Here is a 144,179-nt window from a genome sequence, read left to right as displayed (position 1 = left end):
CAACCATGTCTCAGCCACACCAACTACATCTATGTGTGCTTCTAGTACCACAGCCTCCAGCTCCCCCATTTTTTTTTAGCTAGACCCTGGCATTTGTGAAAATACATTTTAAATTACTATTACCTGTAAAGTGAATATACTGGATTTTTGGGTTACCTTGGTTGATGTTTGTATGTAACAGGTGCTTGTTACGAACAGTTCTATTTTTCATCGGTGCATAGTTCTGCCCAGTCTTCTCCCTTCTTTCCTCACTTACCCCAACCCCCACTAAATCCCCACTGTCCCCTCCTATATCCCACTCACTATCTACACTATCTAGCCCTTATTAGTATGACTCTCCACGCTCCCCCAGATCCTAGTTTAAAATCTCCTCCAGCCATCTTAGGATTTTTTCCCCCAGTTTTCCCTCCCCATTAAGGTGCAGCCCGTCCCTAAAACCCGATGCGCCAAAATTGGCAAATTTCATAAAATTTTGGTGCATTTATGACTAGTTCTCAGCAAGATCACATTCGTAATTGTGGGACAATCTCAGGAACCAAGCAAACATCAACAATTGTCAACAACTCCATATAGAAATTGTCTACAAAGCTACTCATCATCTAATGTACAGTTCAGCCCATTCCCGATGGATCCCAATGGATCTCTGTTTGTAGTCACTGATAGAAAACATTCCTTCCCATTCACAGACTTCAAGCAGAGGTCGGGAAGGAGGTTGTTCAAACTTAAGAATAATCATTGCAATAAAAAAAGGAAATGTTGCTGACTCCCATTTCATTTTGGGGGGTTCGCTTTTGACGCATTTGTGACAACTTTTTTGTTTTTCTTTCTCCTCTTAAGATTGAAAAAAATGGAAACGTAGGAAAAAGAAAACTAAAATGACATCTTTTCTATTTTGCGACCGGATCTCTCGCCATCTATTTATTTGGTAAGAACGCTTCTCAGTTTTGTACATTAGTATTCCAGCATTGAGCTCATATCTTAGCTGTTTTTATTTTCCCCTGTCTTTCAATACAATTAACCTTCTTTGTGCATGGCAGTTTTAATATTTCAACGTCCTAATTTCTTTGTCTTGCCTTCAGCTGTAAAGATATTCACTTTTCGCTTCTGAACTTCCATTTACATCCAAATTGTGCACCTTTCGTTGTAATCACCTCTGCTACAAGTGGCCTGAAATGGACATTTTTTATATCCCTGAGATGGAGGAAAAATGGTTCAAAAATCACAACTATTACCTAGATTGAGCTGCCATATTTTACTACCGCGGTGGGTTGGAAGAGCCTGCTAGAGGCTGGGAACAGTAAGTAATTGGGGACTATGAGAAAGATATCATTATGGCCATTGCAATTTTTTTTCAAAGAGGAAAAGCAAAAAATTGCCACAAATTGTTTGACTCATAAAAATGTGATATAATCTATTCACAGAGTTACTCATCAAATTGCAAGAGGTTTATCCCGTTTTACTCATGTTCTAGTCCAAAATTTGGTTAATTAATCCAATAGGGTTATTAGTATTTGAGCTGCTCAATGTTTTTGAAGTCTGAGAAAGAAATTGTGAGTAATGTTAGTTCCTACATGTGAAATTGTACTTATTTTGCTTAGCTTGTTCTGCTCAGAAGTTCAAAAACATTTGGGTAGAAGATATTGGGTCAATAGTCTTACAGGAACTCTGTGTGCTGTATGTTGCCCCCATATTATAGAGGTGTTTCTTACTAGAAGCAATGGGGAAGGGGGGGGGGGGTTATAATAGATAAGTGTTTTATGCCAATTTATGATATCCCCTGTGCTGCCAGAGGATATGCCTAATTTATGGGTCTTGTCATAAGTTAGATGCATCCTCTGGCAGTCAGTGCTCCTAAAGTGACATATATATCAACTTGGAGCTGGCGTAGATTTCTGTCTTCTTTTACACCACTAAAAATTGCTTAAAGGAAGTCAAAATATGGCAGGACCCCTGGTCCTGCACTCTTACTGCCCTCTCTAAGCCCCCTTCTCAGGAAAGTGATGAGGGTGGCACAGAAATGCCAAATGCACCTAAATTTAGGCACAATGGCATTTAAAAAATACAATTATAGGAACTACAAGACTAGTGAGAGTCTACTCAGAAGTTCATTAGCTAAACCATGTATATAAATTGTGTTGCAGGTCAGTTGGGTGGCAGGCCATGGTCTTGTACAGAGGATTGGCTAGGCCAAATAGGATCCTGGTGATAGCTGGGGACAGAGCGTGGTGAAACTGATGGGCTGCACAACCATGATGTCATTAGGAAAGGGGTGCTGGTGTAGGTGCTGGGTTTGGAGTACCTCAAATACTATGCTTGATCCCTGGACACCGTCAAGGTAACACCACGTGTTGCTGCTCTCTGGAATGGATGCTAAGGCGTGGTGCATTCCAATGGAAAATAAGTCCAGAGAGTCATGGTTTGCAGTAAACCAGTGTGGTTCTGTACTGAAGGAGCTTAAGTGAAAACAATACAAGCAACACACTGAGCTGACTTCTGCAGATTTCTCCCGGGTAGAAGAAGATTTCATGCTGAGGAAAAACCAGAGCTACAGTAGCTTTTGTTACATAACAAAAGGCTGGTGACCCAAGGTCTGTGGCTCAGTCGTCTGGCTGGCTTCCTGATCAATAGGCTGGTAACTCGGGGTCTGTGGCTCAGCATCCCAATCTCAGTGGCTTCTGCTGGTTACTCATGCAATCTGGCACAGTCTCTTCTACTAAGCACTTATCCCTATCTGCAGACAACTAGGGGCTCTGACTGATCTCCTTATATACAGTTTCTAGCTGAACAAGTGGGAGTGGAGAAGCACAGCCAAAACAGATGCATTGTTAACATTTTAGTCTGTCATAGACTTGCATAGAGAGTCAGTATTTTGGAATGACTAAAAGCAGGTTTTCCAGACATAAACCAGTGTCATAAACAACAGAGCTAAACCAGACAGTCAGAAGGTCAATGTGTCTGGTTTTTCCCTCTAAATATTTGCATTGTTACAAAGTCATAAAGTCTCTCAGTATTATCTGGCTGTGCATTAACCCTTTCTACAGTTATAATGCAATAACAGTGCAAATGAACAAGATATATTACAACAAACATATAAATGCAGTTTAACAACACAAAACAGTATAAGTGCACACAACAGTATAAATCACAATGCAAGCTAACCCTTCAAAGTGCAATAAAGTTGGGAATTGATGGCTTTGCATACTAGCAATAAAGGCAAATGTCCACAAATGTCCACAGTCCAAAGTATCCTTGTTCCAGGACACTACACTAGACCTACAGTATGTGCTAAAGGTTTTTCAGCAAGAGATTGTCCTTGCAAGAGGGCTTGTCCTTGCATGGAGAGGCTGTGGAGGTGGCGAACCAGAGATCAGGAGTTGTGGTGGGCGCCCATGCCATGCTGAGTGGTCCAAGAGAAGGAGTGAGCCTAGGATAGGGAAGGAGAATTGCCGGTTTTCCATACAGGGCTAGGGGTATGTGCTACAAAACAAATGGGGACTCACGTGAAAACCCCAATTTTACAAATCTGCCCCAAAGTATTTTACATAGTGCCTAGCCAAATGGGGCTAGGCATAAAAAAGATAAAAGATACATAAACTGTACACTAGACACTACACTAGACCTACAGTATGTGCTGAAGGTTTTTCAGCAAGAGATTGTCCTTGCAAGAAGGCTTGGCCTTGTATGGAGAGGCTGTGGAGGTGGCGAACCAGAGGTCAGGAGTTGTGGTGGGTGCCTGTGCCAGGCTGAGTGGTCCTAGAGAAGGAGTGAGCCTAGGATAGAGAAGGATAATGGCAAGCATGGCTATGGGTATGTGCTCCGAAAAAAATGGGGACTCACGTGAAAACCCCAATATTACAAATCTGCCCCAAAGTTTTATACATAGTGCCTAGCCAAATAGGGCTAGGCATAAAAAAGATAAAAGATACATAAACTGTAAGAATTTTCTATTAAAAGTTGCATTTGGGTAGATTCCTCAATAATTCTTACAGTTTATGTATCTTTTATGTTTCGTTATTTTTACTTGCGATGATTGCCCCTTCCGATACTGGGTGGAGCTACCGACTTTGTTATGCTGGTATTAGACCTGACGAAGGGAGTGGATCGGCCCCGAAATACCACGCCTGAATAAAGTCTGAATAAAGCTTTGGTATTCTGATACTTCTCTCTCCCGCAACAGTGCAGTGCCATCCTCTGAAGTTTGTTTCTCAAGTGTGAGAAGAGACCAAGACCAACACAAGAAAAACATAAAAACTCCATGCAGATGGTGCCCCTGGCTGGCTGGTTTTAAATCCAGGACTCCAGTTCGATCTACTGATTTCATGTGCCCCCCCCTTCCCCAACGTTGGCACTTCTTAGATTATTTGTCCCCATGAAATGTCCTGTCTGTGCAATGATATTGATGCAGTTAAATAGGATTTAGCATTGAACTTTTAGATTTTTTGTCTGTGCAGAGCATTTGGAGCTCTGTAAAAGTAAAGCAGTCAAGGCAGTGAACAGAGCAGGTCCGCGTCCTCCGCCATCCTCCTGGACCTGTACTCAGCCTCTAACATCAGTTTTTTGCTTTGTATTTTTTATCTCGCTTTATTTGCTGTCGTCGGTTAATTTCTTGTCACTTACCCGGGATGTGTAGGAACGTGGGACTGCTCGTTTTGTGTGGCTGTAAAGTCGTGGCTCGCAACTGGCGTGTTGGATCTATTCTGGTTGGTATGATTACGCGCTGTTGGGCGATTGCTCTTTGTGGGCTTCAGTTCATTTTACTCTCTAAAGAGACGTTGAAGGTGTTGACCGCTCTGCCAGCAATGTCGCCCCGGTCAGGATGGATTTGCCTGCCTATAGTTGATGCTGTTCTTCTCAGTCTTGCAGCAAAGGAAATGTCTAAACCTTAAACTAATATAATGAGCAGCACAAAGTGAAGAATATTTAGTAGCGTCGGCTCTAATGACGAGGTAATACCTGTGAAGTAATCTGTAATGAAGCACCAAGTCCGCTCAGACACCTTGCTTCATTAACTTCTGTTATTGCATGTATGATCCCCCATATATGGGAGTATGATGTTAAAGGGGCCTGTCAGCATGAAATTCCCTGTCACCCGAGGTACCATGCCTTGTAGGGCTAGCTCAGCTGAATCTAATGATAGCTTTCACTTAGCGTTCCATTGCTTCAATCTGCAAATTAGCAGTTAAGTGCCCCAAAGGCGGACCTAAGCCATTCTGTGCACCCTCACTGCCTCTGCCAGCACTTCCCTCGCCTTCTTGATTGAGGGCCAGGCAAATTAAAAGCCGTAGATTTGTGCCAAACCTAGCACCTACCACTAGCGTTGAGCGAAAAAAAATTAAACCGAACTCAGCTTCGGTTCTGACTAACACCTCGCAACCGAAGCCCAGTTCAGTTTCAAGTTTTAAAGTGGTTTTCCACTTTAAAAAAATTAACTACTGAACGTATTCAACGCAGTCACACACGACTAACTAACTTTGGCTCATCGGAGCCCGTACATTTTAATACAGCCCGTACAATATTATTCCGAAGCTTTGAACGAAGTGACTTCGGATGAAGCATCCGAAGCTCGCTTCGCTGAACAGCACCTACCACTTACCACTTTAGGCCCCACTCCTGGTAAATCATACCATCTATTGACAAAACTGCGGCATAAAAAGTTAATTTTTATTTGCACAATTTGTGAATTGCGGCACATTTTTGTACACATTGCAACCTTTTGAGTCTCAGTTTATGCCAAACACTGGGGCAGACTCATGAATGAATGCGGCCACGGACCATAATCGGGTTCCCTTTCCTCAGTACAAGCCTCCTGTATCGCGGATTACGTTTGATAATCTCGTGTTTTGCAGTAAATTTGCTGTAAATGAGCAGTCAGAATGTCCCCGATTATGGAGCAATGAATCGGAGTTCCTCCTCCTCTTCTCGTCCTCACAGGAGATGTAAAGTGCTTTGGGTGGCGAGTTACTTGCAGCAAATAAGCTGTAAAAAGCCCCTTTCCATTTGACCTTTACTCTGAAGATTGTTGAGTTCAGGAAAGCGGATGCCGGTTTGTTTCAATTCAATTAATTGTTACATAATTAATCCGCTGATTAGAAGGAACGCCTCGACCGCGTTTACTCATTTCGATAATTGATTTGTTTAACTAACGTGACTCCTACAGTTACAGATCACTTCGTGTCTCGTTGGCTAATGGCTCCTGTTAGAATATCAAGGGTTGCTTTGTGGCCACGATAACAAATCCCCCAGATTGGATTTTTGACAATTTGCAAACCTGTTTTCCAACCTGTCTACCCCTGGGTAATAGAGAGAAGTCACACAAACGCCAGGCTCACTATGAAAGGGGTTGTCCCGAGATAACAACTTATCCCCAGGACTAGGGGTGCACCTAGCCTTTCTGCTGCCGGAGGCAAAAACTGAACTGGCGCCCCCAACCCCCCAATGCCAATTTCTTAACCTAACCCCTTCGCCACAATGAAAGCATTCATTGCCCATGGCCCTTCCGCTGCCCCACTCTTGCCCCTACCTGGTGCTGCCTGAGGCGATTGCCTCACCTGGACTCACTGGTGGTGCACCCCTGCCCAGGATGTAGAGACCAAGGGGAACCAGAACATGGATATCTGAACAGGAGCTGTAGGGGATCGGTGACCCCAATGATGCCTCGTAGCAGTTTGTTGTATACGGATTGTGGGTGTTGTATTGTTAGTATCTGATGACTAGTGAGATCTTTTACCTGCTCTTTGTTGCCACTTGTCTAGTAAAACGAGCACGAGCAAGTTATTCAATGAACCACAAATGTTGACGATGAATGTTTTATTTTTTCTGTAGAACGTGGATGACTAAGCTCGATAATTAAACCAACTCCTACGTGGAGCTGCTGCAGAGCATTCACTAACAGGGACAGGTGACCTGGAACATTTATTACTTAATATGAGTTGTTATTTCAGGTCTTAAAGGGGTTGTCTCCTAAAACCAGCTTCAGCCCATGTGCCCAGAAAAGAGAGGCTCAGGACCCCTCTTTATCAACCAGTGGAGGGTCCCTCACAAAGGCGGTCACAGCCCATCCATAAATTACATGACCAGCAGTTCAATAAATGTCCGCCATGTAATATTACCATTCCCCTGTAGTAACACTTCAATTCAGAATGCCGTATGGCCATGTGCATGATATCTGAGGAACCCTGTACAGTGAAGCATATTCTTTCGGTCTGTATAAGGGTCTCTGTGATGCCTCTTTAAGGGTCCTTTACATGGTGTGATCTGGGACAATAACGAGCATCAATGATGTAACCAGTCAATCACCGCTCATTTAAAGGGTCTTTACACAGGCCCATGTAAGCTTCATCAGGCGATTGATTGATTGAATGATTGATTGATAGTTGCACTAAGTATTGTTGTGACATCACAGCACTATGTCTGTATATATGTATGGACAGCAGAACCTATCACACGTCCTAACACCCTGCACTGGACCCTATCAGCTCCACTATATCAGGATAGAACCTACACTGACTATCTGCCACTATCTGTATTATATATATATATAAGCTAACTGTCTAATGTAGTGTGGAAAGCACAGAGCTCAGCGATGTCACCGCTCTCTCTCAGATCTGCAAAAACTGCAGAAAATGTCTGCCGGGGAGGTTCTTATATAGTAAGGGGTCGGCAGCTTTCCTATTGGTTGCTAAGCTCTGGCAAAGACATTGCAGCCTTCTCATTGGCCCACAAGCAAGAAGCAGGGAGGGATCATGGGTTCAGATGAAAAAAAATCTAGAATATTCGCGAATACGAATATATAGCGCTATATTCTAAATCTTTGCTAATTCTCAAAGTGGCGATGTTCACAATTAAAATTTGCGATTCGAATATTCGCGCCCAACACTACTCCACCACCCCTTAATCCCTGTACTATCTGTTGTCATACACCGGCCCTCAATCCCTGTACTATCTGGTGTCATACACCGGCTCTCAATCCCTGTACTATCTGGTGTCATGCACCGGCCCCTCAATCCCTGTACTATCTGGTGTCATTCACCGCCCCTCAATCCCTGTCCTATCTGGTGTCATACACCGGCCCTCAATCCCTGTACTATCTGGTGTCATACACCGGCCCTCAATCCCTGTACTATCTGGTGTCATACACCGCCCCCTCAATCCCTGTACTATCTGGTGTCATACACCGGCCCCTCAATCTCTGTACTATCTGGTGTCATACACCGGCCCTCAATCCCTGTACTATCTGGTGTCATGGCCCGCCCCCTCAATCCCTGTACTATCTGGTGTCATACACCGCCCCTCAATCTCTGTACTATCTGGTGTCATGCCCCGCCCCCTCAATCCCTGTACTATCTGGTGTCATACACCGCCCCCTCAATCCCTGTACTATCTGATGTCATGCACCGCCCCCTCAATCCCTGTACTATCTGGTGTCATACACCGCCCCTCAATCTCTGTACTATCTGATGTCATGCACCGCCCCCTCAATCCCTGTACTATCTGGTGTCATGCACCGCCCCATCAATCCCTGTACTATTTGGTGCCATACACCGCCCCTCAATCCCTGTACTATCTGTTGTCATGCACCGCCCCTCAATCCCTGTATTATCTGGTGTCATGCACCGTCCCCTCAATCCCTGTACTATCTGGTGTCATACACCGGCCCCTCAATCTCTGTACTATCTGTTGTCATGCACCGCCCCTCAATCCCTGTATTATCTGGTGTCATACACCGTCCCCTCAATCCCTGTACTATCTGGTGTCATACACCGGCCCCTCAATCTCTGTACTATCTGGTGTCATGCACCGTCCCTCAATCCCTGCACTTTCTGGTGTCGTGCACCGCCCCCTCAATCCCTGTACTATCTGGTGTCGTGCACCGCCCCCTCAATCCCTGCACTTTCTGGTGTCATGCACCGTCCCCTCAATCCCTGCACTTTCTGGTGTCATGCACCATCCCCTCAATCCCTATACTATCTGGTGTCGTGCACCGCCCCCTCAATCCCTGCACTTTCTGGTGTCGTGCACCGCCCCCTCAATCCCTGCACTTTCTGGTGTCATGCACCGTCCCCTCAATCCCTATACTATCTGGTGTCATGCACTGTCCCCTCAATCCCTATACTATCTGGTGTCGTGCACCGTCCCCTCAATCCCTATACTATCTGGTGTCGTGCACCGCCCCCTCAATCCCTGCACTTTCTGGTGTCATGCACCGTCCCCTCAATCCCTGTACTATCTGGTGTCATGCACCACCCCCTCAATCCCTGTACTATCTGGTGTCGTGCACCGCCCCCTCAATCCCTGCACTTTCTGGTGTCATGCACCGTCCCCTCAATCCCTGCACTTTCTGGTGTCATGCACCGTCCCCTCAATCCCTATACTATCTGGTGTCATGCACCGTCCCCTCAATCCCTGCACTTTCTGGTGTCGTGCACCGCCCCCTCAATCCCTGTACTATCTGGTGTCGTGCACCGCCCCCTCAATCCCTGCACTTTCTGGTGTCATGCACCATCCCCTCAATCCCTATACTATCTGGTGTCATGCACCGTCCCCTCAATCCCTATACTATCTGGTGTCGTGCACCGCCCCCTCAATACCTGCACTATCTGGTGTCGTGCACCGCCCCCTCAATCCCTATACTATCTGGTGTCGTGCACCGCCCCCTCAATCCCTGCACTTTCTGGTGTCATGCACTGCCCCTGAAACACAATATTAGGCATAGCACCATATTGGCCGGAGTTGCCCTTTAAATGCATACTTATACTTTGTGATGAAATTTTCCCGTACATACTTGTGTAGTGTATAATATTTAATAATCTGAATTCTCTTCACTTTATCTACGGCGCAGCTTGTAAAATAAAGCAAAGGTTTAGTAATTGGGGCAACTGCGGAAGAAAGAAATTAATTACATTTAATGTAAAATGTCACCCATCAGAAAACCTACAACAGGTGCCAGGAGCAGAACTCCAGAACTAATACCGCCATAAATATCCTCACAAGACAATTAGAAAATTGGAGAATAAATTAAAGTGGACTCAGAGCCATTACCTCAATCTAGAACAATTAGATGCTCACCATGCAAGGCACACAGGACCTCGATGCAAAGCGGCACGGAAAGGAACAGAATAAGGATCACTGAATTATCCAGAAACCCTGGGACGCGAACAGCAACAATTCTACAACGAGAAATACAAGTAAGAGCTAATTGTCAGTCTGGGAGATACAATCAGAGCGATATTAATAATGCAGGAATATACGGCCAAAAATGGGGCAGATTTTTCTATATGGCAGACATGGAGTAAAAAAATGTTCCCTACTAGGCTTGTGAGACCCATTGACGCCGCCTCATGGCAGACATATTGGCATGCGTTGAGTTTATATATATTGCATTTGCACCCTGTATGGCGGTATAACTTGGACACTGGATGGAACAGCTGGCAATTTTTTCAATAGACTATTTATTTTTTTGCCTTATTGAAAGATTTGCCCTTGCAAACCTTGGTCCATCCTTGGCCCTCACTTATTTTCAAGATCATATGGGTGACTTAAAGACCATGTTTCAGCAGGAACAACCCTATTAAACCAGACATAATTCCTGTTAGGACTGACACTGTTGAATATAATGATACCTTTCTTGTGAAAATCGGTTGTGGCATTGCAGAGAACAATAGACTTTTATTCCTTATGCCTCTAAGGACCACAGTGTACTGAGGGGCGGAGCCAACACAGGAAAGCTAAGGAGCTAGGCCCCGCCTATGGCTGCACTGAAGCCCTTATTTGCTCAAATAATAAAAGTATTTTTCCTCAGGAACGCCACAACCGATTTTCACAAGACAGGTATCATTTCAATCAGCAGGATCAAGCCTATCAGGTAGTATACGTGGTTTAAAAAAGTTTATCCTTACGCCTCTTTCACACGACCGTATGGCTTTTTCAGTCGTTTGCGGCCCGTTTGAAACTGATCAGTTTTTCTGTTTTTTTTTTGTTTCAGTAGTGTTTCCGCTTCCATTCCGTTTTGCCGTTCCGTTTTTCTGTTTGGTTTCCGCTTGTGATCCGTTTCTTGTGGATCACAAACGGAAACGGAAGCATAAAAATAATGTTTAAACAGTAAGTACATTAAGAAATTGGACTGGGCATAAAATTTTCAATAGATGGTTCCGCAAAAACGGAACGGATACGGAAGACATACGGATGCATTCTGTATGCATTCAGGTTTTTTTTTGTGGAACCATTGACTTGAATAGAGCCACGGAACGTGGTTTGCGGGCAATAATAGAACATGTTCTATCTTTGAACGGAGCGGAAATACGGAAACGGAATGCATACGGAGTACCTGCCATTGTTTTTGCGGACCCATTAAAGTGAATGGTTCCGCATACGGACCGCAAAAGGAACACAAAAAAACGTAACGGCAAGGGGCCTTAGGCAGTAAAATCTTCTATTAGCCCTAAGTTATTTCTTAAGAAAGAAAGAAACTTCTGCCTCCTGCAAAAAAAAGTTTTACAGGAGCAGGGCTGCCAACCTGAATTCTTCTTTTTTCTGGACAACTTATCCCAAAATCACGGACAGCCAACATTTTTAACGGATAAATTCAAAAATCATAATGAATGATGAAAATCCACGTCTAGAGTTCAATATTCTGATACAAACTCATTACTAGCATTTACTGGGAGCTGAAAAATGATAATAATTACCACCAAAATAATCTAGTCAAGAACCACCAGCCTCAAAAAATTCATTGACACAACTATTTTTATTTAGGGACACAGAAAAAAGGTCGCCTATTTCTACGGACTCTCCAGAAATTTCTAAATGGTTGGCAACCCAGTGCAGGAGGCAGAAACGTGTGTCATCAGACCTCCACTACTATCTCCTAGTGGTGGGTGACAACTACGCTCATAAATGCGGTGGTATGGAGATCTGGCATTGCCCCCAGTTCTTTCTGTGTTTGATTTCTAACTAATAAAGACCAATAGGTATGGAGACATTCTTTTGAGATTTAAGAGATAAAGAAACAGCGCCACACCAGTCTATGGGTCGTGCCTGGTATTGCAGGTCAGCTGCATTGAAGTTAATGGGCCTGAGCTGCAATACGGTGCTGTTTTTGAAAAGAAAATGGAAATGTTTTATTTTCTAAATCCTGGACAACCCCTTTAACAAGAGCGTTCTCATGTCTAAAGCTATACGTCTCCTGATTGGCATTCCTCATTGACATCTTCCTACTGAACCCTTCTTATATAGGACGGTTTTATTTAGTCTTGCTTGTACTTGCAGCATCTCTATAGTAACACAACATTGACTGCCCTGACCAAGATTGTAGGTACTTAAAAATGTCCAATGCAATCACCCGGCTTCTTGTTGACTGTGTTATGGAGTAATTGCAAAATCCATAATAGTTGCTACATTTCTGGACAGGGTTAAAACCAAAGGTCCAGAATTACGTTCCAGCAGTAGCCTTGGTAGAAGCGGAAGAGGGAAAAGCAAGCTCAGCGCGTAAATAAGATGTGATGAGTCTGAAAAAGAAAAGAACGTTCTTAATGTTTTTTTTTATGCAAGATAAAACATAACAATAATAATAATGATAGCAATAATAATGTATCTCACTATAATTACTTAAAAAGCATATTTTACCAAAATATAGTATGTGTTTGGACTGACTAATGTGCAATACTTTTATTTTGTGGAAATGTATGTTCCTTGTAATACCATGCCGATCCTCACGGTGTGCTATTTCCTGGCAGAGCACAAATCCTTTTAATTCCAGCTGAAGTGATTTAGAGTAGTGACATCTAGTGCTGGATATATTTATTGCATCAATTTACATTTTTGACTACTCTCAATTCAAATATTTGTTATATATATAATTTTTTTAATTCCAAGGCGAATGAAGAAATTTTAGTAACCAGGGAAAGTGAATTCTATTGTCATTTGTGCTGGCGGCCCGTGCCTGATGCAGCCTCTCTCCTCCTCGAGGGCACAGGCACTGCTTTACTTACCCAGATGGCTTCTCTACTGTCCTGGTGAGCCAAACCCGCTTTCCCTGGCCTCTGACTGCCGGCACACCAACGTGTCTTCTCCTTGCTGGAGGCCATGAACTATGCTTCCTTGCCAGGTCTCTCAGGTTTGTCCACATGCACTTGTGCTCTCTGGTTCTTATAGGGCAAGCTTGCGCACACCCTAATCTTCTCCAACCTATGGATGGCTGCAATTACAAAATACAAAGTAGCAAACAGCTCACCATTCATTCATAAGTGATTCCCTGTTTCATTCCCGTGCATAGACTGAAGAGTAAAGCAATTGTAATTATAATATTCCCAGTGTTGTATTTCCCCTTACATATGGCTGACTGCCTCTGGGTACTTAAGACACCCTCCCATAGGGGAGGGTGAATGAGCTCTAGGTTGTCTAGCTTGATAGTTTCCTGTGAAGGTGTACTGTTATTATTGTCTAGTCGTGTACTGACTTCTGGCTGGTCACTGTCTGTGACACCTTGCTGCCTGACCTGACCTTTGCCTGATTACTGTATTGATCCTTTGCTGCCTGACCTGACCTCAGACTTGTTTTACAGATTTACATGAACTCTACCTGCCTCTGACCTCAGACTGTTAGTGACTACCAGTTTTGTCTGACCCCTTGATGATTCGTATTGGTGTCTTCGACCCACGTGGTGCAGGGTCAACCACACAGGTCTGGGGCTTGACTGAAGGGAAGTACAGACTCCTGTATACAGCTTAAAGGGTTAAAACCAGGGGACGTTCTTTTTCCGTCATACCTAACGGAACAAATCGGAAACGTTATTTGTGCCCATAGAAATGTATTAGGAGGGGACAAAACGCGATGCCTTCAAAGGGTTCCGTTTTGCATTCCGTCCTTAAATGCCATTATATTCCACTAAAACCCTGTTATAACGGAACAGTATGATGGAAGTACAAACACATATGCGAACCCACCCTTAACAAAAAGAAGTATCCAGACAATCTCTTTAAATTATAAAATGCATCTATTGCACATTAATAAGATGTAAAAGGCAGATGAATGCAGAATCAGACTACACAGTGTTTATCTGTAGTCTGTTACCATGGAGACAGAGAGGTCTGTAAAGGAGCATTAGATGCAAAACAGAAGGAGATTTTTTTTAAATCAAAACTACTTGAAAAGAACATTCATTTTTATTTTAGATGCCTTAGAGCAATACAAAGGCTAAGGAAGAAAATGTTATAAATAAATAAAAACTACAACTATTGAATACATTTGACTGAAATAGTCAACAATTTATGAATATGAAATATCTTTGCACTTTGTTCAGTCCTAACTGATTTCAGAGTCTCCCACAGTCACATTTCAAAACAGAGTAGAAATTGACATTTCACAAATATGCTTACCTGAAAGTGTCAAAATCTGTCCTGACCACATTAGGGAAGATTTACTTATTCTAACAGACAACGTAAAGTTTAACTAAAAAAATCCAACAGATGATAAAATTTGGTCTACCTACATTCATCAACAGCTGAGCGGCTTATTGAACTCCCACTAGTTATGACTGAATATAACTGTATGCTATAATCTCCTGAGCTTACTGGTGTCTGTATATATCAGTATATAGTAATCTCCTGAGCTCCCTCTAGTGGTGGCTGTATATATCTGTATGCAGTAATCTCCTGAGCTCCCTCTAGTGGTGACTGTATATATCTGTATGTAGTAATCTCCTGAGCTCCCTCTAGTGGTGACTGTATATATCTGTATGTAGTAATCTCCTGAGCTCCCTCTAGTGGTGACTGTATATATCTGTATGTAGTAATCTCCTGAGCTCCCTCTAGTGGTGGCTGTATATATCTGTATGTAGTAATCTCCCGAGCTCCCTCTAGTGATGAATGTATATATCTGTATGTAGTGATCTCCTGAGCTCCCTCTAGTGGTGGCTGTATATATCTGTATGTAGTAATCTCCTGAGCTCCCTCTAGTGGTGGCTGTATATATCTGTATGCAGTAATCTCTTGAGTTTACTGGTGGCTGTATATATCAGTATATAGTAATCTCCTGAGCTCCCTCTAGTGGTGGCTGTATATATCTGTATGCAGTAATCTCCTGAGCTCCCTCTAGTGGTGACTGTATATATCTGTATGTAGTAATCTCCTGAGCTCCCTCTAGTGGTGACTGTATATATCTGTATGTAGTAATCTCCTGAGCTCCCTCTAGTGGTGACTGTATATATCTGTATGTAGTAATCTCCTGAGCTCCCTCTAGTGGTGGCTGTATATATCTGTATGTAGTAATCTCCCGAGCTCCCTCTAGTGATGAATGTATATATCTGTATGTAGTAATCTCCTGAGCTCCCTCTAGTGGTGGCTGTATATATCTGTATGCAGTAATCTCCTGAGCTCCCTCTAGTGGTGGCTGTATATATCTGTATGTAGTAATCTCCTGAGCTGCCTCTAGTGGTGGCTGTATATATCTGTATGCAGTAATCTCCTGAGCTGCCTCTAGTGGTGGCTGTATATATCTGTATATAGTAATCTCCTGAGCTCCCTCTAGTGGTGGCTGTATATATCTGTATGTAGTAATCTCCTGAGCTCCCTCTAGTGCTGGCTGTATATATCTGTATGCAGTAATCTCCTGAGCTGCCTCTAGTGGTGGCTGTATATATCTGTATGTAGTAATCTCCTGAGCTCCCTCTAGTGGTGACTGTATATATCTGTATGTAGTAATCTCCTGAGCTCCCTCTAGTGCTGGCTGTATATAACTGTATGTAGTAATCTCATGAGCTCCCTCTAGTGGTGGCTGTATATATCTGTATATAGTAATCTCCTGAGCTCCCTCTAGTGGTGGCTGTATATATCTGTATGCAGTAATCTCCTGAGCTCCCTCTAGTGGTGGCTGTATATATCTGTATGCAGTAATCTCCTGAGCTCCCTCTAGTGGTGGCTGTATATATCTGTATGTAGTAATCTCCTGAGCTCCCTCTAGTGGTGGCTGTATATATCTGTATGCAGTAATCTCCGAGCTCCCTCTAGTGGTGGCAACAAGAAAACAGAAGCAGGGTATTTGGGGCTTTCAATCAGGGATAGTGACATTTCTTATGCATTTGGGTTTCTGACTTCAGACATAGCTAATAATTATTGGCTTTAACTGCTATATTATAAGAAATTATATCACTTTAATTAGAGAGATAGCTGCACTTATAGCAAATCAAATGGAGACAAAGCAATATCACAGAAATGAACCATCTTTGACACAGTTGCCATATCAGGGGTGAATTTTATTCAGAACACCCACAAGCCAATTTATCTGGTGATTTAATAGTTGCCATTATGAGGGGCTTAGTGGCTCATGTGATCTTTCCAGCAGAGAAAAATAATTTGTACTTGAAGAATACAGTCACATCGGATGATTCATGCAATATCTGAAAGCAAATGTGGGGGCAAACAATGCTTAAATATTTAAATGTCTGGAGATTGACACACTGATATTAAAACTGTTGAGTGTGTAATCTCCTTTCTGCTGTGCGGAGAGCGACGTGTGCAGCGGCTTATTATAGGGGACAGTAAACAAGGAAAACATTCCAGATTCAGCACAATTGTTCAGGGATTTAACGCTGACCCGTCAGACGGAAACTGGAGGTACAGGTGAAACTGGAAAAATTAGAATATCGTGCAAAAGTCCATTTATTTCAATAATGCAGCTTAAAATTAGAATTTTGTGAAAAGGTGCAATATTCTAGGCTCAAAGTGTCAGACTCTAGTCAGCTGATTAATCCATACCCCCCGAGCAAAGGGGACCTCAAAACTGTGACGTTGGGGTTTTTCATAAGCTGTAAGCCATAATCATCCTAATTATAACAAATAAAGGCTTGAGATATCTCGCTCTGCATGTAATAAGTCTATCTCATATATTTTCAAACTAAGCATTGCCGCCGGCCGGGGCAGGCTCAGCATAACTAATAATAATAGGGTCCAGCCTCCCAATATCCCCTTCACTTTGGACGTAGGAGCAAGAAAGAAGAAGACACAAGACACACAGGCAAACAGACAGGAACTCAAACAGGTAAATACCAATCTGAAGTTGTAGAGCCACAGTGTACTTTGTGGTTTTCTTTTGGCACTTACTACCAGGGAAGGCGGACGGGGAGCGCATCGCGCAGTACCCGAACAGAGAATATACTTGTCACTTGTGAAACAGCAGCGGCGGCGGCGGTACCGCAGCGTTAGTAATTAAAAGTTGGTCTTGATCATCTCGCCACTTAACTTGCCCTGCAGTGATGCTGGCGCTGCCATCTTTCAGTGGGCGGCAGGACCCGCCTCTTGATACATGTGGTGCGGTGCCTGCGCTTCCTTCTCACTCCCTGCGCTGCACGCACGCTGCGTCCTCTCAGAGCCCTGCCACCCGCCAGAGTCTGCAGAGCGCGGCGGCGCGCTTTTCCTGCGCTCCTGAGTGTGCTGACGAGCTGGTGGTGCTGCTGTGTCCCCCATGAAACAGAAGCTGCCGCTAGTCCTCCAAGACAGTATATGATAGAGGTAAATCTATAGTTTAATAAAAATATAATTTCACATTTTGCTGCATTCCCCTCTGGAAATTACAACTCCTAGCATGCCCTGTGAGATGCAAACCTTCAGGACCTGCTGGGAGTTGTAGTTTTCCTGCAACATGCTGTCGTTTTATATCACAATTATGATTGCACGCTACAAAAATGTGATTAAACATTGCTAAAAAAATGTCATACACACTCCAACATCTGGTATCAATATAGTACAGATCGGCCCCTCACGGCTCCGTAGACGTAAATGTAAAAAAATACAGTATGTTTTGTTTCATTTTGTGTTTTATTTTATTTTTTTCTAGTATTAACCTGTAGGATACCTACTAGGTTTCAAGTGAAAAAAAACAAAACAAAACGCAGCTTTTCCATAATAAAGTCATATAAAATTATAAATGACAGAAAAAAAGAAAAACAGAGATATATTAGGTATCGCTGCGTCTGTAACGACGCTCTATAAAAATATCACACGATCGATCCCCTCAGGTGAATGCTATAAAAAAAACGAAATAAAAAATGCCAAAACAAAGTCTAATGACAAGCAATCTAAAAATCGTATGTACTCCGAAATGGTACCAATCAAACTGTCACAAAAACTGTGCAAAAAAACAAGCTCCTACATAAGACAATCACTCAAAAATTTCAGAAAATGGTAACACAAAAAGATATTTTTCACTGTGTAAAACTTAAAGGGATTGTCTTATCTCAGACAATGGGGGCATCTGGCTTGTCTTATAGATGTGGCGCCCCGCAGGGTGCTGGCTGGAGGACTCCGGTCCGGCCACCACCAAGCGGTCTCCCCATAGAAGTGAACGGGAGCGCACTGGTCATGACCGGTCACCGTTCATGGGCCCGACGGAAATAGCTGAGCCAGCGCTATTTGTGGCGGCCCCATAGAAAATAAATGGAGGATGGCTGTGTATGCGCAGAGCGCCCTCCACCACTTTCAGGGCTCCGTTCCCAATATAGGTGGGGGTCCCAGCATCTATAGGACAACGGGGGCATATCCTAGCAAGAGGAGATGAGACAATACCTTTAATGGAAATATTAGACATCGCTGCGTCTGTAATGACCTGCTCTATAAAAAGGACATGAACTATCCCCTCAGATGAATGCCATAAAAAAAAAATCATTTTTTAAATTCAATTTTTTGGTCCCCATGCCCCCAAAAAGTGTAATATTGAGCAATCGGAAAATCATATGCACCCAAAAAAGGCAACAATAAATATGTCAACTCTTCCTGCAAAAAAGCATAACCAAAATCATAACCCTTATGATCGTCTGAATGGACTTCTGTTCATAACCCTGGAGAGGTGACCGCAGGGCTTCAGTGTGCTTCCATGTCTACGTGCTGCGAAGGATAGAACATGTCCTATCTTTGGACGCATCTTGCGGATCCTGGCCTCTGCACTGTGAGTGTTTTGCGGATCCGCAGTTTTCGGTTCGCTAAGCGGGCACGGTTTTCCGACTGTCTCGTGAATGTGGCCTTATCAACGGGGCAGACGATAAAGGTCTGATAGGTGGGAGTCCCAACTACGAGATCAGGAAAACACAGGTTCTGTGTGGCCACCCTTGAGCATGCATGCTGCAAACGCTCTGCCACTCCATTCATCTCTATGGGATTATCAAGGGCTGCACTTGACTATCACAGAGATGAATGCCGGCAGAGCGAATGCACAACCGCCATTCCACTCATACAGATGGCATAGGACCCCATTTCTAGTGATCGTTAGTGGTCCCAGTGGTCAGACACCCACCAATCAGTACAGTGTCTGTACACCCCAGAATAGGCTGGATAACAGCGATCGGTAACAGAAAGGAGGGCATTTATAGCAACTTACTTTCCAGCCCCTGACTGGCACTGTGGCACACCAGGTAGGTAGAGTATCACCGCTGGTCCACCATATGCAGTATATAGATGGATAGTAATCTTCCAAGGTTCCCTGCATTTTACAAAAGCTTTTAAACATTTTCAGTAATATTAAAATCATTCCATCACTTTTAATAAGAATTATTTTTTGCCTCTTCTTGGCCGGCAGAGCATCATATTATTAATGTGCTTAGTCATGGGATGGTCCCAGTAAGTAACTGGACTGGGAAATTACATAAGACTATAAAGACAGCGATTGGAATTCTCAGTATTCTTTTCAAGTCTATGGAAACCCCTTGTAAGTAGAGATGAGCGAACTTCTGTTTTAAGTTCGGCGTCTAAAGTTCGGGTGCAGGTTAGCGGAGAATCCCGATATGGAACCGGATATGGATTCCGACTTCCGTTGTGGTCCGTGGTAGCGGAATCAATAATCGGCCACTATTGATTCCGCTACCACGGACCACAACGGAAGTCGGAATCCATATCCGGTTCCATATCGGGATTCTCCGCTAACCTGCACCCGAACTTTAGACGCCGAACTTAAAACAGAAGTTCGCTCATCTCTACTTGTAAGTTGTTACTGATGATTATTTGTTAAGCTAAAGGAGCACTAAACGCAGAAAACTCTCAAAGAATATGAGAAATCCACCTCCCGTAATATCCTCCACACCATTAACCCTCTCCTGCCCCATATTCTAATCACAACTATGAGAAATATATAAAGATTTCCTCTGTCTTATGTCTTAGGAGGTCAGCCATTTACCCTCCCTGCTTCTCACAAACCTATCTCAGGCTGTAAGGCAACTGGCTGCAGCAGGAGCCCTCCATCATTGCTCTGTCCTCAGTAGAAGACTAGGGACACTTAGCTTCACTATTTCAATTAGGCCTTCGATATTCTGTTGAACATGGTAGAAAGCAGGTGAAATCCCTTACGTTCTCTAAGATTTCTACGAGAGCTACAATTACTAGGTTTAGCGCTCTATAAGATGATGCAGTATGCTAGCTTACAGTCCCGGCAAAACCTTTGTTAGTCTATGATGCCATAGTAACTTCTATGAGAAGATTCTTGTTGGATCATCTTCAAAGGAAGGTGCTCCCGAACAAGGCTCTCCTCTTGCATTACGTTGCTTCGCTCTTGGATTGCGAGCATGTTCAGGCTCCTGGCCTCTTAAAGAGGAGTGTGCACTAAATAACTCTGACCTTAGCCCCTACTGATGTGTCCCAGGCTGTAGTGGGATCCTTCATACTATGCTCTGTACCTGAGCAATTATATCTTTTATGTTGCTCCTGCTTCATGGTATCGACCCAGCTTGTATTCTGGACCTCACTCTTCTGTCTGTAGCCTGCCTTGACTTCTGCTGGAACTCTGCTGTGCTTTTCCATCCTCAATCCTATGAGTCCTGCCTACTGCCATGCTACCATGTATCTGCCCATTGCTAATGGAGACTATTTCTGGGGAATCCCTGTGGCAAAGTCCATATGTAAGCGTGAAGAATTCATATTTCCTTTGAGCATGTTTCCATGTTTAGCCCTGAGTACAATCCTTTAGTAACTTAGTTGGCCCATGTCTCCAGTTGGCCATCATAACGCCATCAATAAATCATTGAAAGCTTGGGCATTTTTTATAACTGTGTGATACATGATGGTCCTCCATCTTTCTGAATAACATAGGTCCCCTTGAACCCTGTTCTGCAAGTGAAGATATGCGCCAAAAACAGGAGAAGACTGAATGAATTAATGGGCAAGCATGTATGCAACTCTCTCCACTGATGTTTTTGGAGTTATCAACCCTGCAAAGAACTATGAAAAGGATTGGAGAACATTTTTAAGTCGTTAAAGAGTCAATTTTTATGCCTCATGCGGGTAAGTGGAAAAATCTGATTTTAGAGCAATTTATAGATGTCGTCCTTGGAAGATCCTTCTTGTTGGATTAATTTCCTCGATAAATCAGATCTGCTTGGTTTATAGAACATGTGTCAGGACTGTAGATGAGCAAATTTCTTAAAATGTTATTCTGGTCTGAATGAATTCTTCCCAAACTGAAAGTGCTCTGATGGCCGGGAAAACTCTCTCAGAATCCAAATTTGGATTAGTTAGAATCACAATTTTTTTTTCAAATTCAGATCAAATTTCCAGATTATAGAATTGATTCTCTCATCTCAAACCAGGACAGAACTTTTTGATTCTTGCCGTTATACTGTAATTCCTTGCTTCATGTCCTCCTTGCTTTTCTCCAGTGCTCTCGAGCTGGAATCAATATGTCTGTTGCATGATGATTTACAATGGCACCTGGAAGACAAGTCAGAGGGTCGTTCAATTCTTGCAGACCATTGAATCCAAAAATAAAGTCTTCTGCTCCATAATACACATTTCATCTGCTAACAATCTTCTACGGATCGCCAGCTTTGCCCAGTTTGTTGTAGGCTCGTTTTTCACAATAGTTCTGTAAGCATTCCTTATACAAACAAAAAGAAACATGAAAAATATCACTTTTTCTATAATTTCCAATTTTCCATGATGCATCTGTGTGGGGACTTTGAAGAGAGATGTCCTTGCCTATGTTGGTCCTTTGTTCCTGGGGAACCTCTTTTATAAAGAATCTGAATAGTTAATGAGGGGTAGGGAATGGCCAATGGGTTGAGACCCACCAGTCCCTTCTGTCCCTGGTGGCCCCTTAACGGTGGTCCATTTTTCCAGTTTTTTAGATACTAGATAGGTCATCAATATCACATTGGTGGGGATCTCAGCCCCCCACCGATCAGCTGTTTTCAGCAACCACTGGCACTGGAAATTAAACAAGGATGGAACCAAAAGTAGAAGACTCCATTGTGTAGTGGCCATCCCGGGGCTACTATTACTGTAAATGTAATTAGGAACAACCGCTATAAAATGGACCAAGTCTTCTGCTCCATCCACTGTTTAATTTCTGGGGCCAACAGATGATCAGTGGAGGTATGGGACGCCAGGTGTTGGCCCCCCACCGATGTGATATTCATGACCTGTCTGAAGGATAGGTCATCAGTTTCTAAAATCTATAAAACCCCTTTAAAGCAGATCTATCCGCGGAATGCCTTGTGCGATATAAGGGCAGGATATTACAGTGCAGTTCCATTTTGGATAATAGGGGCAATGAACGAATAGAGAGGATGCAAAAAAATTTGTGCCATTTTGAACAATACTACTATGGACCAGTAGCTGTTATCTGCTGCCATATATTACATATTCTTTTAAATGCAAACCTTAACTTGACACTTGTCAGATGCACATTTTTGAATTCTTTGGGCTGAATCTGCACAATTTTCATAAGCTCACTATATACATTATATAAACTTCCCTGTATGTTCATACATAGCAGGAGAATTGTGTTTCCAACCAGAGTACAGATTAGCAAACGACAACATTCATTTGTCTGCTACATCTGTAGATTCTTCAGGGTTCATTAGGTAATCTATCAATTATGATGATATGTTTTTGAGAAAGGGTGTGATCTTAGGCAGGCTACCCTACCCCTTTATGAGCTTGGAAGGCAGCATACAGATGAAGCAAAAGTCAGTGTTAAGTATGCGGTTGCAAAAAACTTTTAATTGACACTTAAAGGGGTTTGCCAGGAAGATAACTGAAAGAAAAAATAGATCAGAAAGAATTAAAATAAAAAAGAGACATTGCTCACCTCCACCGATCCTCTGTCGCTGCTGTCCCTACACTGCTCCAGTCTCTGTTGCTATGCACTTCCTGTTCCCGCTCTACACGCTGGTAGGGTCCGCTCAGCCAATCAGTTACTCAGGCGGTTCACTCTTAAGGATGAGAGAGCTTTTCCTGGAAAATCCAACATCTTAAGCTGACAAGAAGAAAGAAGAGGAGACCCGAGCAGCGACAGTAACAGGGAACCGGTGAGGTGAGTAATGGCTATTTTTTTTTTTTAACTCTTTCAATTTTTTTAAATATGTTCCGGAATACCCATTTATCAGCAAAAAGACATAAAAAATCAAGATAAAGTTTGCTGCAGCTGTGTATGTAACATGTTAAATGTCAACATAGCGTTTGCTACATCTGTAGCCTCCTTGAAAATGATCTGAAAGACTATAAAATAATTATTGAACACGCAGTCATGGAGCCCCCTTTAAGTGAAGAGCAGTTTTTGGCCTCTCTCCTTGTATAATATTTGCTGTTATTTTGCTTGTCTTCTTTTGCGCTGAGTTATCATGTCACAGTATCCGCCGCACGATTTTCCGCTTTTCTCACATTGATCTCTATTCTCTACACTTTGTTTACTTTAATTTGTGGCTGTTCAATGAGACAGGACGAGCGGCGAGGAAACCGTTGGCAAATATCGACCACATTCATTCCTTTCTTTCACATTAAACTTAAGGCTCCGGCTATTTTGCTGGAATTCTGACCACAGAACTTCTCAGCCGCGGGATTATTCTCAGAAAACGGTGATTTATTCTTAGAATTGTCTCTACAGTCACAACGGAAATTTGTGATCCATAAAAGTCTCCATCCAGGTCTAAGGCATACAGACACAGGTGTGGGAATGTTCTCCTTCACTTAGCTCCGTTCTTGGTCCATAGGGGGCAGCATTACAAGAATTCATGTTGGCCAAAAATATGTCCTTCCAGCTAATGACACAGTAGGTTTCACATCTGACAACCAATTTTCTGTGCCTAAGGATCTTGTCACTTCCCTTCCCCATATCTGTTGGTAGCGTGTTCGAAAGGTTTTACTCGGCAGGAGGTAAATCTAAAGGATCTGGATGTTTACAAAGATACTATTTATCTATTTATCAAATTCAAATGAGCTTTATTGGCAGGACTAAATAAATATTAGCATTACCAAAGCAAGTGGGAAATAATTGGGTAGGGTTCGGGGATGGGGACACATCTAGGGTGGGGATATAGGAGTCCATGGTACATCAGGCTCCTCTCAGTCTATGGCAGGCACTGATATATCAGGCTGCTATGGCCGCTGTGCTTTCCTCTTCTCCCAACACTATGGAGAGTCTCTCTTCCTCCTCCATTGAGGTGAAGTCTGGGCAGAGATCAGTCAGTCTCCTGAAGTCAGCGTCCCTTACTGCTGAGTATTTAGAGCCCCGCAGCAGAAAGTGGGATTCCTCCTCCACGGCCTCCTGGTGGCACTGCTGGCACAGTCTGCTCTCCCCGGGCATGTACCTCTGTCGGTGCCGCCTGGATTTGATGAAGAGACTGTGGGTGCTCGGTACCGGCTCAGGATCCTTTGGACTGTTGGGTTTCTCTAGATATGGAAACAGTTTGTACTCCCTCTGCAGGCTCTGGTAGATTGTCAGCGTCTGAGATGTTCTTATGTTATTGCTCCAGACGCTGAGATACTGCTCTTTGTTCTTGTGCATTGTCTTCTGGATTTCAGGCTGTACTGGTTGGTGTCTTGGGCAGGCTGGGTTTGAGTGACTTGAATTTGGTTAAATTTATCTATCTATCTATCTATCTATCTATCTATCTATCTATTATCTATCTATCATCTATCTATTATCTATCTAATATCTATCTATCTATCTATCTATCTATCTATCTATTTCATATCTATCTATCATCTAACTATTATCTATCTATCTATCTATCTATCTATCTACATATCTATCTATCATCTATCTATCTATCTATCTATCTATTATCTATCTATCTATTATCTATCTATCTATTATCTATCTATCATCTATCTATTATCTATCTAATATCTATCTATCTATCTATCTATCTATCTATCTACATATCTATCTATCTATCTATCTATCTATCTATCTACATATCTATCTATCTCATCTATCTATCTATCTATCTATCTACATATCTATCTATCTATCTATCTATCTTCTATCTATTTCATATCTATCTATCATCTATCTATCTATCTATCTATCTACATATCTATCTATCATCTATCTATCTATCTATCTATTATCTATCTATCTATTATCTATCTATCTATCTATCTATCTATCTATCTATCTATCTATCTATCTGTTTATCTGTCTCCCATACATGATATATTAGGTTTTCTGCCCCCTTTCCCACACTGTCATACTTTCCTAGATCTCCCTCTGTCATCCGTTATGATTATTAGTCTCCATTCTTTCTGTCCTTTTACTAAAAATTCCACCTTCTCTCTGTATAGATTTGGGGTCCGTCGTCTGGGGGCCCAGAGCCTCCTCCCTGCCTCACCTGTATTACATGTGGCCCCTGGTAGGTGGGGACGAGCTGCAGATTTTGGGTTGGGGCTTCGGAGCTGCAGGCGGCGAGGCGCTGCCTGTCCTTACCGCACCCCCGGACTATCCATCATGGAAATAGACACACGATGATTTTACTTATCTCAATCCATTTAAAACTTCATTATGTAAATTGCCAGACAAAGTTTTCGATATTTCCAGTTTTGCGCTAATAGTTTTTCCTCCTCCTGCTCCCAATTAACCTTCCATACTTCATTTAATCACTAACTGCACTTTCTAATGTCGCCATTTTTATCTTGTTAATTGCATTTTTTTCAAATGCATCTTTTGATTTCCAATCTAATTACATCGCTATCAGCAGCGGCGACGGCGGCGGAGCCCCTTCTGTTATTGATAACTTCAGCTCATTACCGAACTAAAGCGGGTCTTATCATTGGCGCGCTTCTAACTGGGGACTCCAAAATCAGAGATCCCCCGGCCCCCCCTCTGATGAGTCAGCATCTGATACAATGGTTCCTAATGAGCCAGATCTGAAGACAGAAGAATCTGCCGGATCTGCATCTGGTGGGACAGGACACACAGGACCTCGCACGTCCGGCCCCGACAGAATGATCCCCAGCATCAAGTCACATCATAGAAAGAAGACCAAATCCTTAGAAACTAACCTTTATGTAGTACTTTGCTACAATGTATCAGTCTGAAGTCTACCTATCTCATATCTATCTATCTATCTATCTATCTATCTATCTATTATCTATCTATCTATCTATTATCTACCTATCTGATATCTATCTATTAATCTCATATCTATCTATCTATCTTTCCACGTCCGCTCCTGATATATGTACACAGCTCCATCCTCTTCTGATAGTATCTTTCTCCGGACCTCCACGATGGATCGGGCCGTGCCGAATGTTAAGTTCTGGTAATTACTACTGTCTTCCGAGGAGGCGCCCCATAGCGAGGCGCAGAGGTAAGGTCATCAGTGGAGAATGTGGACGACCTGATTCACTATTCATTCAAGGAAAATGATCTATAGCCGAGTCCTGGAGATGAGCAGAAACCGCTGCAAAAAGCAAAAAGAATATTAAAATTCTTACCATGAGATACAATAGAGAAAGGCATTGCTATTTGGCCGGGGACTGAGCGGAGGTCCAGGGAGGGCAGTGCTGCTCCGGCAATAAAAGGTAATCTGACAAACCGCACTTATATCACCATTAAAATTCAATTCAGGGTCACACAGAAGCCGCCGCCGCATATTCTGCCTTTTTAATGTAAAGACAAAGTCTTGAGTTCTAAAGAAGCGCAAATTAATTTTTAAAAGCTTTCAGCATAGTAATGCAGGGCCGGGCGCGATCTACAGCAGGGGCTGAATGATGGAGCATTTCATGATGTTTAATTATAGAAAGAGACAGTCATTGAATGGAACATCACACAGCAAGCGGCGGAAATCAGCACCTTAATATCCATGGACGCGCCTCTGTCATGGTGAGTGGAGCAAACGGGGCAGAGTGACTCCTAGTTGGAAAGACACGGCTGCTTTCTTCCTGATGCCGCGCCACACCTCCCCCAGAGAAATGAATAGAGCCGGGCTGCAGTACCCCACACCACCTGTATGCAGGAGTGGCGCTGTTTGTGGAAGGAGGCAACCATGTATCTTACAGTGTAGGACAGTATTTCAACAGGGACCTTTCAGAAGCATTTTTCCGCCCCAAGCTACCACAGCTCCACTACTTTTGCACCGTATGCGCATTAACTATTTGCAGCCCAGGAATGGAAGCAATGCGAAGGCAATTCAAGCCGCCCAAACCTAATCCCTCCTTCTTGGAACAGGGAACGCCATCAGCAGCCCTGCCACCATATTGTGCATGCCCCATTAGGCTTCCTCTTGTGACGTGCAGGCGGCCTCCAGCGCATGTGCAGAGGGAAAGGACGGCTGCTGCACTGCACGTGCGCTGGAGCTAGAACACAACAGCGAGCACGCAGGATGACAGCAAGGCTGCTGTGCTCGGGGTTGGCAATCGCGACCAAGGGGGCGAGATTTGGGCGTGGACAGCTCGATCTCATTGTCCCCACCTCCTTACCTGCGGCTAATTTGCATATGGGCAGACAAGGTGTTTTATTTTTGCAAATCGAGGCATCTGCCTATAAAGGACACACAGCGGTTCACCTGGTATTTTTTGTGGGGTGAGATTCTTCTGTCGGGTTCCCTGTAGAGATCGTATCCATTACCCCAATGCCTCTAAAATAAAAAATTAAATAAAAAAACGGAGAAATTGCGGGGTGCAGCTCAGAACCAGGGGCAATTCTTAAGGACTGGGTAATGGCCGAGCCCCTCAGCCCCCAATTAATGACCGGCTTAGGTTTCTTGAAGCAATATTCCGTGTTCTACAAGACGCCTGAAGCTTGAGTCTATTGCATTATCTCCTATTGATTTTCATATAATATTTATATCCTTAGATTTCCCATTTTCTTCCTTCTCCCTCTTTCTCTTTCCTTGATCACAGAGATCTTTTTGCTGCAGCCGGATATGAACTTAAACTAAATGTACATCAGAGGAGAGGCTGGCCGCTGCGGTGTCCCGGCAGGCCTATTAGTGAGGATTATCTCTCCGATAACAAGTTTACTCTCTTAATAGACTTTCATATTTCTGGAGAGCAGCATTTGATTTGGGAGAATTGCATTGTGGTGAGGGACTGTGTGTTTATTGCGCACCTCCAGCAATACAGGTTAATCTGTTTTGCTCTCTGTGCAACGGAACCAGTGTGAGAATCAATTTACCCGTTATTGGCGGCTCCGTGCAACCTACAATAGTAGCTCGAAGCTCGTGTGCCCCCGATGCAAATACAAGATCTGTAACAGGGCCCCCCAAAAATGGACCATTTCCAGGGGTGTAGCCAAAGGCTCATGGGCCCTGGTGCAAGGGTTCAGCTTGGGCCCCCTATCCTCAGTGCTTTGTGGCCAGGGGCAGGGGAACACATTGCCTTAGGCACAAATTGAAATGCCCCCCCCACCCCCCAATTTTAAATTCTTGACCTAACCCCTTCCCTCCAGCCAGAGGTGTAACTTGACCAGCATGCACTTCCTATAATACCGGTGTCTTCTTATGCAGCACAACTACAACTCCCATCATGCTTGGCTGCAGGCTGATAGCTATAGGCTTTCCGAGCATGCTGGAAGTTGTAGTTTTGCAACAGCTGCAGGGCCGCAGGTTGAGCATCCCTGGCATATGCCATCAACATCAGATAGGTGCGGGTCCCATCTCTGGGACCTAATCCTATCTTCAGAACAAAACAAACACATGCGCAGCCACCGCCTCTTGACTTCTAGCCAAGCACTGGCTCGCCTGTTTCAGGCAGTCCCATACTGGTGAATGGAGAAGTGGCTGCGCTTGCGCTGTGCGCTCTCCATTCACTTCTATGGGACTTCAGAAAAAAGCTGAGCGCACTCTTGGTACTCCCATAGCGATGAATGAAGAACACGCTGTTCATGCGCAATGTGTTCTCCTTTACTTTGAGGATCCCTTCTAGAGATAGGAGAAGGTCCCAGAGGTAGGATCCGCACATGTCTGACGTTGATTGCATATCCTAAGGGAATATCCCAGGGTATGCCCAATATCCCACATCCTGGTAAATATCCCTTTAAGTCTGGCATATGAAACGCCGGGCTTATTGAAGCCTCCCATAGGTGTCCCTGCGACCGCTGCCCTCTCCATTACGGCTTTCACCGTCTATAGAGTGTTCAGGAGATTTTTAGCTGTTCGCGGTCATTAAAGATGAAGTCAGCAAGGCTGAGACGGGCTAACTACGATTTTATCAGCAGATAATTAGTTTTTCACTTTGCACAAAGTTATTTATTAAGCCCTAGAAGTCCGTGGAGATTTCCCTGTATAATTACTGCTGCCTGATGATTTTGTGTAATTTGCTCAGACACGCACAGCACAAAGCCAATTTGTTATGTTCAACTCAACCCAACGCCCGTGTATAAGAATGACGACGGTGACGCCATGCTGGGCATTAATAACACTGTATCCACACTGTGCCGGCCTTTAAGATACAATCTTACAAAGATCAGATGCAATGTAATTACATGAAGCAACGTCGGCGTCTTCTTGTCACACATCCCCGGGAGGCTGCCACGGGGTAATGTAAATGTGACATTTATTGACACGATGAGCGGGGGTGGGGCAAGAATTTGCTCACTAGGTGAAATGTTCTAATGATCTCATTAACCTGATCTTCACATGATCGGTAATGTGACATATGACAAACAGAGTCAAATTGTAACAACGACCTTCGGAATAAAAAGCGCAAATACTTGAGAAATTCTAATTCAAAAATAAATATTTTTGTTTTGCTTTTATAAATATTTTCAATAGTTTGAATGACATTTTGTTGCACCTTTGGAGGGGTGTTCTTTTTTTTTTTAGGCACTTCAGCCCTCACCCCGAGACCCCTACCCCACATAATAAGCGAACCCATGGCAGTTTCCAGCTGAGAGATTTCTGGTCGATACTTTTCTAAGACAAAAGTATAAGGAATTAATGTTTCTGTGCTGAACACAATGTAATTTCCCCGGGATCCTGTATTGTGGTTGGTTCTGTATAATAAAGTTTCCCTTGTAATGAAGCGGGTTAGAGAAGTACCCATCCCCCACTATGCTGATAAGACCACATTCCTAAGTTGTCTCAGAGACATGCGCGATACAGGAGGAGCTGATGGGAATAACTCTGGTTTGCACAAATACATTTGGTTGACTCCACCTAGAACTTTATCCTAGGTAGGAGATATGTGTTAATTTGCCCTATGTCTTGTACAGCCTGGGGTGTCGGCCATGTGCTATAATGTGGTAGACAGCCATGTGTTATAGCATGACCAATGGAGTCTCACCCCATATTGCATGTGGCATATTTAGGCTAGCGATGTATTTACTTTTTATTATTCTGTATGTGATTTGTCTGTGTTATCTTATATTCAATCACACTTAGTAAATATATTTATTCACTTAGCCTGCGTAAGCTTATTCATTCTCAAATCTTTTGAATTCATGTTTTGAAACAGATCTCATCTTATTAAAGAGATATTGTGGTAATATCTAGTTATACCTGTCAGGATGTACTACCGCTTGGACCCAAACCAATCATTTGAACATTAGGGTCCTGTACCTTTCAGGTCCCCCTCCACCCCAAATAATCAGGACAGCAGGTCCAGCATGCACACTGCTGCTCCATTTTTCTCCATTCATCTCTGCAGCGCTGTAGTTGGCTATCTCTGGCATGACCTGGATTTCTGATTACTAATGCAGTGTGGTCAGATTGTTCAGAATGGTCAGAATTATAGGCAAACACAATGTAACTAAACTAATAACAAACACTTGTTTATGTCATGCATTGTGCATGTGCAGGGAGAAAAGCTAAGTGATCCTTGAATTTAATTACCTGAGATCCCGTTTGCAATCACTTCCACTAAATGTTTCCTATAGCTGCAAGTAAGATGTCTACAACACTGATGAGGAACTTTGGACCTTTCCTCCAAGCAAAGTGTTTTGATTCATGACTATTTCTGGGATGTTTTGTGGGCACAGCCCTCTTCAGTTCAGGCTCAGCATCTCTTTAGGGTTTAGATCAGAAATCTTCAGGCCAGGCCTCAGCATCTCCATAGGGTTAAGGTCAAGACTCTTCAGGTCAGGCCACAGCATCTCTATAGGGTTCAGGTCAGGAATGTTCAGGTCAGGCCACAGCATCTCCATATGGCTAATGTCAGGACTCTTTAGGTCAGGCCACAGTATCTCCAGATGGCTAATGTCAGGACTCTTTAGGTCAGGCCACCGCATCTCCATATGGTTAAGGTCATGACTCTTCAGTTCAGACCATATTCCCTCCATAGGATTAAGGTTAGGACTCTTGAGGCCATGCCACAGCATCTCCATATGGTTAATGTCAGGACTCTTCAGGTCAGGCCACATCATTGGCATAGGGTTAAAGTGTGGACTCCTTAAGTCATGCCACCGCATCTCCATATGGTTAAGGTCATGACTCTTCGGTTCAGACCATATTCCCTCCATAGGGTTAAGGTTAGGACTCTTGAGGCCATGCCACCGCATCTCCATATGGTTAAGATTAGGACTCTGACTCATCTTTTGACCCCATTTTTATTAAATCTTAAATGTTTTTTTTTGCGTTGCAGTTGCAGCATGTCGGATGTTGCAGTGCGACACCATAGACTATCATTATAAAAATTGTCGCCCGACATTGGTGCTACAAAATGTCATGCAACAAATTTCGTCGTGTAGACCTAGCCTTAGTTTATCTTATATATATGACTGTGACAAGTAAAATATGGAAGAAAAATACAACAATGAGGGGAGAGAATGGTATGAACCAATACAATGTTATCAATGTATACTTTGTATCAATTTACAGGAGATTAGGAGGTGAATGGAAGACTCGCACTTAACCTCTTCCTGGTCAAGAAATAATGCACTGAACCCCTCGTCCCATTAATCTTTGCATAAAGTGACTCAGGCCACTTTGATTGGTGTAATAACCTTTTCCTATATAGTAAAGAGTCACAGGCAGGGTCGTTCAAATTTCTCCGATCCCAATGATTTTTTAAGTTGCCCTCCTTCTTATTCCAGCGACTCTGCTGCTAGGAAATGCATTGAATACATCTAGCTAAATCCCACTTCCGTCAGATGCACACCCTACAAAGCAATATGATGTTCTGAGTAAAATACGAAGAAAAATACTGAAACTCCTCACTGGTAAAAGGAAACGTATTATACATTCATGTGGCCACATTTCATCCTGATGGAGCCTTTCGGAAAAGAAGTATGGCAAACATTAAAAGAGAAGATGGGAGGAAACGGGATAAAGGGAAATAAAAAGAAGATGAAATAAGGGCAAAATAAAGTGGAGGATGAGGAAGTAAAGAGAGAAGAGGAAAAGGAAGGAAAAGGGGAGGAGGAGCAGGAAAAATGATGAGAAGGAAAATAATAGAATAAGATAAGAAGAGGAATAAGGAAGGAATGAGGAATTAGAAGAGGAGGAGACAACAGGAGAAGATGAAGGATGGAATGTGTTGAACCGTAGAAAGAAAGAAGAAGAAAGAAGAAAGTAAGAAGAGAGAATATGAGTAATGAAAGGAAGAGGAAGACGAAGAGGAAATGAGGGTGAGAAGAGAAGAACACAACAGGAGAAGAGAAATAGAAAATGGAAGAAAGGGAAAAATAAAGAGAAAAAGAAGGCTGAATGGGAGTGGAAGAAGAGGAAGAAAATGAGGAGGAACAGGGGGATGAAAAGTAAGGAAGGGAGAAGAAGAGATGGAGGAATAAAAGAGAAAAGTAGGAGAAAATGGAAGAGAAGAAAGAATATAAAGAGAAAGAAGGATTGAAGAGAATGGGAGAAGAAAAATAGAAAATGAAAATGAGGAAGAGGAGTAGTTCGAGGAAGAGGAGCAGTTTGAGGAAGAGGAGCAGTTTGAGGAGCAGCACTGAACTTAATTATGTTCTCCGACCGTAACACATATACGTATAGCAATGGGCTGAAGGACACAAGTCTACAATCGTTGAGCGCCTCGTGTGGGTGAAGCTTGATATTTCTAGCTGTAGAATCGCAGTCTACCACGTTGGTGACATATGGAGACATAATTAGTGGCAGACGCAGGAGGACACAATACAAATAAAAGGAGGAACCTGCCCAACAGACCTGGCACATGTTGGTTTCCTGAGGCCCCTTCACATATGTCCGGCTTTTTCGCTCAGTTCCTCTCAGGCACGAAGAAGAAAATGCTGGAGGGAAAATGAAGCCAGAACTGACCCCATAGTTTTCTGTTTTCAGTTGTGATGCTGAACACCAAATAGCACCAGGCAGAAAAACGCTGCTTCCTCAGTGGATAGACGGCGGATCTGTGCACAGAAGTGCACTACACGTATATCAGCTGTGTCTGGGCCTAAAGCTATGAGACGTGGGATACCACCACAAGTGTTGAATGTGAACAGGGCTACTTCTGTGGATACATATGTGTGATGACTCCGTTAGGATATGTCATACATGCCTGATAGGTGAAGTGATCCGAGAGAAATCAGAGCATACTTACAATCCTCTCCATTCACCGACTACTTGGCTATCTTTAAAAGCTGCATAGCAGTGAATGGAGGGCTGCTGCACAGGCTCGGCTTGCTCTTCCTTTACCTTGGGGCCCCATTCTGAAGATTAGGTCTCAGCAGTGGGACCCAAATCTATCAGACGTTTATGGCGTATCCTATCCATATGCCATGAACATCCCAGATGGGACAACCCCTTTAAAGGAGTTGTCCAAAATTCGAAAACCATGGCTGCTTCTTTCCAGAACGGCCCCAAACCTAGCCACAGATTCAGCTCTATTAAAGCAAATGGGGTCAAGTTGCAATACCACGAACTAACTGTGGACAGGTGTGGCACTGTTTTCTGGAGAATGCTGACCCGGCGGTTAGCACTCTTGCCTTGAAGTTCTGGGGACCTGGGTTCGAATCTGATCTGACCAAGGGCATTATTTGCCTGGATCTTGTATGTGGGTTTCCTCCTGCCAGGTTATGCATACAGCTTTATGATACGATGGCTCCATGTGGCGGTGTACTGGCTCCAGGTGAATATAGGAAAAAAGCAGCAAATCAGAGACAATCAGACAGATGTGCAGTCGAGGTCCACAGACAGATCTGTACGACGTGAATGTTGGTCTCGTATGTTTTGGAGCCATTTTTTGCTGATGTTTTTTCATCCTTTTTTATGGATACGTAACCTGTCTCCTACCCAGTAGTCACAAGTAACGCTGTCAGAATCTCCTTCCTGAAAAGTGATCCTATTACCCATAACCCCCCCCCCCCCACCATCCTGATGTAATTGGTAAAGGTACCAACTCCACAAGTCTTTATCTTTTATTGAATTCACCTTTTCAATAAAACACAATAAAAGGACGATCAATCACACAACAGTACGGTAAAATAAAATCATCAAAAAGGAGCGCCGCCACAAATGCCCGCAGTTTCAAATTAAATATCATAATTATCGGACCCAGAAAATAAATTTCCTTACATGAGTTTCTCGAAGCTTCCTGCTGCTCATAATGAAAGGCGGCGGATTGGCAGCAATATGTTCATAATTATAATTTAACTTTATATGAAGCAAAATAATTTTCATAGGCAGAATGGAGGGATAAATAGAATCAGTGGAAAATATTTATTAAAGAAAAGGCAGGATAACATTTCCCGCCGCCTTAATGGCGTAATTTAATGCAACGAGCCATAACGAGGATGAGAGACGATAGGAAACGGCTTCTACTTATTGAAGTCAATAATCCAGACATTTGAGACGCCGTCACAAACTTATAATAGGAGTTTTCTGAATGTTTTATACTTTGTAGCATTTCTTGTTACAGTTTGTATTATTATTTTTTTTAATCTTCTTTCAGAGATGAATTAACCCCTTGCTGCTTTGCAACATAACTGTACCCTATGGTTTTGCTTGCCTGCAGACACACTGCAGAGGCAGGGGTCAGTGACGCCTCCAATCCTGGCCTCCTTTAACTACTTATTTGCCACAATCAATACTGATCTTAGCATTCATAATGGGTTTTGACTCAGACTTGTCAGATAATCAAATAATAATATAGGCTGGCTCAGAGTATTTTTGAATCAAATAAAATATTTATTAATATAAAATGCAACTACGTAGATATCAACATATCAGCACAAATACATATACGTGTATATTGTATAGATATAGACAGTGCGGAGCTCACGCACTAACCTATACAGACTGGAGTACTCCTAACAAATAGATAAACCTTATGGCTATACTGGACCTGCAAACTTTCAGTTGAAACCACTAAAAATGTCCACGAACTTATATATCAATTTGACAGTTTGTTGGAACCGAACAGGTTCAAAGGTTGTCCTTATAACAGTAAACTCTGTATTTAGGTACCTTTTGACGGTGATGGTTAAACTGCTGTTCAAATTGCACCGTTCGCTCTCTCTCCACTTTGGGAGCCGGCTTCCGACCCGTTCTCTCAGCGTCCCACGTGTCCAGCTGGATGGCAAGTCGCTGGTTGATGACGTAGGTGCTTGGAGCCGTAGGGTTGGCGGAAGCTGATGCAGCTACGCTGTTACTTGCTTGAGCCCGTCAGGTTACCGGAGCTTGATGTAGCAGAGTTTACTTTGTAGTTCGTTTGTTTCTGTTCTATAGCGTTGATATAGAAACTGACAAAATAGATGATAGCATAGGGTTTCTTTCAATGGCTGAAAAAGTCCTTTTTTCCGCAGGATAAAAACCGCACCAGTAGCCTTGGTCTAATACACACTAATACACACTAGACGCGTTTCGGAACGTTGCTCCTTCCTCAGTAGTTGAATGTAGAATGCTGAATGTGAACCTACTAGTCATGGATTTAAATACCCTTACGGGTTTGAAATAAAATATGGTTCGGATCCTGGACTGTGCAGCTTAATAGGCTGCAAAATCCTGATCTTCACCCTATCTGTTAATAACACATAAACAATCAATATTAGACGCCAGTATATTATACGCTGGAGTCTATGATATCACACCATGTAAATATATATTAAAAATACATTAAAAAATAACAAATAACAAATAATATTGATTGTTTATGTGTTATTAACAGATAGGGTGAAGATCAGGATTTTGCAGCCTATTAAGCTGCACAGTCCAGGATCCGAACCATATTTTATTTCAAACCCGTAAGGGTATTTAAATCCATGACTAGTAGGTTCACATTCAGCATTCTACATTCAACTACTGAGGAAGGAGCAACGTTCCGAAACGCGTCTAGTGTGTATTAGTGTGTATTAGACCAAGGCTACTGGTGCGGTTTTTATCCTGCGGAAAAAAGGACTTTTTCAGCCATTGAAAGAAACCCTATGCTATCATCTATTTTGTCCGTTTGTATATCAACGCTATAGAACAGAAACAAACGAACTACAAAGTAAACTCTGCTACATCAAGCTCCGGTAACCTGACGGGCTCAAGCAAGTAACAGCGTAGCTGCATCAGCTTCCGCCAACCCTACGGCTCCAAGCACCTACGTCATCAACCAGCGACTTGCCATCCAGCTGGACACGTGGGACGCTGAGAGAACGGGTCGGAAGCCGGCTCCCAAAGTGGAGAGAGAGCGAACGCTGCAATTTGAACAGCAGTTTAACCATCACCGTCAAAAGGTACCTAAATACAGAGTTTACTGTTATAAGGACAACCTTTGAACCTGTTCGGTTCCAACAAACTGTCAAATTGATATATAAGTTCGTGGACATTTTCAGTGGTTTCAACTGAAAGTTTGCAGGTCCAGTATAGCCATAAGGTTTATCTATTTGTTAGGAGTACTCCAGTCTGTATAGGTTAGTGCGTGAGCTCCGCACTGTCTATATCTATACAATATACACGTATATGTATTTGTGCTGTTATGTTGATATCTACGTAGTTGCATTTTATATTAATAAATATTTTATTTGATGCAAAAATACTGTGAGCCAGCCTATATTATTATTTGATTTATCTGTCTTCTTTCAGCTGGTAACTGAAAGGCTGAGCTCCAGTAGTTTGCTGGTGGAGCCTTTCTATTAATATTTAGTTGTCAGATAATCACCAGGACTGATGGTTTTGAACTGCCAGATTGGGGGCCTGAGTAGGTCCCCAGGGAAACCCAATCAGTAATATATTAGAATATACAGAAATTAAAGGGAGTTCTGAGATTCTGAAATCGATGACCCATCCTTGCGATAGGTCATTAGGTCATCAATATCAGATCGTTGGGGGTCTGACTCCCGGGACCCCTGCTAATCAGCTGTTAGAGGAGCACCGTGGTCTCCTCTCAGCTTGCCAAGCACAGCGCCACCACTGGATAGTAGCTTTGCTTGGTATTGCAGCTGAGACCCATAAGACCGAGCTGCGCCTAGGCCATGTGACTGATGAACGTGACATCGCTGCCTAGGAAGACGTCGCAGTGCTCACCGGACTCTTCGAGCAGCTGATCAGTGGGGGGTAGCAGGAGTCAGATCCTAACCGATCTGATAAGGATGACCTATCCTGAGGATAGCCCGCCAATATCAACATCTCAGAAAACCCCTTTAAACAATTAAATGCAAAATAAATGACTTAGACTGCAGAGGGGAGGCTCCTGCTGCAGCCAAGCATATGAGAAGGTGGAGAACACTGGTCAGCTTCTGAGATTCATGCAGAAGATTTATAAAATACAGTTATTAGTTACATCATTCAATGTCTGGGGCCACAAGAGCCATGGAAAGCACAGGAGCCCATTTTATTGTACATTTTATTGCAAGACTTGCAACCTTTTCTCTGGTCAACTTTGTCTCAACTCATCCTCCTTATAATCAGTCACATTTGTTATTATGCATTTATGTAGACCACCAAGGGGGGGAATGGCCATAGACCTTACAGGGAGATTTGCCGATGCCCAGGGGGCCAACTTAGCCCTGCTCACAGCCGGCCAGTGAAAGTTTTTGGGGATGTATTTTGGGCAGCTGGCAGTATTTTGTGATGGACTGTGGTATTTGCTTTTGTTGGGGGTAGTATAACGTGCCACTATATTGTATTGCTGGCCCTGCCTTCCATCAATTTGGACTCGATTGCAAAATGGGGCCACTTTTAGTATTTTTTCCAGGGCCACTTTAAGTTCCCAGTCTGCCCCTGTAGACCACTATTGGGCCATTGTGGACCCATGGACAACCTTTGGCACATGTTGGAAGCTGTCCCGACATGCACACTATGAGGTGAGAACAGAGTCTTGGGTAGAAGAATGTTTCATTGGTAACACCTAGAATTAACATCTGTAACCGGACTGTAGAAGTGGCTACTATGTCACTGAATCAGGGTTTAGGCCACTTTGTCTGTTGTTGTTTATTTTGCCACAAATCACCTGCCGAGGGCGCCGCAGAGTGCGTGTTCCTAAAACAAATAGAATTCCTACTCAATCTCATGTTTTTTGCAAAAAAACGGATCCGCAAAAACAATGGATGACATTCGTGTGCATTCCGTTTTTTGTGGAACGGAACAGCTGGCCCCTAATAGAACAGTACTATCCTTGTCTGTAATGCGGACAATAATAGGACATGTTCTATTTTTTGCGGAACTGAAATACGGACAAACAGAAATGGAATGCACACTTTTTTTTTATAAGCGAATGGTTCCGCATACAGTCCGCAAAAAAAAAACGGGATGGCCCTTACAGATATATTTTTGAAGAATGTGAAAAAACTTTTATCTCCTGCCCGCATTGTTCATGTTTCATCTCCTGAGAAGCCAAGGCCGGGTCATTCATCATCAGGTGGAACTAACACTAGAGGAGGAATGTGAAAGCCTTTCCACCCAGAGGCTGAGATTCTTCTGTCCTGTGAAAGTGCTCTTACTGATCCCCCAACGTAGCGAGTTCTGAGGCCAAATTAACTGTCTCTGATTTGGGAAAAAACTATTCTTTAAAGGAGCGAATGTGTAAGACATCGAAATGCATATATATCTGAGAGAAGCCCCTGTTCACACTGCGCTGCCATCAGACACCACGTTAAAAGGTGATCAACACCAATCCTGATTATGATGTTAACTTTTATAAACTGCAAAAAAGTTTCAGACCCCCAGGTAGAAAATGAAAGTTTAAAGGAGAAGTGTTTAGAATCGGAATATGACCTGTTGTTTATATTAAGTTTTTTATGTTAAACAGATTTTTTTAAAATGTTTTGCCAATTTTAATTACATTTTGCATGTCAATATCTATATTTTTTTAAATCCTGAATTCTTGCAGTTTGCACTCTAGTCACTGAGCCTCAAATTAGTCTGACACTTCCTATCGTGTAGAGATCACTTCTCAGCATTCATCAGGCGGGATGGCAATGACAGGTAACACCTCTATATAGATAACACAGGATCCACCATGCACAATAGCTGATGTCACAGCTCACCTTCCCCACCTCCTTGTACAATAACCTCTGCATAGGTTATAGAACATGCCTACAACACCATGCTCTAAATGTCAATAGGTGATGGCCACAGCTCGCCTCTTGTCCCTCCCTGCACAATCACCTCTGCAGAAGTACTAGAGCATGCCCTCAACACCTACCGTAGAGGTGAGCTGCTGTATTTAGACATCTGCACTCAATCCCCTATAATGAGAATGTGGAAACCGAGTTTTAGAAAAGTTTGCAAAGCATTAAGCTTCTTTGTTATTCTTTGCATTTCTCTGGATCATCTTTGCGATACATTGCCCGTCCAAAACAAAATTCGCCACCAAAAGTATTTTGTTGGACCGCCTTTAGCTTTGATTCCGGCACGCATTCGCTGTGGCATTGTTTCCATAAGCTTCTGCAATGTCACAAGATTTATTTCCATCCAGTGTTGCATTCATTTTTCACCAAGATCTTGCATTGACGATGGTAGAGTCTGACCGCTGCACAAAGCCTTCTCCAGCACATCCCAAAGGTTCTCAATGGGGTTAAGGTCTGGACTCTGTGGTGGCCAATCCATGTGTGACAATGATGTCTCTGCTCCCTGAACTGCTCTTTTACAATTTGAGCCTGATGAATCCTGGCATTGTCATCTTGGAATATGCCCGTGCCATCAGAGAAGAACAATCCATTGATGGAATAACCTGGTCATTCAGTAGGCTCAGGTGGTCGCTGACCTCATTCTTGGAGCACATACTGTTGGTGAACCTAGACCTGACCAACTGCAGCAACCCCAGATCATAGCACTGCCCCCACAGGCTGGTACAGGAGGCACTAGGCATGATGGGGGCATCACTTCATATGTCTCTCTTCTTACCCTGATGCGCCCATCACTCTGGAACAGGGTAAATCTGGACTCATCAGACCACATGACCTTCTTCCATTGCTCCAGAGAGTCCAATCTTTATGCTCTGAGCAAGTTGAAGCCTCTTTTTCTGGTTTCCTCACTGATTAGTGGTTTTCTTACAGCTACACAGCTGTTCAGTCCCAATCCCTTGAGTTCCCTTCGCATTGTGCGTGTGGAAATGCTCTTACTTTCACTATTAAACATAGCCCTGAGTTCTATTACTTTCACTATTAAACATAGCCCTGAGTTCTACTGTTGTTTTTCTTCAATTTGATTTAACCAAACGTTTAAGTGATCGTCGATCATCATCATTCAGGATTTTTTTTTCCGCCACATTTCTTTCTCGAATACGATTCTTTCAGTTTTTAATAATGCGTTGGACAGTCCTTAGTAGTTTCTGCAATCTCCATAGATATTTCCTCTGCTTGATGCAGCCAATGATCTGACCCTTCTCCAACAGACTAACATATTTTCCATGACCACGAGATGTGTCTTTCCACATGGTTGTTTCAGAAATGAGAAGCAACTCATTGCACCAGTCGGGGTTAAATAACTTATTGCAGCTGAAAGATAATCCCCCCATGCAGTAATTATCCAATAGGAGGCTCAGAACTATCTGCTTAGTTAAATCCAGGTGGCGACTTTTCTTTTGGGACAGGCAGTGTATTTCGACACCTTGATTGGAGATACCTGTAGTAAATTCAACTTTTTGGCCTCAATTCTAAGTGTCATGTCTGGGGTAAACCAGGCGCCGCTTATCACCTGCCCAATACCATCCCTACAGTAAAGCATGGTGGTGGCAGCGTCATACTAGGGGGACAGGGAGACCAGTCACGGTGGCGGGAAAGCTGAATAGAGCAAAGTACAGAGAGTTTAAAAGTAATATCAGGAAGTATTACTGAGAGAGTAGTGGATGCAGGGAATAGCCTTCCTGCAGAAGTGGTAGCTGCAAATACAGTGGAGGAGTTTAAGCATGCATGGGATAGGCATAAGGCTATCCTTCATATAAGATAGGGCCGGGGGCTATCCATAGTATTCAGTATATTGGGCAGACTAGATGGGCCAAATGGTTCTTATCTGCCGGCACATTCTATATGTTTCTATATATTCTTACTGAGAACCTGATCCAGAGCTCTGGACCTCAGACTGGGCTGAAGGTTCACCTTCCAACAAGACCCTAAGCACACGGCCAGGACAACACAGGAGCGGCTTTGGGACAACTCTGGGAATGTCCTTGAGGGGCCACAGCCGGAGCCCTGAACCCAATGGAGCATCTCTGGAGAGACCTGAAAATGGCTGTCCACCGACGGCCCCCGTCCAACCTGACAGAGCTGGAGAGGATCTGCAGAGGAGAACGGCCGAAAATCCATAAATCCAGGTGTAAACCTTGTGGCCTCATCTCCAAGAAGACTGGAGGCTGGAATCACTGCCAGAGGGGCTGAAGACTTATGTCCCGGACTCCCGGGTAAAGGGGCTGAAGACTTATGTCAATGTGAGTTTTTCCTTCAATACATTAGTAAAGGTTTCTAACATTCTGTTCTCACTTTTTCACTATAGTTGATTGAGGACTGAATGATGGGGGAACTTATAGCACAAATATATATATGTTACCTGTTATTTTAATCCTGTCTGTGATGATAATGAGATGACTGAGGAGAAGTAATCTCTACAGAACAGGAAGTGTCCACCTATTATGAGGATCGGTGTAAGATTCACTACACAGTTTCTCAATGATATTATCTTTCCAGGTTGCCATGACAGTGACAGGATAATGAGTCGATATGAGAACTGGTTAAATATCGGCTTACTTTCCCCGGATGTTAATCAGATCTTCCAGAACCTTTCTTCGTTTCAGGGATGAGACAATGACCTGGAGAATCTAAATTCCCCTCAATACTCTCCAAGCCGTAATATCTATTTTTAATGATACGATTTGGCAGTCCATTTTTTTGTATTTTGCAAATGTATGCAGAGTTTTTCTTTTTTAGAGAAATATGAAAAAAAGTTGAGCCCTTATTAAGGATTATATGAATATTCAGAGATGTTCTGCATCAATTGACAAGCTTTATATATTCCAGATAGCAATAGAAAAACCATTGAGTATTGAGCGTCTGCCGTCCAGTCGGTGCGGTAGCACTTTCTTTCTCTCTTCCATTAGCGAGAAGACAAAGATTATTCAAAACTGAGTCGGATTTTTCGTTTACTGATGAAATGAGAACCCATAAAGTCAGGAAGACACGGCCTCTCTTGCTGCCCTCCTGCCCCAGCACTGTGACCCAGAGCCATATGATCCTACATGAGGGTGCTAAGATCCACCAAGGTCACCTCTTACTGGTGGTAGGAAGCCTTCCAAACACATTCAAGGTGTCTCCTTTCAAGGGAGTTTCCTATGACAGACCTTCATGGGAGCATGCTTGGATGATTATGTATCTCCCATAGACTTCAGTGGAATGTAGCTGCACATGCGTAGGCATCTTTCTTTAAGAGTCAGTGGTGTCATCTTCACTTATGAGATTTTTTTGGCGTATCTACTCTACAGGATTAAAACTCTACAAGGAACAATATGACACTTTGCTGACTGGTTTTGACTCCAAACATGGTAGCCATGGCCTCAGTGTTAGTTGTGTTGACCACCATACCACTGCGCTCTCTTCACATGAAGCCTTGGCCAACTTGTGAAGTCATTGGGTCAGTAAATTAGACTACTTTGCTAAAACCACATGTAAATGGGTTAGAAAAAAAAAAAACATTTGAGAAAATTGGAGATTTAATAGAAATATCACGTGGGTGCTGAAAGCACAAAAAGATTTTCATCAAAAGACTTGCCTCCTTCACTGTCACAAACCTGCTCTACTCAAATAGGAGAAAAATATGCCTAAAAGCCTGTGTTCTTCAAGGAAAACGAAGATACACAATAGATCTTCCTGGTAGAAGATTGAAAAAAAAAAAACAGATAGTGAAATCTCATGGTCAACGCCATGATGACCTCCAGTCTTGGCCATTCTGATGCCAACTGATTTCATTCTATTACACAACAAATTGTAAGAGTTAAGACTTACAGTGATTTTCCATAAGATTAGCCATGTATACAAACTCTCTAAGACTTTCGTACTATAAGACATGGAAATACTGTGCATCGTAACGGATATGAGGACGTCAATCACATGTTCTTGGATAAATAATGGGCTCTGGGTAAAGTTGATTTGCACCAGATCCAGTATCTTCAACCATTCATAACTATCTTGGGAACCCATTATACCTTCCTTCCAGCTTCAAATTCAGTTTCTTGGAAAAAATTATTAGATTGCAGTCGTATTCAAGGCATCAATTTGTCATGTCTGTTATTTGCTCTCTCAATGTTCCTCACGATTTTATAGTCAATATTTCAAAAAAGAATAACGCAGGTAAACATGCTGATATAAAGGAGCCCAGTATAACAACTGTGTAAATTACATGATCTGCATCACACTGCCTCATAACAGACATATCTACTGGAAGCTCCATGTTCAGGTTTAATATTCATTTAGCACATTATAGATTATTGTTATTTATAATGATTCAGTAGTTGGAGCAGAACTGTGCCTTCTGCATCTATTATTAAATGATGTAGGTACAGATAGTACTGCCTCCCTGTAAATGATGTAGGTACAGATAGTACTGCCTCCCTGTCTCTCCCTGTAAATGATGTAGGTACAGATAGTACTGCCTCCCTGTTTCTCCCTGTAAATGATGTAGGTACAGATAGTACTGCCTCCCTGTAAATGATGTAGGTACAGATAGTACTGCCTCCCTGTCTCTCCCTCTAAATGATGTAGGTACAGATAGTACTGCCTCCCTGTCTCTCCCTGTAAATGATGTAGGTACAGATAATACTGCCTCCCTGTCTCTCCCTGTAAATGATGTAGGTACAGATAGTACTGCCTCCCTGTCTCTCCCTGTAAATGATGTAGGTACAGATAGTACTGCCTCCCTGTCTCTCCCTGTAAATGATGTAGGTACAGTAATTACTGCCTCCCTGTCTCTCCCTCTAAATGATGTAGGTACAGATAGTACTGCCTCCCTGTCTCTCCCTGTAAATGATGTAGGTACAGATAATACTGCCTCCCTGTCTCTCCCTGTTAATGATGTAGGTACAGATAGTACTGCCTCCCTGTCTCTCCCTGTAAATGATGTAGGTACAGATAGTACTGCCTCCCTGTTTCTCCCTGTAAATGATGTAGGTACAGATAGTTCTGCCTCCCTGTCTCTCCCTCTAAATGATGTAGGTACAGATAGTACTGCCTCCCTGTCTCTCCCTGTAAATGATGTAGGTACAGATAGTACTGCCTCCCTGTCTCTCCCTGTAAATGATGTAGGTACAGATAGTACTGCCTCCCTGTCTCTCCCTGTAAATGATGTAGGTACAGATAGTACTGCCTCCCTGTTTCTCCCTGTAAATGATGTAGGTACAGATAGTACTGCCTCCCTGTCTCTCCCTGTAAATGATGTAGGTACAGATAGTACTGCCTCCCTGTCTCTTCCTGTAAATGATGTAGGTACAGATAATACTGCCTCCCTGTCTCTCCCTGTAAATGATGTAGGTACAGATAGTACTGCCTCCCTGTTTCTCCCTGTAAATGATGTAGGTACAGATAATACTGCCTCCCTGTCTCTCCCTGTAAATGATGTAGGTACAGATAGTACTGCCTCCCTGTCTCTCCCTGTAAATGATGTAGGTACAGATAATACTGCCTCCCTGTCTCTCCCTGTAAATGATGTAGGTACAGATAGTACTGCCTCCCTGTTTCTCCCTGTAAATGATGTAGGTACAGATAATACTGCCTCCCTGTCTCTCCCTGTAAATGATGTAGGTACAGATAGTTCTGCCTCCCTGTCTCTCCCTCTAAATGATGTAGGTACAGATAGTACTGCCTCCCTGTCTCTCCCTGTAAATGATGTAGGTACAGATAGTACTGCCTCCCTGTCTCTCCCTGTAAATGATGTAGGTACAGATAGTACTGCCTCCCTGTCTCTCCCTGTAAATGATGTAGGTACAGATAGTACTGCCTCCCTGTTTCTCCCTGTAAATGATGTAGGTACAGATAGTACTGCCTCCCTGTCTCTCCCTGTAAATGATGTAGGTACAGATAGTACTGCCTCCCTGTCTCTTCCTGTAAATGATGTAGGTACAGATAATACTGCCTCCCTGTCTCTCCCTGTAAATGATGTAGGTACAGATAGTACTGCCTCCCTGTTTCTCCCTGTAAATGATGTAGGTACAGATAATACTGCCTCCCTGTCTCTCCCTGTAAATGATGTAGGTACAGATAGTACTGCCTCCCTGTCTCTCCCTGTAAATGATGTAGGTACAGATAATACTGCCTCCCTGTCTCTCCCTGTAAATTGATGTAGGTACAGATAGTACTGCCTCCCTGTTTCTCCCTGTAAATGATGTAGGTACAGATAATACTGCCTCCCTGTCTCTCCCTGTAAATGATGTAGGTACAGATAGTACTGCCCTAAATGTCTCTCCCTGTAAATGATGTATGTACAAAAATGAATATATGTTTTAGATGACGGCAGATAGTTATCTAGCAGAGTTTTTTTTTAGGGTATATAGCACCTTAAAACATATGATGATGTTTGTTGTTACACTGAATTGTTTGCAACCACTCACGGTTTGGTGTACAATATCTTCAGGTGTCTATGATGAATCCAGGGTCTATATTCAGTGCTGCCCATAATTATTTATACCCCTGGCAAATTTTTAATTCAAGTTACTTTTATTCAACCAGCAAGTAATTTTTTGACAGGAAATGACATAGGCGTCTCCCAAAAGATAATAAGACGATGCACAGGAGGCATTATTGTGGGGAAAAAAACATTTCTCAGCTTTTTGAGGAAAAAATACAAGATGTTCCGCATTGTGGAAAATCTCAGAGGACGTGGTCGGAAGCCAAAAGTGACCCCTGTGCTGCCAGGAGGATAGTTAGAGAGATGAAAAAGAATTCAAGGATCACCACCAAGGCCATCCTGGTGAATCTGGGCTCTGCTGGTGGCAATGTCTCAAGGCAGACAATCCAACGGACACTGCAGACCAAGGAGGACACCACTTCTCCAGATAAGGCACAGAAAAGCTCACTTGGCCTTTGCAAAAGCTCATCTGGACAAAGAAGAAGACTTCTGGTCTTCTGTGTTATGGTCAGATGAAGCAAAAATGTAATTGTTTGGTCACAATGATGTTTCCTTCATTTGGCGTAAAAAAGGAGAAGCCTTCAACCCAAAGAACACCATCCCCACTGTCAAACATGGTGGTGGGAACCTAATGCTTTGGGGGTGTTTTTCAGCCAATGGACCAGGGAACCTAATCCCAGTAAACGGCACCATGAAAAAAGAGCAATACATGAGGATTCTCACCGACAACATCAGGCCGTCTGCAGAGAAACGTGGCCTTGGGCACCAGTGGACATTTCAGCATGACAATGACCCAAAACACACAGCAAAAGTGGTGAAGAAATGGTCGGCAGACAACAACATTAACGCTTTGGAGCGGCCCGGCCAGAGTCCAGACTGGAATCCAATGGAGAATCTGTGGAGGAAGCTAAAGATCAGGGTGATGGCAAGAAGACCCTCCAACCGGAAAGATGTGGAGCTCATTGCTAAAGATGAATGGGCAAAAATACCTGTGGAGCCCTGCAAAAAGCTGGTCTGCAATTATAGGAAGCGTCTGATCGCTGTAATAGCCAATAAAGGCTTTTCTATTGATTGTTGAGAAGGGGAGGAATAATTCTGGACGGGACACTTTTTGTCTCAAATGTAAATAAAAGCTGAGCAATTTTTTTTCCCCACAATAATGCCTCTTGTACATCGTCTTATTATCTTTTGGGAGACACCGATGTCATTTCCCGTCAAAAAATTACTTGCTGGTTGAATAAAAGTAACTTGAAGTCAAAATTTGCTGGGGGTATGAATAATTATGGGCAGCACTGTATATATATATATATATATATATATATATATTTTTTTTTTATATTAATTATGGGTATATTATTTATAAGCGTTGGTGGTATAGTGTCTCTAAATATCCTTTTTATAAAATAATGGCACCCCATTTCGTTGGTGGTTGTAGTGGCTGCATGCTCATTAGGCAAATACTTACCTAAATCAAGCATCCAGCGACGTCACCGGACTCTCCGCCTCCTTACCAGCGATGCCGGCGTCTTCTCTTCCGGGTATAGGGCTGACGTCATCGGCGCAGGCGCACTGAGGAAGGAGCAGCCAAGCGAGCGTCCTTCTCTCAGAGCGCCTGCGCCGAATGAGGACCGGTACGGCGCAGGCGCGGTATTTGGGCTGCAGGCAGGGCCAGCTGGAGGAGGAGAGCGCTCGCTGGCCCCGTCAATCAAGTGGAGGAGGGGGCGTTTTTTCAGACCGAGGATACGGCGGCTGCCAGCAAGTAACCGCCCAACTTGCTGGTGGTGAAGTCATTTACATATCACAAAAGTATGATTTTTACTGAAATTACAGCACAGCCAGAGGTAAGAGGGGCATATATGGACTCTGCGTACATTACCAATTATACTAAGTCCAAAACTGTTTGGGGGGTGACAGAAGCCCTTTAATAAAGTCCTGTTAAATACACGGAGGTATCAGAACAACATGACAAGCTCTACTCTCCAGTACTAAGCTCAGATACCTCATCAATCTATCATTTTAGCATACTTGCGTAAGAAAAAATAGTACCTGAAATAAACACCAGTTATCAATAACCATTAGATGACAAATGTTATCTTAATGGGGCCTGATCAGACGTAGAACGTTGCTCATTCTTGGCTTCACTGAGCCGCGAGGTGTTGCTGGGTTTGAGTTATTTATCAAGCTTAGTCTTTTGTGTACTACTGGGTAATGAAGAAAAAACTATAATCTACAACCCAGGCTTTTATATTTCATTACTCACATATGGTTCTGGTGCGGTTTTTAAAAAGTCCCAATTTTACAGATGATTGAGAGTCATGAAATTGCACATATTTGTCTTCATTCAAAAGGTGGCAGCTGAACCCTGGAGAACCCATGCCTCATGAATGTCATCTGCAAATCTAGGTATAGGCTGTGCCTCCGGACTGAACATATTTCTGCATTTCATACTTACAGCCACAGTAAGTGTCCACTGTAATATGGATGACCATAATATGTATGATGATGTCACTGATGACATCATAGATTAAGATGTCTTAAATAATGTCATTATAATGTGTGTAAGAAGCTTTCAAAAGCTACAAAGCATAGCCAAGGATATCTGCCAGCATGCCCATAGTAGATGTTGACTCCTGTGATGTTTTAGAACATTTAATGACCTCAAAGAAGAGGACATCACAGAAATGGGAATGCAACTTCAAGCTCTGCAAGCCAGTTTCCTACTCTAGAGAGTCTTGAATCCACCCGTGTGTTTAAAGGTATTTTTCTGTCCCTTATCGGATATTCGTACAGTATGCATGTATTTTACAGTGAACAATTATGCTATACTTGCTCTTTAACTCTATGTTACCTGACCACACTCAGTTCAGCAAAAATACAGTCCTTAAATCTCTCAGTACTGAACTCTGTAACTAACAAACCCTCCCCCATGGCATCTTGCATGAACAACAGGTTTTCTAGTTTATGTAGTACTTGGATTGACTTGGATTACCCCTAACTTTGAACTTCTACCTGTGAGTTTGTCTGCTTGGATTATTGTATTATATGAATTCTTTCAGCCCTGATCTTTTGCTTGATCAACTACAAATTCTCCTCACTTCACAGGTACTTTCCCACCAGAGGTGCTGATCTCCATCCATAGCAACTCAGAGGTTATGCAGGTAGGTTTTGTGCCAATTATGCTGTCTTGTAGCTTGATTTACTTGGAGACTGAACACTTCATTGGTATAAAATGCAGTGTAGAGGTAGACTTAAAAAAGGCTGGGTTCATCATATGTGCTGTGAACTGAGATTTAACACATGTAAGGTTATGCACATGGGAAGGAATAATGCAAGTAAATGGTAAAACATTAGATAACACTGACATAGAAAAGGACTTAGGAATTTTATTGGACAGCAAACTATGGCTACTTTCAAACCTGCGTTAGGTGCTGATCCGTCTGGTATCTGCACAGACAGATCCGCACCTATAATGCAAACGATTTTATCCGTTCAGATCGGATCCGTTTGCATTATCAAGAACAAAGTCAAAACGGATCCGTCCTGACTTACATTGAGAGTCAATGGGGGAAGGATCCGTTTTCAATTGCACCATATTGTGTCAGTGAAAACGGATCCGCTCCCATTGACTTACATTGTACGTCAGGAGGGATCCGTTTGGCTCTGCATCGCCAGGCGGACACCAAAACGCTGCAAGAGCGGAATAGAGGCGGAACGGAGCCAAACTGATGCATTCTGAACGGATCCTTATCCATTCAGAATGCATTGGGGCTGAACTGATCCGTTTTGAACCGTTTGTGAGATCCCTGAAACGGATCTCGCAAACAGAATTCAAAACGCCAGTGTGAAAGTAGGCTAAGCTGTAGAAACCAACGTCAGGCAACTGATGCCAAGGCCAATAAGAAAATGGGTTGCATCAGAAGGGGCATAGATGCCCGTAATGAGAAGACAGTCCGGCCACAGACTGCCAGTGTTCACAGCGCATATGTTAATGCGGCCTTACTAAACCCTCCTTGCTGATGTGAGCTACAAAAGCAGATAAAAAGAGATAGAGCTATAGCTTAGCAATAGGAATATACTACCTAAACATAACACTTGCTAGTTACCATAGTCCTGTGATTACTGCAGCATCAGAACAAGTGCATATGTAATATGCGAGTTAGGGTACTTTCACACTAGCGTTGTTAGAATCCGGCAGGCAGATCCAGCAAGCCGTATACAAATGGATAGCTTTTTTGTTCCGAATCCGTTAGACGGATCCGGTGATATACCGGATCCGTCTCATCCGGTATCATCCGGAATAACGGATCCAGTATTTAATTTTTTTTCAAAGATCAAAAGTAGTGCCTCCTATATCCCGGTGCATGTGCAGACCGGAAAACCAGATCCGGCGATGCGGCAATTTATGGAACACTTGGTACCGGATCCGGCATTAATACATCTCTATGGAACTTAATGCCTGATTCGGCAAGTGTGGTATTGTTCCGGGATTTTGGCCGGAAAAAATACAGCAGCAAGCTGTGGAACGAAAGACATCCTGATGCATACTGAACGGATTGCTTTCCATTCAGAATGCATTAGGACAAAACCGATGCGTTTTTTCCGGTATTGAGACCCTTTACCGGATTTCAATACCGGAAATAAATAACGCTAGTGTGAAAGTACTCTTGGAAGAATTGCAGATTGTCTATATTTCTTTCTTTGAGCCTGGTGGATGGTCTTGACCTAAAGTCACCTAAAGTTACCTTTCTAGCAGAAATGTACCTCTGTCTGATTAGAGGGATGAGACGTGTATAATTAGCGCTGCAAAAAATCTATATTTCATCTGCATTTGACATACTGTACAATATTCCAAAGGAAAAAAAATAGCTGTTTGAATAAATTGACACCTCTTACATTCTGTTTCATCTTTCTTTCACCATTTTGTTTCATTAGAAGAAAAGAAACCTGGAGGATCTGAAACGGAAGCTGTTTTAACACGGTTATCATGCAAATGAGTCTCATTTTATTACATTTATACTTCTCAACAAAGACATTTCAGCTATTTAGTCACTCTCTTTAATAATCCACGGTGCGCGTTGTTCTACAGGACTGTAGAGGTAGGAATCAAACGGCCACTCAGAATGGTCATCACTTATAGCTCCACCAACTGTTAAACCTTTATTAAAGTTAACGTCTGCCGATCCCAAAATCTGTACAGGGAAGCTTCGATTTAACTTGTATTATTCTCATAGCATGTTCCCACCACTAGAGGGAGCTAACTGCTTGTGAGTGTATACAGCTAGTATTACTGCATCTCTATGCAGTGAGCTCCCCCTAGTGGATGTAGGTAACTGTGATGGCAAGAATATTAATTATCTTAGTGCTGCCCCTCACACCACCACCCAAGACCCCATAACACGTTACATGTCTTGCCTCTGTGGTAGGTATTCCAAGCAAGCACTTTTCTGATACTGATTTAAGCCAACTAGTGTTGATTGAGCACCAAAGTGCTCGGGCGCTCTGGTAGAACACTTCCCGATGCTCGGGTGCTCTACAGAGCACCGGAGGACAAAGGAAGTCAATGGGAGAACCCGAGCATTAAACCAGGCACCCCCTACTCTGAAGAGGGGAGGGTATCGAGACTCTAGTTCGGGCTCAGGAGTCCCTGCTCTGACATCGGGAAGTGTTCTACCAGAGCACCCGAGCACTTTGGTGCTCGATCAACACTAATTGGCTTAAATCAGTATCAGAAAAGTGCTTGCTTGGAATACCTACCACAGAGGCAAGACATGTAACTGTTATGGGGTCTTGGGTGGTGGTGGTGGTGTTGGGGGCAGCACTAAGATAATTAATATATATAGCTATGTCCATACATAGAGTCAGTGCTTGGGGGACACCCAGTATATTTAAATCTAATTTAGTCTGTATTTCAGAAAGGTTTCTGCCAGGATTTGAACTCCCAAGCTTCTGCATTAGAGGAAAGCATCTTAACCACTGGGCTATACAACCCAATGATAACCCGTGCTGGAAAGACCTCAGAGTAGTTTCCGTATCAGTAAGTATTCCTTCTGTATAGGAATACTTACTACTTTAAAAACCACTATTAGGTTTTTCCAGCACAGTTTATCATTGGATTGTATAGCCCAGTGGTTGAGATACTTGACTCTAATGCAAAAGGTTGAGAGTTCAAATCCTGGCAGATACATTTGAGAAGTCGAGACTGGTGTTCAGCTGAGCATGCTTGCTCAACACTAAAACCAACCCACTCATAGTTTCAAGACAGGAGGACCAAGGACTCCAATTCAACCGAACAGACCTTTACTCCAGCTGGGGTAAAAATAATGGTTACAAATGGTGGCACTTAGCTTGGTAGTTACAATCCTAAATTGCTATGCAGCTTGGAAGTTGCAGGCATGCTTAGTGTTTACAGTCTTTTATGGGCACATAACCTATCACATATACACATATAGTTTGTGTACACAGCTTTGAGGTTACAAGTATAGGCACGCAGCCTGGTGGTTACAGTCTCGTATTAACACGTTGCTTGGCCATTACAATCTCTTCTGGGCACAAAACCTATCAGTTACAATCTCGTAAAAGGCACACACGTTGATGGTTACTAGCTGGCACTCCAGCTACTGTAAAACTACAACTCCCAGCATGAAAACATGCTCACCTCTTCTCCAATGCCTACAAAAGTGAATAGAGCATTCTGGGAGTTGTAGTTTCAGAACACCTGGAGTGCCGGAGGCTGCTGATACCTGATATAGTAACTGCGGGGCCACGGTTGGCTTGGCATTCGGTCTCTGGTCAGAATTTAAGGCCACGGCTTCCACTGGTCATGGTACAGGCTGGAAATGGTCTGAAACCACCTTCAGGATTCTCTTTCAGTGACGGTCCAGCAATCCAGTGCTGGATCAAGGAACTCACAGATCCTGAAGTCCCAACTCTTCTTCTAAAATTTGTCTGCAGGGTCAGCCCGCTCACTACTCCTCTGGCACCTAACAGGTTCTCTATATACAGTAGACCTCACTACATACCTTCATACGCAGACCACGTGGCACCATGCTACTTCATCAGCACATATGACCAGAGCCCCCCGCAGCCCATCGTGCCCACCATATACAGTGCAAAGGTAACTGTAAAACAAAAGCACATTAACAGCACATGGTGCAATACATCAGTGCCGCACAGGTGTCTGTGGTACCTCACTGGCGCACTAGCAGTGCAAGCGGGCAACATAAATTTCACTATTGTTTAAGGGAGGAGGGGAAATCAATACTTTCATCAGCTTGTGTGGACCCCTCACCCCTTACACTCAGGAAGTGACTTCTCAGAGTGGACGTTTCCAGACATTTCCTATGAGCCAGGTCCAAGATGTGAAGAGCAGCGTGGACGGCAGCAGCATCGGACCGAGGATCGGTAGAGATGAGTAATGCTTCTTATTTTTTTTTAACCCATTTTGGTCCACTTCAAGTCAAATTGTCTCCCCCTGGAAAATCCTGAGTCCTTCCGGAGCAGAAGGGGGATCTTGACCAGGACTCGTATAAGGGACCCGGAAAGGGGTGAAATGAAAAATCACAGAGTTTTGTGACGCGTACCAGCACTTTGCGGGTTATTAATATAGTTCTGACATATTCCATGGTGCAGTACACAAAAGAGATATCCATAGGGCAAGTGATGTGGATAGGAGGAAACCTGCACAGTCTTGGAGAGAGCATGCAATACTACAGAGTGGCGCCAGGTCTGCAGGGTTAACCACTGAGCCGCCGCCATGACACCCGCATGCTTGGCTTTGATGAGAAGATTATTTCAGTAACAGATCTGCAATGATCCTGTAAAACGTGCTGTGTGAATCTGGTGGTCAGGACCTTCTGCACTTTGGGTCACTGGTTCCTGCCTTGACAATTGCTTTATTTGTCAGTGTTGGCAGAGACATAAATCAGTCGGCACCTGCTACGGTTCTCATTTTCCGAGGGTTTATGTGCAGCTGCCGCAGCTCAGAGTTCTGTGCAATGTCAAGTGTCAGCTCCAAATGATTGTGGGACCCTACAAGTCCTTACATCTGGCAAAAGATTAAATTGTTCTTGGAACTGTCAAGACTGAGCCCTTTGTCACCTGTCACAATCTTGGCACTCTACCATCAACACTTACCCGCAGTAACAGGAGGGTACAGATTCATTTTTTGTAGGCTGCTTCTGTTTCTCAAAATGGTGCTACTCCTGTCCTGTGGTTCTGCCTGTCCCGGCTTCATTTCCTTGGGCAGAGCTGCAATGTCTGAGATGACCCATACACAGAATACTGCATGCTGCTTTATAACTGAGCTCTATGTACATTTCAATGTAGTAAGCACTGGTAGTGGTGGCTGTATATATCTGTATGTAGTGAGCTCCTGAGCTCCCTCTAGTGGTGGCTGTATATATCTGTATGTAGTGAGCTCCTGAGCTCCCTCTAGTGGTGGCTGTATATATCTGTATGTAGTAATCTGCTTAGCTCCCTCTAGTGGTGGCTGTATATATCTGTATGTAGTAATCTCCTGAGCTCCCTCTAGTGGTGTCTGTATATATCTGTATGTAGTGATCTCCTGAGCTCCCCCTAGTGGTGGCTGTATGTATCTGTATGTAGTAATCTCCTGAGCTCCCTCTAGTGGTGGCTGTATATATCTGTATGCAGTAATCTCCTGAGCTTCCTCTAGTGGTGGCTGTATAGATCTGTATGTAGTAATCTCCTGAGCTCCCTCTAGTGGTGGCTGTATATATCTGTATGTAGTAATCTCCTGAGCTCCCTCTAGTGGTGGCTGTATATATCTGTATGCAGTAATCTCCTGAGCTCTCTCTAGTGGAGGCTGTATATATCTGTATGTAGTAATCTCCTGAGCTCCTTCTAGTGGTGGCTGTATATATCTGTATGTAGTAATCTCCTGAACTCCCTCTAGTGGTGGCTGTATATATCTGTATGTAGTAATCTCCTGATCTCCCTCTAGTGGTGGCTGTATATATCTGTATGCAGTAATCTCCTGAGCTCCCTCTAGTGGTGGCTGTATATATCTGTATGCAGTAATCTCCTGAGCTCCCTCTAGTGGTGGCTGTATATATCTGTATGTAGTAATCTCCTGAGCTCCCTCTAGTGGTGGCTGTATATATCTGTATGTAGTAATCTCCTGAGCTCCCCCTAGTGGTGGCTGTATATATCTGTATGCAGTAATCTCCTGAGCTCCCTCTAGTGGTGGCTGTATATATCTGTATGTAGTAATCTCCTGAGCTCCCTCTAGTGGTGGATGTATATATCTGTATGTAGTAATCTCCTGAACTCCCTCTTGTGGTGGCTGTATATATCTGTATATAGTAATCTCCTGAGCTCCCTCTAGTGGTGGCTGTAAATATCTGTATGTAGTAAGCTCCTGAGCTCCCTCTAGTGGTGGTTGTATATAAATGCATGTAGTAATCTCCTGAGCTCTCTCTAGTGGTGGCTGTATATATCTGTATGTAGTAATCTCCTGAGCTCCCTCTAGTGGTGGATGTATATATCTGTATGTAGTAATCTCCTGAGCTCCCTCTAGTGGTGGCTGTATGTATCTGTATGTAGTAATCTCCTGAGCTCCCTCTAGTGGTGGCTGTATATATCAGTATGCAGTAATCTCCTGAGCTCTCTCTAGTGATGGCTGTATATATCTGTATGTAGTAATCCCCTGAGCTCCCTCTAGTGGTGGCTGTATATATCTGTATGTAGTAATCTTCTGAGCTCCCTCTAGTGGTGGATGTATATATCTGTATGTAGTAATCTCCTGAGCTCCCTCTAGTGGTGACTGTATATATCTGCATGTAGTAATCTCCTGAGCTCCCTCTAGTGGTCGCTGCAGGCAATCCGAATTTTATCATTCACCTATTCGCCTATTCAGTTGAATCTGTAACAGAAAATCTGTAACAGAAAGTGAAGCTCCTTTCAGCATAAATATATGTTAATATTTTGTACCTTAAAATGAAATGTTGTGTAGAGATGGAGAATCATTTTAAGGCAATGATATCAGCCTGTGAATATAATGCACTGGTTTTACTGAAACAACACAAAGTCATTTAGAACAACCGGAAATAACACAATCCCAAATCCTCGTGAGATAATGGTCACATTTCTGCTCTTAGCAGAATACAACATTTACTCTTTATTAGTAAGAGAAAGAAAATCCTGTATGTTTCTGTCGCGTGCTGAGACTCCTCTGCTCTGCTGTTCCGATCAATGGTTCGTACAATGTTCTGAAGGGTTATTGCTTTGTCGGAGGTCTGGCTGCCATGTCAGAAGTGTGCCTACCCTCGACTCTCTTGTGGGAACGCTTGGGCAGGTGTCACTTAGCCTTTCATAGAAAAGTAGAATTTAGTAGTTCATTATATACATTGCACGCAGTCCGACAACATCATCTAAATAGCTCTGGTGTAATTTACATAAGTATAATGGAAGGTTCATATAATTAGATGTTGCCGACTCTACACGGTGACATGATAAAGTAATATCTGGTACTCTACAGCTGCCTTTGTTTCAGCTTTAAGAGCAGCACCGTTACATTGTCCTTGAACTCTTTTGTATGGGGAAGCAGTGTGCAGAGAAGCCACGTGCAGAGAAGCTGTACATAGTAAAGCTTGACGGGGCATTGGTTACCATCCGCTCGACCCCTTACACCAAACCTACCTGAACGGCTGCAACACCCAACTCATGTTTCCCCTCCCCCGGACCCCTTCTCCCCAATAAGACTCGGACAACAGGTTGGATTTAAATGGCCACAGCAGCCGTTTATTATAAAAATAAATAAATAACCAATATATAACTTATAACCATTTTCCCCAAAACCCCCCATACATATGCAACAGCATACACAACCTAATACAGACCTGATACAGAGGGAGATCCTTGGAGCCCCAAAACAACCAAGATTCCCCGCGAAGGGCCATCTTGCCTCCAGCCATTGAACTAAGCTCAGAGGCACGAGTGATGGCCCCCCTAAATCCAGCCACAATCGACTTGCCTCCATGGGAGTCCAGCCACAACCGTGGGACCCCCCCATCCACCCCACTTGATATTAACTCCAGCTCCAAGGACCTTCCCCCGCCACAGACAAGCAGCTTTGACCCCAAAAGACTGCGCGTCCCTCCACACCCTCAACGCAACCTCGATGCCATCTTGCAAGCCAAGACTCCACATATCAAGTCCCGACCGCGTTAAGGTGCACCCCATCCGCATGCCAAAAGGCCCCTTTGCCTTTTTCCAGCTCCGAGTGCCTTACCACCACCGCACCATTCCTCTCCATAAATCGCCCAATGGCCCGATTAACCTTCACCCTGGCTCTGTTAATGCCCTCAACAGACCGAGCCACCCTCCACTTCTGCCTCGGCACAATGTCCGACCAAACCGTAACCATTCAAGGGAACAGTGACCACAACCTCAACAGGTCGAACTAAGTTGCGCATGGTTTGCGCAAAGTTTTGCTAACTACCCTAGCCTGACACATTACTACCGGCACAGCCTGTTACTGGGATTTATAACATCCAACTTGCGTGTGTATCAGAGACTGTATTATTACTGGATGTAAACCGTTATCAAGAACCTGGTTATAGTAAAGTTTACAGTTGGATTTAAACCTGCCTCATTCTTCTAACTCCATACCACTACCACTCTCAACATTTTGCACCATCAAGGTGCTGGGTTCACAACATTACTTAAACCAGGAGCCCAGCCGCACAAGCACTCAGCAACCATCCACCATCAAGAGCACCTCAATCACCACCTCGACAGTGTCCCCTGTAATAGAGTGTGCCCCCGAGAATCCAGTGCTGCTTTTCCCTTCACTGCACTGCCGGCCCATTGAGGCATCTACTAAACTGTGAGTAACCGATGAACTGTATGTACATTCTGGCCCACCGTGAACCTCACGTGTTCTACCCCTGCAGACTGGCACGTTGCACTTCTTCCCGGAAAACCCCTTTAAGTCCTTATTTTGAGGCCAGTTCTGTTCAAGTGGGTGCTGTGCCTGCTGAGCGGTTGTTTCCTGCATACTCCTTATCTCCGGATTGTCGCCTGTCCACCTGGCTTCCACTAAGGTGCTGTACACACGGTGCTGGATTTTGTGGTCCACTGACTGTGGTGATGATGAAGGGGTCCAGTCGGTATAATAAACAGTGGCGCCCTTAAGACGGTTTTCTACGACCGGAAACCTCTCTGTCACCTGTAAAAAGTTCAGTGACATCATTCTTCTGCTGCTCCTGCCTCCGTACTTACCGATTCACTTAGATATTCAGGATCCTCCTTCCTTATTTGCATTTCCTGTTAGCAAACTTTTAAAACGGTTGTATATATCAGGCACACGTTGTTCTTTCAACTTTATTGTTTTTGAAATGTTATAATAGGAAGGTTAAAAGCACAGCAGTGAGTAATTCCGCACGTGCCGCCATCCACTTTATCCTAAGTGCATTTGTTAGCTTGAAATCGTGATAAATGCCCTAATAATTTCCTATATGTTTGGAGGAGACGATAATAACAGATCATAACCACAACCTTCTGTGCAGATTTAGCATTTTGTTCTCCGTGTCTCCCAGTCACATCACAACGTTCTGTTAATGGCAAGATGAGTATCGAGAGGTATTTAGAAGGCTATTGTCGGAAGCAGCGGGGAACTCAAGTGAACACATTAAAACTCATGTACTGTCAGTAAAACATGCTCTTCTTTGTGTCATGTGAAAGGATTACCGTAGACAACTATTTGTCTGCCTCCTCACAGTTCACTCGAAGTTAAGTGCGGCAGCGCACTCAAAGACAATGTAACGTAGAGTGCCGCCTGTTGGGCTTCGAGAGGAAGGAAAACACCTGGATCTGACTGTAATACGGGACCAGTGATCTTCCCATCATGCTGTTTTCATGGGTTCACCTAATCTATATAGTGATGGTAAATAATGGTTAAAATTTAAAGGAACCCGTTATGATAAACTTAATGTCCTATCACCAGGCTGCAGATTGTAGAGCACAAGTGGCTGAGCAGATTGATATATAGTTTTGTGGGAAACAATTCTGTGTAACTTGTAATTTATTGATCTAAAATCTCTTCTTCTTTCAGGCTTAGGCGTCAGGTGGGCGTGGTCAGTCACTGACACTCTAAGGGCCACCCACTGGATTCGCAAGCTTAGAAGGAGTGAAGATTTTGATCCTTAGGTTTTAGAGTATGCTGAATGTATCCCCATCAGAGGCGTGTCTAGAGTGTTTGGCACCCCGGGCCGATCCTTTCTCTGGCACCATTCCCCTCCAATACTTTAAAAAAAATTGTATCCCCTCACAGTAGTATTGCCCTCATTGTACAACCTTCACAGTAGTTTTGTACAGATGTGTGCCCTCTCACAGTAGTTATGCACTCTCTGTGCCTCTTTTACAGTAATAATCCCCTTTGTGTCCCCTTCATAGTAATAATCCCCATTGTGCCCCCTTTATAGTAATAATGCCCACTGTGCCTCCTTCATAGTAATAATGCCCATTGTGCCCCCATCACAGTAAGTAATAATGCCCATTGTGCCCCCTTCACAGTAATAATGCCCATTGTGCCCCCTTCACAGTAATAATGCCCATTGCACCCCTTTCACAGTAATAATGCCCATTGTGCCCCCTTAATAGTAGTAATGCCCACTGTGCTAGTGATGCCCTCAGTGCCTCCTCCATAGTAGAAATCCCCATTGTGCCCCATTACAGTAATAATGCCCTTTGTGCCCCATTACAGTAATAATGCCCTTTGTGCCCCCTTTACAGTAATAATGCCAACTGTGCCCCCTTCATTGTAGTAATGCCCTCTGGCTCGGTGCCCCCTCCATAGTAGAAATGCCCATTGTCCCCTCTTTACTTTAGTAATGCCTTCTGTGCCCCCCGCTGTTTGAAGAGAGGGCAGCGCTAATATGAGAGCCGCTTTCTCTGCTCTGTTCACCTGCTCGCCGTAGCATTTGCAGTGATGAGCAGGTAAACAGAGCAGAGAAGGCGGCGCTCGTACGGAAAAAAAAAACGGACAACCCCATTAAAGAAATACTTTGAAAACATTACATACAGCGCTACAGAACATACAGGGTCATACAGCGCCTCATTTGCACCTCTTACATCCAGTGACTTCTCTTCTCTGATGTAGATATTCTCTTTCCTTTTCTTCTCCTGTCAGACCAGACCGCCATGGTGACTTCTTTCAGCCGCGCCTCCTCCCTGCAGAGTTTAACAAACAGACATCTTACTTTCCTACTTTTCCATCCTCCTCCCACCTTCTCAACACCCCATCCTGCCCCCCCCCCCCAATACTGTGCCCACTGTGCTTCCCAATACTTTCCTGCAGAAACAGTCCCCCTGAAAATACTGGTACCACACAGACCCCCCCCCATCTCAGACCAAACCCCCTTTAGACCTCTATGTCAGACCCCATATAAGACCCCAGTTTTAGACCTCAGATCAGACCCCCATTAGACCTGCATTTAAGACCCTACCCAATATCAGACCTCAGATAAGACCCCATTAGACCTCCAGACCCACATATCAGACCTCAGACCAGACCCCCATATCAGACCTCCAGACTCATTAGACCTCCAGACTCCCACTAGACCTCCAGACCCCCATATCTCACCCCCATTAGACCTCACAACCCCCAATCAGACCCCACTAGACCTTCAGACCCCCTAGTCAGTCATTCAGACCCCATTAGATCTCTAGACCCCCAGTTAGACTTCCAGACCACACCCCCATTAGACCTTCAGACCCCCAATCAGACCCCCCCAGTCAGACCTCAAGACCCCCAATCAGACCCCCATAAAACCTCTAGACCCCCCAGTCAGACCTCCAGACCCCCCATTAGACCTATAACCCCCCCAGTCAGACCTCCAGACCCCCATTAGACCTCCAGACCCCAATCAGACCCCCATTAGACCTCCAGACCCCCAATCAGACCTCCAGATGCCCAAGTCAGACCTCCAGACCCCCCCCATTAGACCACTCCAGACCCCCCAGTCAGACCTCCAGACCCTCCAAGTCAGACCTCCTGAACCCCCAGTCAGACCTCCAGACCCCATTAGACCTCCATATCAGACTAGTGAGCGCATCCATTATGTAAGCACTGCACTGCATCTTAAAAAAAGGAAAAGCAATGAGTGCTTCCATCTGTATTGATGGAAGCGCTCATTGCTTCTGTTCTGGCACCCCCCTGAGATCCAGCACCCGGGGCGGACCGTCCCTCCACCCCCCCGACACGCCACTGATCCCCATAAAGCTATATATCAATCTTCTCAGCTCATCCTGCTCTATAATATGCTCCGTACGATGAGCCAGCATGTTTAATATGATAGACTCCCTTTAATGGGAAGGTCCACCTTGGAACTTTTATGTCTTAGATTGGGGGCCTGCAGTGCCCTAGGGATCCCGTGTCTTCAACTTTGACAATCCCCCACTGAGGTATGAACGTGCTGAAATTTTGCAATTGCAGTCCCCAAAATTGTGTCGGAGTGTTAGCAGCAATACTAACGCAACCAGTGAGGAACAGTAAGGAACCAGAACCAGACTTCAGAATAGAGCAGTACCAGGTACTGGGGAGGAGACAAGATGAGAAATGTAGGCAAGGTTCAGGATGTGGATAATATGACAAAACCAGACAAAGATTGTCAGGAACCAGATCTGGAACAGTCAGTAGATCAGGTCATAGAAATGGAAGAACCAATAGAAATGGACTGGACATTCATAATATGAGATGTGGATGGTTGACTATAGTAACTGGAGGACATATCCCATTGAATGATGAACCAAGTCCAAAGTAATTTGCCTCAATAAAAGCTATTAGCTGAAGTGTGTCACACACTCCCTGACAGCTAATATACTGTATACCCTATCACATATCATGGTAGTAGGGAGGAGCAGCATGGTCATGATGGATGTGTCCACCATTACCTGGATAAGGACTCCAATTTCTCACAATATCAATACAATACATTATTCCGACATGGCATAGACATCTCTTAATAGAGTACTACAAAATCATGTTTTTTTTCACAGTTGGCCATCTAGTCCCACTTATCTTGGGATATTTTGAATCAAGAAGAAAGGGAAGGAACGACACATCTGCATGTCATGGCTGTGGAGCATTGTGGCTGGTTTAATGTTATGGTGGCGGTCAGTGCCCACCACTGCCCTCCCCAGTGGACACAGCTATCGCTCTTCTCACCTGATCTCCTGGGTTCTGGTGGCCCAGGCCGAATGGACTTCATTTCCTTCTTCTGAGTGTTCCCAGCTGCCCTAGTAGCAATCTGTTTCTCTTACACATGACTGACTATCTTGGGGGTCTTTAGGCACCTTCCCCTGAACCATAGGTTCTAGTTTGTTAGTGTCCTGCAAAAATATGCTATTCTACATTTATCTGCCCATGTACTGACTTCTGCCTGTTTCTCAGATTTGTGATCTGATCTGTCCTGACCTCAGTCTGTCCATGACAGGGAACGAGGTGTAAAGTGAACGAAGAAATTGAAGAACGTAGTGGTTGTCTTGGGCGACACTGACACTTTGAAATGTTCTTTGGATATTATTTTACATGAGGCCCAATGGGTTTTCTTGATTCTTGGATTATTTTGCCACTTGATCAAAGCATTGAGAGTTTGGATCACTGTTGTTAGGCCTGGGCCTTCTGCCATACCTCCCGTTCTCTCACCTGTCATATCCCAAGCATCTCCGGCCTTGCTGCCCACTGCTGCCTTCGCCTGCCAGATGCGCCCTCCGGCCATGATGTCTCCATGCTCTATCTCATGTTGGCATCCCATGGGGGGGCACGCTCGTTGCTTCCTGCCTCCCAGCAGGCCCCTGGGCAGGGTTTTAAGGTTAAATAGCAGCCTCCTCTTCCAGGAAGTTTCCAGAGCATTGACTTACTATCAGTAATAGCAAAGGTGTTCTGTTCTGATCTTCTCTGTTTGTCTTCTCGACTACTAGACCTGTCTGATCCTCTGTACCATGCTTCTATCTGATACTGACCTCTGACTTATCTCTGACCACACTTCAGCTTCTGACAATCATCATCATCATCATAATCAGCTGCTGCCTCTACTCCAGTCTTCTCTGTAATACTCCTTCTCACCGCCGTGTCTGCTATTGGACTCAGTTCACACTAACTGTGGTGCTTACTGCAGCTTGAGCTATTGAGCTGGTGGAGATTAAACTTTATTTGTCTTCACCATATAAGTTAGAACTAAACAATTCCAATGGCTGAACGATGTGGTGTAATTTCTCTTCCATCTGCTCAGGCACACAGTTCTGTGACCTCCATTTAACATCCTTGACACAAGTGTTCGTTCCTGCTAAATACAGGTTTCATTTAAAAAATAAATAGAAAAAAAAACTTAGAAAAATATATTTCTGCTATTACATTTCATATTTGAGGCATAACAAGACTTTTTCCTGAAATGAAGGTCATGTTGATTTTCTCCAACCAAGTCTATCATGTTTCCGGCACGCATCTTCTTTGATTTCCCCAGGTAATCTGAAATTCTAATCCAGTTACAACAGGTATACCCCAGAAATATATTTATCTTCTATTTGGAACTTAATGCTACTATCAGGTCACAAGGTTATTATGAGGTATCTAAATTACCTGCAAATTCAAAGCTAAGGGAGGCGATCACAGGAGACCCCTGCTGCTTCTCTTGCCAAGTATGTCCAAGCCGTGTCAATTTCATGTGTGACTGAGCTTGAAAATCGGTGCTATATAATCCATTTTCAAGGCCTATTAATTCATGATGCAGCTTATGCGATGGTTTATGAAATATAAATAATATTTCATGAATGGTTTCTCCAGCAGAAACAATTCATCTCACCTCCCGGTGCTGCACCATGTCCCGAGCTAAATGACTTCTTTTATTAAACCTAATGAGAAACAATTGCATCTCAGAGATAGTAAAAACGATGGAATATCATAAATCTTGTATCTTGTATATGTAATGAGGTGGTGGTGGTGGTGGGGGGGGGGGAGCGGCAAAGGCTCTCCACTTGTGCTCAGGAAGAGGAGGTTGCCGTGAGCTGAACCCAGTGGAGCACATTTATGAAACTGCCTAAAGGAAAACTGACTTTGTTACCAACAGCAACTAATCGAAAGGCAGCCTTCACTTTTCAAGTGCAGAATGAGAAGTCTCCAATACTGATGCTCTGGTGCTCCCTGCTGCTCCAGTGCTGATTCCTGTTGCCTCACTGCACAATATCTGGTCATTCCTGTTACTCCAGTGCTGATCCTCTGGTGGTTCCTTTTGCTGAGGTACTTATTCTCTGGTGGTTCATGTTGCTCCAGTGCTGATTCTCTGGTGGTTCCTGTTGCTGCAGTTTTTATTCTCTGTTGGTTCTTGTGGCTCCAGCGCTGATTCTCTGGTAGTTCCTCTTACTCCAGTGCTGATTCTCTGGTAGTTCCTCTTACTCCAGTGCTGATCCTCTGGTGGTTCCTTTTGCTGAGGTACTTATTCTCTGGTGGTTCATGTTGCTCCAGTGCTGATTCTCTGGTGGTTCCTGTTGCTGCAGTTTTTATTCTCTGTTGGTTCTTGTGGCTCCAGCGCTGATTCTCTGGTAGTTCCTCTTACTCCAGTGCTGATTCTCTGGTGGTTCATGTTGCTCCAGTGCTGATTCTTTGGTGGTTCCTGTTGCTCCAGCGCTGATTCTTTGGTGGTTCCTGTTGCTCCACTGCTGATTCTCTCGTGGTTCCTATTGCTCCATTGCTGATTCTCTGGTGGTTCCTTTTGCTGAAGTGCTTATTCTCTGGTGGTTTTTGTTGCTCCACTGCTGATTCTCTGGTAGTTCCTCTTACTCCAGTGCTGATTCTCTGGTAGTTCCTCTTACTCCAGTGCTGATTCTCTGGTGGTTCCAGTTGCTCCAGCGCTTATTCTTTGGTGGTTCTTGTTGCTCCACTGCTGAATCTCTGGTGGTTGCTGTAGTTACAATTCTCTTGTGGTTCCTGTTGCCCCAGCATCAAATCTTTGGTGGTTTTGGATGTTCTGGGGCCAGTGCTTTCATGGTATCTGCTGCTTCAGCGCTGATGGTCTGGTGGTCTCCACCAGTCTTTGTTTATTTTTCCATGGTGATGACGTGCTATACAGCCATGTGATTACCGCCACAAATCACTGGCCTAAGTAGTCACATGCCATACTGCTGAGGCCAGTGATTTAATGCAGTTGTCACACCGATGTAGAATGCATCCTGGAAAATGAAGATCGGCATGGACTACGGAAGCTTCGGTACTGGAGGCACAAGGGAATTAATAGGTGAGTAATGGGTGTTTATTATTTTAAAGCATTTGCTGCTGTCAGATTATGGTGAAAAATCATTTTAAAAACAGCATGTGCAATATTTAAATGACCTGTGAGCAATCAGGGGGGTAGAGCTGCTTCTAAAAAGAGTCACTCTGGCTGACGTCATAACAAGCCACCTCCAGGGGCATCTGGCACATGCAATTTGAAACAAGGTGTATTGTTGCCCCAGCTCCCTCTGTGTACTGTGCATGTTCTGGATGCTGCTGGAGGATGTCTGTGAAACAAGCCAGGAGGTGGACCAGCGAGCATGACTCTTGGCAGGAGTGTTTCCACCCCTATGACTTCTAACAGCTCATTTAAATGTAGCACACGCTGTTTTCAACTAGAAAACTGTAATATGGTGTTAAATGAGTACCTACCCTCTCAAGGAGTTCTCCGCTTTGAACAGTCTCTTATTGCTAGAAAGGTTCTTTGACAATAAGTCCCTTTGCCGGGATCCTCAGCGATCAACTGTGGGGAATCCTGGCAGTAAGTGTTCAATTTCCCTGCGGTGCCCCCACAGGGGAAATAATGCTTTGCACAATATCCAGGTACATCAGTGTAACAGAGAACAGGACAGGTCCTCCAGAGCAAGAGGAGCTCTGGCTAAGAGGTGAACATCCAGAACAGAGGTGCCCCCAGAATTTACCAGTAGAGTGTGTGAAAAATGAGTTTTCTATATTAGACAACCCCTTTAAGTGAAGCCTCCATGAAAGTGCATCCCTTCTGTGATTCAGTAAAATTACTTCTTCCTAATGACCGGTGAATATTGCACAATCCGCGAATGGATTTCCACGAATGTTGGTTCAGGACACAACATGCCGACCTTTGTCTTGCACATTTGACCAGTAGAGGTATGGCTATGAAATAAACCCATAATTTCATGGAAGGAGCTTCTTCTTAGCACTGGTAACCAGGGGTGCCCCACCAAAGAGGTGAGGTGAGGCCACATGGTAGGGGTAAGAGAGGGGCAGCGGAAGGGGGATTATCTGATTCTGCAGTATAGTATTGGGAAGCAGAGTACATGGCGCTGTTTTACCCCGTATGTTTTGTAGCGCTGTATGTAATGTTTTCCAAGTATGTCTTTAACAGTAGGGCTGGAGGGAAGGGATTAGGTTAAGAAATTGGCATTGAGGGGTTGGGGAGCCGTTTCCGTTTTCGCGTCATGGCAGCAGAAAGGCTAGGGGCACACCTGCAGGTAACGCTCTCAATTCATGCTGCGTTCAGCCCCACGGTCCCACAACCCAATGCAAAAAGACAACGGCCAAAAATGCGCAGTAAAAAACACAAGGTTTGTGCAAAGGCAAAGAATTCCGAGCAGAATCCGACAGAGTTCACATTTTCAATCTTCCCAGTGAGTCACAAAATATAACTGAACTTAAAATTATATTTCAGCAAATCACAATGTATTCCCCTTTTCCTTTCTCTCAGACCGTAGACCAAATGATTGGTGCAATTCAACAAGACATATGCTTTCCGAACAATAATTGGAATTTCCATTTTTTAGCCAGCTGCTATTTGTATTTCATTTTTATTCATGCCATTGGGCTCAAAATCTGTTCCTGCCTTCTGGATTCCATTATTAGAGCACAAGAGGTTTTCTTTTACACACGTCCTCCAGGGTTCCTGTATAATACATGTAAGACCAAGTCTTCTTGCCTCCACTGAATGAAGGTTGAAATATTTATTTTATTTTATAACTGAAAGATATTCTAATTCAATGCGAGCCTGATCCTTGTATCAAGATAATCACCCATGAAATGTTACATTATATCATTACATTCTAAGCAAGTAGCAACTAGCTGTCTGTTCCTGGGCTCCAAAATCTGTAATGGAGCCCCCCACCCACCATGCATCATCCATCATACTGGTGTCTTTGGGCCCCTCAGACACGGGGACTCAGGTGTGAATGCTATCTCTGCTCCTCCTATGGCTGCGTCCCAGCAAGGCTGTTGTAGTACAATCTAGGACTATACCTTCACCCTTACACTGGAATACTTTTGCATGACTGAACCAAAAAGATAGCAGTAACCCAGGTGGCCATACAGCGAGTGAGCAGTGCAAATTGGTAAGGTCCTTAATACAGATTTTGAACCAGCAAGAAATGCTGAGGAATATTTGCTCTGAAGCTTGCAGAACTGTCAATGCAGCTCTGGAGTACATTACAAGATAAGAAATGACATGTGTGTACAGTCAGAAGAAAAAAAGAAATGTCATCCTTTCCAAATCTTATGGTTTTACATATCAGGAGAAAAAAAAAATCTGGTTCTTAGAAGGTCTTAAAATTTGTTAAATCCAACCTAAGATGACCCATGAAGCATGCAATGAATGTGCAGTCACTGTGTACATACATTACCTATCCTGTACTGATCCTGAGTTACATCCTGTATTATACTCCAGAGCTGCACTCACTATTCTGCTGGTGGAGTCACTGTGTACATACATTACATTACTTATCCCATACTGATCCTGAGTTACATCCTGTATTATACTCCAGAGCTGCACTCACTATTCTGCTGGTGGAGTCACTGTGTACATACATTACTTATCCTGTACTTATCCTGAGTTACATCCTGTATTATACTCCAGAGCTGCACTCACTATTCTGCTGGTGCAGTCACTGTGTACATACATTACCTATCCTGTACTGATCCTGAGTTACATCCTGTATTATACTCCAGAGCTGCACTCACTATTCTGCTGGTGCAGTCACTGTATACATTACTTATCCTGTACTGATCCTGAGTTACATCCTGTATTATACCCCAGAGCTGCACTCACTATTCTGCTGGTGCAGTCACTGTGTACATACATTACTTATCCTGTACTGATCCTGAGTTACATCCTGTATTATACTCCAGAGCTGCACTCACTATTCTGCTGGTGCAGTCACTGTATACATTACTTATCCTGTACTCATCCTGAGTTACATCCTGTATTATACTCCAGAGCTGCACTCACTATTCTGCTGGTGCAGTCACTGTATACATTACTTATCCTGTACTCATCCTGAGTTACATCCTGTATTATACTCCAGAGCTGCACTCACTATTCTGCTGGTGGAGTCACTGTGTACATACATTACATTACTTATCCCATACTGATCCTGAGTTACATCCTGTATTATACTCCAGAGCTGCACTCACTATTCTGCTGGTGGAGTCACTGTGTACATACATTACTTATCCTGTACTTATCCTGAGTTACATCCTGTATTATACTCCAGAGCTGCACTCACTATTCTGCTGGTGCAGTCACTGTGTACATACATTACCTATCCTGTTCTGATCCTGAGTTACATCCTGTATTATACTCCAGAGCTGCACTCACTATTCTGCTGGTGCAGTCACTGTATACATTACTTATCCTGTACTGATCCTGAGTTACATCCTGTATTATACCCCAGAGCTGCACTCACTATTCTGCTGGTGCAGTCACTGTGTACATACATTACTTATCCTGTACTGATCCTGAGTTACATCCTGTATTATACTCCAGAGCTGCACTCACTATTCTGCTGGTGCAGTCACTGTATACATTACTTATCCTGTACTCATCCTGAGTTACATCCTGTATTATACTCCAGAGCTGCACTCACTATTCTGCTGGTGCAGTCACTGTGTACATACATTACCTATCCTGTACTGATCCTGAGTTACATCCTGTATTATACTCCAGAGCTGCACTCACTATTCTGCTGGTGCAGTCACTGTATACATTACTTATCCTGTACTCATCCTGAGTTACATCCTGTATTATACTCCAGAGCTGCACTCACTATTCTGCTGGTGCAGTCACTGTGTACATACATTACTTATCCTGTACTGATCCTGAGTTACATCCTGCATTATACCCCAGAGCTGCACTCACTATTCTGCTGGTGCAGTCACTGTGTACATACATTACGTATCCTGTACTGATCCTGAGTTACATCCTGTATTATACTCCAGAGCTGCACTCACTATTCTGCTGGTGCAGTCACTGTGTACATACATTACTTATCCTGTACTGATCCTGAGTTACTTCCTGTATTATACTCCAGAGCTGCACTCACTATTCTGCTGGTGCAGTCACTGTGTACACACATTACGTATCCTGTACTGATCCTGAGTTACATCCTGTATTATACTCCAGAGCTGCACTCACTATTCTGCTGGTGCAGTCACTGTGTACACACATTACTTATCCTGTACTGATCCTGAGTTACATCCTGTATTATACTCCAGAGCTGCACTCACTATTCTGCTGGTGCAGTCACTGTGTACATACATTACTTATCCTGTACTGATCCTGAGTTACTTCCTGTATTATACTCCAGAGCTGCACTCACTATTCTGCTGGTGCAGTCACTGTGTACATACATTACTTATCCTGTACTGATCCTGAGTTACATCCTGTATTATACTCCAGAGCTGCACTCACTATTCTGCTGGTGCAGTCACTGTGCATATACATTACTTATCCTGTACTGATCCTGAGATACATCCTGTATTATGCTCCAGAGCTGCACTCACTATTCTGCTGGTGCAGTCACTGTGTACATACATTACTTATCCTGTACTGATCCTGAGTTACATCCTGTATTATGCTCCAGAGCTGCACTCACTATTCTGCTGGTGCAGTCACTGTGTACATACATTACTTATCCTGTACTGATCCTGAGTTACATCCTGTATTATACCCCAGAGCTGTACTCTCTATTCTGCTGGTGCAGTCACTGTGTACATACATTACTTATCCTGTACTGATCCTGAGTTACATCCTGTACTATACTCCAGAGCTGCACTCACTATTCTGTTGGTGCAGTCACTGTGTACATACACTACTTATCCTGTACTGATCCTGAGTTACATCCTGTTTTATACTCCAGAGCTGCACTCACTATTCTGCTGGTGCAGTCACTGTGTACACACATTACTTATCCTGTACTTATCCAGAGTTACATCCTGTATTATACTCCAGAGCTGCACTCACTATTCTGCTGGTGCAGTCACTGTATACATTACTTATCCTGTACTGATCCTGAGTTACATCCTGTATTATACTCCAGAGCTGCACTCACTATTCTGCTGGTGCAGTCACTGTGTACATACATTACTTATCCTGTACTGATCCTGAGTTACATCCTGTATTATACTCCAGAGCTGCACTCACTATTCTGCTGGTGCAGTCACTGTGTACATACATTACTTATCCTGTACTGATCCTGAGTTACATCCTGTATTATACTCCAGAGCTGCACTCACTATTCTGCTGGTGCAGTCACTGTGTACATACATTACTTATCCTGTACTGATCCTGAGTTACATCCTGTATCATACTCCAGAGCTGCACTCACTGTTCTGCTGGTTGTAGAATTCAAATATTGTGGCATTTATTTTAGATCCATTGCTTGCTCTGGTTATCTGCAATCTGGGAAGTGTTATCTTTAGATCAAACACTACACAATAACCTAATACATATAAAACTACATCTTCCTCAGCATTTTAGGAGGTACGTTTTGGGGTCATCTGGTGAGAAGGTTGCAGAACATTTCCAGTGATGATCAGCAGAACTATAAATGCAGTTTTGGATTCTGATACCTGCAGTGATTCAGTACAAGGTAATTGACTGGTGCTGTTTGACAGAGCAGATACGGCCTCTTCATTGTTTACATGGGGCCGTTGACCTGCGCGGTATTTACTTAGTAGCGCTTGTGCAGGATATTAAAGCTGCAGATGTGCCTCTCTGGAATTTGGCATTTGGTTTCTCAGATGTGACTAGATTTGTTCTAAACATTTGCCGACTTCTCAGCCTGGCACAATGCCCAAGAAGAATGACTGTACTACATTCCCAGTGAAATATTCCTTTAAATAATTTTGACATTTCTCGGTCGTGTCATCAGTTCGGTCGGACGCTAACGTATCGTCAGGGGGTATTGAATTTGCGAAACAATAGATGATGTAGAACAGAAATGTTGCGAACATTAATGGCATGCCGCATTATGTAACTATGGAAACTGGATCTTGTACAATCTTTATTTATTTCCCTTTCGTTTGTTTATGAAATATTGGAATCTATGATTATAGTAATAATGTAACAGTTTGTGAGATCAACATGTTGTCTTCAGCGCTCTTGGTGTCGGCCGGTTCGTCGTTGCCACTTGAATTAGTGTGTTGTGGCAGACCTAAGGTCAGTCACGTGTGGATCGAGCCACGTGTTCCAGATGAATGACGTAGATGGAGGAAAATTACAGAAACCAGCACACAGCTTAAGGCCTCCTGCACACAAACGTTTTTTTACACGGTCCGCAAAAACGGGGTCCGTAGGTCCGTGATCCGTGACCGTTTTTCCGTCCGTGGGTCTTCCTTGATTTTTGGAGGATCCACGGACATGAAAAAAAAGTCATTTTGGTGTCCGCCTGGCCGTGCGGAGCCAAACGGATCCGTCCTGAATTACAATGCAAGTCAATGGGGACGGATCCGTTTGATGTTGACACAATATGGTGCCATTTCAAACGGATCCGTCCCCATTGACTTTCAATGTAAAGTCTGGAGTTCTGTTATACCATCGGATTGGAGTTTTCTCCAATCCGATGGTATATTTTAACTTGTAGCGTCCCCATCACCATGGGAACGCCTCTATGTTAGAATATACTGTCGGATATGAGCTACATCGTGAAACTCATTTCCGACAGTATATTCTAACACAGAGGCGTTCCCATGGTGATGGAGACGCTTCAGGTTAGAATATACAAAAAAACTGTGTACATGACTGCCCCCTGCTGCCTGGCAGGTGCTGCCAGGCAGCAGGGGGCAGACCCCCCCCCTGTTTTTAACTCATTGGTGGCCAGTGGGCCCCCCCTCCCCTATTGTTAACTCGTTGGTGGCCAGTGTGCGCACCCCCCTCCCTCCCTCTATTGTAATAATAGCATTGGGGCCAGTGTGCGCGCCCCCCCACCCCCCCTCCCTCCCTCTATTGTAATAATAGCATTGGGGCCAGTGTGCGCGCCCCCCCACCCCCCCCCCTCCCTCCCTCTATTGTAATAATAGCATTGGGGCCAGTGTGCGCGCCCCCCACCCCCCCCCCTCCCTCCCTCCCTCTATTGTAATAATAGCATTGGGGCCAGTGTGCGCGCCCCCCCAACCCCCCCCCCCCTCCCTCCCTCTATTGTAATAATAGCATTGGGGCCAGTGTGCCCCCCCCGATCATCGGTGGCAGCGGAGTAGAAGATTCATACTTACCTGGCTGCTGGCTGCTGCGATCTCTGTGTCCGGCCGGGAGCTCCTCCTACTGGTAAGTGACAGGTCTGTGCGGCGCATTGCTGTCACTTACCAGTAGGAGGAGCTCCCGGCCGGACGCAGACATCGCAGCAGCCAGCAGCCAGGTAAGTATGAAAATCTTCTACTCCGCTGCCACCGATGATCGGAGGGGGGGGGGGGCTGTGGGGGGGGGGGGGGGGGGGTTGTGCGCACACTGGCCCCAATGCTATTATTACAATAGAGGGAGGGAGGGGGGGGCGGGGGGGTTGGGGGGTGCGCACACTGGCCCCAATGTATTAAAACAATAGAGGGAGGGAGGGGGGGGGGTTGGGGGCGCGCGCACACTGGCCCCAATGTATTAAAACAATAGAGGGAGGGAGGGAGGGGGGTGCGCACACTGGCCACCAACGAGTTAACAACAGGGGAGGGGGGGGCCGCACAATGATATTCAAACTGGGGAGGGGGGGGGGGGGTCTGCCCCCTGCTGCCTGGCAGCCCTGATCTCTTACAGGGGGATATGATAGTACAATTAACCCCTTCAGGTGCCGCACTATCATATCCCCCTGTAAGAGATCGGGTGCTGCCAGGCAGCAGGGGGCAGTCTTGTACACAGTTTGTAGTGTATTCTAACTAGAAGCGTCCCATCACCATGGGAACGCTTCTGTGTTAGAATATACTGTCGGATCTGAGTTTTCACGAAGTGAAAACTCAGCTCTGAAAAAGCTTTTATGCAGACGGATCTTCGGATCCGTCTGTATGAAACTAACCTACGGCCACGGATCACGGACACGGATGCCAATCTTGTGTGCATCCGTGTTCTTTCACGGACCCATTGACTTGAATGGGCCCGTGAACCGTTGGCCGTGAAAAAAATAGGACAGGTCATATTTTTTTCACGGCCAGGAAACACGGCTCACGGATGCGGCTGCCAAACGGTGCATTTTCCGATTTTTCCACGGACCCATTGAAAGTCAATGGGTCCGTGAAAAAAAACGGAAAACGGCACAACGGCCACGGATGCACACAACGTTCGTGTGCAGGAGGCCTAAAACTCTGCCATGATCCCTAATTGGCAGTGTCCTGGGCCCTTTATTTATACCCATTCCAAGGGTGTAACCTCCTAAAATATTGACATAATTGGTTTACAAATATTCCAACATCGACTTCTGATTGGTTAGTATTCTATGAGCTTTCTATTTTCTACTAACGGGTTAATTGCTGAGACCAAGAGATGCATACTGGCTGCTTAGCAGTGTAACGCTTATCTTATCTTATCACACATTTGCTAAGTTCTACAATTTTAGCTTTTACACATCATTGTCATCTTCTTATAATGCACACAGAAATTAAACACAAAAGTCTCTCTGTAAGGCTACATGCACATGACCGTGCCGTTTTTTGCAGTCCGCAAACCGTGGATCCGCAAAAAAACAGAAGCCGCCTGTGTGCCTTCCGCAATTTACGGAACGGGTGGCCCATTGTAGACATGTCTATTCTTGTCCGCAAAAAGGACAAGAATAGGACAGGTTATATATTTTTTTGCGGGCCACGGAACGGAGCAACGGATGCGGACAGCACACGGAGTGCTGTCCGCATCTTTTGCGGCCCCATTGAAGTGAATGGGTCCGCACCCAAACCGCAAAAACTGCGGCTCGTATGCGGACCGGAAAAACGGTTGTGTGCATGAGACCTAAAGTGGAGTCTCAGAAAAGCTGGGTATCTCCCCAACAAGTGTATGTCGACAATAGTATAACCAGCGGAGGATTGTTAGATAAACTTGTAACATTGTGTTTTTTTATCATTTTGTATTGTTACAATATTCTGCGTTTATTCAGTTCAGCCGCTTCATGTCTGCAACCCCAAGGAGACTGGACGGAGGGGAAGAACACATCTAATATTGGCCATAAAGGCAAGTGAGGCCTCACTGACACGAATGTGGGGATTCCGACTCCTTACTGTTCAGTAGCTCAGCGCTCTCTTACATCTGTCTAATAATCAAGCAGTAAATGTATCAGTCCCTTGTCTAATAGACAGTAGGAGGTATGTGGCCTGCGGGGAACATACAGGGGATGAGATTTATCAAGACTGGCTTTCTGTACATCAGTCTTCATCCCCTGTCCGCTGTAATTAGGGGCTTCTCTGCCCCTCCATGCGCCAGCTTGGTGCTGCCATAGACTTGAGTTAGGCTACTTTCACACCTGCGTTCAGAACGGATCCATTTGCATTATTCTTTAAAAAAAAAAAGTCTAAGTCAAAACGGATCCTGACTCACATTGAAAGTTAATAGGGGACGGATCCGTTTTCAATTGCACCATATTGTGTTAGTGAAAACGGATCCGTCCCCATTGACTTACATTGTAAGTCAGGACGGATCCGTTTGGCTCCGCAACGTTTTGGTGTTCGCCTCCAGAGCGGAATGGAGGCAAGCTGATCTTTCTGAACAGATCCCTATCCATTCAGAATGCATTGGGGCTGAACTGATCCGTTTTGGGCCGCTTGTGAAAGCTCTGAAACGGATCTCACAGGCGGACCCAGAAACGCCAGTGTGAAAGTAGCCTTATATCTTACACCAATTTCTGGCATAAGTTATAATAAACCCGGCGAGCTGTGGGAAGCCCCGCCCCTCATTCTTAGCCCCACCCACAGCGCGTAGAGACGCGCTGCAAAAGGCTCAGGTGTGAACCCAGCCTAAAGCTGAAAAAGTCATAAATGATAGCGCCACGTTTTGGGGCTTTTTTATACCACATCAGTGATATAATGATATATTCCCCCTATATGTGCAACCTGCGCAGCTTTGCTTGGGCCCAGAAGGTAAAAGGCACCCATTGCTATCTTAAAGGGGTTGTCCGGGTGTTTACAGTTGATGACCTATCCTCAGGATAGGTCATCAGTATCAGATTGGCCGGGTTCCGTGCCGCCAATCAACTGGGGTAAGTGACTCCTCGCAGCTTACCAAGCACAGCGCCATCCATTGGAAAGTGGCTGTGTTTGGTATCGCAGCTCAGCCCCATTCCTATGAATAGGACGAGGCTGTGCCCAGGCCATGTGATCGATGAACGTGACGTCACTGGCCTAGGAGGCGGCCATGGTGCTCGCGGAGCATCCCAACAGCTGATTTGCAGGGATTCTGGGAGTCGGACAGATTGATGGCCTATTCTGAGTTCAGGTCATCAATATGAAATTCTTGGACAACCCCTTCGATTAGACGACATGTAAGTGAATGAATCTCATGCTTCTCAAATGTTGGTGGATCGGAGTCTGGGTCTGAATATTTTTATAATTGCATATAATTAAAAATTTTGTAAAGCCACTGAGCTGTTCAATAAAATGTATCTGTGCAGCGCCACCTGCTGTTTGTTCTTTTCCTTGTCTCCTGACCACCTCCCTGCTCACGTTCAATTTAAATCTTCAACTGCCACCCGTGTTTGTGTGGGTTTCCTCCGGGTTCTCCAGTTTCCTCTCACACTCCAAAGACATCCTGACAGGGACCTTAGATGGTGAGCCCCATTGGGGACAGTTGGACGCTAATGTCTGTAAAGCGCTGCGGAATATAGTAGCGCTATATCAGTGCAGAAAATAAATAAATAAGCTATATGTTTTGTTAAAAGCAGATACAGGGAAAGGGCTATAGCAGAAAGGGCATGCCCCCTGAGATGTGATAGGGAAAGAGCTGGAGCAGAAAGGACTCGCCATCTGAGCTGTGATAGGGAGAGAGCTGCAGCAGAAAGGGCATGCCCCCTGAGATGTGATAGGGAAAGAGCTGGAGCAGAAAGGACTCGCCATCTGAGCTGTGACAGGGAGAGAGCTGCAGCAGAAAGGGCATGCCCCCTGAGATGTGATAGGGAAAGAGCTGGAGCAGAAAGGACTCGCCATCTGAGTTGTGACAGGGAGAGAGCTGCAGCAGAAAGGGCATGCCCCCTGAGATGTGATAGAGACCTGCAGCAAATAGGGTATGCCCCCTAAGCTGTGATAGGGGAGAGCTGCAGCAGAAGGGACATGCCCCCTCAGCTGATGTAGTGAGACAGAGCCAGCAGAATGGACAAACCCCCTAAGCTGTTATAGGAAAAGAGCTGCAGCAGAAGGGACATGCCCCCTGAGCTGCCGGCCTGAAATAAATGTAGCAGAACAATTGGAGCAATTAATGGGTATATTTCTGGACCCATGTGAGGTTTTAACTTTGTTAGAACATGATTTTCATGTGCTCCATGGTGTCTGATTTACATTAACATTAATACTAACATGGGATTAGCAGAAATGATGAAAAACAAAACAAAGTGCCGCCTTGTGGATCTGCTTCGCTCTCGCTGACTGGCTCTGCTTGTGCTGATCGGCTTCTGTGTATAAGCACGAGCTCACCCTCCCAACATTGCCAAATGGTTCCCATAGCCAGGAGGAGACCAATGGGGGGAGATGAGTCCATAAAACAAGCGACTAAATCCCCCCTTTTTGCAGTTGGTGGCCCTATTTAGGGGCCCCTGAGCCACAGCAGAGGGGTTCTTCTTTAATCTGAGATTGACTGCGTCACAATCTTTCTTTGGATCTCGGTGTTCTGTAGACTTTGTCTCATCCATTCCGGAGAAGTTATAGCTGAAATGACAAAACATTGTGAAATCAGCACAAAGATAAGAAGATTGTGGGGAAGGAGGCGACGGCTGAACGGCGCCGCACAGTCACTTTGATTTTTATCTCGCAATCCTTCGTGCGGTAATTATGTCATTACAATCCTCATCATTTCATTTAAATAGTGTTCTTTATGGAAGACTGAGATTAATTAATCTCATTAATTTCGATGTTCTAAACGACTATAATGAACTTTTGTCAGGATTCTTGTTCAAACCCCATCCTCAAAATTAATGGGAAGATTAAACGGAAAAAAAGGCCGGTGTGCGTCCCAGTCCTCCGGATCTCACCGCGCAGACGATTCCTGTAAGGAAAAGTGGGGGGTTATATGCACTATAAGGCAGAACTATGTGCAGGCGGCGGGATGGCGGCACACGAGGGCCCTGGAGCTCTGCACTACGGGGCCATAGTGACTGTGTGTGCGCCGCCATGTTATTCTCATCATAAGGCAATGGTCGATAATACAAGATACAGGAGAGCAAGGCAGGAGTGCGCCAACCGCGTGTGACCACGTGCGACTGCGAGTGACCACGTGTGACCGCGTGTGCACAAAATCAGAGACAGGTGCAACCAAGCCCCCCAAAGAAATCTGTGAGCTCGTACTATGGCTCCAAATCTCTTCTATATCTATCTATCCATCCAGTGGCGTACCGCCAATAAAGGCAGACCACTCCGTTGCTACGGGGCCTGCGGCACAGGGGGGCCCAGAGCGCATGGAAGGACCCTCCCCCTACATCTACTCTGCACACACAGTTTATTCATCATAGTGAATATGGGCCGGCATTGAGGCCCGTCTGCTTGTATTCCGTCCCACTGCTGGCTGCGCGCGTTCCTGCGCTGCGTTCAGACACCCACTCACTGTTAAGTTACTGTCTGCTGTGGGCAAGACATCTAAGGCAGAATCGGGATGTGCTGCCCGCCTGCCCTGTTATCTCCGTGGGACTGGCGGGTCACATGGCAAACACACTTACCTGTGCACCGCCATGGCCGCCATTAGGGAGACTACGTGGGAGAGTGCACAGAGCCAAAGAGCATCTGAGCAAACCGCATTGACTGCCGTCAGTACTACCAGTGCCAGTAAGTTTTGGGGGTAAATATTGATGGGCTGCTGCTTGGACATCACATAAGATGAATAATAAGTGATTCGGTGGAGTGGACATTATAAAAAAAATTATCTAAAAAAAAATACAGTGCCATATAATTAAAGGGGTTGTATCATCTCAGACAATGGGGGCATATTGCTAGGATATGCGCCCATTGTCTGATTGGTGCAGGTCCCACCTCTGGGACCTTTACCTACACCGAGAACAGCAGCCCCATAGAAATTAATGGAGGGCAAAAAATTCCAACTGGGGTGGAATTTGAAAAAAAATTCAATTTCTTTACCGTTTTACGGGTTTTGTTCACTCTCTGGGTCAGTGCGATTGCAATGATATCACATATGTATAGGTTTCTTATGTCTAAATAGTGTAAAAATAAATTAAAACTTAGAAAAAAAATGTTTATTAACTTTTTTACATCACCAGTAGGTCAGGTATACATTTCTTTATTGGCAAATGGGGGTGTGGCAGGGGAGGAGCCAGGACAGGAGGTGGGATGGTCCAGTGGTGGGTAGTAGGCGGGGTTAGGGGGCCCAATTCAGATTCTTGCTAGGGGGCCCAGTGATTTCTATGCACGCCCCTGTATCTATCATCTGTCTAAGTGAACAGACAGAACACTCAGCCGTTACGGATGTCCCCAAGCAGCATGAACCAATGAACATGCTAATTGTTGCCTTAGGCAATGGTTAGAAATTACAAATATCTATTAGTCATGCGAAATTGACCAGAAAACATAGAAAAAGAGATCTTATACTTTTACAACATTTAGAATGTGGAGCCTTCACTGATCAGACTATTTTTTTAGCAATTTTTGCAAGGTAGAACTTTTGATGTAAATGTTTTTTGTTGTAATTTATTAAAGTGCTTTATTTGCCATTTGGTTTTGCAGAATAGTTGTTGCTAAATCTACTGTGTTTTTCGCCCCATAAGACGCACTTCTTCTTTCCCCAAAGTGTTAGAAAAATGCCCCTGCGTCTTATGGGGCGAATACTAATGAACCGCTCCCATTATGGAAGCGCTTCATTAGTACCAGAGGACCGGGAAGTGGTGAAGGCTCTGTACTCACCGCTTCCTGGTCCTCGGCTCGGCTATCGGCTGCGCACAGAGTAAGGGCGCTCTGTGACCTCACACTGTGCGCCGCGATGGTGAGGAGAAGTGGCGTCTAGGAGCAGGAGAGTTTTTTGTTTTTTATTCGCGCTGGGGGCCGATGGCTGACATATGGGGGCTGATAGATGGCTGACATATGGGGGCTAATAGATGGCTGACATATGGGGGCTGATAGATGGCTGATATATGGGGGCTGATTGGGGGCTGATAGATGGCTGACATATGGGGACTGATAGATGGCTGACATATGGGGGCTGATAGATGGCTGATATATAGGGGCTGATATATGGGGGCTGATAGATGGCTGACATATGGGGGCTGATATATAGGGGCTGATAGATGACTGACATATGGGGGCTGATATATAGGGGCTGATAGATGGCTGACATATGGGGGCTGATATATAGGGGCTGATAGATGACTGACATATGGGGGCTGATAGATGGGGGCTGATAGATGGCTGACATATGGGGGCTGATAGATGGCTGATATATAGGGGCTGATAGATGACTGACATATGGGGGCTGATATATAGGGGCTGATATATAGGGGCTGATAGATGGCTGACATATGGGGGCTGATAGATGGCTGACATATGGGGGCTGATAGATGGCTGATATATAGGGGCTGATAGATGGCTGACATATGGGGGCTGATATATAGGGGCTGATAGATGACTGACATATGGGGGCTGATATATAGGGGCTGATAGATGACTGACATATGGGGGCTGATAGATGGCTGACATATGGGGGCTGATAAATGGCTGACATATGGGGGCTGATAGATGGCTGACATATGGGGGCTGATAGATGGCTTACATATGGGGGGTGATAGATGGGGCTGATAGATGGCTGACATATGGGGCTGATAGATGGCTGACATATAGGGGCTGATAGATGGCTGACATATGGGGGCTGATAGATGGCTGACATATGGGGGCTGATAGATGGCTGACATATGGGGGCTGATAGATGGCTGACATATGGGGGCTGATAGATGGCTGATATATGGGGGCTGATTGGGGGCTGATAGATGGCTGACATATGGGGACTATTAGATGGCTGACATATGGGGGCTGATAGATGGCTGATATATAGGGGCTGATATATGGGGGCTGATAGATGGCTGACATATGGGGGCTGATATATAGGGGCTGATAGATGACTGACATATGGGGGCTGATAGATGGCTGATATATGGGGGCTGATATATAGGGGCTGATAGAAGACTGACATATGGGGGCTGATAGATGGCTGATATATAGGGGCTGATAGATGACTGACATATGGGGGCTGATAGATGGGGGCTGATAGATGGCTGACATATGGGGGCTGATAGATGGCTGATATATAGGGGCTGATAGATGACTGACATATGGGGGCTGATATATAGGGGCTGATAGATGACTGACATATGGGGGCTGATAGATGGGGGCTGATAGATGGCTGACATATGGGGGCTGATAGATGGCTGACATATGGGGGCTGATAGATGGCTGACATATGGGGGGTGATAGATGGGGCTGATAGATGGCTGACATATGGGGCTGATAGATGGCTGACATGGGGGCTGATATATAGGGGCTGATAGATGACTGACATATGGGGGCTGATAGATGGCTGACATATGGGGGCTGATAGATGGCTGACATATGGGGGCTGATAGATGGCTGACATATGGGCAGGGGTCAAGTCCTGGGAAAAAAAGTGTGGGAACTCACCCAAGATCCACTGCAACCTTCCCCCCCCCCTCCAAAAAATAAAAAAGCACAGAAAATCTAGCATGCTGTAATTTGTGCCGCTGCGGACTAAAAAAATAAATAAAAAAAATAACACTTTTAGAAAAGTTTGTCCTGGGATTCGATCTCATGACCTCTACACAGGAGAAGCCAGGCATATGCCCTCACAGCTATGAAAGCTGTCTAGCTTGTTACTTTAAAAAAAAAAAATATATAAGACTTCTACTGTAGGTAACTTTGCCCACTGTGTATGGATGTAGCAGAGCTGGGTGTGTTGGGGCAGCTGTCATGTGTATGGTTGTACACTAGGTATCAGTACACTAGGTATAAGTAGAAGTCTTATATTTTTTTTTTTAAGCAACTACCTAGACAGCTTTCATGGCTGTGAGGTTAAATGCCTTCCTCTGATGTGTAGAGGTCGTGAGTTCAAATCCTAGGACAAACTTTTCTAAAAGACATTCTAAATGAATGATCTCGTAGTGAAGGAGATGATGTCATTAGGGGGCGGGGTGCCATGAGAGGAGTCGCAGGCAGCGGCACAGACAGCTTCCTCTCAACTGAAGCCGCCCCTCCTCCCTTAGCCTGCCCTGCACAGTGCGCTCCGTCTCCCCCTGTGAATCTGATTCAGCCGTGTTCTCCTGACTTGAGGCTGAAAGGGGAACGGCGTTCCTGCCATGAAAATAGTGCAGGAACGCCGTTCCCATGCGTGACCCCTGCATATGGGGGCTGATAGATGGCTGACATATGGGGGCTGATAGATGGGGCTGTTAGATGGCTGACATATGGGGGCTGATAGATGGCTGACATATGGCTGACATATGGGGGCTGATAGATGGCGCTGTTAGATGGCTGACATATGGGGGCTGATAGATGGGGCTGTTAGATGGCTGACATATGGGGGCTGATAGATGGCTGACATATGGCTGACATATGGGGGCTGATAGATGGCGCTGTTAGATGGCTGACATATGGGGGCTGATAGATGGCGCTGTTAGATGGCTGACATATGGGGGCTGATAGATGGGGCTGATAGATGGCGCTGTTAGATGGCTGACATATGGGGGCTGATAGATGGCTGAAGGTTGGGGAGTTGATCTGAGGCATTGAGGTCTGATTAACTATGGGGGTCTGATTGCTGGTCTGACCTAAGGTGTAATGGAAAATATATTTTTCTTGTTGTTCTCCTCTAAAACTAAGGTGCGCCTTATGGGCCAAAAATACGGGTAATTTCTCTTATGGTGCAAAAAAAATCACACACCAAGAAGGAAACAAAAATTATATTTTTCTTAGGACTTTGGATTCAATTGTTATCTCATTTTCATTGTTTATTAAGATTTTTATTATTTATTTACAGTTTTACTTATTGTCTCATTTTATTGTTTCTTTCTAACAATTGCCGTAGACTTTATGGATTTTGTTATTTAATGGTTTTTTTTCTCACACATTTCCTCGGATTGGAGCTGCCTCAACAGTCTAAGGCCTCTTGCAAACGACCGTATGTATTTTGCGGTCCTCAAAAAACGGATCCGCAAAATATGGATGACGTCCATGTGCATTCCGTATTTTGCGGAACGGAACAGCTGGCCCCTAATAGAACAGTACTATCCTTGTCCGTTATGCGGACAATAATAGGACAAGTTCTATCTTTAGGCCTCATGCACACGACCGTTGTTTTATTCCGTGTCCGTTGTGCCGTTTTTCGTGATTTTCTGCGCACCCATTGACTTTCAATGGGTCCGTTGAAAACTCGGCTAATGCACCGTTTGTCATCCGCGTCCGTGATCCGTGGTTTCAGTCCGTCAAAAAATATAACCTGTCCTATTATTTTCACGGAAAACGTTTTGCGGACCCATTCAAGTCAATGGGACCGCTAAAAAACACAGAGGCACACAAGATTGTCATCCGTGTCCGCGCGTCCGCGTCAGTTTTTTTCCTATCATTTGCAGGGCAAACCTGTCTTAGATTTTTTTATACTTTCCTTCATGTCTGGTGGTCCTACAAAAATAAAGGAAGACACACGGAAGCAAAAACGGAAACGGATCACGGAACCCCATTTTGCGGAACGGAACACAACAACGGTTGTGTGCATGAGGCCTTAGCGGAATAGATATACGGAAATACGGAAACGGAATGCACCTTCCATTTTTTTTGCGGACCCATTGAAATAAATGGTTCCGCATACGGTCCGCAAAATAAAACCGGAGCTGACAAGGAAAGAAAATACGTTTGTGTGCATGAGGCCTTAATCATATGAGAGTTTTCCCAATCCGTTCGTCTAGTTGGAGGCAGCAGCTTTATCATGTGACCAGTGTCCTGGCAATCAGGTGACCCCGGGACCGGTGCAGGGGGTGGCAGTCTACAACTGCACAATTTGCCCGGCAATGTGATATACCCGTGATAATCTCTAGAAGCTGCTGGACCCCCATCAATCAGATACTTATCCTCTATCCTACTTACAGGGTCAGGGGATACATTTGTAGCTACAGACAAGTCCTTTAAAAGAGTAATAACATTGTACCATTACCCCAAGAGTCCATTCTTACTGTACGTAAAATCAGAGGCGCATGGAGATGCAATATGCAGATGATGGGGGTTGTAATACAGTTGCATACCACATAGGCCTCAGTCTTTGCTGATGCATTAAATAATCCTGGTCTTTTAAGTTTTTCTTGCAGATTTATGATCATATTTCAACATAAGGAACATCTTTGGGAAAAATCAAATTCACTACTCATTCCCGAGACCTCTCAGCCGGCGCTATACTGAGTGTTTTATGCAAGGTGCATGACAGATTGTACATCATCGAAGGAACAAGTCCTGAAGATGTATGGAGGGAAATAAAAAATAATACTTGTACATAAGAGGAAAATAGATTAGAACCTTTAAGGCTTAAAGGGCAACACACGCAAGAGGCGGGAGACTGATAATTGATATTCACAGCAGCGCTCATGGAGGAATATTGTGGATTTTATGTTGTTATTAACATTACTACGCCCCGGAGAGCATTACATGTTTCTTTGCTGTCAGAAAGATAAGAGAGGAATTTGTCTTGGAGTCATATTTACTCTACGCCGTCACCGGGGGGTATAGGACGGGATAAATATGCTGCATATGTAAAGACTAAACTCTATCCAAGTAGTGCAATGTTTACCCCACGAGCATATTGATGGAGGATCCTGATACCTGAAACAATCTGTCCTGATCATGCCAAGCTGACACAGATGCAGGCCTCGTTACAGTGTGTCAGAGATCTGTTGATTAGTGAGTCTGCACCTGATCAGGTGGAGGAGGATTGAGGGTGATCTGGGCCCTTGAGCATTAGGGCTAGATTTAGAGGAAAAAATAAAGTGGAGCCCCCTGCTGGTGGACTGCCCAGCCTAACAGCAACAAACACCACTCATCTGCTGGCAGTCCCACCACTGCAGCACCATGGCTCCTACCTAAGCCATCTCTCCGTCGGACCATAGGCGATGATTTACTTTGACCAATTACTGGTCTCAGCGGTCACATATGCAGGAACGACAGTAACAGGAAAAGAGCCATAAGAAAAGACAGGATTGTCAGCAGGTGTTTTTTAATTTTTAATTTTTTTTTTCCAGTGGAATACTTTCCAGATGGTTTTTAATTTAGCTGTGAGGCCGGGCAACCCCGTTCTGTAAAGAGTCCAATTTTTCCTGATACAAATCCAATACATTACATTAACATTCTAGCAAAACCCTAGACAGGCCGCAATTCACATGATAGCCACTGGGTGGGCGCACATACAGTAGATACATGTTGCATAGACATCTCGTGACAAAGTAACACAGAAGTTTTTTTTTTTTTTTTACTGGTTACTGTATCTCACATTACTCCTGGTATATCTTAAACCAAGAGCGAAGGTAATAAAGGACACATCTGTGTTTATAATAGTGGGAGGGATGAGAATCCATTTTATCTAAACATGTCCTCCATCTTGGGCATATGTGGGAAAAAAAATTATGAGCCAGCTGGAAGGATGTAGGGAGTTTCTGTGGATATAGATCAGAAGTTCCTAGCTGCAAGATCAACATTGCAGCTCCCTTATTTTCTTATCCGAGTTTAACTTACAAGAGAGAGTTATGTTCCTTCTGAGTTTCATGATGTACTGCTGAAGAATGTCAACTTTGAGAAAAGATGCTGCAGAAACTTTTTAATTATTAGAATTCTCTATTGTGCGGAAGTATTGCCTTTTATGACTAATGAATCAAATCATTAGTTTTGATTTCCACCCTCTTGGTGATGTGCCAGATTTGTCTGTGATTATCTGTAGTGTTATAATTTAAGATGTATGCCAGTATGAAATAAAGGAGAGAACCTGATTCAGCAGTGTGTCTGTGTCATCTCTCTGAGCGCTCAGAAGAACACTTCAATTGGGACCCCAACAATTATAGAGAAGGGGTTTGTGCCCTGACAAAACTTGGCGCTCAACGTGGGGCTCGACTAAAGGACACTTCATTGATCTCCCGACAACTTGGATAATCCAGACCAGGACGGACACAGCGCTGCAAGGTAAGAGACTTTATCTTACATTATATCTGTGCCTCCCTGACTGGTTGTCTGGCTCGAGGGATTGTTAAAGGAACGTACGTATAAAGTCCTTTTACAGTTCAGTCCATATTGATAAAGAACCTTGAAAGTTGAAAATACCTATGATTGTTAGGTTTAGTTTCTGACCATGAGTAACTTTTTGATTGATGATGTTTTTGGTTTTTCTTTAGGAGTCACGGTATATGTATTGTTTGTTCTTTACTGTGTTTGGAAAATTGCAGAACATTATAGAAAGGGAAATCTCAGTAACAGAGTACACTAGGTGATATAGTGAGGAAGCTCTGGGGAAACTGAGGCTCAGTACAGAGTACACTAGGTGACATAGTGTGGAAGCTGTGAGGAGACTGAGGCTCAGTACAGAGTACACTAGGTGATATAGTAGGGAAGCTCTGAGGAAACAGACGTCTGAATTTTGTTACTTTCTATAATTGTTCTGGTACAGTTGAAGAGCAACGGGGAATAATTTTAGTATCCCCGAAGGTTATAAGACAGCCAAAACATTGGTGAAGGAAAGAGGAGGTAAAGAGGGTCTCAAGAATGTGGACAAAGTGTTAGAGAAGGCAGGGATGAAGTATGGGAATCATAACCTAGAAGTGTGGGAGAGATTCAGTAGGACACATTGTGATTGGATAAAGGATCGTGGATGTGAAGAATTGGTTGATATATGGATACAAGTAGCTCGTGAGGTTGAAACTGAGGGATGGAGAGGAGAATTTTTGTATAATCAGAAAAAGAAGGACAGTACCATTCCTGGTTGACATAGGGGCAGCCAAGACAGTAGTAGTTTCTTGCAGCCTTATCAGTTAACCCCTTGTTATGTACCAGCTGTGGGATTTACAGGAGAAACTGTTTTTGTCCGTGAATCTGAGCCAGTTAAACTAAAGATAAAAGACGGTTGTTACCCAATCGTTAGTCCAAGAAAACCTGGCAGAACCTCTTTTAGGGACTGATGTTTTCCAAGCTCTGGGAGCCCACATACACTTTTACCCCGATGGCACTACCCGTGTAGATATTGGGGTCCCAGAGGAAGTATTATGTCCCTTAATAGCGACACTAGCCCTGCCTGAGACTGAACCCTCAGAATTAACCCTTGTAGACCAGACTGTTCTCGAGTTGGTGCCGAAGGATTTATGGGCAACATCAAAAACAGACATAGGGAACCTTCCCGTGTCTCCCGTCACTGTGCATGTTAAGCCAGGATGTCAGTTCCCTCAAGTGAAGCAGTACACCCTTAGTCATGCCCAAGAGATACCACTGGCCAGTCAAATTGATGCTTTTCTCCAGGCCGGTGTATTAATAAAAACAGTATCTCCTGCTAATACCCCGCTGTCCCCAATAAAGAAGAAACCAGTTAAGGGACAGCCTGTCAGTTACAGGATGGTTCATGATCTTAGAGAAGTTAACAAGGTGACAGTTTTCCAAACTCCAATAGTGCCAAACCCACATACCTCACTGTCACAAGTTCCATCCACCGATACGTGTTTCACAGTGATAGATCTGGCAAATGCCTTCTTTAGTGTTCCGCTGCATCCTGACTGTCAGTATCTGTTTGCCTTTACATTTAAGGGTAACCAGTATACTTGGACCGTCCTGCCTCAGGGAGCTCAGAACTCCCCGACCATGTATACACAGGCTCTGCAATCTGTCCTTACAGACTGGCCACTGCCCGGCTCAGTGCTCCTGTTACAATACGTGGATGATTTGCTCCTGTGTGCTGAAGACAATAAGACTTGCTGTGAGGCAACTATATCTCTTTTAATTTTCCTTCATCAGAACGGGTGTAAAGCCTCAAAACAGAAGATGCCGTTTTGTAAAAACAAGGCTGTAATTCTAGGACACTGCCTCTCCCATGGAGCTCGCCACCTAACCCCAGAAAGAAAGGATACAAGTGCCCTAAGGAGCACAAAGCCTACGGGTGTCTTTGGTGCTGGTGTCATACTGTCGCCCCTGGATTAGACATATATCCATGTTAATGCAGCCTCTGTATGACTGTCTGTCATCTCACCCATTTCACCTAACAGAAGAGGCAGTGAATAATTTTCATACATTGAAGCTGTGCATAACCTCGGCCCCAGCCCTGGGTATTCCAAAATATGACGAGGAATTTCACCTGTTCTGTTTAGAAATGCAGGTCATAGCACAGCTGTACTGACTCATGGTGACTGCCAGTGGTGTTCTTTTCATCCAGATTAGATCCTGTCCCCAGAGGCTCCCCCTCCTGTGTCAGGGCAGTAGCGGCAGTGCAGACAATGATAGAAAAAGCCTCTGAAATTGTGTTAGACTACCCGGGGACTGTACAAACACCCCATGACATACAGGGCATATTAACACAGGTTCAACCTCAGCATATTTCTATGGCCAGGCAACTCAGACTCCAGTGTGCACTCCTCATGCCGCTAACATTTCCTTCACAAGGTGTACTACTCTGAATCCTGCTACTTTGTTACAAATCACAGATTCAGAAATGGGGGAAGGGGGCATAGGAGGTACGGGCAGCCTCCTAAATGACATAATGGAACATGACCCCCATGACTGTGTACAATTAATGCAACAAGAAACGTCAGGACTTAATCCTGTCCATGCAAACCCCCTTGATAACCCTGATGTTGAGGACTGCTGGTACTACAAATAAGGGATGGGGAGGGGAAGAGGAAAAAAAGGGGGGGGGCAACCCCTCTGGGCCCCCTCCAAACTCAACCCCCCAACAAAAGACTTGGACAACTTATTTTCCAAAAACCAATACTTTACTGGGTGATGATCGGCCACAGCTATTTTCTTTAACAAAACGGCATCAAAACACCACCTCCTCCACGAACCATTCCTCCGGTGCGGTATACCACCCACGTATGCCAATCACTCACCATGAATTTTCCTTTCAAATGCCGCCAGCTGTGACTTCAAATTCCCACATCTCAACTGAACATCCGAAAAGAAAACATAATGAACCAAGCTGGTCTTGAAACCACATATCATTTTTTCAATTTTTTTTTTAAACCAATATTTTACTGAAATAAGACCATCCTCCAAGCTGCCCTTAAATTATTTCCTCCATATATTTCCCCCCCCTTTTTTTTTTTTTAAACATGTATAAAACTAAAATCCTGACACCAAGGGCGGGCGGGCAACTCGGCTTACCCTGGCAAGAGGAAGTCCCTAAAGCGATCCTCCCCTATATATGCCCTCCTATACTCCTCCCCCTCCTGCTCTCTCACTCCCTCCTTACTCCACCCTCCACACCTCCTACTCCTTTTAACCCCTTCTAATCTTCCCTCCTCACCACTAAAAAGGGGGGCCTATTCTTTAACCCCTAAACCCGGGAACCGGGGAAAAGGGGGTGGGGAGGGGAAGGGGACCATCAGTCCCTCATCACCCTTCTTATTCTCTCGGGTGCTCTCCATATTTTGTTGATGGAAGCAGGTTGATGGGAGAGGATGGCCGGTTCCACTTTGGATATGCAGTGGTCACACAGAATGAGGTAGGGATAGCTGAACCACTGCCACCTCACGTCAGCACAAGAGGCGCAGCTGGAGGCACTCACTGAGGCATGGAATCTGGCCAAGGGGATGAAGGTGAACATCTACACAGACTCAAGGTATGCTTTTGATATTGCACATGACTATGGACCCATATGGCGGGCTAGAGACTTTCTAACATCAGCAACCAAGGGGATCATATATTTAATGACCTGTGAATGTGGTACCAAATACGTAGGAAATAAATGTAGACATGCTAGACATGTCCATATGACTCATGTTCAAATGTATTATTGGTCAGTTCAGCTGAGCCATTTTGTTTGTTGGGGTCTGCTAGCCAGTTAGCCAGCCTTTAAATGTCCACTCTCTGCCCTGAGCGGTTGTAGAGTAATAATGCAATGCTCTATATCCAGCCTGTGATAATTGACAGGGCTTTAATGTATTAGGGAAGGACTTCGTCCTGAATTGAAGTATCGCCCTCCCCCTCCGCCCATTATGCATGCTAGAGGCGGAGTAACACCCGTACATCAGGGTGTTCCTAACCACGCCCCCTCCTGGCTTCTCCCGACCGCAACGCGCATGCGCTAGTCCACGTAGGAACGCAATATCGTCATAGGACGTGGCGCGAGGCGGGTTAACAGGGGAGTGACGGGGAATATTTAAATAATCAAACCAACGCGGCTCGCAGGTACGTGCCACATACATGGTACACCAAGCTGGGACACTAGGACCATGTAGTGCTCCCGCATCGGGGTGAGGTCAGCGCTGCCATATACAGGTCCTTCTCAAAAAATTAGCATATTGTGATAAAGTTCATTATTTTCTGTAATGTACTGATAAACATTAGACTTTCATATATTTTAGATTCATTACACACCAACTGAAGTAGTTCAAGCCTTTTATTGTTTTAATATTGATGATTTTGGCATACAGCTCATGAAAACCCCAAATTCCTATCTAAAAAAATTAGCATATCATGAAAAGGTTCTCTAAACAAGCTATTAACCTAATCATCTGAATCAACTAATTAACTCTAAACACCTGCAAAAGATTCCTGAGGCTTTTAAAAACTCCCAGCCTGGTTCATTACTCAAAACCGCAATCATGGGTAAGACTGCCGACCTGACTGCTGTCCAGAAGGCCATCATTGACACCCTCAAGCAAGAGGGTAAGACACAGAAAGAAATTTCTGAACGAATAGGCTGTTCCCAGAGTGCTGTATCAAGGCACCTCAGTGGGAAGTCTGTGGGAAGGAAAAAGTGTGGCAGAAAACGCTGCACAACGAGAAGAGGTGACCGGACCCTGAGGAAGATTGTGGAGAAGGACCGATTCCAGACCTTGGGGGACCTGCGGAAGCAGTGGACTGAGTCTGGAGTAGAAACATCCAGAGCCACCGTGTACAGGCGTGTGCAGGAAATGGGCTACAGGTGCCGCATTCCCCAGGTCAAGCCACTTTTGAACCAGAAACAGCGGCAGAAGCGCCTGACCTGGGCTACAGAGAAGCAGCACTGGACTGTTGCATGTCATTCGGAAATCAAGGTGCCAGAGTCTGGAGGAAGACTGGGGAGAGGGAAATGCCAAAATGCCTGAAGTCCAGTGTCAAGTCCCCACAGTCAGTGATGGTCTGGGGTGCCATGTCAGCTGCTGGTGTTGGTCCACTGTAGTTTTATCAAGGGCAGGGTCAATGCAGCTAGCTTATCAGGAGATTTTGGAGCACTTCATGCTTCCATCTGCTGAAGAGCTTTATGGAGATGAAGATTTCATTTTTCAGCACGAACCTGGCACCTGCTCACAGTGCCAAAAGCACTGGTAAATGGTTTACTGACCATGGTATTACTGTGCTCAATTGGCCTGCCAACTCTCCTGACCTGAACCCCATAGAGAATCTGTGGGATATTGGGAAGAGAAAGTTGAGAGACGCAAGACCCAACACTCTGGATGAGCTTAAGGCCGCTATCGAAGCATCCTGGGCCTCCATAACCCCTCAGCAGTGCCACAGGCTGATTGCCTCCATGCCACGCCGCATTGAAGCAGTCATTTCTGCAAAAGGATTCCGACCAAGTATTGAGTGCATAACTGAACATAATTATTTGAAGGTTGACTTTTTTTGTATTAAAAACACTTTTCTTTTATTGGTCGGATGAAATATGCTAATTTTTTTAGATAGGAATTTGGGGTTTTCATGAGCTGTATGCCAAAATCATCAATATTAAAACAATAAAAGGCTTGAACTACTTCAGTTGGTGTGTAATGAATCTAAAATATATGAAAGTCTAATGTTTATCAGTACATTACAGAAAATAATGAACTTTATCACAATATGCTAATTTTTTTAGAAGGACCTGTATACGCTGCCATCCTTAGCACAGTAGGGATTGTGACGGCGTCCCTCCTGTGAAATCTTTTGAGGTGCTTGGTCACACTCCATCTCTAATAGGGTTAGTGACTTCCTGCATATATTTTCAGCTATGTGGGCTTTTACATTACCTGCTTCTGTATAGGACACTTCAGCCCTGTGTCCCCTGATGATTCTGGGGCCAATAATTGATGAAACGCTTTGGGACACTATAAACTCCCTTGTGAGTTGTTTTTATATTTAGCATATTTTTTTTTTAATATTGTGTTTGTTTTGGGCACAGTTTTTTGCTTTACCACACCCTTTTTCTGTTGATTTTTTGGGCACTATTTTCAGAATATAGTGGTAGGGTTGTCTAGAGTCTCCAGAAAGGGAAAGGTTCCGTACGGGGCCGCTCTTTTCAGGATGAGGACTCCTTATTAGGAGGTTATTAGGGTCGTTGATAGCCTTGATAGGGTACACTAGGATCAGTATAGGTATTGGTCTCTTCATCTATACCTACCAGATGTGACGTCAGATGGAAATCAACATCAAAAATAGCAACAAGATAGATACGACATCTGTAACCTGTTCCTGAGCCGAGTCCATATCCCACGAACTGGATGGACTAAAGCAATACTAGCTGAACAAGAAGGCTGAGACATCTAAGGAACGGAGCTACTATACACCTATCCTGATACAAGGCCACGTCCACACCTTGTAGAATCTATAGAGTGGTAAGAACCATCTATTTCTTTATCAATCCACCCTATACACCCTACTTAGGGTCATTTGTTATATTTTGGTATGGTATTTCATAGGTCCATTTGGACCTTTTGATTGATCCGGGGACTGGAGTTTCCAAAAGGACTGTGTATTTTTCTCCTAGCTACATATTAAAAGTTACGTTTTCTGAGTCACTACTGCCCCCTTTTAATACTAACACCAGCAGGCCGGCCAATTAAAGATAAAGACTCTGTACTTGAACTTATGAACTCTCTGTTATTACCAGAGGAGGTTGCTATTATTAAGGTAAAGGCTCATACAAGATGTACCACGGTGGAAGCAAAGACAATGATCGAGCAGACAAGGCAGCCAAACAAGCTGCACTCCAGCCACTAAATGCTGATGCCACCCTAGTGAGAGCCTTGAGACCTGAGGACATTTCTGTAAGTACATTTCAAAGAATGCTCGAACAAGTTCCTCCAGAGGAAAAAGAACTTTGGGCAAAACAAGGGGCCAAACCTGATGAACATGGAATTTGGAGAAACAAGGACAAAATGTGTCTACTGCGCCCTCTATACCCAGCTATGGCTCAGGAGGCCCACTCACCTATCAAAAGGTGCCATGGTAAGCATGGTTAATTGCTCCAGGATTTTCTACAGTAGCCACTCGGTTAGTACAAGGATGTATGGTTTGTGCATTGAACAATCCCGGTCAAGAGGTGAAGACTCCAAGCAAGCAGACCCCCAGGCCACTTTACCCATTCCAGAGACTCCAGATAGACTATATACAACTGCCTGAGGTAGGAGTATAGGGATTTGTCCTTGTGTGTGTTGATCTCTTTTCAGGGTGGTCGGAAGCCTTCCCAGTAGCAAAGGCAAATGCAAAGAACACAGCAGAGAAGCTGCTCAGTGAACTGGTGTGCAGGTATGGTGTCCCTGAAGTTATCGAATCAGACAGGGGTTCCCACTTCACAGAAGTAATGATGGAAGTGATGCATTTCATACAGCATACCATCCCCAAAGCAGCGGCTGCGTCGAGCATCTAAATGGCAGACTCAAATTGAAAATTCAGAATGCCATGCAGGAAACTCAGCGGACTTGGTCAGAGTGTTTGCCCTTAGCCTTATACTCAGTCAGGACCTCTCCAAACAGAAAGACAGGATTATCCCCATTTAAGATTCTGTTTGGAAGCTCCCCCAGATTAGGATTGTATTTTCCACAACAGTTGCAAATGAACCATGATAGCCTAGCAAGCTACATGTGGCCCTCACAAAGAGGCTTGAGCACAGCTATAAACAAGTGTTTGCTTCCCTTCCAGATTCAGTAAAAGGAACACACAGTCTGCAACCAAGTGATAAAAAGACATGTGAGGAGCCTGGATCCCAGATTTGATGGTCCTTTCAAAGTCTTGTTGACTACTCATACAGCAGTAAAGGTTGAAGGAAATCCTAACTGAATACACGCTTCTCACTGCAATAAAGTTCAGACCCCTGAAGAGGAGGATCCTCGTGCTGATGGCCGCCCTAATCCTGGGAACAACGGCCCTGTACCAACAACTGAAGGATAACTGGGACAATGCACTTATCCGACATCACCAGGTGCTATTTAGAGGACTCAATGACACTGACAGTAAAATTAAGGACTGATGGATCTGTACTCACAGTCCTGTGAGTTCAAGAACTCTGCCTTATCTGACAATCCATTTGACTTCTAAAGAACTTATTCATATGTCTTGTTGGCAGTTTGTCTCACAAAGAAGACCATGGCCTGAAGATCAAAAGTATAACCCCACTGCAGCCCCTCTCCCCATAGCAGGGTGGGTGGAGGCTCCCTGCTGGCAAGACAAACAATAATGAAAGTAGTGCTGATTATAATAGTAGTATATGCTGGGATTAAGCTTATGCTTATGTACACCAACAGGTTCTGTACCAAAAGGCGAAACTATCAGGATTATTGAGAGGTCTTGGGAATCTGGCCTTCGGCTGTCAGTTGGACCTATCCCACCTGAAGTACCTCTGGGTTAAGTTGTCAGTTCCAAGATATCTCAAAATGGGGGAACTGTGGGGGATGAGAATCCATTTTGTATAAACATGTCCTCCATCTTGTGCATATGTGGAAAAAATATATAATGAGCCAGCTGGAAAGTTGTAGGGAGTTTCTGTGTATATAGATGTCACGGTCATATTGTTGTTTGACCGTGACGCGGTTGCTGTGCAGACTGGTTGCCGGTGGCAACGTGTTGTCGGTTTGCACGTGTATTTCCCCTTTAAAATGTGTCTCCCTGCTGTTTAGTGATCGAGGGGTTAATCCTCTAGCTAGTGGGGATTTAGGTGTGTCCTGGGTGTGGCCACTATCTTTACTTTATCTGTGGCTTCCTGGCTGGTGGCAGTGGTACTGCAGCCTTGTTTGGTGATGGAGCGCTGCTCCTTTCCCAGGTGAACTTGCCCAGTCCTTGAGGGCCACCATGTTGGACATAAATTGTCTTACTTTTGTATGCTCCTCATACCCTACCTTACTTGTTGTATGTTAGGTGTGGGTTTATGTTCAGGGTGTGTTGTACGTCTTGATTGTTGTTACATGTCTGTGCTGTTGTTGGTGTTTGTCCCTGCATGTATGTAAGACATTTTCCCTGTGTGTTGTGTCCTCTGGAAGGGGGTTGGTTTCCCGGAGGGGTAAACCACTAGCCTGTATGCAGCGCTGCCTGGGGCTGCAATGCACCTTGCGCCATGGGGGTCCTGACGGAGTCTAGTGTGCTGGATACCTGTGTGAGTTGCTGGTACGGCATCCTGTTTGGTGTTAGGGATGCTGCACGGGTTCTAGTCATGGAGACTTCGGCAGGTAAGTGTGTTATCTTGTGTTCTTACCTGCCGATCCTCTTGCTGTGTATGGTCTCTCCTTTTCCCTGCTATTAGGTCTTTAGAGACTCTTGTTCTTCTGTGTATTGGATGAACAGGACGTCTCCCCCCTGCTCCTATCTGAGGGATTATCAGGGCGACTCAGGGTCCCAGGTTTCCAGGGTATGAGCTGTCCTACCATCGGGGTCCGCTCATACGGCGAGGAGTTAGGGAGAGGATTAGGGACGCAATAGAAGCAACCTGCTTTCCTTTTCCTGGCTTCTTGGCCTAGCAGCTATCACTTATCCTTTTACATTGTATGGTGTGGGGTTTCCCCCACTCCCCACCGTGAAAATAGATCAGAAGTTCCTAACTGCAAGGTCAAGATAGCAGCTCCATCGTTTTTTTATCCAAGTTTGACATACAAGAGAGAGTTATGTTCCTGAGTTTTTTAATGTACTGCTGAAGAATGTCAACTTTGAGATAAGATGCTGCAGAAACTTTTTCATTATTATAATTCTGCTAGTATGGTGAGGAAGTATTACCTTTTATGAATAACGAATCAAATCACTAGTTTCGATTTCCACCCTCTTGGTGATGTGCCAGATTTGTCTGTGATTATCTGTAGTGCTATAAAGATGTCCGCTTGTGTGGCATAAAGGAGAGAACCTGATTCAGCAGTGTGTCTGTGTCAGCTCTCTGAGCGCTCAGAAGAACACCTCAATTGGGACCCCAACAATTATAGAGAAGGGGTTTTTGCCCTGACAATAGCGATACCCCCCCCCCCCCCTCAGGCTCCCTAGCAGTGTCTATACCAGAGGCACAGTATAAACTGGCTGAAGTAACACTTGTAACTTGTCCACAACACCTTGAGGGCCCCTAGTCCTGCACAGTTATATTTGACAGTGCAATAGCCGTCTAATGATGGATTGTCACCATAAGGTCCCATGCACACGGCCGTTGTCGGCATACAGCTGGTCCCCAATACACGGGCACAGCTCGTGTGCACCTCGCATCATGAATGCAGACCCATTCACTTGAATTGCTTCCGGACTGTACTTAATAATGTTGTACAGGTTTAGAATGTCTGACTTTTCCAGAAATAAAAGCGCCAACCTGTCCACAGGTCGTGTGCAGTATTGCAGCTGAACGCCATTGACTGGGATGAAGCTGAGCTGCAATACCAGACACATCCCATGAGCACATGTGGCGCTGTTGTTAATCCCCTTCGGTATAGATCGGTCCCTTTAAATCCCCACACGTGGATCTTATTTTATTGCATCTGCTAAGAACTGGATGAAAGAAGCTCGTGAAGAACACGATGGCATTTAGTTAAATGCACAAGTTGAATATGAAAAGAAAAAATAGGAAGAAAAAAAACGAATGGCATTAGAAGCGACGAGGAGGAGCGATTTTATATCCCCCCCGTGTGTCGTCTTCTCGAAATCCACAGAAGACGCAGTTTGTTTGTTGTCTTAAAATTGGATGCATTGATTTTATTACACGAAAAAAGAAAGGATTTATTACCAGGCTCCATCTCTTTGTGGCCGCGTTCATTTTCATAAAGACTAAAAGCTCATAAAATGTCCCTTAAAATCTATGAGCGGGCTTCAGTAAATTAGGAGTAATCCGGTAAATCACTGCACAGCCCGCACCGTGTGAACGCGCTCCTGCAAGTAACCTCCGTGCTGCATCTGCTGCTCGCACCAGAGGAACCAGCTAATGAATGTGCAGCGAATAGAAGGTCAGCAGAGGGACATTCCGGTAATAGGGACATATGAGGTTCACATCCAGTAATTACCTAATTAGCGCATTTGTAGATTCACTACAAATAATAGAAGCGGGGCTGCGGCAGGGAAGTCAAATCCCCCTCCTCCCATGTAGGTCAATCACTGTATAACTGTCTCCCAGCAGCTGCCACTAGGGGGCTCCTCGGCTCTCACTGCACATAGAATATTTAAAGGGGTACTCCCACCTTATACATTGAGGACATATCCATACCAGCTGCTCTTTCTATAAATCTCCATTCATCCCCCACCTGGCTGCTGGCCAGGGGACCCCCATTCTCCAAATAAGTGCAGGTCCTAGAGGTGGGGTTTTCATGAATTGGACATTTAAGGTATATCCTTTAAAATCCCTTAGTGGCGAATACAGAATAAACATATTGTAAGAATATTTTGCTGGTTATTTTTCCAAGTTACTATGTTAAAAAAAAAAAATGGAATCCTGCAGTTCATCCTCTGTAGAGATCACTTCTCTGCAGTCATCTCATTATTCTCACAGGCAGGATTACAAGGACAGGTAACACATATAAATACAGAATCATAATGATGTCATAGCTCACATCCTCCCCCTCACTGCCCAATGACCTCTGCATGGGTTACACAGCATGCCCACAACTATCCCCCATAGAAGTCAACGAACATCACCGGGCTACAGGTTCCAATGGTCCATGAGGCTGCTGTAAACCATATCTGTTAACAGCAGCTCAGGCAAGATGGCCACCCCCATAATCACATACAGGAAAACAAATAATAATAAAAAAAGAACAATATGTATCACTCTGATTCTAATTTATAGCAACATATAAACAATACATTTCATTTAACATGAAGCAGGAAGTCTATGGAACAGATATGTAGAGAATATGGAACCTATTTGGGTAAAGGTAATCAATGGCATGATAAAAAGCAGATACTTTTTCCCCCCTTTGTTTGAATTTGCTTGCTGTCATTGAATTGAAACCTTGTTTCCATACAAAAGTTGACACGTGTATTGGTCATATTCTTTACAAAAGCAGCTGTGATACAATGTAACAAGCTTAGCATCAGTATGGCTTTTCTGCCTTTTGGTATAAGAAAGTTTATATTCACTGACAGCAAGCAGAGACCTCTCAGTTAAAATACTAAATACATTAGAAAGTTTGACATGAATCTGGAAAGACTTTATGGTAATAAAGCGTCCAACAAAAGCTCCCGCTGGAGCCGCCATTTTCTGTTACAGTTTTTGTATTTTTCTTTGCAAGAAAACAAACGTCGTCTTCTGAGATCTGAGGAGCCGAGAAGTCGTTGTTATTCCGCACCAAACAATCCGCCACTTCGCCCATTAACGCTTTTACATATGAGAGGACGCTGGGTCCCTATCGCGGCTTCACACAGCTGCAGGTAACAATCCATCTAGAAACAGAGATAATTACGAAATAAATCATTTCACTTAAATCTATCTGGACCACCGGGAGTTAATTGTGTCCATGAAACACCCTACAGCGTGAGAGTGCTTTTTTTTTCTTTTTTTTTTTTAAATGTAGGTTGCTCAGCGTGGATCCGGAAAAGCTTTCAAAGGATCTGTGGTGAGAAACCCGCCAGATGAGCGTCATAAAAAAAAAAAAAACAGCGCCACTCTTGTCCATAGACTGGGACTGCGGCTCAGCCTCGCTCAATGTTGTAGGAGCATTAATGCGGTATGTGGATCCGAGGGCTCAAGTAGTGACAAAGAATGGCGATTTCCTTGGGAGTTGCCATGTCTCAAAGGGGTTTTTCAAGATTTTTAAGGTCATCAGTATCTGATTGTGGGGGTCTGACACCAGGGACCCCGACCGATCAGCTGTAGGAGAAAGTACCGGTGCTGATAGTAGTGCCACGGCCTTCTCTCAGCTCTTCCTAGGCCAGTGACGACACGTTCATTGGTCACGTGGACGGGCCTCAGCGGTGACGTGGGCCGAAGCAGCACATGACCCAGCGGGGACCTGCCACCTGGGAACACGTCTCCTCTGAGGGCACCTATTCGCTGCAGGGACACACGTGGCTCCATCCACAGCCCGGACGGAATCCATGAAGCCTGAGACCAGGAGATTGCTGACTGCAGCCACCTTAAGGCCTCTTGCCCACGAACGTAAGGGCTCCGTGCCTGTGCTGCGGACCGCATACGGCGGTTCCGCAATACACGGGTCACCAGCTGTATGCATTCCGCATCACGGATGCGGACCCATTCACTTGAATCCGGAGATGCGGTGTGGAACAGAATCACGGAACGGAACCCCACGGGAGCACTACGGAGTGCTTCCTTTGCGCCAAAAAATAGAACAATCTTTTTGCGGAACGGACGGATCGCGGACCCCATTAAAGTGAATGGGTCCGCAATCTGCATGTGGCTGCCCCACGGTCGGTGCCCGTGCATTGTGGACTTCAATTTGCGGTTCACAGCATGGGCACGTTCGTGGGCAAGAGGCTCTAACTCAAAACTGAGGGGATCCTGGAAAACCCCCTCAGGGCTTCTGCACACAACCATATCCGTTTTTGCAGTTCACAAATCGCAGATCCCCAAAACATGGATACCGGCCACGCGTTTTCAATTCCGCTATTGAGATCCGTCCTAGGTTTCAATACCAGAAGAAAACGCTTCAGTTTTGTCCCCATTCATTGTCAATGGGGACAAAACTGAACGAAATGGAATGCTCCAAAATGCCTTCAGTTCCGTTTGGTTACGTCCCCATCGCGGACAGAATAACCCCGCAAGCAGCGTTTTTCTGTATGCGATGTTGTGCTGACACAATAGAAAACAGATCCGTCCCCCATTGACTTTCAATTGTGTTCAAGACGGATCCGTCTTGGCTATAGAAGACATAATACAACGGACGCATGCGGTTGTATTATTGCAATGGAAGCGTTCTTGCAGATCCATGACGGATCCGCAAAAAAACGCTAATGTGAAAGTAGCCTATCCCGTATTTTCCCTTCCGCAGGTCCCGCAGCATCTAACAAAAAAACGAAGAACAGGACATGTTCTATTTGTCGGGCTGCAGAACGGACATACGGATGTGGACAGCACACGGTTCGCTGTCCACATCTTTTGTGGCCCCATTAACATGAATGGGTCCTTATCCGATCTGCAAAAAATGCGGATCGGATGCAGACCTTTTTAGGGTGGGTTCACATATGGGTTATATATTCTGTTATAACGGATTTAAGGACGGAATGCAGAACAGAACCTTTTAGAGCATTCCATTCCGAGCTCTATGGGCACAAATAACGGTTCCGTCTTGTTCCGTTATGTCCTGCCTACAGGACTTTTTTTCCGTCTCACATAACGGGACAAGACGGAACAGTTACTGGGTCCATAGAACTGTATTAGGACGGATCATAACAGAATGCCTTTAAAGGTTTCCGTTTTGCGTTCCATCCTTAAATTCTGTTATATTTCATTGTAACCCTGTTATAACGGAAATGTATAACGGAATATACAACGTGTGTGAACCCCCCCCCCCCTTACTCAGAAATGAAAAAATATATAAGAAGAAAGGAAAAGTCATCAACAGAAGCCGGGTTTCCCCACCTCATGGTGATCTCCATTTTCTTCTGGAAGGTCAACTGGGGCTCACCTTTGGAGGAAGCAGCCAGTCCTTGTACTTCTTCCATACTGCACCTCTGAATAGGCAGACAGTATAAGCCCCCAGGGAAAGGAATACAATCATTTAGTTTTTAACCCCTTAATAACTGCCAGTATGTTTTTTTTTACCACTGTCACTGTGAGGCCAGGCCGCCGCTCTGGCTCAGCCTGCTGTTGTCTGTCAGTATAGCACTGACTGTATAATACACTGTACTGCATAAGTAGTACAGTGTATTACAGAAGTGATCGAAAGATCCCATTTGTTAAAATTGCCTTGTGGGACTAGGAAATGGTTAAAAAATGTTAACTACAGTTTTATTAAATAAAATAAAATCTCCCCAAAAAATTTCAATGAAAACATTTGGTATTGCCGCATCCGTAACGACTGCATAATTGTCGTGTAATTTATCCTGTACAGAGAACATAAAAAAACTATGCCAGAACTGCTATTTTATTGCCTTTTTTTCATAAAAAAACTTTATAAAAAGTGATCAAAAGTTGTTATGTACCTCTAAAGATACCAATGAAAACTACAAGTCATACCGCTCAGCAAAACACAACAAAAAATAAAAGCATACGATAGCACGAGTAGATTAACAAAAAGGCGGTAAAAAGCTCCTTTTATTCTTCCAACCGGATACAATAAAAATAGGGCTGGGGCGGACTCTTGCCTCTACACAGAACGCGAAGTGGCGACGGACGTTTCGCGCTTACGCGCCTCTTCGGGCCACTGACCTTTTAAGCGTCACTCCATATGGTTGCTACAGCAACCCCTGGCGCTATTTCTTATTAAAACAAAATAACACAAAATGAGACATAAGGTTAAAGCTCATACATGTTGTCGGCATCATACAAACACGCTTCGCGTTCTGTGTAGAGGCCGCCCCAGCCCTATTTTCATTGTATCCGGTTGGAAGAATAAAAGGAGCCTCTTACCGCAGCGGTGAATGCCGCCCTTGTGTTTATCTACTCGTGCTATTGTATGGTGCACATAGGAATCCACCATTTACCTGGAGACGTCTTCATTCTACTCTATTACACTCATACTGTACAAAAAATAAAAAACCGTTAGGGCTGTTTCACACGAGCGGATGCTGTGCGTGTCATCCGCAGCGTGAATGAGGGCCAAGCCCCACACTGGACAGCAGAGACACGCAGCAGTAACATGACTGATAACGCTCCGTGCCTCTATGTGACCTTTTTACTACAATATCACAGTGAGATAAAGTTGTCACCGTGATTTTGTAGTAAAAAGGTCACCGATAGACAAAGAGCGTTGTCAATGATGTTACTGCTCCGTGTCTCTCCGGAACGGGGCTTGGCTGTCATTCACGCTGCGGATGACACGTACAGAATCCGCTGGTGTGAAACAGCCCTTATGGGTCTTGGGATGTGGAGATGCAAAAATATTTAACTTTTTGTTTTGTTGTGCAAAAGTAGTGAAACAAAAAAAAAAAAAAAAACTTCCATATATTTCGAATCGCTGTAATCAAACTGACCCGGAAAATAAAGTTATAGGTGGATGTTTACTAATGGGTTTATGCCACTATTGTGGTGTAAAAGAGTCATCGATTATGGTGCATGCCATATGTACACCATCATTTGCAACTTTTTAAGGTTCTCGGCACTTATCTGAATCGCCAAGAAAAGGTGTCGGTACTTAGCGGGAGGGGGTGTGGCTTCGAGACACCGCTGGATTTAATATAACTTTGGCCAGAAAGTGGAGTAAGTTATAGCTGAAATCTACGCTTCATTATCTGGCGCACGGCAGAGATAAATTAGGCGCATCTTTCACCAGCGAAGGGAGATCAAGACTGACGTGAGGGTACACCGAACGCCCCTCATAATGTTATTTATGCTGAAAAATTTATGACACAAAATTTCAAATGCAAAAACTCAAAAAAACTGCTTGCTCACTAGGGGGTTAACCTGAGAGTCTATAAGGGGGAGATCGCTCCGTGTACATTGCTAGGATATTTTCGCCGCTTTTTATGTGTTGTGTGCGCTCACATTCCTGTTTATAGGTTCATTCAGGGCAGAGAAGAAAAGAGAAATACGCAGACAGATTAGACCATCATGTGACATTGTGATTCTGCAGAACTTGAGATTCTCTACTTCAATTCAGTCCATTATGTCGGATCCTTTCCTTCAAAAGTCAGCTGTTTGCAAACTTTCCAAGAGGCTCATTGCAGAATACTTCAAGCTTTTGCTTTATGTTCCAGATATTATTGGTCTTTCATTAAGATCCATTAGCCAGAGCGTAGGAAGTCTACAGCAGTGACGTAGGTAGGCAAATTGTCATCCAGGCAATGATCCCACCCTTCCCATCGGCACAGCCAAAACTTATCAGAATTTATCTACACTACTCACAAAAACTTAGGGATATTTGGCTTGTGGGTGAAATTTCAGGATGAACCTAAAATGCCCTCTTACCTTTACAGGGGAACTTAATGTGACCTTCTCTAACCCTCTGAATGCACATGTCCAACTGTTCAATGTTTCAGGACTTTTTGCACAACTTGCTGTTCTCTAACAAGGAGCTTAACAGCAAAATTCGCAACAGGTGTTTGATCCATGAATCAACCAATAAATTTCCTGGTCCAATTAGAACTGGTATTTACACAGTCCTCATCATGCTCTTCACATTTTGACATCATGAGACCAAGACGACACCTAACAGGATGTTCTCAAGCAGGATGTTCTCAGACAGAAGTGGCCCCTGAGCTTGGAGTTTCACAGAATGTCACCAGCAGGTTGTATCAGAGATACAGAGAGACTGGGAGAGTCACAGAAAGGCAGAGAAGTGGACGTCCTTTGGCCACATCCCACACTGATGACAGCTTTATTGTGAACAATGCCCTGCAGAACCGAATGATGAACACCACACAACTCCAGGCACATTTAAGGGAGGTGAGAGGCACCCAAGTGTCCCGTCAGACCATTGGAAACCGTTTACATCAGCGTGGTCTGCATGCTACACGACCTGCAAGGGTACCTGACTGCACCACCAGGTACAGACGTCATCGTCTCGCATGGGGCAGGGAGCATCTACGCTGGACGAGGGACCAGTGGGCCTCATTGCTGTTCACTGATGAAAGTCGATTCACGTAGCACAGAAATTATGGCCGCCAACGATGTTGGAGACGTCAAGGAGAGCACTCTGCATCAGCCACTGTTGTCACCAGATGAGCCTTTGGTGGTGGTGGTGTCACAGTGTGGGCAGGTGTATCTAGTCAATACAGAACTGCCCTACACTGTGTGAGTAGAACAGTGACAACCCAGACTACTTGAAGAACATCATTAATCTAGTCATTGTGTCTCTGCAGGAACAACACAGGCCTAATGTCATCTTCATGGATGACATTGCATCAGCTCATCGAGGTCCATCATTAGGGAACAGCTTCTGGAGACTGGGGGACCTCACATGGAGCAGTCTGCACTTTCTCCAGACCTGAATCCCATTGACGACCTATGGGATCACCTGAGTCACCATGTAGAGGCTCGTAACTCTGTACCCCAGAACCTCAATGACCTGAGGGCCGACCTGCAGGAAGAGTGGGCTGCCATGCCTCAGCAGACAATAAGTCGCCTTGTGAACAGCAGGAGACGTTGTTGTCAGGTTGGAATAATGGATGCTCAAGACCACATGACAAGTTTCCTGAGACACTGACATTTTGTGGCGGTGTACCCAGCACTGGGGTCGGGTTTTGTTTCAATAAATAATTTGCGATGAGGAAATCACCATTGCTGCTTCTACTTAAATGCCCGACTCTCATGATATAAAATCAATGGAGCTGGAACTTTTTACGTTTTCCATAAATTTCACTCGAAAGCCAAATATCTGTAACTTTTTGTGAGTAGTTTATGTGGATATAAACGGCAATAATGTACAGATTAGATACATAGTATCACTACACCACACACATTCCATACAATTATACAGCTCTGCTAAATAATACATACTGTATATACCACCAGATACATTGCTATACATACCCCCAATGTCAAAAAGGGACGTTTATGGGTCATTGTGTAAAAGGTCAATTTTCCCTGCATTTTTCCTGCATATTTTTATAGTTTTCTTCCACACAATAGCGCAAACATTTTCTGAATTTAGAAATTTCTACATTCCAAATTGCATCAAATAATAAAATAATATACAAAGAGGAACCAGACAAACACTTTCTGGATCAATATTATGAATGTAATAATGCAAATCTACAAATATCTTGGATAAAAAAAAGGGACATTCAAGGATCAAAGACGGACAGAGTGATTTGGGTCAAAAATAGGGACTGGGAGTTCTGCTTATACACACACATACCCATATCACATACATGTATTCATACACATGCACATTATACATACGTGTAAACTCCATACAAACAAACAGTACACACACACACTTTATACAGTACAAATAAATAGTACCTCTATAAGATACATGTATTACATTGCTTATACACACATACAGTTGTGTTCAAAATAATAGCAGTCAGACATCACTAACCTGATCAATCACTGTTTTTGGTAGAGATGATATTTCTACATGGCAAACAATTTACTAGTAGGTGTAATAGAGTAATAGAAACCCAACAGTCATGACATGCATGCTGCTGATTCTGTGTAATTAAATCACTTATTGAAAGGGGCATGTTCAAAATAATAGCAGTGTGGAGTTCAATGAATGAGGTCATTCATTCTTTAAAAAACAGGTGGCAATTATTGCCCTTATTTAAGGAAGGAAGGCAGCAAATGTTGTACATGCCGGTTACAGCGCATTTCTCTCTGAAGTTCTGAGGAAAATGGATCGTTCCAGACATTGTTCAGAAGAACAGCGTACCTTGATTAAAAAGTTGATTGGAGAGGGGAAAACATATAAAGAAGTTCAGAAAATGATAGGCTGCTCAGCTAAAATGACCGCAAATGCTTTAAAATGGCAACCAAAACCTGAAAGACGTGGAAGAAAGCGGAAAAACTACCACTCGAATGGATAGAAGAATAGCCAAAATGGCAAGGACTCGGCCAACAATCAGCTCCAGGAAGATCACAGAAGGTGTAAAGTTCCCTGTGAGTCCTGTTACAATGAGAAGACGCCTGTGTGAGGCCGAGCGATCTGCAAGAAGCCCCTGCAAAGTCCTACTGTTGGAAACAAGACGTGTGCTGAAGAGCTTACAATCTGCCAAAGAGCACATTGACCGGTCTAAAGAGACATTCTGTGGACTGATGGAGGTAAGATGGTTCTTTTTGGGTCTAGTGGCCGGAGACAGTTTGTCAGATGACCCCCAAACACTGAATTCAGCCCCAGTGCACTGTGAAGACAGGGAAGCATGGTGGACAAGCATCATGATACGGGGATGTGTCTCAGACTACGGTGTGGGGCCTATTTATCGCAGACCAGGGATCATGGATCAGTCTGAATCCACCAGAATCCTGGAAGAGGTCATGCTGCCTGATGCTGGAGAGGAGATGACCTTGAAATGGGTGCTCCAACAAGACAACGACCCAAAACACACCAGTAAACGGGCAACATCTCGGTTCCAGACCAACAAGATTGACGTTATGGAGCGGCCGACCCGATCCCCGGATCTTAATCCAATAGAAAACTTGTGGGTGACATCAAACATGCAGTTTCTGGGGCAAAACCAAGAAATAGAGAAGAACTGTGGAATGTGGTCCAATCATCCTGGGCTGGAGAACCTGGTCACAGGGGCAGAAGGTGGTGACTCCGAGCAACACAGATGCTTCTAAGGTTCCATGTTCAGCCCTTCATGGGTCGTAACACAGTCCAACCTTGGGCCTCGGTGTGTCCTGACTTCTTTGGGACACATACAGCAGTGCCCATTACCTAACACTCGGCTGACGGTGATTTCTGCTACTCCATTACACGAATATGTCAACTGCAGGGCGAGAAGTAGCTTCCCTTTGAAAGAAGTGTCTTTGTGTCTGCTCATTCCACAGGCTACACACAAAGCGCTCTCTTAGGGCCCTGTCACATTCACTTTGGAGGCTGCATGACAGTGTGACAGGCGCTTGATCTCGGCTACAAACCTCCGCACCCAGTCTCTCCATTTGGTCGAGCAGTTGGAAACAAAAAAATGAATTTCTCCTGTTTACAGTGAGAAATGCTTGGAATATATCAGCTGTAGTATGGAAACTGATCCCCAGGTGGGAAAAGGGTTAGATGTGCAAAAACTGAAATTCAAAAATAAAGCAAAAATAATATTAGATTGATTAGATGTGATTTTGAGAAATAAAGTCATTATAATTCAGCAGCGTCTGTGGCGTCTACTTAAAGCGATTGCCCCACTATAACAATGCATCACCATTTCTGTGGATATAGGTAATTATTGTCTGATCGCTGGGGGTCGGATTTCAGGGATCTTTATCAGACACCACAATTGGGGTCCTGCCTGCGTTCCCTTTTTTAGAAATAGAGCAGTGGTCTCACATCCTGCATTCACGGTCTGTGGGACTGATGAAGATCACAAGCACTGTACTTGGCTTGTGCAATTGGTTGCCCGATTCAAAGGGGGCTTTATTCTTGTGATCAGTGGGGGTCTGAGCAGGAGGACCCCCAGTGATCAGATACCTAGGACTAATGCTGTGGGTAGGTAATAGGTGTTATTGTGGGACAACCCCATTAAAGAACTATGATCATCAGTTAATGGAGAGAGGAGTCTTTAAGTCTGTGTCCATAATAAAAAAGAGATACAACAAAAAGAGAGTTGGCAGCCATATGTGTACAAATAGGGTCCCATACCATAATTCAGAGGGAATCCCACTCTCCTGTGAGAGCTCGTAGAAAGATACAGTGTCTCAGTGGTTAGGACTGCGTTGTTTTGAACCTAACCAAGGACAACATCTGCCTGGAGTTTGTATGTTCTCCCCTGTGCTCACTAAATACAGATCATACAGCCACCACTAGGGGGAGCTCATTACATACAGGTTATACAGCCACCACTAGGGGGAGCTCATTACATACAGATTGTACAGCCACCACTAGAGGGAGCTCACTACATACAGATTATACAGCTACCACTAGAGGGAGCTCATTACAAACAGATTATACAGTCACCACCAGGGGGAGCTCACTACATACAGATTATACAGCCACCACTAGAGGGAGCTCATTACATACAGATTATACAGCCACCACTAGAGGGAGCTCACTACATACAGATTATACAGCCACCACTAGAGGAAGCTCATTACATACAGATTATACAGCCACCACTAGAGGGAGCTCACTACATACAGATTATACAGCCCCCACTAGAAAGAGCTCACTACATACAGATTATACAGCCACTACTAGAGGGAGCTCACTACATACAGGTTATACAGCCACTACTAGAGGGAGCTCACTACATACAGATTGTACAGCCACCACTAGAGGGAGCTCACTGCATACAGATTATACAGCCACCACTAGGGGGAGCTCACTACATACAGATTATACAGCCACCACTAAAGGGAGCTCACTACATACAGGTTATTGTCACGGCAGACGAGCACTCAGACACACAGATAAACCAACAACCAGGCTCTAGGTGAGAGGGGAAGTGTCACCTCCTATCTAATCCCTGACCTCTCTCCCTGCACTGCTCAGCCCACATGCAGACCTTGGTGGTAGAAATGATGTGTCCTCGTGCCTGGGCTAAAACACCCTAGATTCCCTGAGATGGTGAAAAGGGGAAATAGGAGCAGCCTGCTCGCACAGAACCTGGATGGGAGAGATGACACAAACACAACTTAGACAGCAAATAACAAAAACTGAAACCACACTTATCTTATCTGAGCTGGAACAGACAACCTTCCTTCCTTGCTTGCTTCCAAGGCCAGACTGATTTCTATAACCCGCTCAGAGCACAGGAATTGAGAGCCATTTAAACTAATGATCCCACCCAGTGCACCTGATGGGAGGCGGATCCAGCACGACTCCAAAACAAACACTAAACACGTGCTGCTATTCTGGCCGACCTCCGCAAATAGTCAGAGCAGGGCATGACAGTTATACAGTCACCACTAGGAGGATCTCACTGCAAACATATCATACCGCTACCACTAGGGGGAGCTCACTACATACAGATTACACAGCCACCACTAGGGGGAGATCACTACATACAGATTACACAGCCACCACTGGGGGGAGCTCACTACATATTGATTTATACAGCTAGTACTGAACTCAATGAGACCTGTGTACATTTGTATGTAGCGCTCTCCCCTAGTAGTGGCTGCAGGGGCGGCCGTGACAATGCCGCCCATGATGGAATTGTTCATTAATTAATCATTCACATCTCTTTTGAATATTTGCAGTATATTGTTAATGAACAGTAGAAGGAAGATGATGGTTTCATTATTTTACTCTGGTGATCCTCACAACGCCTGTAATTGGGACATTATGTAACTGCAGATGAAGCATTTGCGGAGTTTCTTAATATTAAATATAGATTTAAATTGTGATTTTACATCGAAGAGAAAAGTTTTGCTTTAAAGGAAAGTGACTTTTCCTCATATCATTTTAGAATTAAGTCCCTTAATTGAATGCAAAACTTTCTGTTGGAAAGTAATGACAATTTACATCTATATTTAATGCTGAGAAACTTTTCACGTACTGATCTCGAGTTATAAACTGTGTCAGCATGGCTAACGTGGTCGGATTAGAATAAAGGGTCTCTACACAGTTCCCCAAAAGCAGCCACCATGCTGTTAATATTGCAATTTCTGCATTTCTAGGTACAACTATATATGTATCCGCTCATATATAATTATTAGTATTTTTGTGGTTGATTTGTGCTTCTCCTACATTTCTTTCTGCACAGGGACAAGTCTCTCCTCTTCCATAGAGCAGTGAGATCCCTGTCATGGAGCGCAGTTCCTTTGCCCAGTAGAGGGCACTGTTTAGTGCTGATGACTTCGGTGTCACCCAAGCAGTGAAATTTGCTATGCATTGAATAAATATAACTTAATTTGCTCTGTGAGCTGCTAAAACTTAATTATTCTGCTCTGTTATGAAGAGTAATAGACGTACACAGATGGAATTTCTTTTATATAAGGGAAATAAACTTACATTTATTGAGCTGCTTTAAATAACCGCGCCTGAACAGCCTGTGCCGCAGAGAGCGCTCCATCAAGTCACTTTACTTCTATATTGTAGTTTTTTTTATATTTATATAACTTAGTTGCTATTCGCTTTGTTTCTGCTGACCGTGCACCCTCTTTATTACCGAGCAGCTCAATGAAAAGAAATAGCACATTTTTTATTTATACAATCCTGACGAGTCCAATTTTAATTTTCCAGATCTGCGAATCCATACTTCCAAAAAGCAAGAAAAATAAATAAATGCTCACTAGTTGTGTACTTGTTTGCAGGATTTGAGGCTGAACTGAGTGCAGGGTACAAGGCTGAACCGGGTGCAGGATACGTGGCTGAGCCGGGTGCAGGATACAAGGCTGAGCCGGGTGCAGGATACATGGCTGAGCCGGGTGCAGGATACGTGGCTGAGCCGGGTGCAGGATACAAGGCTGAGCCGGGTGCAGGATACGTGGCTGAGCCGGGTGCAGGATACAAGGCTGAGCCGGGTGCACGATACGAGGCTGAACCGGGTCCGGGTGCAGGATTGGAGGCTGAACTGGGTGCAGGATACAAGGCTGAGCCGGGTGCAGGATACGTGGCTGAACCAGGTGCACGATACGAGGCTGAACCGGGTCCGGGTGCAGGATAGGAGGCTGAACCGGGTGCAGGATAGGAGGCTGAACCGGGTGCAGGATACGAGGCTGAACCAGGTGCACGATACGAGGCTGAATCGGGTGCAGGATACAAGGCAGAACCAGGTGCACTATACGAGGCTGAACCGGGTCCGGGTGCAGGATAGGAGGCTGAACCGGGTGCAGGATAGGAGGCTGAACCAGGTGCACGATACGAGGCTGAACCGGGTTCGGGTGCAGGATAGGAGGCTGAACCGGGTGCAGGATAGGAGGCTGAACCGGGTGCAGGATAGGAGGCTGAACCGGGTGCAGGATAGGAGGCTGAACCGGGTGCAGGATACGAGGCTGAACCGGGTGCAGGATACGAGGCTGAACCGGGTGCAGGATACGAGGCTGAACCGGGTGCAGGATACGAGGCTGAACCGGGTGCAGGATACGAGGCTGAACCGGGTGCAGGATACGAGGCTGAACCGGGTGCAGGATAGGAGGCTGAACCTGGTGCAGGATAGGAGGCTGAACCGCGTGCAGGATACGAGGCTGAAACGGGTGCAGGATACGAGGCTGAACCGGGTGCAGGATACGAGGCTGAACCGGGTGCAGGATACAAGGCTCGACTGGGTGCAGGATACGAGGCTCGACTAGGAGCAGGATACGAGGCTCGACTGGGTGCAGGATACGAGGCTCGACTAGGTGCAGGATACGAGGCTCGACTGGGTGCAGGATAATTGGCTGAACCGGGTGCAGGATACGAGGCTGAACCGGGTGCAGGATACGAGCCTGAACCGGGTGTAGGATACGAGGCTGAACCGGGTGCAGGATACGAGGCTGAACCGGGTGCAGGATAATAGGCTGAACCGGGTGCAGGATAATTGGCTGAACCGGGTGCAGGATAATTGGCTGAACCGGGTGCAGGATACGAGGCTGAACCGGGTGCAGGATAATTGGCTGAATCGGGTGCAGGATAATTGGCTGAACCGGGTGCAGGATACGAAGCTGAACCGGGTGCAGGATACGAAGCTGAACTTGGTGGACAGACGTCTTTTTTCAGCCTTTTACAAACTACGTCATTGTGTTACTACAGATGCTGAGAGATGCTTGGTGTCTGTATCATGGGGGCAGCCCCTGTGGTTTCTATAGGGCCAGTGGAGAGCAGAACTAGAACTCGGTCTCCTGTACAGCTCCACCTTCCCATGACTCCTTAGGCAGCTGTATATGTGAATAAGGCCATATTATGGCCGCACATCCCTGGAGCACCACAGGTCTAATAATCCAAACTGACAGCATCATAGATCCCTGGTTAGGGCAGGTGACCATAATGGAGGCTTCTCCTGGTGTGAGCTGAAGAGCTGTGCTTTGTGCTCTGACCAATCAATGCCCCCCTACTCCTGCTCCCCTTTCCCTCTGATATATAGGCTGAGGAAGGAGACTGCAGCATCATCCCCCTCCTCCCTCCCCCTCTCTCCTCTCCTCAATATCTTCATTTATTACTGAAGTGTTTTGTTTTCAGACTGAAGAGGCTCCTGAATATTTACTGAGATCCTAAAGCCGGCGGAAGGGGAACTACAGGCTGCTGGAAGGCGAGGAAAATGACACTTTATCTCATGTTCATCTTCACTACTTATCACAGATGTGTGCTCCTTTTCCTGAACTCAAATTTGGTTAAAGGGGCTGTCCCACAAAAATAATCGGTAGTTTTCAAACCAGCACCTGGACCTGAACACTTCTGTAGTTGCATGCAGTTAAAAATTTTGTATAGCCACTGAGTTATCTAATATAATGTATCTGTATAGCGCCACCTGCTGTTTGTTCTCTTTCTTATTTCTGTGTCCACCTCTCTGAGGACACACATGCTCAGTTCCATCATTCAACTGCTTCCTGAGTTGTGACAAGAAGATAGCTACAACAGAAAGGACACACCCGTGAGCTGCCAAATTGATATAAGCCTAGCAGAGCAACTTGAGCAATGAATGGGGAGATCTCTGGATCCATGTGAGGTACAGGGCTGGTTCTAGCTTTGAGATTGCCATGGACTGTATGATTTTCATTTTTTACATTAATCATGGGATAGCCCCTTTAAGGACAATTTTTTAAGTGGTAAATTCAACACAGTTCTGTGAAAGGCTGCAACTCACAACATAACCACTGGGGGGGGGGCATCCATAGCACATATACAGTAGGATAGACATCTCATGACACAGTATCACAAAATCATGTTTAGATTTTTTTTATACTCATCGCACCCACCCTGCTCCTATTCTGATGCACTCCAGTCCCCCAACTGGTTTTGACTACCCCTCTGGACCTCTCAGACAATCACTAACTGAGGCGGGTCACCACTATGGCCAGTGATTGGTTGGGTTGTCATTTACTGTATGTCAAAAGGGACCAGAGAGTAGAGATCCCCGGGAACAGAAAAGCATTGGAACGGGAGAAACCGCAGCATGAATTTTTTAATTTATTTCCACCATAAAATTCAACCCCTTTAAGAATAGTAACAATAATAATAATAATAATAACTATAATCTAGCAGATAACAGACTATACTATATACAGACTCTATTTAGAAGATAATGATTCATTGTATTATGTGTGCCGCATACAGGGTCCATAAATGCAGTTGCCCCGTGGAGCAAATACTGTATATAAAAATGTTTTTTAATAATCAGCAGGAGGAGATGAGTGAGGTTAATTTACAGAACTTTTTGCTTCAGTTTGCCTCTCGGTCTCGGATACTTTCATGTACTGTGCAAGTTGCGGTAATCATACCCGGCCCTGCTACACCAGTTGGCCCGGACTCCTGTAAGATGGCAGTGAATTCTCCGAGCACGTTGGTCGCTGGAAGACTTGGCTCTGATCGCTGACCCACTGGGGTCGTTCATACGTCTCCTGCAGACGATCTCCATAGGACAGACTTCCCAGTAATGTCACATGAAGCCAATAACTGTAGCATCAAATATTCATGTTGCACGGAGGCATGTATATTTAATGTATAAAGCGCCTCTGCCGGAAGACGTGAGGCGTGGAGACATCGAGGAGCATGGTAAGGTCGTGGCCCTTAATAACTGGACTCAGGTAATAGACATTCTGCTGCGAGGCTGCAGGACGGGGCCCGGTAATGACAGATAACGACATCAAAAGCAACTGAAAAGGTGACTGTAACTGCGGCATGAAGGATTCTGATCGGAGATGGGTGGCAACAACGTAACAGGTCAGAGACCACCAGAGCACAGCAGGTAGGTCCACAGTGTTTTGTTTTGCACTTTGAAGGGGTTGTGCCACCATTACATGTTATATTACTATAATTCAGCATGAAAAGCAAGTGACCTTTGCTATTTACTTTCTGCTGCAAAAACGCTACAGTTGTGACATATCATCTTTCTATTTCTCTTTATTCTCTATTTTAATGGCACCCCCTGGTGATTAATCTGTATAGCAATGTGCACGTCCACTTATTGATCTGGATGAGCATGGTCACACATGCTCAGTTCCATCCTTCACCTGCCACTAGCCATGTCTACGGTTAGGAGGCGTGTAGACAGTTACAGGGAGAGAACTGCAGCATAAAGAAACACGCCCTCTGAGAAAGCTCTGATAGAGAAACACCTGCAGCAGAAAGGACATGCACCCTGAACTGAGTCAGGTAGATAGATGCAGCAGAAAGGACATGCCTGCTGAGCTGTGCTAGGGAGAGATCTGCAGCAGAAAAGACACGCCCCCAGAGCTGCAACAGAAAGAAAGATACAGCAGAAAGGATACATCCCCTGAACTGTGATAGGGAGTGAGCTGCAGCAGAAAAGACAAACCCCCTGGGCTGTGATAGGGAGTGAGCTGCAGCAGAAAGGACAAACCCCCTGGGCTGTGATAGGGAGTGAGCTGCAGCAGAAAGGAAAAAACCCCTGGGCTGTGATAGGGAGTGAACTGCAGCAGAAAGGACAAACCCCCTGGGCTGTGATAGGGAGTGAGCTGCAGCAGAAAGGACAAACCCCCTGGGCTGTGATAGGGAGTGAGCTGCAGCAGAAAGGACAAACCCCCTGGGCTGTGATAGGGAGTGAGCTGCAGTAGAAAGGACAAACCCCCTGGGCTGTGATAGGGAGTGAGCTGCAGTAGAAAGGACAAACCCCCTGGGCTGTGATAGGGAGTGAGCTGCAGTAGAAGGGACAAACCCCCTGGGCTGTGATAGGGAGTGAGCTGCAGTAGAAAGGACAAACCCCCTGGGCTGTGATAGGGAGCGAGCTGCAGTAGAAAGGAAAAAAAAACCTGGGCTGTGATAGGGAGTGAGCTGCAGCAGAAAGGACAAACCCCCTGGGCTGTGATAGGGAGTGAGCTGCAGTAGAAAGGAAAAAAAACCTGGGCTGTGATAGGGAGTGAGCTGCAGCAAAAAGGACAAACCCCCTGGGCTGTGATAGGGAGTGAGCTGCAGCAGAAAGGACAAACCCCCTGGGCTGTGATAGGGAGTGAGCTGCAGCAGAAAGGACAAACCCCCTGGGCTGTGATAGGGAGTGAGCTGCAGCAGAAAGGACAAACCCCCTGGGCTGTGATAGGGAGTGAGCTGCAGTAGAAAGGACAAACCCCCTGGGCTGTGATAGGGAGTGAGCTGCAGAAGAAAGGACAAACCCCCTGGGCTGTGATAGGGAGTGAGCTGCAGCAGAAAGGACAAACCCCCTGGGCTGTGATAGGGAGTGAGCTGCAGTAGAAAGGACAAACCCCCTGGGCTGTGATAGGGAGTGAGCTGCAGTAGAAAGGACAAACCCCCTGGGCTGTGATAGGGAGTGAGCTGCAGTAGAAAGGACAAACCCCCTGGGCTGTGATAGGGAGTGAGCTGCAGCAGAAAGGACAAACCCCCTGGGCTGTGATAGGGAGTGAGCTGCAGCAGAAAGGACAAACCCCCTGGGCTTGAATATGTCACATTGGTGAAGTCTCAGACTAGTAATGATATCCTTAAAGTGAGGGCTATATGGAAAGATCAAGCCTTTGGTACTGCTCGGAGATTTCTATTACTGAAAAGCCAGCAGAAGATTCTAAGCAAATGGTCATTGAATTGAGAAGTTTTGTGTCCGGAGGTAGAGGACCCTCTTCAGGATCAAAAGGGAACAGGCTAGCCCGCATACAGAGCCTAAGAGAGATCTTGTCCAGGGTTAGGCTGTGTTCACATTGAATTTCTGGCCTCCATTGAACATATATGCTGGTAAATGTTCCCAACATATATAATAAGTGGAGGTCACCCATCACCCACGGGCATTAATGACATCCGGCACAAACACTGCCCAAGTGACATTGATTGCTGCTATAGTTAAAATTCTCTGAGCAGTGCCAAAGGGCCTGACCTGTGTTACCTTCTCAGATGTAGCCATGACATACCAGAAGACCGTTGTGATTGGATGTGCCCATTTTATTGTAAGAGCCTTTGATATGGAGATGCTGTGGTTGTGGCAGTCGGTCTGTGGGCGATATGGAAGGTGCTATGGCTGGCACTATGGGTGCACTCGAAAGGGCAATGATCGGGAGAAGTCACCCGCACTTGTATCCATTTCTAGGTTCTGTAGAATGTTCAGCATTGTGTATTTTTACATGGTGTCTTTTTTTGCAGACTTGTGAAATAGAATTTATTGAACTAAAGTTAAAACTTAAGGGAATGAAAATGATTGATTTGTGGATTTAGTGAATTCTTTGAGTAAAATAAAAAAATAACTCCAAGAGTTAAGTAGTAAGAGCATGTAGCGCATCTCCTCCTCCGCCGCAGTAGGTAAGACTTCCACCAGCTCGATGACTCAAGGGCTCGATGAGTCTACACTGGAAATTAATTAAGAAAATAAGATGATTATGATTCAGACTCATTAATCATGTAACAAACTTTTCCAAACAAGTTTTATAAGTTTTCCCATCTCATCTACTACACGTACCTGGTGCCAAAACAAAGTCACCCGCTCGTCAGTCACGGACATGGAATAAAGATTTCTAGAACCATTTTTATTGCCATACTGCTGCTAAAGGTGGAGGAACTTTGCAAACAGCCTAGTATAATGCACACAGCTCCTGTGCAGACCTATGTGTCTCCACTGCGGCCATGTGTCCCTCTACCACCTCTTCTACCAGGGTGGCCAATCGTTCAGAAATTTCTGGACTGTCTGTAAAAATAGGCAACTTTTTTTCCTTTGTCAGTGAAATAAAAAAAGATGAGTCTATGATTTTAATTTTGATGGTAATTATCATTATTTTGCAGCTCCCAGTAAATGCTGGTAATGAGTTCTGATCAGTATATTGAGCTATAGACGTGGATTACTTTTAACCTTTATCATTCCTTGTGCTTTTCCAATTTGTGCGGAAAAAAGGTTGGCTGTCTGTGATTTTTTGAAACGTTGTCCAGAAAAAAGACAAATTCTGGTTGGGAACCCTGTCTACAGAAGGGGAACATGTGGACCCTGCTATTGAATTAAGGCTGCGTTCACATCAGGTTATTGTACCATGTTTAATGTGTACACATGACGTGGCATCAGACATACAGTAGTATCCTCCACCGTAGGGTTCCATTGTTATAAAAAGTATCCATTATCATATACGTTTTCTTGCTGGACTCCACAGGATGGAAAGGTGTAGTGTAATGTGTTTTTGGATCCTTTTTTTTTACCCAACCTATATGCTAAACATGGGGCAAAAATGTAATGTGAACAGCTCCTAAAAGAAGCCTGTTGACGGGACTTTATTTTCCGTCCAAGATAATGAAAACCAGACGATTACGGAATTGAAAATCCCCCCCTTAGCTGCCGTCTGTCCTGACCATGGGCAGCATGAAATCCTGACAGGCTCCTCTTCACAAAAAGCAGATTCTGCCATGAAACGCTGCAAGTGGAGAAGTGCCCACTGGGTGGCTCGCCCTAGCTCGATTGTCAGGCTTCTCCCTATACAGAAATAAAATGAGGCTGAGCCGGGCAGAAGAAGCTGGCAGTAATCCTACCAGCGGGCATGTTTCCCTACCTGGCTTGGTCCGATTGTCAGATTTCTCCCTTTACACAAATAGGGGAGACCTGTCAATCAAATTGAACCCACCACTTTTCCCCATGCCTCGATTTTTTATTTTTTTTTGCTAAAATTATGTTTTCTCTGAAGTTGGAGAAAATGTGGTTCACGGGAATAAGGGAGCCTGCTGCCATTTCATAAGTCCCCTGGTTGCCTTTAGGTTTGGGGATCATTTATTTAGTAATTTTTTTTTTTCATATATCGCTTACATATCCTGCAGGGCTGAATAAATATTGCTATCATGCACTGAACACAAGGGTCTGGATAGCTCATGGTTATTCTGTGTGGATTTTGCGCAGAAAAACCGCAGTGTAACACAGTACCAGCAAAGTGTGTGAGATTAGACAAATCCCATGTACACTTTGCTTTTTTTCTTAGATTTGGAAATTGACTGGCCATGCGGAAATGTGCCCTGGAATAGGGGGTACTTTGAAGTCTGAACATTTGTGGACATTTGCCTGTTTCCTCTACGCAAAGTCATCAAACTCCTTACTTTATTTCAAGGGTTAATTTGCATTGACTTATACTGCTTAATACCGTGTCACTGCATGTTATATGTCTGTTGTCATATATCTGGCTCATTTGCACTGTATTTACACAGTAATTTGGAATGGGTTAATGATCATTGAGAGACTTTTGGGACTTTCTAGCTAATAATGAGAAGCTGGCAATTTTCCACAGTTACCATAACAGTTAAAGAAGAATGTGTTTTGGAGGTAAAATCCCAGACTTTGTTTACCACCAAAACCACACAGACTGACCTTTTAAATATCTGGTTTAGCTCTGTTGTTATGTCTGAAAACTTGCTTTTGTCTGGAAAAACTGCTGTGTCATTGCCATTGAGTATCATTGAAGCTCTAATGTAAGTCTATAAAAGACAGAAAGTGTTACATTGTATTTATTTGATCTGAGTTTCACCACTCCACCTCTCCCACTAGAACATTCTAGTTCAGCTAGAAACTATAAGGAGAGCAGTCAGAGTCCCTAGTGTTAAGTGCTTAGATGAAGAGACTCTGCCAGACTACTTGAGTGACCGGAAGAAAATGCTGAGATAGGCATGCTCTTCCACAGACCGTGGGAACTACAGCCTTTGACCAGGGGACCAGCCTTCTGAGAGAGAGAGGGACAGCTAGCTCAGGCCTTTCCTCAGCATCAACCCCTTCTTCTGCCCGAGAGAAGACTGGAAAAGCCAGCCCTATGCCTCGACTGAATTGTTTTACATAGTAACATAGTTTATAAGGCCGAAAAAAGGCCCCTGTCCATCCAGTTCGGCCTGTTATCCTGCAAGTTGATTCAGAGGAAGGCAAAAAAACCTGTGAGGTAGAAGCCAACTTTCCCCACTTAAGGGGAGGAAATTCCTTCCCGACCCTAATCAGGCATCAGAATAACTCCCTGGATCAACGACCCCTCTCTAGTAGCTATAACCTGTTATATTATTACACTCCAGAAATACATCCAGGCCCCTCTTGAACTTTTAGTGAATTCACCATCAACACCTCCTCAGGCAGAGAGCTCCATAGTCTCACTGCTCTGACAGTAAAGAGTCCATAGTCTCACTGCTCTTACAGTAAAGAGTCCATAGTCTCACTGCTCTTACAGTAAAGAGTCCATAGTCTCACTGCTCTTACAGTAAAGAGTCCATAGTCTCACTGCTCTTACAGTAAAGAGTCCATAGTCTCACTGCTCTTACAGTAAAGAGTCCATAGTCTCACTGCTCTGACAGTAAAGAGTCCATAGTGTCACTGCTCTTACAGTAAAGAGTCCATAGTGTCACTGCTCTTACAGTAAAGAGTCCATAGTCTCACTGCTCTTACAGTAAAGAGTCCATAGTCTCACTGCTCTTACCGTAAAGAGTCCATAGTCTCACTGCTCTGACAGTAAAGAGTCCATAGTCTCCCTGCTCTTACAGTAAAGAGTCCATAGTCTCACTGCTCTTACAGTAAAGAGTCCATAGTCTCACCGCTCTTACAGTACAGAGTCCATAGTCTCACCGCTCTTACAGTACCGAGTCCATAGTCTCACTGCTCTTACAGTATAGAGTCCATAGTCTCACTGCTCTTACAGTAAAGAGTCCATAGTCTTACTGCTCTTACAGTATAGAGTCCATAGTCTCACTGATCTTACAGTACAGAGTCCATAGTCTCACTGCTCTTACAGTATAGAGTCCATAGTCTCACTGCTCTTACAGTAAAGAGTCCATAGTCTCACTGCTCTTACAGTAAAGAGTCCATAGTCTCACTGCTCTTACAGTAAAGAGTCCATAGTCTCACTGCTCTTACCGTAAAGAGTCCATAGTCTCACTGCTCTTACAGTAAAGAGTCCATAGTCTCACTGCTCTTACAGTAAAGAGTCCATAGTCTCACTGCTCTTACAGTAAAGAGTCCATAGTCTCACTGCTCTTACAGTATAGAGTCCATAGTCTCACTGCTCTTACAGTAAAGAGTCCATAGTCTCACTGCTCTTACAGTAAAGAGTCCATAGTCTCACTGCTCTTACCGTAAAGAGTCCATAGTCTCACTGCTCTTACCGTAAAGAATCATCTTCTATGTTTGTGTACAAACCTTCTTTCCTCCAGACGCAGAGGATGTCCCCTCGTCACAGTCCTGGGGATAAATAGATGATGGGAGAGATCTCTGTACTGACCCCTGATATATTTATACATAGGTATTAGATCTCCCCTCAGTCGTCTTTTTTCTAAAGTGAATAGCCCTAATTTTGATAATCTTTCAGGGTCCTGTAGTTGCCCCATTCCAGTTATTACTTTAGTTGCCCTCCTCTGGACCCTCTCCAGCTTTGCTATGTCTGCCTTGTTCACTGGAGCCCAGAACTGTACACAGTCCTCCATGTGTGGTCTGACCAGTGATTTGTAAAGTGGCAGGACTATGTTCTCATCACCGCCATCTATGCCCCTTTTGATGCAACCCATTATCTTATTGGCCTTGGCAGCAGCTGCCTGACACTGGTTTTTGCAGCTTAGTTTGCTGTTTATTAAAATTCCTAGATCATTTTCCATGTCAGTGTTACCGAGTGTTTTACCATTTAGTATGTACGGGTGACTTGCATTATTCCTTCCCATGTGCATAACTTTACATTTGTCAGTTTTAAACCTCATCTGCCACTTATCTGCCCAAGCCTCCAATCTATCCAGATCCCTCTGTAGTAGTGTACTGTCCTCTGTAGTATATATACAGTATACTGTCCTCTGTAGTATATATACAGTATACTGTCCTCAGTGTTAATTACTTTACACAGTTTAGTGTCCTCTGCGAAAATTTACATTTTACTATGCAAACCTTCTAGAAGATCATTAATAAATATATTGAAGAGAATAGGGCCCAATACTGACCCCTGAGGTACCCCACTAGTGACAGTGACCCCTCCAGTACTGACCCCTGAGGTACCCCACTAGTGACAGTGACCCAATCTGAGTGTGTACCGTTAATAACCACCCTCTGTTTTCTATCATTGAGCCAGTTACTTACCCACTTACAGACGTTTTCTCCCAGTCCGAGCATTCTCATTTTATATACTAACCTTTTATGTGGTACAGTGTCAGATGCTTTGGAGAAGTCCAGATACACGACATCCATTGATTCGCCGCTGTCAAGTCTAGAACTTACCTGCTCATAGAAACTGATTAAATTAGTTTGACATGACCGATCCCTCACGAAGCCATGCTGATATGATGTTATTTGCTTATTTCCGTTAAGATGGTCTAACATAGCATCTCTCAGAAAACCTTCAAACAGTTTACCCACAACAGATGTTACACTTACCGGCCTATAGTTTCCAGGCTCTGTTTTTGGACCCTTTTTGAATATTGGCACCACATTTGCCATGCGCCAATCCTGTGGAACACTCCCTGTCAGTATAGAATCTTCAAATATCAGAAATAAGGGTCTGGCTATGACATTAATTAATTCCCTTAGGATACGGGGATGTATGCCATCTGGTCCTGGCGATTTGTCTATTTTAATCTTTTTAAGTCGCTGTTGCACTTCTTCCTGGGTCAGACAGGACACTTTTAATGGGGAATTTATTTCAACATTCAGCATTTCATCTGACAGTTTATTTTCCTCAGTGAATACATTGGAGAAAAAAATATTTAACAGCTTTTTCCTCGTCGCTCTCTGCGACTTCCCCCTCATTACTCTTTAAAGGGCCGACACCTTCAGATTTATACTTTTTAACATTTTATATAATTGAAGAACATTTTAGGGTTAGTTTTACTCTCTTTGGCAATTAATCTCTCGGTCTCTAGTTTGGCCGCTTTTATTTGTTTTTTACATGTTCTATTTTTTTCCTTATAGTTTTTCAGTGCTTCCTCGCTACCTTCCTGTTTTAGTGTTTTATATGCTTTCTTTACAGTTCTGTTTATCCACATTGGTTTCTTTTTGTTCCTTAACCCTTTATTCCCATACGGTATGTATCTTTCACAATTAGATTTTAGGATGCTTTTAAAGATTTCCCATTTTGTGGCTGTAATTTTATTTTTGAGGACTTTGTCCCAGTTAGTTAGGCCTATGGCCTCTCTTAGTTGGCTAAATTTAGCTTTTTTGTAGTTTGGTATTTTTGTTCCTACCTGAAGAAACCCTCTTTTGAATGATAATTGGAAGGTTATTTCTTTCTGGTCACTATTTCCCAGGTCTCCGCCGACCTGCACGTCTGTTGTTCTGTCAGGCCTATTGGTTAATACTAAGTCCAGTATGGCCGTCCCTCTAGTCGGGTCCTGGACCAGTTGGGAGAGGTCATTGTCTTTGGTTATTGCCAAGAACCTGTTTCCGTTATGAGATGTGCAGCTCTCAGTTTCCCAGTCTATATCTGTGGAGTTCCCCCATAATAACCACCTCATTATGATTTGCCGCCTCGTCTATCTCGTTTAGTAGTAGATTTTCTGTGGACTCCGGTATATTAGGTGGTTTATAGTAAACTCCTATTAGTATTTTATTATTGTTTTTAGCTCCATGTATCTCTTCCCACAGAGACTCCACATGTCCATGTCCCTCACTTATATCTTCTCGGACTGTGGGCTTTAGACAGGACTTTACATAAAGGCAGACCCCCCCCCCCCCCCCCCCCCCCGCTCTCCGGTTTTGACGATCCTTTCTAAACAGACTGAAACCCTGTACATTAACCGCCCAGTCATAGCTATCATCCAACCATGTCTCCGTTATTCCCACTGTCATAGCTATCATCCAGCCGTGTCTCAGTTATTCCCACTGTCATAGCTATCACCCAGCCATGTCTCAGTTATTCCCACTGTCATAGCTATCATCCAGCCGTGTCTCAGTTATTCCCACTGTCATAGCTATCATCCAGCCGTGTCTCAGTTATTCCCACTGTCATAGCTATCATCCAGCCGTGTCTCAGTTATTCCCAGTCATAGCTATCATCCAGCCGTGTCTCAGTTATTCCCACTGTCATAGCTATCATCCAGCCGTGTCTCAGTTATTCCCACTATCATAGCTATCATCCAGCCGTGTCTCAGTTATTCCCACTGTCATAGCTATCATCCAGCCGTGTCTCAGTTATTCCCACAGTCATAGCTATCATCCAGCCGTGTCTCAGTTATTCCCACTGTCATAGCTATCATCCAGCAGTGTCTCAGTTATTCCCACTGTCATAGCTATCATCCAGCCATGTCTCAGTTATTCCCACTGTCATAGCTATCATCCAGCCGTGTCTCAGTTATTCCCACTGTCATAGCTATCATCCAGCCGTGTCTCCAGTTATTCCCACTATGTCATAGCTATCATCCAGCCGTGTCTCAGTTATTCCCACTGTCATAGCTATCATCCAGCCGTGTCTCAGTTATTCCCACTGTCATAGCTATCATCCAGCCGTGTCTCAGTTATTCCCACTGTCATAGCTATCATCCAGCCGTGTCTCAGTTATTCCCACTGTCATAGCTATCACCCAGCCATGTCTCAGTTATTCCCACTGTCATAGCTATCATCCAGCCGTGTCTCAGTTATTCCCACAGTCATGGCCATCATCCAGCCGTGTCTCAGTTATTCCCACTGTCATAGCTATCATCCAGTCATGTCTCAGTTATTCCCACTGTCATAGCTATCACCCAGCCATGTCTCAGTTATTCCCACTGTCATAGCTATCATCCAGCCGTGTCTCAGTTATTCCCACAGTCATGGCCATCATCCAGCCGTGTCTCAGTTATTCCCACTGTCATAGCTATCATCCAGCCGTGTCTCAGTTATTCCCACTGTCACAGCTATCATCCAGCAGTGTCTCAGTTATTCTCACTGTCATAGCTATCATCCAGCCGTGCCTCAGTTATTCCCACTGTCACAGCTATCATCCAGCCATGTCTCAGTTATTCCCACTGTCATAGTCCTCCTCACACATCACTAATTCCAGTTCACCAGTTTTATTAGTCAGGCTTCTGGCATTAGTATACATTCATTTGAGAGGTTTATAGTATATGTATAATAGAGCACAGTATATAGTATACGTATAATACAGCACAGTATATAGTATATGTATAATACAGCACAGTAGATAGTATATGTATAATACAGCACAGTATATAGTATATGTATAATAGAGCACAGTATATAGTATACGTATCATACAGCACAGTATATAGTATATGTATAATAGAGTACAGTATATAGTATATGTATAATAGAGCACAGTATATAGTATACGTATAATACAGCACAGTATATAGTATATGTATAATAGAGCACAGTATATAGTATATGTATAATAGAGCACAGTATATAGTATATGTATAATACAGTACAGTATATTGTATATGTATAATACAGTACAGTATATTGTATATGTATAATAGAGCACAGTATATAGTATATGTATAATACAGCACAGTATATAGTATACGTATAATAGAGTACAGTATATAGTATACGTATAATACAGCACAGTATATAGTATATGTATAATACAGCACAGTATATAGTATACGTATAATACAGCACAGTATATAGTATATGTATAATAGAGCAAAGTATATCGTATATGTATAATACAGCACAGTATATAGTATATGTATAATACAGCACAGTATATTGTATATGTATAATACAGCACAGTATATAGTATACGTATCATACAGCACAGTATATAGTATATGTATAATAGAGCACAGTATATAGTATATGTATAATACAGCACAGTATATTGTATATGTATAATACAGCACACTATATAGTATACGTATAATAGAGCACAGTATATAGTATACGTATAATAGAGCACAGTATATGGTATATGTATAATAGAGCACAGTATATAGTATATAGTGTATAGTATACGTATAATACAGTACAGTATATAGTATATAGTATATGTATAATACAGCACAGTATATAGTATATGTATAATACAGCACAGTATATAGTATACGTATCATACAGCACAGTATATAGTATATGTATAATAGAGCACAGTATATAGTATATGTATAATAGAGCACAGTATATAGTATATGTATAATACAGCACAGTAGATAGTATATGTATAATACAGCACAGTATATTGTATATGTATAATACAGTACAGTATATTGTATATGTATAATACAGCACAGTATATAGTATATGTATAATACAGTACAGTATATTGTATATTTATAATAGAGCACAGTATATAGTATACGTATAATACAGCACAGTATATAGTATATGTATAATACAGTACAGTATATTGTATATGCATAATAGAGCACAGTATATAGTATACGTATCATACAGCACAGTAGATAGTATATGTATAATACAGTACAGTATATTGTATATGTATAATAGAGCACAGTATATAGTATATGTATAATACAGCACAGTATATAGTATATGTATAATACAGCACAGTATATAGTATATGTATAATACAGCACAGTATATAGTATACGTATCATACAGCACAGTAGATAGTATATGTATAATACAGTACAGTATATTGTATATGTATCATACAGCACAGTAGATAGTATATCTTTAAAAAACCGCACAGGGAAATCCAATTACACAAATCCTTACTGTCAATGTTGTCACTTGCACATTTGCAAAATATGGAGAATATGCCATTTAGTAAAGTACACTCCAGCAGGAAGACATTCTCTGCCTCCTCCAAATACTGTGGTCAGAAAAAGGTTAGTGAATACTCACCTGGCTGTTCTCACGCCCCTCTGAAGGCGCTGGTGGTAGTATAAATAGAAAACTGCAGAGATGAACTGGTCACCCGCAGTAACTACAAATTTGCTATTTCCAGCAAGAATCCATGATTCAGCCTCTACAGTCATGAGAACAGATGCTCCAAGATTGTTATTACGCGGGGAGTGCAAGTCGTTACTAAAGCAGACATGTCAGAAGGCGAGAGTTTTGACTCTTTGAGCCTCATAATGGGCTGTCCCCTCATGTTCTGTAGAGATCAGTTCTCAGCAGTCATCTCATTATCATTACAAGCAGGTTTACAAGTGAACATCCATATAAAGATAACACAGGATACAGCATTCATATTTGGTAATGTTACAGCTTACCTCCTCCCCATCCCTACAAAATGACCTCTGCACAGGTCACAGAGTATGCTCAAGACATTCATCATTATCTGCAGTAGGGTGTGACAGCTCTACAGGAGAAGAAAGTCTGTGTAATTTGTGTAACTACTGTGTACCTGTGTGTAATGTGTATATATGTATATTTGTACGATATGTACATATGTGTATGTACATTACATACGTGTGTAATGTACAAAGTAAAGACAACTTATTATAACCACTTCCTATTGTCTATATCGGCAGCGTGTAGCTCATGAAGTAAGTCCAGTGTGGTGAGCTGGTTTGGTGGGTATATCAGGTGTGTGATAGGCTGTCTGCACACATATCTCTTGGTGGGTATATAAGGTGTGTGATAGGCTGTCTGCACACATATCCCTCGGTGGGTATATAAGGTGTGATAGGCTGTCTGCACACATATCCCTCGGTGGGTATATAAGGTGTGATAGGCTGTCTGCACACATATCCCTTGGTGGGTATATAAGGGGTGTGATAGGCTATCTGCACACATATCCCTCAGTGGGAATATAAGGGGTGTGATAGGCTGTCTGCACACATATCCCTCTGTGGGTATATAAGGTGTGTGATAGGCTGTCTGCACACATATCCCTCGGTGGGAATATAAGATGTGATAGACTATCTGCACACATATCCCTCGGTGGGTATATAAGGTGTGTGATAGGCTGTCTGCACACATATCCCTCGGTGGGAATATAAGATGTGATAGACTATCTGCACACATATCCCTCGGTGGGTATATAAGGTGTGATAGGCTGTCTGCACACATATCCCTTGGTGGGTATATAAGGGGTGTGATAGGCTGTCTGCACACATATCCCTCGGTGGGTATATAAGGTGTGTGATAGGCTTTCTGCACACATATCCCTCTGTGGGTATATAAGATGCTTGATAGGCAGTATGCACACATATCCCTTGGTGGGTATATAAGGTGTGTGATAGGCAGTCTACACACATATCCCTCGGTGGGTATATAAGGGGTGTGATAGGCTGTCTGCACACATATCCCTCTGTGGGTATATAAGGTGTGTGATAGGCTGTCTGCACACATGTCCCTCAGTGGGTATATAAGGGGTGTGATAGGCTGTCTGCACACATATCCCTCGGGGGGTATATAAGGGGTGTGATAGGCTGTCTGAACACATATCCCTCGGGGGGTATATAAGGTGTGTGATAGGCTGTCTGCACACATGTCCCTCGGTGGGTATATAAGGGGTGTGATAGGCTGTCTGCACACATATCCCTCGCTGGGTATATAAGGTGTGTGATAGGCTGTCTGCACTCATATCCCTCGGTGGGTATATAAGGTGTGTGATAGGCTGTCTGCACACATATCCCTATAGGTGCAGTGTGTGTAACAGATCTGCGTGTAATGGATGTGTGTAGAGTATATAGTCTTGTAACGTGCATGTATTTGAATATGTTGTAAGGAGTATATGTATGTAGTGTGTACATATTGTTTGCATAGTGTATATGTGTGTTAAGTGTGTATAATGTGTATTTGGTAAATATGTGGTTTTTAATGTGAATACATGTTTAGGCACTGCACGGTATGTGTTTGTGTGTACCCTATGGCAGTACTATTGATATCTGCATTCTACCGGTAGCTTATATGTTACGTTATGTTTTATAGGTAAACACAATAGTTGATTTCTAGGTGTGTGTCCTTCGGAGCAGGAGGGCTGAGTGGTCCATGGGTGGTCAGCTCTACATAAGAACACCCAGCACTGAACATAAGCGCCTCCTCTGTTGGTCATCAGGATTGAAGTTTTATAAGTTAACTAATTCCCGTGTGTTCAGAATTCCGACACTTGTCCTCCCCCGCACATTCACAACCACGTTTCTAAGAGACGGCAAGAGCTCGTTCACAATAAGCAGGTTCTTCCATCAGATTGTACACTGTCGACTCGAAGAAGGACGGTGTCGCCTCCTTGTTGCATGTTGACTTGCTTGGCACCAATTAGCATTTCTTGACGTGGTTATGGAAGATGTGCCAGGCACCCGGGTCTGCTCGCCTATTCTGCTTGTGAAACACTGAAGACAGTGAGTGGATCGGGGCCTTTGTGATATGAATAAAAAGTGCCACTAAAAAGAGCCGCTCGCCTAGACAACCAAGCGGGGGCCACGGTGAGCACTGCGCCGTTCAGAATTTTCTACTCTATTTCCTGGAAATGAAGGATACCGTCACAATAGGAGACATAGCCGGCATTCTTGTCTGTTACCTTCTACTGCTGTGGAATGTGGACATATCTGTGCAGTAATGAAAACGGCACAGGGGAAAGCGGGAGGACTGAGCAAGCGGGATCCTTAGATGGTGGACGTGACTCATGAGAAAAATACAGTGTAGTAAGCGAGCTGGAAGTAATGTAAGAGGTGGGAAGAGGAGAAGGCTGCAGTCTGCCGAGGCACAGCCAAAACAGGGAGCGCATTACTAAACGATTCTGGGAGAAAGAGGTTTCCATGGCGACAAATGACAATTACGCTACAAAGTGGCCAATGAAGCTTTAAGTATCAGACGGAAAAGGGAAATTTCTCAGAATAAGTTGAAAGGGATGGAGAAGAGTAGAAACACAAAGGATCAGGGACAATGGAGGCGGAAGTCATCTGGAACCGAGTGTACAAATATTTCAATTTTTTTTTAGGAAAGGTTCCTGCAGGGTGGAAGATTTTTACTTTCCTAGTCAATGGAATGGAAGAAAAAAATTACGAGGATAAAGGGATCACTGAGGCTAAGAAAATAAATAGAAACAGCGCCACTCTTGAGCATTGGTTGTCTCTGATATTGCAGTTCAGCTTCATTGCAGTGAAAAGGGCTGAGCTCGAGGGCCGTGGGCAAGAGTGGAGCCGAAAATTACATGGACTGATTGCATAAAGTGAAAATCCACCTTTAAAAAGGTTGGGTATGCCACCAATGTCTGATAGGTGTGGGCTACACCTATGGGCATCTATCTCTAAAATGGAGCCTGCCAAATGAAGGAGAGGGGAACCGCTCATGCGCAGGCGCCCTCCATTCATTTCTATGGGACTGCCAAAAATAGCTGAGCACTTGCTCGGCTATTTCCGTCAGCCTCCTTGAAGTTAATGGAGTGGTGGCCACGCTTGCGCAGTGTGTTTCCCATTCATTTCTATGGGACTTCTGAAAAAAGCTGAGCGAGTAACCAAGGTCTGGGTTTTGGGTTGTGGCGACACGAAAGTGATTTTTTGGTCTGTTAAAAATGCTTATATTCAACAAAACTACTAAAACAGAATAAAAAAAAGTGCAAAGAATAGTAAATAGTAAAAAAAAAAATACTCAAAAGATGGTAACCAGGTAGTCATATCAACACGGGCGTCTGGGTTGTTACAAGTTATTCCCTGTCCACAGGATGGGGGCCAACTGGTGGATCGGTGGGGGTCCTACTGCTCGGACACCCACCGAGAACGGGGACCCTGTAATCCTCAGGCCCTCCAGATATGAACAGCGGGGCAGGGTCCCTGTATTTGTGATAGCTGGTGGTCCCAGTGGTAGGACTGATCTAATGCTGAATGTGTAACAGCCGGAATAGCCCTTTAACCATATTTATACAGCGCAATTTATGGCAAGAAAAATAAAACCAAAAACAATGGCGCAATAGAATTTTTTTCCATTCCCCCCAAAATAAATAAAATAAAAGTGTTCAATAAGTTTAATGCACTCCAATACGGTTGCAATAAAAACAAGAACTTGTCCAGCAATAGAACAGATCCTCATTCTCCTAAATGGACAGAGAAATTAAAAAGTTATGGCTCTTGGAATGTGTCAATGAAAAAACATAAGGGGTTAACTGTAAACACGAAAAAACTAACTTCTTTCCGAACCTCGCCCCGAGCCACTGAGCAGCAGCAAAATCAAAACTTTTACAGGGAGACTTAATGATACCTGGGGCTCAGAGCTGAAGCCGTACGCTGGCAGCGAGCAGAGATCACCTGGGAGCGAGAATACGAAAGGGTGAATCATGTATAATTTACCCTCCATGTTTATTCATATCTTGCACCTTGCTTATAATCGGTGATTCATTCCGAATGGTTTCAGATACTGTAATTATTGCATTAATTGTAATGTTCTTCTAGCTGATTGCCAATAAGTGATGGGTGAATTGATGTAAAGAAGCTCTTGAAGCTTTCCTTCTCCACCAGGAAATTGCTCCCACCGCCAGTAATGTGCGTTATACACTGTGACCATAGCTACATATATAACACTGTGTGGCACCAAACTAGTTCTGATCCTTCTATATGCGGACTCCCCCTGACCTCTGAGGAGTCCTGTGGTATCAGAGCCTGTAAGTTCCTCAGTGCGGCCTCCATAGATCCCACAGATGATGATCGGATTGAGATCTGGGAATCTGGAGACAAGTCATCATCTTTCCCCTTTGTCATGGTCCTCATTTCTGGACAGATTTTGCAGTGTGGCCGGGGTATTATCCTGGTGAATAAGGACCACTGCCATTAGGGGGCACCACTCCCATGAAGGAGGAGCATCAGACTGGTGCCAGCTGTTCTCCGGGTAAGTGACACGCACACCTGTCTGTCCACATTATAGGCAGGTATGTAATATTGATAGATAGATAGATAGATAGATACTGTAGATATGAGATAGATACACAGCTACAGATAGAGAGATTGACAGATACAGTGCCTTGAAAAAGTATTCATACCGCTTGAAATGTATTTTATTAGGATTTCATGTGATACACCAACACAAAGTACAAGTCTGTGTGAAGTGAAAAGAAGATGAGACATGGTTTTCAACATTTTTTATAAATAAAAATCAGAAAAGTGTGATGTGCATTTGTATTCAGCCCCCTATATTCTGATCCCCCTAAATAAAATCCAGCATGACCAATTGCCTTCAGAAGTCACCTATTTAGTAAATCGAGTCCACCTGTGTGTAATGTCTTTTCAGTATAACTCCAGCTCTTCTGTGAAGGCCTCAGAGGTTTGTTAGAGAACATTAGTGTTCAAACAGCATCATGAAAACCAAGGAACACACCAGACAGGTCAGGGATAAAGTTGTGAAGAAGTGTAAAGAAGAGTTAGGTTATAAAAAATATCCCAAGCTCTGAACATCTCACGGAGAACTGTACAATCTATCATCCGAAAATGGAAGGAGTAAGGCACCACTGCAAACCTACCAAGACATGTCCGTCCACCTAAACTGACAGCCCAGGCAAGGAGAGCATTAATTAGAGAAGTAGCCAAGAGGCCCATCTCAGGTGGGAGAATCTGTCCACAGGACAACTATTAGTCGTGTACTCCACAAATCTGGCGTTTATGGAAGAGTGGCAAGAAGAAAGCCATTTTTAATAGCAGCCATAAGAAGTCCTGTCTGCAGTTTACCACCAGCCATGTAGGGGACATGACAAACATGTGGAAGAAGATGATCTAGATCTGGTCAGAGGAAACCAAAGATTAACTTTATGGCCTAAATGCAAACCGCTATTTGTGGTGGAAAACTAACCCTGCACATCCCCCTGAACACACGATCCCCATGTGAAGCATGGAGGTGGCAGCATCATGCTGGGGGAGGCTTTCCTTCAGCAGGGACAGGGAAGCTGGTCAGAGGTGATGGGAAGATGGATGGAGCTACTGTAAATACAGGGCAATCCTGGAGGAAAACCTGGTAGAGGCTGCAGAAGACTTGAGATTGGGGGCAGAGGTTCACCTTCCTGCAGGACAACCACCCTCAATATCCAGCCAGAGCTACAATGCATCTTGATGTGTTAGACTGGCCCCGACACCTCAATCCCATTGAGAATCTGTGGCAAGACTTAATAACTGCTGTTCACAGACGCTCTCCACCCAATCTGACTGAGCGCGAGCTCTTCTGCAAAGAAGAATGGGCAAAAATGTCAGCCTCTAGATGTGCAAAGCTGGTAGAGACAGACCCCAAAAGACTGGCAGCAAAAGGAGGTCCTACAAAATATTGACTCACGGGGGCTGAATACGAATGTACGCCACACTGTCCAGATCTTTATTTATTAAAAATGATGAAAGCCATGTATCGCCTCACACAGACTTGTTACTTTGTGTTGGTCGATCACATAAAATCCCAATAAAATACATTTAGGTTTGTGGGTGTAACGTGAGAAAATGTAGAAAACTTCAAAGGATGTGAATACTTTTTCAAGGCATTGTAGATAGATAGATATGAGATAGATCGATAGATCGATGCAGTATATTGCACACTGTCCAGTCACTGGGATCCCCTGAGTTGCAGGGGCAAAGAAAGAGTTAAGGGCACCATCACCGCATGCTTTTATTGAATGGAATAAATTCACATAGAGAGCGATCTATATACTGCTCCGGCTCATATATTATCCCGTTTTCTCAGGGGGCGGTGGTGGATTTTTCTTTAAATTCTAGAATGAATCCAATATTTTACTGCATTGCACAGAGGATTAGTATTCTGGAGCTGTGCAGAAACTGTGTAATGGCAGAACATTGAAATATTGAAAAGGAGAGTTTATAGACTTTTATAAATGTGACCTGAAATCCAGGAAGAAGCTGCACATGGCGCGGTCTCAGGCATCTGTCAGTGGGGGGACTGGGGAGGGGAGGTACTCCTGGAAACACATGGAATCTAAAATGTGGTCATACTGTGGTGCAGGCTCGGACTGGCCCACCGGGGGGTCGGGGGATTCCTCGGTGGGCCCACAGTTTCCTGCGCCCGGAGAAAAGACGGAGGAGTAATTATTTCTCTTGCTTCTCAGGAGAGATAATTATTGTAGCCACAAGGTGGCAGTATCACACAATGATGCAGCCAGGAGGCCCCGCAGTATCTTCTAAACTTCCGGCTGCTGGCAGTGAAGGAGGAGAGAACATGTCTGGCCATCCTCCGCCCTAGGTCCACCCAATGCCTCTGCTTTAGGTGCACCCCCATAAATGCCCCAGCTCTAGATGCCCCTACTCTAAATGCATCGGTAATATTAACTCTTCTCCAGTTACCCCCCTAATAGCTCTGCTTCAGTTATCACCCTCCGTTTGAGCCCTTTGCTCACGTTGCTCCTCTAGAACCTTTGCTTGGGCTTTGTTAAAGGTTATGACCTGCAAAGGGGGTTGGACTTATGCTCGAAAAGTTCTGCCCAGTGCGTCACATTCTCCAGTATTGACAGGTACGGTTTACATGGCGGCAGTGATGATATTCCACATTTACAGGCATCACTGCTGCCATGTAAAGAGATACTGGTGGTGGAGCGGTGGAGGATTAAAAGGGGTTGTCCAGGTTTTCAAGTTATCCTCTCCGCACTATAGGGCATAACTATATGAATAGTGGGTTCTGATTCTGCAACCCACCCACTGATGCCAGGAACTGGTCCTGTTCCCCTTTTTTGATGGTGTGACAGGCCACATATACGTCCTGCTGCTCCATTCATTCTCTTTGGGACCACTGGATATAGCCAGCATTGTACCCCGTCATCTCCGGCGACCCCATAGAGAATGGATGGAGAGGCAGGACATATAGGGGATCAGTGGGGGCTCCAGCGTTCAGACCCCCACGGATCACTTAGTTATCCGCGATCCTGTGTATAGAGCAGAACTAGAAAAGTGGACACCGGCCCTTTAACAGGCGAGCATTTCTATTTTAGTTTGACACATATTTTGGGCCATATTTATTTTATTTTTTATTTTTTTTACACCCAAAGAAAACCTTTAAGGATAGGGAATGTGAACAGGTCCAACAGCTATGACACGACAGGTGATAAGTGTCTGATTGATGGGGGTTTGACCGCTGGGACCCCCATGATCAAGGGAACGTGGTCTTAAGACCCTCGTGTACATAGATTGGCGGTCATGTAATTGAATGTCTCAGGGCCCCTCTGTTTGTGATCAGTGGGTGTTCCAGCAGTCAGACCCCCGCAATCTGATATTTATCACCGATCGTGTAGACAGGCGAGAGGTCATTATGGTCAGAGAACCCTTTTATATATCCTGTAGATTATGTGCAATCTGAGGAGGGTAAGATTTGGTAAATTTCATGCCAGACATTTATGCTTAAAGGGGTTAAAGGGTTTGTCTCACTTCAGTAAATGGCATTTATCCTGCAGTTAATACAAGGCACTTACTAATGTATTGTGATTCTCCATATTGCCTCCTTTCCATCACATTACACACAGCGCGTATCCGTGGTTATTACCACCGTGTAATCCAGCAGCAGTGGCCGTGCTTACACACTATAGGGAAAGGCTGGAAGTGCTCATAGGCCAACACCTTTACCTATAGTGTGTAAGCACGGCCACCGCTGCTGGATTACACGGTGGGAATAACCACGGATACGCGCTGTGTATAATGTGATGGAAAGGAGGCAATATGGAGAATCACAATACATTAGTAAGTGCCTTGTATTAACTTTCTCTACATGATAAATGCCATTTCTAAAGTGAGAGGACCCCTTTAAGTCTGCTACACGTAATAGGGTTAGGCATACATGTATACTATTGGTGTGTGCATTGCGTGTTTCCTATGTGTGATTGGTGTGTGCTTTATATGTTCTATGTATCAGTGGTGTATGCGCAGCATGTGACATATGCACCAGTGGCATGTGAGCCACGTATAAGTGTCTTGTGTGCCACGTGTGTCCAGTGAGTGATTGGTGAGCGCTGCACGTGTCTTGTTTCTGACTGACTGAAGTGCAGGATATCCATATATGTGTAAATGCTGCCACATGTATGTTAGTGCGTGTTGCTGTGAGTGTCGGCCACCATACTTCATCTGTAATATTTCTGTTATCACTGTAAGGGCTCATGAACACGACCGCTGGATGTTTTGCAGTCCGCAAAACATGGATACCGGGTGTGTGCATCCCACATTATGCGGAACAGAACGGCCTCTAATAGAACCGTCCTGTGCTGGTCTGTAATGCCGACAATAATAGGACATGTGCAGAACGGCCATGCGGACATACAGACAGGGAATGCACATGGAGTCCCCATTGAAGTTAAGGGAACATGGACATGGAAAAAAATAAGTTTGTGTACAGGAGCCCTAAGGTGGGCCCCCAGAATCAGTTACACTGGTGGGCCCTAAGTACCCTAGTCTGATACTGCTGTGGTGGGATGTTGGGGGTTAACTGCACCAGCACAAGCTTCGTGAGGTCCTGACCGGACCGGCCTGCGGGTATGTATACTTTTGCAACTTTGCAAATCTTCTTGATTAATGTATACAGCTCCGCTGCAGACCTATGTGTCTCCAGGGTTATAAATAAACTGTGTATTCCGATTCTGAGATCCCATGTTACTTCACCCTGGCGTTCCTATACGCCCTTACCCAGTGCCCATATGCCAGGGATGAACTGACTGGTGACCCCACTGAAAATTCTAAACCCCCAGCAACCATTTTGTTCCAAAGGACATTTTTTTTTTATATTTGCAGAAGATGATTGTGTCCACTGCTGAGGCCAGTGATGGGTGAACGGGGCATCACCGCTGCAGCCAAAACCATACATCACCGGCGGCAGGGAAGAGGAGGGAGCGGCAGCACTGGGACAGAAGGGGACGCTGGAAGGGGTGTGTGGGTTTGTCATTTATTACTTTGACAGGTTCCTAGCAGTTTTCAAAAATGAAAATGTTTTGGACAACCCCTTAAATTGTAATTCCTACCCTGATGTCAGGATCTTAAATGGTAATTGCCCCGACGGGTCAGAACTGTTCATTGCTGCGAGAGCATAGAGAGAGGACATGAAATACATAGGGCAATTGTCTTTATGATGGTGCACCCCATGAGTAGTGGCCAATGTATCAGAGTCAGACACATTGCAGCATAGTTTAGGGTGGCCCCAGTGCTGAGCTGGGTCCCTGGGACACTGTCATGGTGTCACCACGTGTAGCTTCTCTCCAGAGGGGATTGTAAGATGTATTGCATACCAATGGGAAATAAGTCCAGAGAGTCAGGGTCTTTACTAGAGGATCTGAAGTGCAAAACAATACAGGCAGTGCACTGAGTGGCTTCTCCAGTCTCCTCCCGGGCAGAAGAAAGTTCTGTGTTGAGGAAAGCTCTGAGCTAGCTGTCCCTCTCTCTCTCTCTCAGAAGGCTGGTTCCCTGGTCAAAGGGCTGTTGGCCCAAGGTCTGTGGCTTAGTCATCTAGTTGCCCTCTGGTGAAAGGACTGGTGATCCAGGGTCAGTGGCTCAGCATCCCCATCTTAGCGCTTTCCTCTGGTCACCCGTGCAGTCTGGCAGAGTCTCTCTTACTAAGCACTGGTCCTATCTGCAGATAAATAAGGGCTCTGACTACTCACCTTATACACAGTTCCTAACTGAACTAGGACTTTCTAGAGGGAGGGCTGGATTGGAGAAGCACGGCCTAAATAGAAACAATGTTGCAATTGTTGTATCTCATAGAACTGCACAGAACTTTGGTCTACACAAACTAACAAAGAAAGTACATGTACGTCTAACGAGACACAGAGATTTCCTCACTTATGTTCTCAGTAATAAAGTAGATCAATCTTACACAGCAGCTTCCAGGCACTGACATGGAACGGCATGGGAGGGAATGGCAAGTCCCACTACTAACACTGACGTGCCATTCCAAAAAAAATCCAGCCCATATAACACTTAAAATAAAGTGCCTCAGTGAACTACACTTTGCTAAAACAAGCTGGCTGATATATACACCCTCTCCAGTACTTTACCAGACACTGTGTAACACACTGAATTATGACTATACTAACTATACTGAATCTTTAATATATTCCCATACAGCCTTTATCAGTTCCAGTAATTCTATCTACAGCTGAGACCCTCGACAATCAGCTATAATCTGCAGGAGAACAGGGCAGCAAGTGCTCAATTCCCCTGCAGTGCCACCACAGGAGAAAGGTAGCATTGCATGGTGGCCTTCTATATGATGCATGGACATGCCGGCTCCTCCAATGAGAAACATACTTGGAGTCGTTCTCTGAGTAACTGATGGGCTCCCCTAAACCTGAATAGGTTCACTGGTATATGAATATAGGTTTTGGAAACAGGACAACCCCTTTAAGTAAAGTAAACAGCTGTGAACTTTAGGAAAATGTGTTTTTCTTGGCCACCTCTAGCCGATATGTAACAGAGCCATTAATGCGACTCCAAGATATTCGACTCCCTTCAGATATTATACTGCCTCCTGTAATTCTTCTCTCCAAATTCTAGAGAGGAAAATAAGGTAACGGCAAAAGCAAAGTAATAAAAAGTATTGTGTGTATATAACATGATGGGAGAAATGGGATGGAGGAATCGGTGGTTATATGGGGCCACTTATTCTGAATATACAGCATTGGGCCGGCTAATATATTACAGCTGGAGGGGAGTTATTATATTATAACTAGAATTATTGTAACGAAATGTATCAAAAGAATAAAACAAAATAAAATATAATAAATACAGATGTGTTAGTAATAAAGCATTTCCTTCTGTAAATATACGCGGCTGCCCCTGACTGGGCTAATATCCTTACTCATATTTCAAGACTGTTTAATGGAATACACATTGACTTACAGGGTAGTCACCTACGAGACAGCTTTCTTTCATTTAGGAGAGAGACAGCTAATTTGCAAACTTTTCCTAGAGAGCATTGATTTCCGACCTCAGAACCAGTACCTTCCAAGAGCTTTCCTAGAAACAGGCCCCAAATCAACTAAGATAGAAAATGTGAAGCAAATTGTTTTTTGTTCAAAATGTCCTTCTGTTTTGTGTACGCAGCTCCTATGAAGACTCATGTGTCCCACAGTTACAGACTACTGTGTGAGCCTGCAGTGCTATTCACTCCCACCTATGAGGGACAGATGAATGATGAGAGTTTGACTGTGCATTCAGACTACACCGGGTTTGATTGCAGGCTTTAACCATGGAGACACATAGATCTGCATAGGGGCAGTATACACAAAACAGAATCGCTGTACTTACAGTACACTAAAGATATGTCATAGAGACATATCAAGTGTTTAGATTGGTGGGGGTCTGAGTGCTGGGACCCCCACCAATCTCTAGAACACAGGGTGGGAAGTGGTTGCTTTGGTTAGGTTAAAAGTAAAAATTCTGTCTGACCACTAGAGGGAGCTTGGCCGCCTACTTCATGCTGTCTACATACTGAAGTCTGCAATAAGCTCCTAAGCTCCCTCTAGTGGTGGCTACAGACTTGTCTCATTTAGTGCTATGTCTATGCAGTGGGTTTGGAGCTGCATAACAGAAAAATGGAACGCCGACCACTATAAAGATACATTAAGAAATGAGCCAGAACAGAATGTTCAATCTAAAAATGGCATGCTGTTGAAAGGTGGACATGCTCTCAAAGGGCTGTCTCAATTTTGAGAATGTGAAATGCTCCAAAGTTTCTGCTATTCTCTGTCTTTCTGGTAGCGTGTGAGTGATACGTCGCCATCGCTCCCCTGATGGTGAGCACTGGGACAAGCCAGTGTAGGAGTACACATATGGGATGGTGAAGTGGCTCCTGCACCCAGCCCTGGTATATAGGGGGACCAAGGGTCTCTGGGGCCACATAAGAAGGCAGCAATATTATAAATGCCCTATGGTCGGTGGGGCCCTCTTACAGATTTTGCCTTGGGGTCCTTATTTTTATACTTAGTGCCCCATAACAAAGCTTTGTATGGGCCCCATTGCACAAGAAATTTCCCAACACACACAACCAATGCAAAACCCAAAGTACAATGTCCCAGATCCCTGAAGAACGTATGGTCCTTTTCATTAAACTTTAACTAAAAGAAAGCTGTAATGAATAAAAAGACGCCCAGGGCCTCAACTGCTTTAATCGACATCTGTGTCCGAAAAAGTGCAACAGGTGCTTCAAAAATATGGTGCTCGTCCTGAATACCATATTTGTCAATGTGCGGACAAGTGGCATAACTACGCTGATGTATATCCTGCTTCACATCTCATATTACAATGCTGTCTCCCTACAGCCACCACTAGGGGGAGCTCAGTGCATAGGACTTTGTGTGGTTACCATTGTCTGCAATGGAAGCTGTAGTCATCTCTTTGCGCTGGTGTTTTCACATGGGGAACAGAAGAACGAGTTCAGAACTGGACCCTCTCTCCTCCTGGGCCCTGCATCACTTCTGTAGTCTGCTTCCATGGAAGGGGCCCCAAGTAAAATGGCGACCTGCATCGTATATTAAACAGAACTGTCTCTTCTCTCCCTCCATAAAGAAAATGGCTTCCAGCTAATTCTTCGGCTCTGTCCTGATCGTCGGTTTGATTGATGAGTGGATTGATTGACTTTCAATTGAGATGAAGGAAGTCTTCACTGCCAGGTAAAGGGATGAATGAAACTGTGGTCAGGATCTTACGTTTTATAAATATCGGAAAGTATCTGATGTCATCAGACACATTTACTTTAAAGTGTTACCTGGTTAAAATGTCTTTATAGGTTTTCTGAGTGATAGAAGGACCCTCATCTGTTCTCTCTCTGGAGGACCTGACAGGTCCGTGCACTGCCTGGCCATTGATTTCAATACACAGGGTGTAATTCTTCTTTTGTCCTGTGGTGGCACTGCAGCAAAATGAAGCACTTGCTGTTGAGCCAGAGATTGAAGCTGATTGCTAAGGTTCACTTGAATGTAGCTGCAATTCCAAACTAATTCCGAAAAATATAATATATTTTTTTTTAATTTCAAACAATCCCTTAAACAGTTTTATAGGATCCCAAAGACTTGAGTGAATATTTGCCGACAAATTTTTCTAAAAGTAGAAATTACGATTTTTATAAGTATAACTGACATCACATTCATATGTATATCCGTTGGTTCTCCGCTTTGGACGATCCCTACTTGTTAGAAGAGTCTCTTAAAAGTAAACTGATCACAAATCATTGAGATCTGCAGCAATCAGCTGTGAAACCTGCAGAAAGTGTTCAATTTCCCTGCAGCGCCCCCACAGGGAAAATAAAGTATTACGTAGAAACCATTCAAATCAATGGGTTGTCTATGTAGTGCAGGACAGGTCAGGTCCTCCAGAGCCAGAGAAGACCTTCTAAGCCGTTCTCCACACTCCAGCCAGAGGATCCTGGACAGTGACCCACTCTATTAACTCTGAATTCACTGATGATGTATGAAAATAGACTGTTGAAACTGGGCAAAATCACAATAATGCTGAATGATTGATGGGACCACGGACAGCAGTCGGACTGGACGTTACACTCGGCTCTACATGTCCGGCCAGAGAGTTAATGCATTTTCTGTAACATTATCTGCTGCAGCTTTGCAACATGATCCAGACATAAAATGCTCCTTATCTGACCAGGAATGGAGACCCGGGCTACAGCAGATGGTTATAATTCCATAGATGATATCTGTGTCCCCACATCTTCTGCTATAACATCCCAGCAATCACCAGGAGACCAGTGACACTCATTATCCTGATGTTTCACCCAGCTCTCCCCGAGGCTCCATGCTCAGCATTCCCACTACGATATTGATTTTCCACCATTGTCAGTGTAGAACCGTCTCCTAGACCGCCACATCCCTTATACACAGAAAAGGGGAGGGGAGGGGGGGGGGAGATTAACCAAAACTAGTGCAAAAGAAAACTGTTTAGTTACCCATGGCGACCAATCAGAATCCACCTCTCATTTTTCAAAGCTCCTTTGGAAAATACAAGGTGGAATCTGATTGGTTGCTGACAATTCTACTTTAAACCAGTTTTGATAGATCTCCCGCAGTGATTCTCTGCCTTTCACTACAATGTTACTAATGGGTCCAAAATGTTGTGTTAACAAAGTAATAAATCATTATCGGATAGGACTCCGAGCTCCAATTTCCTGACACTGAACTATAAATCCTCAAGTTAAATTATAAAATTCTGTCTGCTAGCAGCTACTCCTAGAGGGAGCATAGGAGATTACTGCATACAGATATATACAGCCACCACTAGAGGGAGCATAGGAGATTACTGCATACAGATATATACAGACACCACTAGAGGGAGCTCAGGAGATTACTACATACAGATATATACAGCCACCACTAGAGGGAGCTCAGGAGATTACTGCATACAGATATATACAGCCACCACTAGAGGGAGCTCAGGAGATTACTACATACAGATATATAAAGCCACCACTAGAGGGAGCTCAGGAGATTACTGCATACAGATATATACAGCCACCACTAGAGGGAGCTCAGGAGATTACTGCATACAGATATACACAGCCACCACTAGAGGGAGCTCAGGAGATTACTCCATACATATATATACAGTCACCACTAGAGGGAGCTCAGGAGATTACTACATACAGATATATAAAGCCACCACTAGAGGGAGCTCAGGAGATTACTGCATACAGATATATACAGCCACCACTAGAGGGAGCTCAGGAGATTACTGCATACAGATATATACAGTCACCACTAGAGGGAGCTCAGGAGATTACTGCATACAGATATATACAGCCACCACTAGAGGGAGCTCAGGAGCTTACTACATACAGATATATACAGCCAACACTAGAGGGAGCTCAGGAGATTACTGCATACAGATATATACAGCCACCACTAGAGGGAGCTCAGGAGATTACTGCATACAGATATATACAGTCACCACTAGAGGGAGCTCAGGAGATTACTGTGTACGGTCTACAGTATATACTGACACTGCCCTGTGTACGGTCTACAGTATATACTGCACTGTGTACGGTCTACAGAATATACTGACACTGCACTGTGTACGGTATATACTGACACTGCCCTGTGTACGGTCTACAGTATATACTGCACTGTGTACGGTCTACAGAATATACTGACAATGCACTGTGTACGGTCTACGGTATATACTGACACTGCACTGTGTATGGCCTGCAGTATAATACTGACACTGCCCTGTGTACGGTCTACAGTATATACCGACACTGCCCTGTACCGTACACAGGGCAGTGTCAGTATATACTGCAGGCCATACACAGTGCAGTGTCAGTATATTCTGTAGACCGTACACAGTGCAGTGTATACCGTAGACCGTACACAGGGCAGTGTCAGTATATACTGTAGACTGTACACAGTGCAGTATATACCGTAGACCGTACACAGTGCAGTGTCAGTATATACTGTAGACCGTACACAGGGCAGTGTCAGTATATACTGTAGACCGTACACAGTGCAGTATATACTGTAGACTGTACACAGGGCAGTGTCAGTATATACCGTAGACCGTACACAGGGCAGTGTCAGTATATACTGTAGACTGTACACAGTGCAGTATATACTGTAGACCGTACACAGTGCAGTGTCAGTATATACTGTAGACCGTACACAGTGCAGTATATACCGCAGACCGTACACAGTGCAGTATATACCGTAGACCGTACACAGTGCAGTATATACTGTAGACCGTACACAGGGCAGTATATACCGTAGACCGTACACAGTGCAGTATATACCGTAGACCGTACACAGTGCAGTATATACTGTAGACCGTACACAGGGCAGTATATACTGTAGACCGTACACAGTGCAGTATATACTGTAGACCATACACAGGGCAGTATATACTGTAGACCGTACACAGGGCAGTGTCAGTATATACTGTAGACTGTACACAGTGCAGTATATACTGTAGACTGTACACAGGGCAGTATATACTGTAGACCGTACACAGGGCAGTGTCAGTATATACTGCAGGCCATACACAGTGCAGTGTCAGTATATTCTGTAGACCGTACACAGTGCAGTATATACCGTAGACCGTACACAGGGCAGTGTCAGTATATACTGTAGACCGTACACAGTGCAGTATATACTGTAGACCGTACACAGGACAGTGTCAGTATATACCGTACACAGGGCAGTGTCAGTATATACTGCAGGCCATACACAGTGCAGTGTCAGTATATTCTGTAGACCGTACACAGTGCAGTATATACCGTAGACCGTACACAGTGCAGTGTCAGTATATACTGTAGACCGTACACAGGGCAGTGTCAGTATATACTGTAGACCGTACACAGTGCAGTATATACTGTAGACCGTACACAGGGCAGTGTCAGTATATACCGTAGACCGTACACAGGGCAGTGTCAGTATATACTGTAGACTGTACACAGTGCAGTATATACTGTAGACCGTACACAGTGCAGTGTCAGTATATACTGTAGACCGTATACAGTGCAGTATATACCGTAGACCGTACACAGTGCAGTATATACCGTAGACCGTACACAGTGCAGTATATACTGTAGACCGTACACAGGGCAGTATATACAGTAGACCGTACACAGTGCAGTATATACCGTAGACCGTACACAGTGCAGTATATACCGTAGACCGTACACAGTGCAGTATATACTGTAGACCGTACACAGGGCAGTCTCAGTATATACCGTAGACCGTACACAGTGCAGTATATACTGTAGACCGTACACAGGGCAGTGTCAGTATATACTGCAGGCCATACACAGTGCAGTGTCAGTATATTCTGCAGACCGTACACAGTGCAGTATATACCGTAGACCGTACACAGGGCAGTGTCAGCATATACTGTAGACCGTACACAGTGCAGTATATACCGTAGACCGTACACAGGGCAGTGTCAGTATATACTGTAGACCGTACACAGGGCAGTGTCAGTATATTCTGTAGACCATACACAGTGCAGTATATACCGTAGACCGTACACAGGGAAGTGTCAGCATATACTGTAGACCGTACACAGTGCAGTATATACCGTAGACCGTACACAGGGCAGTGTCAGTATATACTGTAGACCGTACACAGGGCAGTGTCAGTATATACCGTACACAAGGCAGTGTCAGTATATACCGTACACAGGGTAGTGGGTAGTGTCAGTATATACCGTACACAGGGCAGTGTCAGTATATACCGTACACAGGGCAGTGTCAGTATATACCGTAGACCGTACACAGGGCAGTGTCAGTATATACTGTAGACCGTACACAGTGCAGTATATACTGTAGACCGTACACAGGGCAGTGTCAGTATATACCGTACACAGGGCAGTGTCAGTATATACCGTAGACCGTACACAGGGCAGTGTCAGTATATACCGTACACAGGGCAGTGTCAGTATATACCGTACACAGGGCAGTATATACCGTAGACCGTACACAGTGCAGTGTCAGTATATACTGTAGACCGTACACAGGGCAGTGTCAGTATATACTGTAGACCGTACACAGTGCAGTATATACTGTAGACCGTACACAGGGCAGTGTCAGTATATACCGTAGACCGTACACAGGGCAGTGTCAGTATATACTGTAGACTGTACACAGTGCAGTATATACTGTAGACCGTACACAGTGCAGTGTCAGTATATACTGTAGACCGTACACAGTGCAGTATATACCGTAGACCGTACACAGTGCAGTATATACCGTAGACCGTACACAGTGCAGTATATACTGTAGACCGTA

The sequence above is a fragment of the Bufo gargarizans genome, chromosome 11, assembly GCF_014858855.1.
Source record: "Bufo gargarizans isolate SCDJY-AF-19 chromosome 11, ASM1485885v1, whole genome shotgun sequence".
Classification (NCBI taxonomy): domain Eukaryota; kingdom Metazoa; phylum Chordata; class Amphibia; order Anura; family Bufonidae; genus Bufo; species Bufo gargarizans.
The sequence above is the reverse complement of the archived record's forward strand: the minus strand, read 5'-3'. Positions refer to the sequence as shown.